The sequence below is a fragment of the Cyanistes caeruleus genome, unplaced genomic scaffold, assembly GCF_971803275.1.
Source record: "Cyanistes caeruleus unplaced genomic scaffold, bCyaCae1.hap1.1 HAP1_SCAFFOLD_91, whole genome shotgun sequence".
NCBI lineage: Eukaryota > Metazoa > Chordata > Aves > Passeriformes > Paridae > Cyanistes > Cyanistes caeruleus.
Window position 1 is genome coordinate 21390 of NW_028255895.1, and position 142238 is coordinate 163627.

The 142238-nt window shown below is 46.8% G+C and overlaps 3 protein-coding genes across 4 annotated transcripts; 1 reads left to right on the forward strand and 2 right to left on the reverse strand.

Moving 5' to 3' along the window:
• Positions 1 to 7717: 7717 nt before the first annotated feature.
• On the reverse strand, positions 7718 to 13828 carry LOC147646553 (maestro heat-like repeat-containing protein family member 7). Its single transcript, XM_086873252.1, has 16 exons — positions 13203 to 13828; positions 12948 to 13103; positions 12614 to 12678; positions 12355 to 12504; positions 12017 to 12165; positions 11565 to 11712; positions 11128 to 11315; positions 10901 to 11038; positions 10508 to 10622; positions 10198 to 10335; positions 9808 to 9984; positions 9516 to 9671; positions 9258 to 9359; positions 8785 to 8887; positions 8448 to 8504; positions 7718 to 8157 (listed from the first exon to the last, which is right to left on the reverse strand). The coding sequence occupies exons 1-16, from the start codon at positions 13324 to 13326 to the stop codon at positions 7958 to 7960; spliced, it is 2166 nt and encodes a 721-aa protein (XP_086729378.1). The 5' UTR covers positions 13327 to 13828; the 3' UTR covers positions 7718 to 7957.
• LOC147646552 (maestro heat-like repeat-containing protein family member 7) lies at positions 7718 to 101186 on the reverse strand. 2 transcript variants are annotated; one of them, XR_015281837.1, is made up of 17 exons: positions 100541 to 101186; positions 100281 to 100436; positions 99947 to 100011; positions 99688 to 99837; positions 99350 to 99498; positions 98898 to 99045; positions 98461 to 98648; positions 98234 to 98371; positions 97841 to 97955; positions 97531 to 97668; positions 97141 to 97317; positions 96849 to 97004; positions 96589 to 96690; positions 96263 to 96365; positions 95926 to 95982; positions 95341 to 95635; positions 7718 to 7868 (listed from the first exon to the last, which is right to left on the reverse strand). XR_015281837.1 is itself a non-coding variant. In XM_086873251.1 (16 exons), exons 1-16 carry the CDS (start codon positions 100662 to 100664, stop codon positions 95436 to 95438), a joined length of 2166 nt encoding a protein of 721 aa, XP_086729377.1. In that variant the 5' UTR covers positions 100665 to 101171; the 3' UTR covers positions 95198 to 95435. The 2 variants fall into 2 exon arrangements, 1 of the variants encoding a protein (XP_086729377.1); XM_086873251.1 differs by lacking the exon at positions 7718 to 7868 and having other exon boundaries at positions 95198 to 95635; positions 100541 to 101171.
• LOC147646554 (maestro heat-like repeat-containing protein family member 7) lies at positions 69974 to 75999 on the forward strand. Its single transcript, XM_086873232.1, has 16 exons — positions 69974 to 70657; positions 70757 to 70915; positions 71185 to 71249; positions 71359 to 71508; positions 71698 to 71846; positions 72151 to 72298; positions 72548 to 72735; positions 72825 to 72962; positions 73241 to 73355; positions 73527 to 73664; positions 73878 to 74054; positions 74191 to 74346; positions 74505 to 74606; positions 74830 to 74932; positions 75213 to 75269; positions 75560 to 75999. Exons 1-16 carry the CDS (start codon positions 70534 to 70536, stop codon positions 75757 to 75759), a joined length of 2169 nt encoding a protein of 722 aa, XP_086729358.1. The 5' UTR covers positions 69974 to 70533; the 3' UTR covers positions 75760 to 75999.
• Positions 101187 to 142238: the final 41052 nt, after the last annotated feature.

Consider the following 142238-nt stretch of genomic DNA (forward strand, 5'->3'; position numbering starts at 1 on the left):
ACATTTCGCCAGTATGGTCCATGGCCCACATCAGGCTAAGATTTCTGCTGTGATTAAGGAACTCAAAGAAGAGATGAGGGAAATGAGGGAAGAGATGAGAAAGAACAGTTCCCATATAGCACCAGTGCGAGTCACAAGCCCAAAACTCCAAGCCCCACGTCCCCCAGCTAGAGAGAGAGGGTACACCTCACGAACTGAGCTGTGGCTCTTTCTACGTGACCATGGGGAAGACATGGGAAAGTGGGATGGGAAACCCACTTCTGCCCTGGCAGCACAAGTGCGTCAACTCAGGCAGAGAACCAGTAACCAGAAAGGTTCCACTAAAGTGAAAGTAGCCTCAACCTCCCGTGACCAAACTGGCAGATATTACAGAAAAGAAGATGATCCCCTTGAAAGAACCTCTAGCATGTATGCCCAAAAAAGAGAAGATGACCAGTGCTAGAGAGGCCCTGCCTCTAGCCAGGAAGAAGCACGGGAAAACCGGGTCTTTTGGACGGTGTAGATCCGATGGCCTGGCACATCAGAGCCACAAAAATATGAAGCTTTAGTTGATACTGGTGCACAGTGTACCCTAATGCCATCAGGACATGTGGAGGCAGAACCTGTTTCCATTGCTAGAGTGACGGGGAGATCGCAGCAATTGACTCTGTTGGAAGCTGAGGTGAGCCTGACTGGGAAGGAGTGGCAGAAACATCCCATTGTGACTGGCCCAGAGGCCCTGTGTATTCTGGGCATAGACTTCCTTAGAAATGGCTATTACAAAGACCCAAAGAGACTCAGGTGGGCTTTTGGAATAGCTGCTGTGGAGGCAGAAGACATTAAGCAATTGAACACCTTGCCTGGACTATCAGAGAACCCATCTGCAGTAAGACTCCTGAAGGTGGAAGAACAGCGGGTACCAATTACCACCTCGACAGTGCACCGCCGGCAGTATAAGACAAATCGAAATGCTGTGATCCCCATCCACAAGATGATCAGAGAGCTGGAGAGCCAAAGAGTGGTCAACAAAACCCACTCACCCTTCAACAGCCCCATCTGGCCTGTGCACAAGTCTGACAGAGAATAGAGATTAACTGTGGACTATCGTGCATTGAATGAAGTGACTCCACCGCTGAGCGCTGCCGTGCCGGACATGCTGGAGCTCCAGTACGAGCTGGAGTCCAAAGCAGCGAAGTGGTACGCCACAATTGATATTGCTAATGCATTTTTCTCCATTCCCCTGGCAGCAGAATGCAGGCCTCAGTTTGCCTTCACCTGGAGAGGAGTGCAGTACACCTGGAACCGACTGCCCCAGGGGTGGAAGCACAGCCCCACCATCTGCCATAGACTGATCCAGGCTGCCCTGGAAAAAGGTGAGGCTCCAGAACATCTGCAGTACATTGATGACATCATTGTGTGAGGGAACACAGCAGTGGAAGTATTTGAGAAAGGAGAAAAGATTATCCAGATTCTGCTACAAGCCGGCTTTGCCATCAAGAAGAACAAAGTCAAAGGACCTGCTCGAGAGATCCAGTTCCTGGGAGTAAAGTGGTAAGACGGACAGCGTCAGATTCCCACTGAGGTCATCAATAAGATCACTGCAATGTCTCCACCCACCAGCAAGAAGGAAACGCAAGCTTTCCTAGGTGCCATAGGTTTTTAGAAGATGCACATTCCTGAGTACAGCCAGATCGTGAGCCCTCTCTACCTGGTTACCCGAAAAAAGAATGATTTCCACTGGGGCCCTGAACAACAACAAGCCTTTGCTCAGATCAAACAAGAAATCGTTCATGCAGTAGCCCTTGGCCTAGTCAGAACTGGACTGGACGTGAAGAACGTGCTCTGCTCTGCAGCCGGGAACAATGGCTTGTCCTGGAGCCTTTGGCAGAAAGTGCCTGGGGAGACTCGAGGCCGACCACTGAGATTCTGGAGCCGAAGCTACAGAAGGTCTGAAGCCAACTACCCTCCCACAGAGAAGGAAATCTTAGCTGCCTGTGAAAGAGTTCAAGCCGCCTCAGAAGTGATTGGCACAGAAGCACAACTCCTCCTGGCACCCCGACTGCCAATGCTGGGGTGGATGTTTAAAGGAAAGGTTCCTGCTACCCACCACGCCACCGACGCTACATGGAGCAAGTGGATCACCCTCATCACACAGCGCGCCCGTATTGGAAACCCGAATCGCCCTGAGATTTTAGAGATAATTACAAACTGGCCGGAAAGTGAAAACTTTGGTCTCACTGATGAAGAGGAGCAGGAACAAGTGACACGGGCTGAAGAAGCTCCACCGTACAACCAAGTGCCAGCAGAAGAAGCACGCTATGCTCTGTTCACTGATGGTTCCTGTCGCATCGTAGGGATGAACCGGAAGTGAAAAGCAGCCGTATGGAGCCCCACACAACAGGTCGCAGAAGCCACTGAAAGAGAAGGTGGATCAAGCCAACTTGCTGAACTCAAAGCTGTTCAACTAGCCCTGAACATTGCTGAAAGAGAGAAGTGGCCAAAGCTCTACCTCTACACGGATTCATGGATGGTAGCCAATGCTCTGTGGGGATGGCTGGAAAGATGGAAAAAGGCCAACTGGCAACGCAGAGGAAAGCCAATCTGAGCTGCTGATGAGTAGAAAGACATCGCCACCAGGGTAGAGAAACTGTCTGTGAGGGTCCGTCATGTAGATGCCCATGTCCCCAAGAGTAGGGCTAATGAAGAGCACCAAAACAATGAGCAGGTAGATCAGGCTGCAAAGATAGAGGTGTCAAAGATGGACTTAGATTGGCAACACAAGGAAGAGTTGTTCCTAGCTCGATGGGCCCATGATGCCTCAGGTCATCAGGGGAGAGATGCCACCTATAAGTGGGCACGAGACCGAGAGGTGGATCTAACCACGGACAGTATTTCCCAGGTTATCCATGACTGTGAGACGTGTGCCACGATCAAGCAGGCCAAGCGGTTGAAGCCGCTATGGTATGGTGGGCGTTGGTCCAAATATAGGTATGGAGAAGCCTGGCAGATTGACTACATCACACTGCCCCAAACCCGCCAAAGCAAGCACTACGTGCTCACGATGGTAGAAGCCACCACTGGATGGTTAGAAACCTACCCTGTGCCTCATGCCACTGCCTGGAACACCATCCTGAGACTTGAAAAGCAGGTCCTTTGGAGGCATGGTACCCCTGAGATTGAGTCAGACAATGGGACTCATTTCAAGAACAGCCTTATAAATAGCTGGGCTAGGGAACTTGGCATTGAGTGGGTGTACCATATCCCCTACCATGCACCTGCTGCTAGAAACGTTGAACGGTGCAATGGCTTGCTTAAAACCAGCTTGAAGGCACTGGGTGGGGGAACTTTCAAGAACTGGGAAATTAATTTAGCAAAAGCCACATAGTTGGTGAACACCCGAAGTTCCACTAACAGAGCAAACCCTGCCCAATCTGAGCCCTTTAGAGCGAAAGATGGAGATAAGGTTCCAGTGGTACATATGAGAGGTATGCTGGGAAAAACTGTTTGGGTTAATTCTGCCTCCAGCAAAGACAGTCCAATCCGTGGAGTTGTCTTTGCTCAAGGACCGGGTTGCACTTGGTGGGTGATGCAAAAAGATGGAGAGACCCGGTGCATACCCCAAGGGGACCTGGTTTTAGGGTGAACTACCCATGACACTGTGCTTGTATCTGTATCTGCATGTACATATGTATATAGTTAAAGTAGTATGTGTTCGTGTATAATTTAAAGGTTTAATATTTGATGTAACATTTTGGTATGGGAAAAAATTCGGGGTGGATAGTGTTGAGGGTTAGGTGTCCTTTTTTTTTTTGTTTTGTCCTTCTGGCCTGCCCGGGGAATTTTTACCCATTATGTGCTGGGACAACCTAACTACCGGTAGTTAGGGGTGCTCACAACGGACAATGAGTGGCCGGGCCCAGGGCGGGGAAGGGGGCAGAAAAGGAGGGTGGGGACAGTTTTTGGGCTGGTTCTTCTTTGGTTTTTCGGGGAAGGACGTTTGTGTGCTGGGTCGCAGAGCTGCTGCGGTGGAGAGAAGGGAACTTTACCATCACCCAGACAGAGCGGCTGCTTCTTCTCCTTCTCCCCTCTTTGTTGGTGGCCTTGCACCCCCTGTCCTGCCGGGACGTGTAGCAGTGCCAGCCACCGCCGCAGAGCTGCTGATACACCTCATCCACCAGCCCAGGATCTCAGCTCATCCCTGCTGTTCCAGCCGACTGTTCCTCGGAGCCCTGCAAGAGCACCGGGACTGACTGCCCGAGGGGTTTGTGAAAACAAAGCCTCTCCTCCATCCCATCTCAGCCGAGAAGGCTGTCCCGGGGTCCCTGTTTCTGTCTTCTTGTTATTGCTGTAGTTATTGTTTGTTTGTTTGCCTGGTTATACTAGTAAAGAACTGTTATTCCTATCCCCAGATCTCTGCCTGAAAGCCCCCTTGATTTCAAATTTATAATAATTTGGAGAGAGAGAGACTACATTCTTTCATCCCAAGGGAGGCTCCTGCTCTCCCTAGCGGACACCTGTCTTCTAGAACCAAGACACTGACCCATCTTGCTTTTGAGCTGAACATGTTTTATACACTATCATTATACAACTTACATATTAATTATTAAACTTACATTGTTCTATTGTATGCATTGTTTTTACCCAAGCATGGATTTCTCATGATATGCCCCAGGCCCCTAACATTGTTCCTCATGTTCTTTAAACAAAAATTATATCTAATCACATCTAACAATTCTATCATTTATCATATATTGATTACACAGGTGCAGTTTCACATGATCTTTAGCAAGCACAAGGCCTAACATTTCCCAGGGCCTACTTTTCCTGGGCTTGCCAAGCCTAACTTTCTTTCTGAGTTCCCGAATTTCTTAAGATTTTAAAATGTTTTACTATCACCTCCAGAGTGACACAAAGAGGCCTGCCTGAACAGTCAGAGAGCTACATCTATTTTTAATTTTAACTTTTAGAATTTTTCCAGAGCCTGCTGGCTGTGTTCAAGGTTTTCTCCCTATTTCCTCCCTAGTGCACATTCTCCAGAAACTCTGCTTTTACATCCTTTTGCTTTGATTAAAGTTACCTGCAATGACCAGTCAAGCCAAACCATGGGAAAACTTGAACTTCGATCTCTACCCATGCAAAATATCTGCCTCCCACATCTGAAGCCATGATCTGCCAAGTACTGTCCCCACTGTCATACCCTGTCCCCTGGAGCTCTGCTGATGCCATTTCAAAGGGGTTGCCAATGAAAACAAGTTTGAATATTTTGGTAGTTTCCACATTGGCATTCAAATCCTTGACAAGAAAAATCACAAGTCAAGATTTCTAGGATTCTTCCATACCAAAGCTGTCATTCTCCCCCGTGATTTTAGAGTGCCTGAACAGTCGGACAAGGTTTTAGTTTTAGACACTACAAAGTCCCTGCTGTTTGGCGATCCCATTCCATCAGCATATAGTCCTGATGATTCCTTTAGGCAGGAGCAGCAAAGGCAAGAATGAGCCAAACAAGCTGTTCCTGTTGAGAGGAATGATGAGTTTGTCTTTACAAACAAGCTGTGGGTCAGTTGATAAGATGTAGCTATCAGTGAGAGACGACAGAAACAATGGGATGGATTCCAGTAGAAGATCAAAGAGGCACTGAAAGAACACTATGAATTCCAAAAAGTTAAGAAAGGATTATGCATTGGGAGTGGGGGGGGGAAGGTACCCCAGGTATCAGGCGTTCCGGGAAGCCTGTACCTCTCAAGTACCTCAGCCTATGGGGAAAGGGAGAAGGGACAAGCGGCCGGGAATTAGGATAAAAAGGAGGCTGCGCCCTCCAAAAATTTGAGAGACCCCAGGGGAATGCCCCATGGCCTCTCCCTTTATTCGAATAAAGAAAAAGGACTCCTCTGTCTCCTTTTTGGACATAAACCTCTGGTGTTCGTGAATTAATTTTCCTGACACTGTGTTCTCATGTCCTGCACAGCAGTAACTGGGAGTTCAAGAATGGATTCAGGAGACAGTGGGTGCACAGGGAGCCACCAAGACTTTGGGATGCTGAAATGGACCAGCCTGGTGCCTGTGCCCGGGCTGCACCGCGCTGAGCTCCAACTGGACAATCTAACAATGGTTGAATGGACACACCATGGGCCACTGGAGACTCCTACTCCTAGTTCTGTGAGCTACACTATTCACCTGTCATTCACCAGATGATTTTTTCATCTTTGCTTGAAATCCAGGAGAGGAAAAGGTCAACATGGAAAAGTGTTCTCCCAGTTCTAGTGACACCTGTGCCTGCACACCACCTGTGCCCATGGCAGGGTGGCTGGAGACTGGATGATGTTGATGATACTTTGCAACACCAAGTGCTCAGGGATTCTGGGATTGCCCAAGTGGAGAGCAAAACTGAGCCGTGTAAGTCCCTGCTTTTTTTCAGCGCATGCTGCTTCTTCCTTTGTTCCAAGCAAGTCCAGGATTTGGTTTCATGTGTCTTTAAGGTGTCTGGACAGAAGAGAGGGAGGGCAGCTGCAGCACAGGGCTCCTGCCCCATCAGACTCTCTCTCTCTCTCTCTCTCTTTCTCAATATGGTGCTAATGCCGCTGCCTTGGGACACCTGAGTGTGGAAGGCGAGCTCGGCCTCAAGCACGGCCATCCAAGTCAGTCACGGGCACAGGCTGCAGCTGAAGCTGGCAAGCGTTGTTGTAAGGCTGCAAGTGAAGAGAAAGCCATTGTGGCCAACTCTGCTGAAGCCTTTTGCCAAAGCAAAGGCAATTGTGCCCACAGCCTCCCCCTGTTTGGCACCCAGCTGCTGCGGACGCCTCAGTGCGCAGGTGCCGACGTTGGGGCTGCTGCTGTTCCTGGGCACACTCTGCTGCTGTTTCTGTGGGATCCAGAGCCGCTTGGGCAGCAGCCACTGGGCAGCCCTGCTGGAGGAGACATCGCCACCCTCCCCATGGTGGCAGCAGCTCTGCGGACCCCGAGCTCTGTGTCAGGGGGGCCTCGGTCACAGCAGCGTGGCCTGGGCAGCCGCGAGGGCCCGGGCTGGCCGCCAGCCCTGCCTCTGCCCACTGCCCCTTCCTGGAGGCACCCAGTGGCCGTGGCCTGGCAGCACCCCCTGCCCTCCATGTCCCCAGCCAGCCCAGCCTGGGCACCTCGGGCTGTCCCCACCCTCCCGCTGGGGTGATGTCCCAGCCTCCAGGCATTCTGCTGCAGGCCTGGGGGACATTTTGGGGAAGCACCGGAGCAGCCGGGTGTCAGGGACCAGGCGGCTGCCCAGGGGCTGCTTATGGCCTCTGACACCCAATTCCTCAGTGCTTCCCACCACCCCGGCTCCTCCAGGGCCTTCTGTCCCCTTGGAACCTCCTGCCACCCACTCCCTCACACATCCCCCTCGTGCCTTCCCACTGCCTTGTCCCGTCTGGGCCTCCGCAGCCCCTCATCCCTTCACGGCCTCCCAGCACCCCGTGCCCTCAGGGGCTCCCCCAGCCTGGCCCGGCAGCAGCGCCGCAGCCCCACAGGAGCTCCAGCAGCTCCTCAGCCATCACGGCAGCAACACACGGGCAGCAGGACACAGATGGCGCTTCCTGCCTGCCACAGGGCTTGTCGCTTCAGCACAACCACCAATGGCCAAGGGGCTTCTGGCCATTTCCCCTGCACCACCGCATGCCCCGGCAGGTTGCTGAGCACAAGAACCCTTTTCCCTCTCTTCCCCTATGCCCCACACAACCTGGGCAGCAAAAGAAAGGTCTTGGGACTCTTGTGGTTTATAACATATCCTATATTATTTACATACTAGATGGAAACGAAACGAAGAAAAGAATAATCTCTATGAAAAAAAAAATAACAGATGGCCCATGTGGCCCCAGAAGATAGAGCCTCTCAGCCCTAACATATCCTATATTATTTACATACTAAAAAGAAAAAAATAGAAGAAAACAATCCTTATGAAATAAAAACTCCCGGCTGGCCCAGGTGGCCCCAGCAAACAGAACGTCCCAGATCAGTGCTGAGCACATCTCCAGCAGCGCAGCCAGCCCAGGCCCGACAGACGAGGCCGTGTCCTCCATGCCCTGAGGAATTGATCGTGCACCCTCTGCAGGATGGAATATCGGGCACTCTGGATGGCCCGGAGGACATACAGTGTTTCAAGTGCCAGGTCTGACACGGCACCGCTTCTGTCCTCCGTCAGGCGTTCGAGGGCTGCAAGAGAGACGAACAGAGCCACGCTCAGACCCCAGAGCTGCGGGGGCCCAGCGAGAGCCCCCTGCCAGGGCCATGCCAGCCGGCTCTTGCCTTGGCCAGGAGGGAGCAGGGACCAAGGGGGTCAGCCCGAAGCTGCTGGCCACAAATGCCCCACGTGGCCCTGAAATCTCACTGTGCTATGCCCACGCCGCCCCTCATCGGCACAGGGAGCAGAGCCCTCCACAGCCTGGCCAGGGCTTGCAGCTGCCCCCGACAGCCAACACTGTCAGCCCGCTGCCCTGGCTCACCTCTGCACAACACCTGGAGCTCTGCGTGCTGCCCCCTCAGCTGCTCCCCGGCCATCCCTGAGAACACAGAGCCTGTCAGGGTCCCAGCAGCACAGCTCCCTGCCAGCGGCGCTGCCAGCCCTGTGGCCACAGGGCCTCTTGCCCCGGCAGGGCTCAGCCCGGGCCCTTGCCGCACCCTGACTCAGCCCAAGGGCACGGCTGCCAGAGGCCGGCAGCAGCAGCCCCGAGGGCAGCCGGGGCTCCAGGGCGCCGGGCCCGGGTGCCGCTGCCGGGGCAGCAGCCGGGGCTGGGGCCGAGCTGCGGCGGGGCGGGGAGGGAGCCCGGGCTCGGGACTCACCGATGACCCTGATGGCCGCCGCTCGCAGGGTCTCCTGTGGGTCCTGCAGGTACTGCAGGGCCCGGCGCAGGTGCTCGGCCAAGGGGATCCTGTGGTCTGCCAACTGGAGAGAGCGGCAGGAGGGAAGGGTTGGCGCGGGCTCTGCCCCTCGGCCGGGCGCTGCTGCCTGCGGCCAGTCCCGGCCTCCCGTGCCCGGCCAGCCCTGAGGCCCGGCCAGCAGCTGCTGGCGCCGGGCTCTGGAGGGGGCAGAGGGCCGGCTGCTGCCCGGGGAGCCGCTGTGCCGGCCCGGCCCGCAGCCCCGCTGGGCTGGGGCTCCATCGGCACCCGGTTCGGGGCCACAGGCGGCTGGAGAAGAAGCCGTGCGGCCCCCGGCTGCAGCAGTGGGCAGGGGCACAGCTGCCAGCCCCACACACCGACCACCGGGGCCAGGGGGCTTCTGTAGCTTGAGGCTGGGACTTCCAGGCTGTCCTTACCACGAGCTTGGCAAACTTCCACAGCTTCTCCTTCCTGACAGCTTTCTCCAGGTCTGGCCTCTTCAGGAAGTCAGCCGCGCGAAGGAGCGTTGTCCGAGAGGCCTGGGGAGCAGCAGAGCCGCAAATGGCCCCACAAGCCAGGGCACAGGAGTGTCCCAGTGCCAAGGGCTGGAGGAGGCTGCAGCCTGCAAGCCTGCGTCAGGGCAGGAGGCAGCTGAGCCCCCTGCCAAGGCGCAGCAGCAGCCCAGGAGTCCTCACCTCTGCCACATGCCGATTCTCGTCTTGGCAGTGGAAAAAGAGTGGGAGCAGGCTCTGGTACACTCGTTCCTTCAGGGGCTTTCTTCCTTCTTCTTCTGCCGAAGACATCACTCTTTGAAGGAGAGACATGGAGAGCAGCTGCACGTGGCTATCAGGCTGTATGAAAGGAAGGAAGGAAAAATGACCTTATCATTGGCTTCTTATGGCCCACATCGGCACAGGTCTGCAAATGCACAGGGCACAAAGTGTCCGGGCAGCAGGCAGTGGCTGTGGCTGGGGCACAGAGCCTTACATTGTCCAGGAGTTTCAGGAGCGGCTCAGCCAGCTGCAGGGCCCTGCGCCAGGATATTGGGGTGTCTTCTTTCAGGAAAATATGGCTCAGAAGAGCAGTGCTCATCCTGGCCACGTCACTGTCCAAGTCCCACAGGAGGTGCACTAATCTTCCTGTCAGGCTCTGAATTCTTTCGGCCTGTGCAGAACACAAGTGTGTGAAAACCCGGGCAGCTGCCGCAGGGCCCAGAGGCCAAAGGGCTGTCCCAAAGCACTCGGGCAGCTGAAGCAGGAGGCAGGAGAGCTGCGAGGAGCTGCCTCAGCGCCCAAGGCAAAGGCCAGCCAAGGCCAAGTGACAGCATTGCCCAGCCTCATGCTGCCCACACGGCTTCAGCTGCTGCCCCCTTCTCACCATGGAGGGATGGTCCTTTAGCAGGAGGAGAGCCCTGAGAACCTGGTGATGCATCTCTCTGGAGTTGTACCACAGGTACTTATACAAGATCTCCATTAGGCTGTCACCACAGTCACTCAAGTCCAGGCAATCTAGGAGCTGAAAGGCACAGGGCAGTGAGAGGGGAGCCGGCCGGCAGGAGCCTGGAAGTGCGCAGGGCTGGGCCCAGGCAGCAGCACAGGGCGCAGGTGCCGTCCCAGGCAGCTGTGGCTATGCCAGGGGACAGGGCTGGCAGGGAGCTGAGCGAGGTAGTGCTGGCCATCAGGCTCACCTCCACAAGGAATGCCATGGCAGAGACATCCCAGAGTGGCAACGGTTTGCTGAGCACCTCAAGCAGGTAGCTTAAGATGCTTTTGCACAAGTGGATGGATGCACGGCGCATTACCCTGGAAGGCGGAAAATGGCAGAAAGAGTCTCAGCAAGGGTGCGAGAAACCTCTCCCAGGACTGATGGACACAGTTGTCCTATTGCCCCAGCACCCTGTGAGGCGATTTGGGCCCTTGAGATGTGGCTGCTCCAGGACAGGTTCCTCTCGCAGCCTTTTGCAGTCTCCTTGGCCATCCCTCTCTGACGAGGCCCTCAGGCCCATGGCCACGGGGACTGTGGGGGGCATCCCGGGCAGGGGGCACAAATGCCAGAGGCAGTGGGGAGAAGGGGGGCTCACCTGGCCAGCAGACCCACGGCATAGTGGTGGGTGTCAGCACAGAGCAGCGTGTCCCAGCCACGCTTGCGTTCCATTGCCACCACCACATGCTCCAAGTGGAGACTGCAGAGCAGGGCCTTCAGGGTCTGCACTGCAAACCTGTGTGCACAGGAAAGCCCAGGTGATCCTGGGAGCGCTGGCTCTGAGGCTGGGGAAGTGGCAGGGACAGGAGGAGTGGCATGGAGCACCTGTTGGGGCTGGTGGAGAGGCCGTGTTGCTCCTGGCATTCCTTCCAGAAGGTATGGACGTCCTCTGTCATATACAAAGTACTGAAGTATGTTTGGAAGAGGAGATGCACAAAGAGGCGGGGGAAATAGACTGTGAGGATCTGTGGGCAACAGGGCCCCTGGAGGATCTTCCACATCACCAGAGTTGCCTGCAGAGGACAAAGCAGCCCGAGACAGCGCTCAGTGCCGGGGCGTCCGTGTGGCAGGGCCTGAGCGTGGCAGGGAGAGGCCGGGGCAGACACAGGGGGAGCAGCGGGCCTGGTGGCCCTGAAGCTGCCCCTAGGCCAGGTTTGTGGCCAGTGCCTGAAGCAGGGAGATGCAGTGGGGGAAGGAGGCAACAGAGCTGCTGGAGAGGCGGCTGGCCTTGCGGTGAGCAAAGGCCAGCTCCAGAAACTCACAGTCAGGGAAAAGACAGCCGTCTTGTCCCCATCAGAGGTGCCCAGGTTTTTCTGCGGCCAGCTCCCCACCACATTGATGAGGAGCGGTGTCACTTCCTCTGAAATCCAGGGCGAGAGCAAGATGGTCGTCCACATGGCCATAGCAGCTCTGCGGGGTCAGACACAGCACCGTGGGCTGGGCAGCAGCGGGGAGCTGAGCTGGCCGCCAGTTCTGCCTGTGCCCACTGCCCCTGAGCGGCAGCAGCAGCCAGGCAGCCCAGCCCTGTGGGGACAGGCCCCTGAGGGGCAGGCTGGCAGCACGGCAGCAGGCTCGGGGGCCGACTTTGTAGCAGGGCTGGCAAAGGGAGCAGCCAGAGGGCCCTGGAAGTCTGTGTTGCTCACAGCCCTGGGCCGGGCTGTACAGGGTGATGGGCTGGGGAGCCCTGAGGCCTCGGGGCAGCTGGGCCCCATACCTGTCACACGTTGGGGCCACCCGCAGGAGAGTGATGGCCACATCATCGGGCTCTGCCTCGGCCACTTGCATCAGGGCCCAGTCCATCCTGTGCTCAGCAGCCTCATTGGCCATGAGCCACTGGTGGATGTACCTCACCACGCCGGGCACCTGGAGAAGGCACAGGGAGACTTGGAATGCTAGCAGAGGGAGTCAGCAATGTGCCCAGCTTCTTCCCCAGACAAGTGCTTCTCTTTTAGCTTACTGCCATGGCCTCAAAAGCTTCAAGTGAGCAACAGGCGTGGCTTGGGAAAGCCAAGCAATTGCTGGAGGATCAAAGGCTGGCCACAGGCTGCTTACTTGCTCTGGATTGAAAAGAGCCGTCTCTACAAGCAGATCCAGCTGGGCAGCGCTGCTCTGTTCTGCCAAGACCTCTGAGGATGTCTTGACCTCAGTCTCCATAGGTCTGGTGTCTTCCTTGCCAATTCTCTTGATGTATTGGTAAAGAAACTGTAGGAGAAGGGCAGGAAGGCAGGGAAGTTGCATGGAGTGCTCCAAGTGCGGTGCTGGGCTGAGCAGTGCCAGCAGGCCCAGCCCAGGTGGGGATGGCTGCAGGTACCTGCGCTGCTCTGCGGAAGCGGCCACGGGCGGTGTCCTGCTCTTGTGTGCCGTCCATGGCTGCATCTGGCAAAGAGCAGCCAGAGCTGAGGGGCTGCAGGAGAGGCCGGAGAGCACAGCCCAGCCCTGCGTTCCCCAGGCAGGGACAGTCCCGGGATGCCCCAGGGGATGCAGCACGGCCACTGCTGCGGGGGCAGCCCCAGCCCCTTTTTTGTGCTGTCCATGGGTGTGTGTCCACAGGACAGTGTGGGATGGGATGAGATGGGATGCAATGGGATGGGATGGGGCCAAGATGGCCGCAGGCACCAGCCCTGTGGCCCAGCTCTGCCACTCACCCTCCTCCAGTGGCTGCAACTGCTGCACCTCTTCGGTCTCTGGTGCTGGGGCAGCTCCAGGGCCTTCTTCCTCTTCTTCCTCTTCCTCCTCCACCCAGGCCAGCTTGGGCACTCTTGGGGGTCGCTGCTCCGTATCTTCTTCCAGACTCTCCAATCCTTTCCATAGGAACAGCACCAGGGGATGGCATGGCATGGAATGGGATGGGGCCAAGCTGGCAACAGGCACTAGCCCTAAGGCCGAGCTCTGCAACTCACCCTCCTGTGGTGCCTGGAAGTCCTGCACCTCTTCAGACTCCTGTGCCAGGACAGCTCCAGAGCCTTCTTCTTCCTCCTCCTCAAGCCAGGCCAACTTGGGCACTCTTGGGGGTCGCTGCTCCATGGCAGTGACTGGATTTCTGGCTACTTGCAGGAGAGATGGCTCAGAAAAGCTCAGAGTCAGCAAGTCCTGCAGTCGTGCCTGGAAGGCACCTGCAAGACTCAAGTCCTGGCAAGATTGCAAGACAGCGAGTCCTGCACTTGGGTCTTGAGGGCTCCTGCCAGAAGGACAGGAGGCTCCTCGACAGGGATTGTGGTCTGGTCTCAAGGGCAGAGACTGCAGGGATGGGCGACACGTCGGAAAAGCTCCGGGTCACCAAGTCCCACGGTCTGCCCTCAAGAGAACCTTAAGAAGGAAGGCTCAGCAAGGCCACAGGTCAGCAAGACCTGTGGTCTGGCCTCGAGGTCACCTGTAGGAATAGTGCTTCAGAAAAGCTCCAGGTCCGACACAAAGGAGTGCGCTGTGCGGGGGCTCCTCACAGCACCGCTCTGGCGCGTCCTGACCTGTCGCGTGCACCGAGCACTGTGGCGTGGCCCTGTCACCGCCAGCTCCTATGTCAGCACGTGTCACAAAGGGGCCTTTGACATCTGCTCCCGTTGCCACCATCCCACGGTGACCGTGCTGCAGCGTGTCACAAAGGGCCCTTGCACACCCTGCCCTCCGCCCTGGGGCCGCCCCCATCCCCCCCCAAGTGGCCCAGCTTGGAAGGAATCCCTTGCCCAAAGTGTCTAAGACAGCCTGACGGGATCTTTAGGAACAGCTTGTTAGCAATGAAATGGAGGCAAATTTATCAATAGGAATTTTATTGAAAACTTTGTAAAATTTTCTCATGGAAATGTCTCGGTGTTGAGAGACAGGTGTCTGCTAGGGAGGGCAGGAGCCTCCCTTGGAATGAAAAATGTAGACCCCCCCCTCCGAATTATGATAATCCTGAAATCAAGGGGCTCTCAGGCAGCGATCTGGGGATAGGAATAACAGTTCTTTACTAATATTTATAACCAGGCAAACAAACAACAATAACTACAGCGTTAGCAAGAAAACAGAACCAGGGACCCCGTGACAGCTTTCTGGGCTGAGACGGGAAAGGATGGAGGAGAGGCTTTGTTTCACAAACCCCCTCGGCTTGGCAGTCAGTGCTGGTGCTCCTGCAGGGCTCTGAGGAACACTCAGCTGGAACAGCAGGGATGAGCTGAGATCCCGGGCCAGTGGCTGAGGTGGATCAGCAGCTCCGTGGCGGTGGCTGGCACTGCCACACGTCCCGGCAGGACAGGGGGTGCGAGGCCACCAATGAAGAGGGAAGAAGGAGAAGAAGCAGCAGCTCCATCTGGGTGATGGCGAAATTCCCTTCTCCCCACCACAACAGCTCTGCACCCAAAGTGTTCTTCTCCGAAGCTTAAGAAGCCACCAAACTGTCCCCACCCTCCCCTTTTCCTGCCCCCTTCCCGCCCTGGGCCCAGCCAAACTCTTTATCTTTCCTCAAGCACCCACCAAGTACCCGCAGTTAAGTTTTCCCTGCAAGTCATGAGTAAAAATTCCACAGGCAAGCCAGAACTAAATAGAAAATAAAGGACACCTAACCCCCAACACCTGTAAGTTGTATCTTGAGAGTCAGACAGGATCTTTGTTTGCCAGAAACACCTCTGAAGTTCAATCAAGGCATTAGTCATCAAAATTATTTTGAAAATTTAAAGATCAAAGTAGCCAAAATACTCAATGTAACTAATTGCTGGGTATGTTCTCAGCTCAGGTTGGGAGGAATGGGGTTCCCTCGGAGGGCTCACCCTGTGGGGTGGCCAAAACTCTGTCAATGGGCTCTGACTTGTAACGGATCCAGTGCAGGGACACTCAGAGAAAACTGTGCTGTGGAACACAGGAATGCAATTATCAGTTTTACAGGATTGACTGAGATTTCCCTTCAGGAGAAACCAAGCCCTGTTCTAGCTGGAGGCCACAATGTGAAAGGATTTCTGTGCTTTACCATCACAAGCTTACTCATTCTTTTTCCTCACTCTCATTCACGTTAGGAACAATAATTCTGTTGTCCATGGAGCTGGCACCTTTTGAATTCCAGAATAATGTCCCCAAGGTCCTTTGCTGTTCAGCTTTACCGCGCTGTCTGTGGCTAACAAGGCTTGCTGGGGTCCTTTTCCCTTTGGCTGGAGAGGTGCCGGGTCCCAGTCCCTGAGGGACAGCCAGGCTCCTGGCTGGAATTGGTGTGGAAGTCCCTCAGGGTCACATCAGCCTTCACATGGAGCCCTGTAGATCTGAGCATTTTCCAAAGGGGCCGTTGGGGCAAACAGGGAGATTTGGTCTGGCAGGGTCTGTAAAACAATATCCCATCCCATCGACTTGTTCTGGCAGAGAACACTTGGCTGCAGGGACATATTCCCATTGTTCCTGCCCAGGTCTCAGGATTCCAACAGTGTTGTCTTTGCCCAGAGGTGTTCCTTCAGCTGGCTCGGGAGGGCCATTTGGCCCCTGGACCCACACTCTGGCTCCTTTATTAGGACTGCTGGGTCCAAACTCTTTTTATCCACAAATGGAGGCAATTTGAAGTGGATATTCTTTCTTCACAATTATTTTTTCAATTGCGATATCAATATTTCTTCTACCTTGTCATGGGGTTGAACAATCAAATCTTGTTCACTATTGTTTAACAGACTTACTTCAATTTCTCCTTGATAATCTGCATCAATTCCTCCTCCCGTGACATGAGCCCTTTGCAAGGCCAAGCTCCAGTGAGCAGTTATCAAACCAAAGTGTCCTGGAGGAATCTGAATTCTTATTCCTATATTGTAAACTGTCATTTGCTTCTGATTTCTCCTAATGAATTCCAGTGCATGAAGGTCCAGCCCTGCAGCCTCTGGGCTGGCCCTGGCAGGGGCCATCACAGCCAGAACAATTTCCCAGGCAGTCCAAGTCTCACTGTCCATGGCTGTGTTTGCAAATTGGGTGCAGCCGTGCACACCCAGGGGTTTCCATTTCCCAGTGGGCCCATTGTTAAGGGCATGGAGCCCATCTGGGATATGGGTTCTCCACCGGGACAGGTTCCCATCTCCCCATTTTATCAACTGCTCTTTTAACAATTGTTCAACCAATCCTGTAGCTTGTAGATCGTGTGGTACATGAAAAACGCAGCAGTCTTAATCACTGTGTTTTTCACAGGAACAGACAAAGCATTCCACATCACAGCATCACCAAACCCTATAAAAATTGCCAGTTTTATCCCTTCCTCCTTTATTCCTTGTATACAATTCACAAAGTTTGCCATTGACATTTGGGTCTTTGCTAGTCCTTTTTTGTAGGGTATTTTAGTGTTACAGTGAGCAGCCAAAGGTAACAAATTGGAATTGTCAGCATTATTTCACATTATCGATTTTTAGTTATATATATAAATATGTATTGTTATGTTGTTATTACTATTATTATTGTTATTGTTATTATTATTTTACTTGGACAAACAAACCTGAGCTAAAGACTAAAACCTTCTTCTGTCACTCCACGTGGGAGCATTCCGAAAACAATTGTTCCTTCTGTTGGTGCTGTTAACAAAATCCATCCTCATCTTCCCAAACCCATGAGTTCTTTTCCTTTTTCCTTGTGCAATGTTTGGATGCATTTTAAGACATCCAGCGGTTCAGCCTCTTTTAACCGACTGCCCCACTGCTCGCACGGTGCTCCGACCTCAGCCCCACTCCAGAGCCAGCGAACTCTGGGGAGAGCTTCCCTTCTGAGAATTACAGATGGGACTGATTCCTTACATTTACATTTTAAAAGTGACATTTTGTTGTGATCTGGCTAGACTTTGCCAGTTTTGTTTCAGCAGCGGGCAGAGTCAGCACCAAAGGCACAAACACCACCTGAAGGAATCAGTGTCACTAACTGCAGCTCCAAGCAGTAAAGGATGACAAAAGGAGCAGCTCAGCAATGAATCCAATCATCACTGCCAAAGATTGCCTGCAGGGATTAACAAAGATCCAGCACCAGTTCCCCTCAGACTTTGCCATCCCCAGATCCACCCATCAGCTGGGGAAGCTGTCACAGCCAAGGGCTGGAGAGCCACTCCAGACACTGGGAATTCCTGCAGGTGCCTCCAGCCACAGGTGAGGCTCCAACCCCGCTGTGAGAGAGGGCCCAGCTTTGATAGTGCTGAATAAACAAACTGACAGCACTTCTGGTGTGGGAACATCTGGTTTCATCCTCCTCTTTGTTCCCTACCAAAGCTTGGCCAGGCCTCAAGGAGGAACCAAGGGAGTCAACCCTGACCATACACCCCAAACAAAGCCAGATGTCGGATTTCATGGCCTTGTCTGGCTTCTAAACACAGAAAGGTCAATCCATGTTTCATTGATGAGTGGATACATCTATCACAGTGTTCATGACCATGGATATTTCAGTAATGAGCAGATGGACAGATAACCTTTGGCTGGAAGGTTCATTCAGAGATCACCTTTGGCTCAGGGCCTGTTGTTCAGGCCTCACTCAGGGCCTGTTGTGCAGACCTTGGCACTTCAGAAACGAGGTTTAGTGGGGGGCTTGACACTGCTGGGTGACTGGCTGGACTGGATGAGCTCAGAGGTCATTTCCAGCAGAATGGATTCTATAATACCAGGATTCTATCTGCTGCATTCAGCTAGGTCCATTACTTAGCAGCATTACTTTAGTCCGAAAGCCCCCTCTTGCTCAGCTCTTGTGGCCTGAGGCTTCAGCTCCTTCAGCTCCTGGTGCTGAGCTGCTCAAGCTGAAGGAGACAACTGGGAGAGAAGAATAAGTTCATTCAATTCCTTCTGGGACACGGGGAGGGGAAATGTGAAAACAGGAGCATTGTTTGGTGTGGCCTCCTCTCTGCCCTTCACACCTTTCAGTGCTTTGAGCCAGCCAAGAGCTTTCTCCAGGATTCAATGAAGCAGCTGTTCCTGCTCCCAGCTCTGGTTCTTCCCAGTCTCTGACCTTGACTGGTTTTGTCCCTCTTGCTGTGCCCTGTGTTCCCCCAGGGGGCTGCCCCAGACTGAGGGATCAGATGCAGGCACTGCTGCTGCTCCCTCGGGACCAGCCCCAGTTTGGTTGTTGCTGTCAGTGCCAGCAGAAGCCGTGGCTGGAGCACCGGGTGCTGACAGTGCCCCAAGGCCCGGGGCTGGAGGGGTCCCTGGGCTGGGGCTGGGAGGGAGCTTCCCCTTGTTCTCTCTCTGCCTCCCGCAGAGCTGGGCCGGGCACAAGTGGGGCAGCAGAGCCAACAGGGAGCCTGCGAGTCTCTTGCAGCCGTGCCTGCTCAGAGTTTGGCCTTGGAGCTTCAGGTGGGCAAAGGCCGCTGTTCTGCTCCCTCTGCGTGTCCCTGTGTTCAGCAGCGCTGCTCCCTCAGTCTGTGCCCAGCAACGGGGAAAAGCCTCAGCCCTGCAGGGCCAGGAGCTGCCGGGCTCTGCCTGAGCAGCTCAGCCAGCGGGAAGGGAGCTGCTCCACACGGGAACCAGGAGCAAAGGACATGCCTTTTCTAGGACATGTTTTCTGTAAAAAAAAACAACAAAAACAACAAAAGCAAACAAAAAAACCTCGAAAAAAATATGAAAGATAAAAATTACCCCCAAAAGTGTAGTGAAGAATCTTCTATAACACTGGAGTAAGACAGAGGTAACTGATCTTTTGAAAAAGAGAACTCAGCTTTGATTTTAGTTCTTAGTTTGTACCCGTGCTAGTGAAAAGGATCCATTAGCTGCCTTCCTTTAGAGATTTTATGGATGTTTTCCAATATTAAGATGTTTTACACTGCAGTTAAAGGAATAGGAAATTGAAATACATGTTCTTCATGACTGTGTCTTGAGTGTAAAAATTTTGCAGTTTGAAACTTGGACCTAAATGATGAGTTCGGCGGGAGAAATGCAGCACTCAATATGAATGATCAGCAAGTCTCATTTATTGGTAGCTCTGCAACCACTTATATAGCATCAATAATTAGGCTCATACATAGTGCAAAAGCAAGCTCATTATTGGATATTTTTATTTAAGGTCAACTCCACCTAATTCCACATTCCTGTGATCGCTCATCTGTGCTGAATTCACATTCTTCTGATCACAGCATCCTGTTCTCAGTTAACAGTTATCACTAAGGCCTTCCTGACCTTGCAACATCTCACACCAACTGTACTCTATTGTCTCATTCTTTCCCAGCTAACTGCTGCATGGGAACATGACCTTTGCTCTCTAGCCATTCCTCTACAATTCCCCTGTTTTCTTTTTGTACTAACAAAACTGTAGAAGTAGCCTTCTTTACCATGTTTTGCAAGCATTGCAGTATGCAAGGAATAAACAGTTGCACAATCACAATGATCAATATAACAACAATTGCCATTTGTGCCAAATATTTTAACCATCCTGTGAGACCTAGGGATTGAAACCATTCCTCTAATGGATTTGTTTCCATGGTTAATATTTTCATATTGTTCTGTAGTTGTCGGAGACGAGCATGAATAGACACTGAATGGTCAGAAAGATTCATGCAACACATCCCATCAAAGTCTTCACAGCCATGGCCCTGTGCCAATAGCAAAAAATCAATAGCAGCTCTATTCTGCAATACAGCATGCCTAACACTCTTCATATCCAAAAGCAAATCAGAGAAAACCTTTGATGTAATATTAAACTGTTTTCCTGTCCAACATGCTAGTCGTCGTAACTGTGTTAAGGCTTGAGCACTAGATACTCCAGGTGTAAAAATAGATGACACAATCACTGTAGGACGTTCCCAAAGTTCAACCTGATCCTTGCATTCTGGCCCCAATTGGAACACACTTCTCTTTGTTCGTAACCTGGTTCTATTGGCTCCTAATAGTTGCTGTATAGTGGGTGCAAACAATGTCAATTTCCCAAAATAACAAGGCCCTCCATAAATGTTTGCTGGCAGTCCTTGCCATGCACGATCTCCACAGATTAGAAAAATACCAGGTGGTAATTGTAGAGGTGAACTGCTAGAATTTACCTTGTGAGACCAATTGCCACAGTATGCATCATTATTTTGCAAATATAGCAAATTTTGTGGAGAAACATTTGTACCATTTGGCCCATGAGACCTTTTTGCATGATTGTTCCTAGCCCAATTGACAAAAGTTAAACAATAATTGCTAGGGGTTGAGCCTAACAGTCTTAACTCTCGTGGCTCTGACCCGGTAACATTTAAACCTGTAGCAATGTACCAAATTTGAGCACCAATGGGATTTGCTGGGATTAAACCTGTGTCACAAATATTGATCCTGAATTTACCTGATGGAATTTCGCATAATGTTTTGTTTGCTTCTTCGGGCGTTTTCCAATTCTTTGTCCAGTTTTCAAACATTGTGGCATTGAGTGAATCCTCTAAAGGTGCACCCACTAAACAAGTTCGAAAAGGATCTGAAGGGGTGGCCATTGAAAGGCAAAAATTATCCTGTCCAGTTTGATTGGCCCACATTATCCACATATTTTGTCTCTCATCCATGTCAAAAACCCTTCATTTCCCTTTATCATGGTAAACCACCATAACAACCTGATCAGAGGTAGTCCTTTAAGAACCTTAAAAGGATTGTGGCAGTTCAGCCAGCATCTTGGCTGGATCCCATGTGAGATCTTGCTTCCCTTTTCTTTTACCCCTCTGCCTCGCCCGTCGATTCAGTTGCTTCGAACCACGGGGTGTTCCATCTTCTCGGCAGCAGGGATAACTTTCAGGGAAAGACCCTTTCTCTTGAGACTGCCGTTCTAAGAATTGCTCCCAATTTTTATTTTTTACCCCTGGAATATCACACCTGACCTGTGTCAGTGTTTTATGACAGCGTATTGTGGTTATTTCAATAATATACGGCAAAGGGGTATTCGGATGATAACAATAATTTTCTGGGTTTATCCCAAAAGCATAAATCTCCCACCATCTATCAGATCCTTTTTCAAATTGTCCTGTTTGTATACCTTCCTGTAATGCAACCTCAGTGAAATTTCTTTCAAAGTTGTAACACTCTGTACAAATCCCTCTTGGGGATCGACCCCACTTAGAATGTGTACACCACTTTTCTTTACACACCTTACAAATGTAACATACAAAAGGATAACATTCACACTCTGGTACTGTACACAAGATTTGCATGTGAGAGTTCATCAGATCCCGTCTCTATGTTGATGGTAGAGAGCGAGAAGTATCTGCAGAATTTTCTGGATCAGCTGAAGGTAAATCCCTGGGATCAGCAGGTTTAGTCCATCGGCTCGGCACCCAGACAGGCCCTGTGGGGGTAGACACACAAAGATAACCACGTCCCCAATAGAGTACCTTGCTGGGACCTCCCCACAGTCCTGGTTTTGGATCTTTATAGACCAATCGGTTTGCCCTAGCATTTCTTTCTCCTAAACCCACATCCCATTTGTGACTACGAATATGGATAATAGCAAAGGCAGCAGTCCTCAACTTTACTGCTCTTTGAAGCTGCAAAAACAGTTCATATAAATGAGGATTTTTTACTTCCTTTATGTCTGCTTTTTCAATACGTTCACTCACTCCTGCAATATATAAAGAATCAGTTACCACATTAACAGGACCCTTAAACTGCACCAAAACCCAAACAACAGCGACTAATTCCAGAGTTTGTAATGTGTCCTCCTTTTGAGCTGGAATAATATGATGATTCCATTGTCCTTCTGAATCTTGCCATGTAGCAGCAGCTGTGCGAGATTTCTTTCCAGCATCAGTGAACACCGTTGATGCCCCTGGTAACGGCACAAATGATCGTTTGGGCTTTTCAATCCAATTCTGCTGGCCTATCCATCGTAGTGGTATTCGAGGCACCTCCTCAGTACTGACCACACTGCTGTTGTCAAGCAATGCTTCTTGCAGTGTGGAGCTGTGAATTAAATACCAGTCTAAAGTGCCCTTTTTTATTGGTATCTGAATTACAGCTGGATCTGCACCCATAATTTGTCACAATCGCTTCTACCTTTGTTTTATTAAATCTGCTAAAATTTCAATTTTTTGAATTAAGGTATGTCTCTGTTGTAGTGGTGGTAACAACCACTCTAATACCCATATCTCCCCTGTTTTCTTTTTTTGTTGCATTCAGGCACCGTTGAGATGTTGAGGTCCAAACCATACAGTAAGGTTGATGTCCAAGTCTGGATCTCGCCTACGAACAACACCTGACTGGATACCGTCCATTATTTTATTGAGAGCTTCTTGTTGTTCACTGGTGACCTGTATAGGTGCTGTAGGATCAGTACCTTTTAACAAAGGTCATAAGGGTTGTAAAAGTTCATTAGGAATACCCACAACAGGTTTAAGCCATTGCAAATCCCCCAGCAATCGCTGAGCATCATGAACAGTATGAAGTGACATGTTCAATGACAGTTTCTGAGGGGCAACATACTGCTCAGTTAAAGTCCCCCCGAGATATTTCCATGGGGATGACTGCTCTATTTTCTCAGGTGCAACAACCAGTCCATTCTGAAGTAGTTGTGTTTGAATATCCTTAACTTGTTAATCTGCAAAAGGTTGTGACTGAGCAAAAAGAATATCATCCATATAGTGATAAATAATGGTTGTAGGCCATCGAACACGTAGTGGCTGCAAAGCATTATCAACATAAAGCTGGCACAAGGTAGGAGAATTACGGATACCCTGTGGTAAAACTGTCCATTCAAATCTCTTGTCTGGTTCTGCTCAATTTAATGAAGGCAAGGTAAAAGCAAATCTGCAAGTATCCTGTTCATGCAGTGAGATAGTGAAAAAACAGTCCTTTAAATCAATTATTAACAAGGGCCAATCTTTTGGTAACATTGCAGGATTGGGCAAAGCAGATTGCAGTGCCCCCATTGGCTCCATTTGTTCATTTAGTGAACGTAAGTCGTGCAGCAATTGATATTTTCCAGATTTCTTTTTAATTACAAAAATAGGGGCATTCCAAGGACTTGTTGACAACTTTTAATGTCCTTGTTGATATTGTTCCAGCACTAATTGATGAGCTTGCTGCAGACTTTCCCTTTTTAAATGCCACTGTTCAGCCCATACTGGTTCCTGAATTATCCATTTAAATGGGAGTGGGAAAGTCCAAACAATGGCCTCTATTCTAAAGGGTGCTCATTGGTCAAAATAACACCAAGTTGGGACAAAATATCTCGCCCTATTAGACACTGAACCTTGTCTGGTAATGGAACAATTGACAAAACAGAATTGATGACCTTCCCATCTAATTGAATCTGGATTTGTGGAGACCTTTTTGCCAAAGTTAAGCCTCCCCCCCCGTAACAGTAACCATACTGGACAACAAAGGCCATTCCTGGGGCCAATACTGTGGAGCAACAATACTTGAGTCTGTCCCAGTATCCAATAGTCCTTCTAATTGGTGGGATTCTCCGTTATAATTGGGAACAACTTTTCGCTTGGGTCGAGTGTTTAAGCCCAGGGTAAGCAATGTAAGTCCACCTGTACCCTGTAATTGATTTTTCAATGGTGTCAATTGATGGGTATATTGTGGTACTGGCACCAGTTGTGCAATTCGCTGTCCCTTATCAATTCTGGCTGGTGGTGCCAGTGTATATGCCATGATATATATTTCACCAGAATAGTCCACATCAATTACTCCAGGTAAAATAAACAGTCCCATTAGACTCGCAGATGAATGTCCCAACACTATTGCACCCACAGCTTTTCCATTTATTATCACTGGTCCCATAATTCCCGTGGGAATCTTGTAGGGCTGAGATGTCAATAAATCCACAGTCACTGAGGCTGCCAGGTCCAGGCCGAGGCTCCCTGCTGTGGCAGGCTGGAGGGAAGTTGCACTGATGTTCTGGCAGCTGCTATTTGTGTCCTGGCGCGGCGGCTTCTCGCGCTGACCTTCCCGTTTCCCGATCTCCGGCAGCAAACACTATCAGTGTGGGTATTGGAGCGACACTGATTGCACCAAACAGATGGTACAGTACATTCCTTTCGAATATGTCCAAGGTTTCCACAGCGAAAACATTTGAGTTGGGAGGCTGGAATCCTGCCATTGTTGGTTGTAGCTGCTTGTAGGGGTGCAAGAGCTGCTAAAACCTGACTCTGATTTGATGCTAGTTCTTTAATTGCCTGGGCTAACATTGCCTGTGAGCCCACCGGTATATTAGACATCCTCTCTAATGCCTCTTCAATAGTCCAGTTAGCATTTAGGGAATTTAAAACTGACCTGGTTGCTGGATTACAATTCTGTAATGCACATTGTTTTAATAATGCTTCCCTCATATATTCAGGAACACCTGCCTGTTCTATAGCTGCAGCTGCTTTATCAATAAATGCTCCAAATGGCTCATCTCGCCCCTGTGTAATACCCATATAAGATGGAATACCTCCTGGCTCCTTAATCCGATCAAATGCAGCTCGTGCCAACCGCATTCCTTCTCTCAACTTACCTGGCCCCAAAATAGCTTGTGCTTCCACTTGACTCTATGCTCCTAATCCCATAAATTCTTCCAAAGTTAGCCCATGCAGTGGATCACCTGCCTGTCTGCACATTTACACTTTCTTGGCAATAAGCTTGCCAGTGTGCATTAAACAACAACTGCTGATGCTGACTAAGAATCAATTTCATAATACTCCTACAATCTGCAGGCAACAAAATCTGTGTGCCCCACAAATAATCAATCATCTGTCTAACCGGTTCACTGGTCACTCCAAACTGACTGACTGTAGATCACAACTGTGATAACCATTTCCAATCTAAAGCTGTAATTTGAGCTTGTATTCCTCCCCCTTGCATCGGTGCAAAGGTTACAGGACATGCTACTTCCAATACAACATCTGCTATTTCCTGATCTCCTTCTTGCAAAATATTCCGTGCCAACGTAGCCCATGTCTCCCTTCTTTCCCGTGCAATAGCCTCACCTAACTCACGCCCTACCCCAGGGACAGATTTATTTCCATAGGGGAGGATGGTAACGGTGCTGAAGGCTCCGTTTCAGAATCAAGGTTAGTGGGTGAAGGAATTGGAGATGGCACAAAAGGATTAGCAGTGGCAGCAGAGGACAGTGACTGGGTGGGGGGGGGTCAAGATTACTGTGTTCGTGGAGGGTGGCAATGGACACTCATTAATTCCCTCTAATAATCTATTTTTTGACATAGGTGCAGATGCTTTTGTGGCAGCTGCCTGTTCAGCCTGATACTGCAAAAGAACATTATGAACTGTCCGCCACAGTTTTCTCAATTTTTTAGCAGTTTTATCATCATCTAAAGTATCTTCCCACAATTTATCTCCAAATTTTCGCCACTCATTTAATTCATGGAGTGTATGGGGATTCTGAAAACAACCCTGAGCATACCCATAAGGAAGAAGTCCAGGGAGCTCCTTGCACAAATCAAAGTCTTTAACCTGTCGCTTTTCTAAAAAGCAGGTAAATAAATCATATGCTGCTTGCCTTTCCATCTTACCGTCAGCGCTGTTGCAGCCCCTACAAGGTTTCGGCAGCACGTTACGGCAGGACTCTCCTCTGAGGTCGCCTGGGCACGGCACCGTTGCTGTGTGATCAGGACTCTCCTGTGAGGTTGCCTGGAACGCGGCACAGCTGTTGCGTTTCACCGTCCTTGCTGCAGAGGACCCGTCCCCTGACACCAACTCCCTTGGCCGACTCCAACTCCTTTTTAAGGTCCCAAAGGTTCCAAAGGTCCCAAGGGTCCCAAAGGTCCCAAAGGTCCCAAAGGTTCCCAAGGTTCCAAAGGTCCCAAAGGTCCCAAAGGACCCAAAGGTCCCAAAGGTCCCAAAGGTCCCAAAGGTCCCAGAGGTCCCAAAGGTCCCAAAGGTTCCAAAGGTCCCAAAGGTCCCAAAGGTCCCAAAGGTCCCAAAGGTCCCTGCTGTTCGGGCGCCATTTGATGAGTTCGGCGGGAGAAATGCAGCACTCAATATGAATGATCAGCAAGTCTCATTTATTGATAACTCTAAAACCACTTATATAGCATCAATAATTAGGCTCATACATAGTGCAAAAGCAAGCTCATTCTTGGATATTTAAGCTTGACTCCACCTAGTCCCACATTCTTGTGGTCTCTCATTTGTGCTGAATTCTCATTCTTCTGATCACAGTGTCCTGTTCTCAGTTAACAGTTATCACCAAGGTCTTTCTGATCTTCCAACATCTCAAACCAACGGTACTCTATTGTTATTTAATTCTTTCTCAGCTAATTGCTGCATGGGAACATGACCTTTGCTAGCTAGCCATTGCTCTATACATGGCCAATCACAGAACACAGAGATCATCTGATTGAGGTGAAATTTCATTCACTGGAGACAAAGTCAAATTGCCTCTTATTTACTCAGCACTACAAATCCATTTGAAGCTGGTTGCCAAGACTTGCTGCAAGTGCTGAGTGATGGGATAAAGCCCTGCAATGGCACCATGAAATGGGAGAGCTGCAGAGAAATCTCAAAGAATGGCATTTCCAAGCATTTTCAGGCGCTGATGTTCTGCTGCTGGCTTGGTGCTGTCCAAGGGGCTGATTGGAATGGTTTTAGAGGAGCTACGCTGGGCAGTGAAATGCACCTCAGGCAGAAAATGCATCTCTGGTGTCTGCAAGTGCCTTTATCTCCCATCATGTTCCTCAGCACTGAAATCCTGCAAGGACTGAGGGAATCTGAGGCTTTGGGAATGCCCAAGAGTGAGAGATTTTGGTGAGATTTGACTCAGGAGATGGAAGCAGCAGCAGCAGAAGGTGCTGTACTCTTAATCCTTGTGTTCTCCTGCATGCTGATGCATCATGAAGGAGGCAGGGATTCCATCAAGTACCTTCTGTATCTCCTGTGGCAAATTCTTTCATTTCTCAGAGTTTCAGGCATGTGTTGTGTGGCTGTGCTGCACCCCAGGGCCAGGCTCTGCCTCTCTTGGCTCTGGCTGCTGCTTCCAAGCTGTCCTCTGTGATTTGGATTTGCAAGCCACCTCTCTGACCAGCTTCCACTTTGCTTGAAAAATTCAGCACCATGTTGGGGGCTGAACAAGTCCCAGAGCTGGGGAGAAGGATTTGAGATGCAATTTGCATCCCAGAGTTGTTACAGTGGGGAAAATGTCGCATCCCTCCTGTGCCTGGAGCTGCTAATCTTGTTGCAAACATTGAAAACCTCTTTAGCTTCTCTCATTCTACCTAAATTTGATGACTGCTTTGATTTCACACCTCTTCCATGCAGGTTTTTCCTCTGTCCTTGGCTAGAATTGTCAGGCCTGAGAAATTTTGTTGAGCCTTGGGACAGCTCCCATCATCTATCCCTGCTCCCAATGCTGCTTTGAATTCTCTTGGGAATGTGAGCATGAGGGAAACTGGGGGGACTTTAGTGAGAGGAAAAGTGAGGCACAGAGGCTGAAGTGCAAATGCAGAGTGTGCAGGGTCAGCACAGTCTGCAGTGTTGTGGGGATTTGGGCCATGCAAACAGATGTTTCTTCTCTGGGAATGGCTGATTCCTTTGGTGTGTCTCCTCCTGAAATTGCTGTGCACCAGGGCTGGTGCTGGAGCTGCAGCAGCACAAAGTTGCCAGGGAGCCGTGTGGGAGCCAGTGGGAATCATTTCTTTGCTGCTTTGGATGAAAAGTTGTGACATGAATCTCAGTGTCAGGGAGGTGCCACGTTCATGCTGCTGCAGTGCCCACACACTGTGTCTGGAGACAGCTCAGGAGAAAAGGAAGAAAAGCCAGGATGAAATCCCATGTGCTACTGAACTCTATCAGAAAGTGCTTGGAGTGAAGTGTGTGAAGTGACTGGGGAGAGCTGGATAGAAGGGAGAGCTGTGAGCAATGTGTGGCACATCACTGACATCCTTGCAGTGATCTTTGCACAGAGATGAAAAAGTATCAGTTTGCATGGCCTGAATCTGTGGGTCTGGAAATTCTGTGTGTTGCACAAGCTGTGCTGAGCTCACCTGGCTCTGAAATATCTGAAATATCATCTCTGTACCTTAGGCAGGAAGAGCATCAGAGTTGTGAAGAGATGAATAAAAATCAGTCGTAACCCAGAAGCAAACCTTGGCAATAGACGTGTGGCAGGTGAGGAGACTGAAAGCTTTCATTCTTGTCCTGGGAGAATGAATTCAGTAATAAAAAATCCTGTCTCTTGGCATTAAAATACTTTAGTTTCATCTCTGCCCCAGCCCATCAATGTCCCTGTGTGGTTGGGGGTTGTTCTCCCCCTGTAGCTCTCTGCAGGTTGGTGCTAATTCAAGATGTTCTGGCAGGTTCCAATGTTTTGGTGCCCGAGCAGGGAGTGCAGAACAGGGATTACAAGTGCTGACATTTGCTGGGCTAGAAAGTCCAAGGGACAAGTTTGTGCCAATTAAGGTCTCCCCTTTAACTAGGAGGAACAATTGATGTGGTGCTTGTAGCAGAGTGTGGTGAGAGAGGGGGTTTCCAAAGGAAATCTTGGTGCATGTGGGCCAGAGGCCCCTGTGCTGAGGCTCCCTCCAGGCTGGCTCCAGCCCCTCAGGGTGCCCAGGAAGCAGGCTGCCCGCAGCCCAGTGCAGCCTCCTTAGCCCTGGGGCTAGCCAGGGAAGAGCCATGGATGAGGCTGAGCCCTGCTCCCATGTGGGATGCCATGGGACAGGGCCCACTGGGATTTGCCCCTCCAGCTACCAAGTGTGTGCAGAGAAACTGCAAGGAGAGGGTGAGCTCTGTCAGTGGGACCCCCTGTGCACAGGGAGCCCACTCCTGGGGTGGCTGTGCCAGCTCCCGCAGGGACATCCAAGCCTTGGTAACAACAACAACAATAAACTATAGAACCTATTTACCTAAGAACATATCTAACAAAACTACATGAAACGTATTTACAGAACACTACAGCAAACTCTAAAATGTCTATCATGAACACAACAACTGTAAAACGTATATACAGCAGGGTGGCATCTGTGTCCGGGATGTGCCTCAGTCCTGGAAGAAAAACAAGTAGCACGGTCAGTGCAGTCAGGCATGGAGGGGTGTTCCATGTGCTGCCAGGCTGGGACACTGGCACAGTGGCACTCTGCTGCCAGAAGTGAGGCTGGCTGGGGCTGGGGGCTGTGGCCCAGGCACTGGAACAGGGCTTGTGTGGCCCAAAGCAAGCCCAGGCCAGGCCAGGGATGGCCAGCAGAATCCAGTGCATGGGCTAGCGTGTCCCTGAGCAGGGAGTGCCCAGCCCAGCCCCAGGCTGGCAGCAGGGGACCCACTCTGCCTGTGGGGAGCACCTGCCTGTTCTGCTGCTGGCATCGGTCTTCACCCAACACCATGTCCTCCTCCTTGTCTTTTGCATCAATCTCCATCTCCTCAATATTGTCTTCCACGTCCACCTCCATTTCTTCCTCTGTCTCATCCACATCCACATCCATCTCTTCCTCTCCCGTCTCCTCTCCATCCACTTCCATTTTCTCTTCGGTATCCATCTGTGTATCCACCTCCATCTCCTCCTCTGTGTCTGTGCCAGCCTGCAGAGGTAGCAAAATCTCCCAGTGGGGTCCCTTTCCCACACTATCCCACAGAGCTCCAGCCCAGCCAGGCAGCTGCGGGGTGTCCACCTCCGTGGAATAGTACCATACCTTCTTTGGAGCAAATGCAGACATCCTGCAGGGATGGAGAGCAAAATGCACACACTGGGGAGCTTTTGGGACTGCTGGGGGTATGAGGGAGCAGGTGACAACAAGGTGACAGGGGTAGGCCTGGAGCAGGGTGAAGAGCGTGCTGACACAAGGAGCCAAGGGTTGTGTTGTGGCCGTTGCTGGATGCTGGAAGTTCTAGCTGGAGCGTGCACTGTGACATCAGTGCCAGGAGCCCAGGCCCAGGCTGAAGTGGACAAGGGAGATGCTAGAATGATGGAATCCCTGGGTGCTTGGGCTTGGAAGGGACCCTAAAGACCATCTTGTTCCAAGCTGAGCAATCTTCCCCCAGAACAGGTTGCTCAGAGCCCTGCTCCCAGCTGGCCTTGGATGTTGCCAAGGATGGAGCATCCCCAGCCTCTGTGCCCAGCCTGGGCCAGTGGCCCAGCAGCCTGAGTGGAAAAGAGCAGCTGCATTAGATCCAACTTCAGTCTCACTCCTGCAGTTGAAAGCCTTCTCCTCTCTGTGCCCATCTTTCCTAGAGCTGCAGGGAGGCCTCCCCAACCCCTTCTCTTTCCAGGCTGAGCATCCCCAGCCCCACATGGACAGCACTCAGATCCGTGGGGGTCGAGGCTAAAGGGTGGCAAACGGCATCAGGAAGTGAGAGATGGAAGCTTTTGGAGATGGAAGGTTTGCCTCTAAATGTAGAAAAGAAATGAAAGTGGAGGGGAAAATGGTGGGACTCTGGCTCTGTTCTAATTGGGGAAGATTTTCTTTTCCTCTTTTCTGTCGTGCTGCCCCAAGTTTTGTTGTTTGAAAGGAGGTTTGGCAAAATATTCATTGTCTTCTCCATTAATAAAAAAACCCCACAAAATTCCAGTAAAATCTGACAAAATTCCTACAAAAATCCCACACATTGCAGAAAAACACCACAAAATTCCCTAAATTTTGTTAAAATCCCACAAATTGCAGAAAAAATTCCACAAAATTGCAGAAAAAATCCACAAAATTCCAGAAGAATTCCACAAAAATTAATGAAAAATCTCATAATTCTTTAATTTTTCTTTAAATCCCACAGCATTCTTGAAAAAATGCACAAAATTCCAGAAAAAACCCAACAAAATTCCCCTAAATCTCCTCAAATTCCCACAACATCCAACAAAAATCCTTCAAAATTCTTGAAATTTTCTGAAAATCCCACAAAATTTCAGAATATTCCACAAAATTCCTGAAAACGTTCAAAAAATTCTGCAAATAATCCACAAAATTCTACAGAAAACCTTAAGTAAATTCTCTAAATTACATCAAATTCCCACAAAATTGCAGAAAACTCAACAAAATTCCCTAAATCTACTCAAAATCCCAGCAAATTCCAGAACTATACCACAAAATCTCCTCCAGTTTCCACAGACGGCCAGAAATAACCCTCAATATTCCAGAAAAAAACCACAAAATTTCAGAAAAATCCTTCAAAGTTCCACAAAAATCCCACAAAAATCCCACTAAATTCCCCAAATCTTTACAAAATCCCACAAAATTCCAGAAAAAATTCCATGAAATTCTCTAAATCTCCTCAAAGTCCTTACAAAATTTCAGAAAAATCTCACGGTTTCCCAAATCACCTCAAAATTCCTCGATATCCCCTAAATGTTCTCAAAATTGCATAAAATTCAAAAAACCCCTACAAAATTCCAAAAGAATTCCACAAAAATATTTAAATTTTCTCAAAATTCCACAAAATTCCAGAAAAATTCCACAAAAATCCCACAAAAGTCCACAAAAATCCAGGAAAATCTCACAGAATTCCTTAAGTCTCTTCAAAATCCCACAAAATTCCACAAAAAATGTTCAAAATTCCACAAAAAATCCACAAAACTCCAGTAAAATCTGATAAAATTCTACAAAAATCTCACAGAATTCAAGAAAAATTCCACAAAATTACAGTAAAATCTGATAAAATGACACAAAAATCCCAAGAATTCCACAAAATCCCACGTAATTCTACAAAAATGCCACAGAATTCTTCAAATTTTCATAAAATCTACAAAAATCCAGAAAAAATCCCACAAAATTCCCTAAATCTACTCAAAATTCCACCAAATTCCACAACTATACCACAAAATCTCCTCCAGTTTCCACAGATGGCCAGAAATAACCCTCAATATTCCAGAAAAAATCCACAAAATTCCAGAAAAATCCTTCAAAGTTCCACAAAAATCCCACAAAAATCCCACTAAATTCCCCAAATCTTTACAAAATCCCACAAAATTCCAGAAAAAATTCCATGAAATTCCCTTAATCTCCTCAAAATCCTACAAAATTTCAGAAAAATCTCACGGTTTCCCAAATCACTTCAAAATTCCTTGATATTCCCTAAATTTTCTCAAAATTGCATAAAATTCAAAAAAACCCTACAAAATTCCAAAAGAATTCCACAAAAATATTTAAATTTTCTCAAAATTCCACAAAATTCCAGAAAAATGCCACAAAAATCCCACAAAAGTCCACAAAAATCCAGGAAAATCTCACAGAATTCTTTAAGTCTCTTCAAAATCCCACAAAATTCCACAAAAAATGTTCAAAATTCCACAAAAAAATCCACAAAATTGCAGTAAAATCTGACAGAATTACTCAAAAATCCCACAGAATTCAAGAAAAATTTTACAAAATTGCAGCAAAATCTGATAAAATGACACCAAAATCCCAAGCATTCCACAAAAATCCCACATAATTCTACAAAAATGCCACAGAATTCTTCAAATTTTCATAAAATCTACAAAAATCCAGAAAAAATCCCACAAAATACTTTACATTTTCTCAAAATCTCACAAAATTCCAGAAAAAATCCACAAAATTCCATCAAAATCCAAAATAATTCCAGAGAAATTCCACAAAATTCCACAAAATTCCCACAAAATCATTTAAATATCCCCAAAATTTCCACAAAAATCTAGAAAATTTCCACAAAAATCTAGAAAAATTCCCAAAATTCCATACATTTCCTCAAAATCCCATAAGATTCCACAAAAATCTTACAAAATTCCCTAAACCTCTTCAAAATCCCACAGAAATTTTTTAATCACCCCAAAATCCTGCAAAAATCCAGATGAATCGCACAAAATTCCACAAAAATTCTAAAAAATGCAATACATCTCCTCAAAATTCCAGAAAATTCCAGAATAATCCCACAAAATTATTGAAATCTCCTCAAAATCCTCTAGAATTCCAGAAAAATTCTACAAAATTACCTAAATCTCATCAAAATCCCACAAAATTCCAGAAAAAATCCACAAAATTCCACCAAAATCAGACAAAATTTCCTACATTTTCCCAAAATGTCACGTCTGATGGACTGGCATTTCAGAAAACCAAGAGAAGCACCTAAGGAAGTTGAAGCTGCTGGAGGCTGAGAGGAGTTTTTCTCCTGGCCCATAAGAGGCCATTGCTGAGAAGTGCCAGCAGTTTTGCCCATTGCAAAGTGCCATCAAGCTGGGAACACCACTTGAAGCCCTAAGGCCGGCAATTTCTCTTGGCTCTCTTTGCTTTGCGCCTTTTGAAGAGGTAGCAGGGCTCGGCTTCAGCCTCCTTCCCCCCAGGCCAGCCAAGGCCACGGGAGGGGAGCGGGGCTGGCCGCAGCTCTGCGCTTCCCGGGGAGGATGGAGACTGGCAAGTGCCAGGAGCCCCTTCTCAGAGGCTTGGCTGGGCCTTGCACAGCGGGGCTGCCGGGCCAGGCCGCTCCCTGCCTGGCCTGCACTTTGTGCCGCTGCTCAGTTTCACCACAGGCTGCCACTAAAGGCAGGGAAAGATAGCAGCTTGCAGCTTTGTGCTCAGATAATGGCCACACTCCCCACAGCAGCCATGGGGAAAAATCATCTGTGTTCCTGAATGCCAACAATTTCATCCGATTTCACTGGAATTTTGTGGGATTTTCTGGGATTCTGTGGGATTCTCTGGAATTTTGTGGGAATTTTGAGGAAACTTGAAGAATTTTATGAGATTTTTCTTAGATTTTGTGGAAATTTGTTGAGCTTTTGTGGGATGCTTCTAGAATTTGGTAGGGTTTTGAGAAGATTTCAGGAATTTTGTGGGATTATTCTGGAGATTTGTGGGACTTTGAGAAAATTTAAAGAATTTTCTGGGATGCTTCTGGAATTTTGTGGGATTTTTTGGAATTTTGTGAAATTTTCTGAAATTTTGTAGGATTTTGAGGAAATTTGAAGATTTTTGAGAGATTTTTCTTAGATTTTGAAAGAATTGGAGATTTTGTGAGATTTTTCTGGAATTTTGTTTGATGTTTCTGGAATTTTGTGGGATATTGAGTAGATTTTGTGGGATATTTACGGAATTTTGTGAGATTTTTCTAAGATTTGTGGGATTTTGAGGAGACTTGAAGAATTTTGAGGGATTTTTCTGGAATTTTGTAGGAATTGATGGAGATTTTGTGAGATGTTTCTAAAATTTGATAGGTATTCGAGAAGATTTAGGGAATTCTATGGGTTTTTTCAAGAAATTTGTGAGATTTTGAGGGATTTTCAGAATTTTGTGGGTGTTTCTGGAATTTTGTGGGATTTTGAGATTTAGTGAATTTTGTGGGATTTGTCTGGAATTTTTTGATATTTTGAGAAAATTTTAAGAATTCAGTGGGATGTCTCTGAAATTTTGGGGGATTTTGTGTGGGATTTTGAGAAGACTTGAAGAATATTGAGGGATTTTTCTTAGATTTTGTGGAAATTTGTAGAGATTTTGTGGGATGTTTCTGGAATTTGGTCAGGTTTTGAGAAGATTTAGGGAATTTTGTGGGATTTTTCTGGAGATTTTGTGAGGCTTTTCAAGAATTCTGAGGGATTTTGAAAAGAGTGGAAGCATTTTGAAGGATTTTTCTTAGATTTTATGGAAATTTTTGTAGATTTTGAGGGATGTTTCTGGAATTTGGAAAGTTTTTGTGAAGATTTAGGGACTTTTGTGGGATTTTCCTGGAATTTTGTGGGGCTTTTCAGGAATTTTGTGGGATTTAGAGGAGACTTGAAGAATTTTGTGAGATATTTCTTAGATTTTGTAGAAATTTGTTGAGATTTTATGAGATGGTTCTGGAATTTTGTGGGATTTTGAGAAAATTTAAAGAATTTTGTGGGATATTTCTTAGATTTTGGGGGAATTGGTGGTGATTTTGTGTAATGTTTCTGTAATTCTGTGGGATTTTAAGAAAATTTTAAGAATTCCGTGGCATGTTTTTGGAATTTTGGGGGATTTTGAAGAGACTTGAAGAATTTTGTGAGACTTTTCTTAGATTGTGTGGGAATTGAAGGTGATTTTGCGGGATTTTTCTGGAATTCTGTGGACATTTGAGGACATTTTGTGGGATGTTTCTGGATTTTTGTGGGGTTTTAATAACATTTAGGGAATTTTGTGGGATTATTTTTCTGGAATATTCTAAGGCTTTTCAAGAATTTTGTGGGATTTTTAGGAGCTGTGGGAATTTTGTGGGATTTTTCTGGAATTTTGTGGACATTTGTGTAGATTTTGTGAGATGTTTCTGGAATCTGTTAGGGTTTTGAAAATGTATAGGGAATTTTGTGTGATTTTTCTGGAATTTTGTGGGGCTTTTAAAGAATTTTGTGGAATTTTGAGGAGACTTGAAAAATTTTGAAGGACTTTTCTTAGATTTTGTAGGAGTTGGTTTAGATTTTTGGGGATGTCTCTGGAATTTGGTAGGGTTTTGAGAAGATTTATGGGATTTTGTGGGAATTTGAGGAGATTTTGTTGTATATTTCAGGAATTTTCTGAAATAATGAGAAGATTTAGTGAATTTTGTGGGATTTTTCTTGAATTTGGTGGTCATTTGAGGACATTTTGTGGGATATTTCTGGAGTTTCGTAAGGTTTTGAGAAGATTTATTAAATTTTGTGGGATTTTCCTGGAATTTTGTGGGGCTTTTTAAGAATTTTGTGGGGTTTTGAGGAGACTTGAAGCATTCTGAGGGATTTTTATAGAATTTTGTGGAAATGTGTGGAGATTTTCTGGGATGTTTCTGGAATTTGGTAGAATTTTGAGAAGATTTAGGGAATATTGTGGGATGTTTCTGGAATTTTGTGGGATACTGAGAAAATTTTAAAAATTTTGTGGGATGGTTTTTGAATTTTTGTGGAGATTTGTGTAGATTTTGTGGGATGTTTCTGGAATTTGGTAGTGTTGTGAGAAAATTTAGGGAATTTTGTGGGATTTTTCTGGAATTTTGTGGGGCTTTTCAAGAATTTTGTGGGATTTAGAGGAAATGAAGAATTTTGAGAGATTTTTCTGGAATTTTGTGGAAATTTGTGGAGATTTTGTGAGATGTTTCAGGAATCTGGTAGGGTTTTGAGAAAATTTAGGGAATTTTATGGGATGTTTCTGTAATTTTCTGTGGCTTTTCAAGTATTTAGTTTGATTTTTCCATAATCAAACTAATCAAATAAAATGTCCATTTTGTGGACATTTGTGGACATTTTGTGGGGTGTTGCTGGAATTTGGTAGGATTTTGACAAGACTTAGTAAATTTTTTGGGATGTTTCAGGAATTTTTTGGGACATTGAGATTTAGGGAAATTTGTGGGATTTTTCTGTTTGATTTTGTGGGAATTGGTGGACATTTTATGAGATGTTGCTGGAATTTTGTGGGATATTGAGGAGATGTGAGGAAATTTGTGGGATTTTTTCCATAATTGTGTGGACATTTTTGGACATTTTGTGGGACGTTGCTGGAATTTGGAAGGGTTTTGAGAAGATTTAGGGAATTTTGAGGGATTTTTCTGGATTTTTGTGTGGCTTTTCAATAACTTTGAGGGATTTTTCTTAGATTGTGTGAAAATTGGTGGAATTTTTGTGAGATGTTTCTAGAATTTTGAGGGATATTGAAAAGATGTAGGGAAATTTGTGGGATTTTTCCGAAATTGTGTGGACATTTGTGGACGTTTGTGGACATTTTGTGGGATGTTGTTGGAATTCAGCAGGGTTTTGAGAAGATTTAGGGAATTTTGTGGGATATTTTTTGTACTTTTGTGGGTCTTTTTAAGAATTTTGAGGGTTATTGTGGAAATTTGTGGACATTTTGTGAGAAATTGCAGGAATTTGGTAGGGTTTTGAGAAGATTTCCAGAATTTTGTGCTATTTTTTTAGAATGTTGTGGAATTTTCAGGAATCCTGTGGGATTTTGAGGAGATTTGAAGAATTTGAGGGATTCTTCTTAGTTTTTGTGGAAAGTGGTGGAGATTTTCTGGGATGTTTGTAGAATTTTGTGGATTTTTGTGGAATTTTGTGGGATTTTGATGAGACATTGACATGGTTTTAAAGCTGAAATTATAACTACTAGAAAACGTAGTTACTTTTTGCTGTGAGATAGGGATTAGAAAAAGAGCAAAACAGGCTTAAAACTTCAAAGGAATAAAGGAAGTTTATTAACAAAACTACAAGAATAAGAACACCAGAATAAACCTCCAGAAAACCCCTTTATCCCCCACTACCCAACCATTCTCTTGTTCACATGATAACATAGGGACAAAAAACCTTGGAACTTTGGTGTTTAAAACAGTCCAAATTCTTGCTAGAGTCTTTTCATCACCCTTTGTAGAAAAACAGAAGTCTTCTGCTAATCTATGGAGTTTTTCACACGAAAACCATTTCTGTTATAGTTTTCTATTTTCCTGATGCCAGCTGCCCAGAAATCTGTCAGCAGTTCACTCCTCCCATTTCACATCACTCTGAGGTGTGTATGGGTCAATGAGTCTAGGGGTGTCATTTTAAGGATGAGTTATTCAAAGGCAAAAGTTCTCTGCATCTGTCTCTGTGAGCTTCCCTGGAAACAGAAGTTTTCTCTTTGCCTCTCAAGGCCGCAAATCTTCAACTATTACTTCTCCCCGCTCTGTTCCAGCACCTCAATGTATCAAAATTACTCCACCTCTTGCTGAAAATCCACCCTTTGAACACTCCATTCCTCCCAATATACTCTGTCATGAATTAAAGGAGTTTTTTTTCAGATCACTATTGTCCATCCCCGTAGCTTTAACAGAAAAATATTTCAGCTTAATTAAAGCATCTCCTTATTCTCTACCTCTTCTGAAGCTTAATTCTTTTCTTTACTGTCTCTGATAGTTTATAAAGTCTCTTTACATGTTGATTCCTCTCTTTTTCTCTCTCTGGGTAAAAGGATTAATCTGCAAGTCTCATCTGGGTAATGAAAAGGTTAAAATCTTGCCCAGGCTTTGTAGATGGTTCTGTGATCTCTGCCGGAGCAGCGGCTGGAGCTGTGTGCGCTGGAAGATTCTTCATGGCTGCTCTGGAGAGTGTGGTCACTGTCTCAGCCCGCCGCAGCTCAAGAGCTTTTTCTTTCTTTCCTGGGCAGTCTGTGGTGAATTCAGTCGCAGCAAAAAGTGCAGCCGAGCCAGGGAGCGGCCTGGCCCGGCCAGAGCCCGGGGCAAGCCCCGCAGGCCCCATCTCCCGGCCGGGAGCCGCGGCAGGCCCAGCCCAGCCCCTGCCCGGGCCGCATGGGCTGGGCCGGGGACGGGAAGCCAGCTGGAGCTCAGTTACCTTTCACAGCCAGCAAACCAAGAGACAAAGAAATTCCCAGCCTTAGGGCTTAAGTGCTGTTCACAGCTTGATCTCACTTTGCAGTGCTTAAAACTGCTGTCAATTCTTAGAAATGGCCAGCTGTTGGCGAGGAGACAAACTCCCATCAGCCGCCAGCAGTTTGAACTTCCTTAGGTGTTTCTCTTTGTTTTCTTCAATGCCAATCGATCACAAAACCCGACCAAATTCCAGAAACATCCCGCAAAATCCCCACAAATGCCAAAAAATTCCAGAAAAATCCCTCAGAATGCTTCAGCTCTCCTCAAAATCCCACAAAATCCCATAAAAATACCACAAAATTCCCTAAATCTTCTCAAAAGTCTACCAAATTCCAGAAACATCCACCAAAATGTCCTCAAATGTCAAAAAAATTCAAGAAAAATGCTGTAAAATTCCCTAAATATCCCCCTTATCCCACAAAATTCTTGAAACTTCCCACAAGATTCCCAAAGAATCCCAAAAAATTAACTAAATCTTTTCAAAACCCTTCCACATTCCAGAGACATCCCACAAAACGTACACAAAAATCCACAAAATTTCAGAAAAATCCTACAAATTTCCCTAAATTTTCCCAATACCCTAACAAATTCCAAAAACATCCCACAAAATCTACAGAAATGCCAATATTTTTGAAAAATCCTACAAAATTCCCACAGCTCCTCAAAATCCCAAGAAATTCTTGAAAAGCTTTAGAATATTCCAGAAAAAATCCTACAAAATTCCCTAAATCATCTCAATATCCCAGAAAATTCTAGAAACAACTCAGAAAATCTCCACAAATGTCAGAAAAATTCAAGAAAAATCCTACAAAATTCCCTAAATCTTCCCAGAACCATACCAAACTCCAGAAGCATCCCACAAAATCTAAACCAACTCCCACCAAATCTAAGAAAAATGCCTCAAAATTCTTCAAGTCTCGTCAAAATCTCACAAAATTCTTGAAAAGCCCCACAAAATTCCCGGAAAATCTCACAGAATTCCCTACATTTTCCCAAACCCCTACCAAATTCCAGCAGCATCCCATAAAATCTCCACAGATGCCCATAAAATCTAAGAACAATCACACAAAATTCTTGAAAATCCTTAGAATATTCCAGAAAAAATTCACAAAATTCTCTAAATTTTCTCAAAACCCTACAAAAATCGGGAACCATCCCACCAAATCTTCACAACTGTCCACAAAATCTAAGAAAAATCCCTCAAAATTCTTCATCTCTTTTCAAAATCCCTCAAAATCTCTTAAAGATCCCAAATAAATTCCAGAAACATCCCACAAAATACCCTAAATCTTCTCAAAATTCTACCAAATTCCAGCAACATCCCACAAAATGTCCTCAAAAGTCCACAAAATTCAAGAAAAATCCCACAAACTTCCATAAATCTCCTCAATATGCCAAAAATTCTTGAAACATCCCACAAAATCTCCACAAATGCCTCCAAAATCCAAGAAAAATCCCTCAAAATTCTTCAAGTCTCCTCAAAATCCCACAAAATTTTGGAAAAGTCCCACAGAATTCTAGAAACATCCCTCAAAACGCCCTAAATCATCGCAAAACCCAACCAAATTCCAGAAACATCCCACCCAATCTCCACAAATTTCCACAAAATCTAAGAAAATACCTCAAAATTCTTCATGTCTCCTCAAAATCCCTCAAGATTCCAGAAAAAGTCCCACAAAATTCCCTAAATCTTCTCAAAACACTACCAAATTCCAGAAACATCCCACAAAATCCCAACAAATTTCCACAAAATTCAAGAAAAATCCCTCAAAATTTTTCAAGTCTCCTCAAAATCCCACAAAATAGCAGAAAATTCCACAACATTACAAAAAAAAATCCTACAAAATTCCTGCAACATCTCACAAAATCTCCACCAATTTCCACAAAATTCAAGAAAAATCCCTCAAATTCTTCAAGTCTCCTCAAAATCCTACAAAATTTTGGAAAAGCCCCACAAAATTCCATAAACATCCCACAAAACTCTCTAAATCTTCTCAAAACCCAACCAAATTCCAGAAACATCCCACCCAATCTCCACAAATTTCCACAAAATCTAAGAAAATACCTCAAAATTCTTCATGTCTCCCCAAAAACCCTGAAAATTCCAGAAACATCCCACAAAATCTCCTCCATTTTCCAAAAAATCTAAGAAAATCCTACAAAATTGAGGAAAAACGCCACACTATTCTCTAGATGTTCTGAAGTCCCTACCAAATTTCAGAAACATCCCACAAAATCCCCACAAATTTCCACAAAATCTAAGAAAAAATCCCACAAAATGCTTCAAGTCTCCTCAAAATGCCTCAAGATTCCAGAAAAAGTCCCCCAAAATTCCCTAAATCTTCTCAAAACCCTGCCAAATTCCAGAAACATCCCACAAAATCTCCACAAATCTCCAGAAAATTCAAGGTAATCCATCAAAAATCTTCACGTCTCCTCAAAATCCAACAAACATCCCACCAAAATCCCACAAAATCTCCTCAGTATCCCACAAAATTCTAGAAAAATTCCACAAAATTCCAGAAAAATCCCACAAAATTCCCTAAATCTTCTCAAAACCCAACCAAATCCCTGCAACATCTCACAAAATCTCCACCGATTTCCACAAAATTCAAGAAAAATCCCTCAAAATTCTTCACGTCTCCTCCAAATCCCACAAAATTAAAAAGAAATATCGCAAAATCTAAGAAAAATCCCACAAAATTCTTCAAGTCTCCTCAAAATCTCACAAAAGAGCAGAAAATTTCACATTAGAAAAAAATATCCCACAAAATTCGAGAAACATCCCACCAGCACTCCACAAAATTCCACAAAATCTAACAAAAATCCCACAAAATTCTTCATCTCCACAAAATCCCTCAAGATTCCAGAAAAAGTCCCACAAAATTCCCTAAATCTTCTCAAAACCCTACCAAATTTTAGAAACATCCCACAAAATCCCCACAAATCTCCACAATATTCAAGGAAAATTCATCAAAATTCTTAAAGTCTCCTCAAAATCCCACAAACAACCCAAAAACATCCCACCAAAATCCCACAAAATATATCCAATAACCCACAAAATTTTAGAAAAATCCCACAAAATTCCCTAAATCTTCTCAAAACCCTACCAAATTCCAGAAACATCCCACAAAATTCCCACAAATCTCCACAAAATCGAAGGAAAATCCATCAAAATTCTTCAAGTCTCCTCAAAATCCCACAAACATCCCACCAAAATCCCACCAAATCTCTTCAATATCCCACAAAATTCTAGAAAAATTCCACAAAATTGCCAAAAAATGCCACAAAATTCCCTAAATCTTCTAAAAACCTTACCAAATTTTGGAAACATCCCACAAAATCCCTACAAATTTCTACAAAATCTAACAAAAATCCAACAAATTTCTTCAAGTGTCTTCAAAATCCCTCAAGATTTAGAAAAAGTTCCACAAAATCCCCTAGATCTTTTTAAAACCCTACCAAATTCCAGAAACATCCCACAAAATCCCCACAAAATTCAAGGATAATCCATCAAAAATCTTCATGTCTCCTCAAAATCCCACAAACATCCCAAAAACATCTCACCAAAATCCCACAAAATATCATCAATATCCCACAAAATTTTAGAAAAATTCCACAAAATTACAGAAAAATCCCACAAAATTCCCTAAATCTTCTCAAAACCCAACCAAATTCCTGCAACATCTCAAAAAATCTCCACCAATTTCCACAAAATCTAACGAAAAACCCCAAAAATTCTTCAAGTCTCTCCAAAATCCCTCCAGATTCCAGAAAAAGTCCCACAAAATTCCTTCAATCTTCTCAAAACCCTACCAAATTCCAGAAACATCCCACAAAATCTCCTCCAATTTCCAAAAAATTGAAGAAAATTCCAGAAAATTAAAGAAAAACCCCACACTATTCCCTAAATGTTCTAAAGTCCCACAAAATTCCAGAAACATCCCACAAAATCTCCACAAATCTCCACAAAATTCAAGGAAAATCTATCAAAATTCTTCACGTCTCCTCAAAATCCCACAAACATTCCACCAAAATCCCACCAAATCTCTTCAATATCCCAAAAAATTTCAGAAAAAGTCCCACAAAATTCTGGAAAAATCCCACAAAATTCCCTAAATCTTCTCAAAACCCTACCAAATTCCAGAAACATCTCACAAAAACCAAACAAATTTCCACAAAATCTAACAAAAATCCCTCAAAATTCTTCAAATCTCCTCAAAATCTCTCAAGATTGCAGAAATAGTCCAACAAAATTCCCTAAATCTTCTCAAAACCCAACCAAATTCCAGAAACATCCCACAAAATCCCCTCAAATCTCCACAAAATTCAAGGAAAATCCATCAAAATTCTTCACGTCTCCTCAAAATCCCACAAAATAGCAGAAAATTGCAAAACATTACAAAAAAAATCCCACAAAATTCCAGAGGCATCCCACAAAATCCAAGAAAAGATTTTTTGTAAGATTTTTGTGGAATCTTATGGGATTTTGAGGAAATGTATGGAATTTTTGAAATTTTTCTAGAATTTTGTGGAAATTTTCTAGATTTTTGTGCAAATTTTGAGGCGATTTAAATGATTTTGTGGGATTTTTGTGGAATTTTGTGGGATTTTTGGAGATTTTTGACAGAGTCAAAACTGCTGGCACTTCTCAGCAATGGCCTCTTATTGCCAGGAGAAAAACTCCTCTCAGCCTCCAGCAGCTTCAACTTCCTTAGGTGTTTGTTTTTTGAAATGTCAGTCCATTAGACGTGGGATTTTGAGAAAATGTAGGAAATTTTGTGGGATTTTTGTGGAAGTTTTTGGAATGTCTCTGGAATTTCTTGGGACTTTTTTGGAATTTTGTGGATTTTTTCTGGAATTTTGTGGGATATTGAGAAAATGTAAAGTATTTTGTGGGATTTTTTCTGGATTTTTGTAAATTTTATGAAAATTTGAAGAATTCTGTGGCATTTTTGTAGAATTACGTGGGATTTTGTGGAATTCTTGGGATTTTTGTGTCATTTTATCAGATTTTACTGCAATTTTGTGGAATTTTTCTTTAATTCTGTGAGATTTTTGTAGAATTTTATCAGATTTTACTGAAGTTTTGTGAATTTTGGTGGAATTTTGAACATTTTTTGTGGAATTTTGTGGGATTTTGAAGAGACTTAAAGAATTCTGTGAGATTTTCCTGGATTTTTGTGGACTTTTGTGGGATTTTTGTGGAATTTTTCTGGAATTTTGAGAAAATTAAAATATTTTTGTGGAGTTCTTGTGGAATTTTGTAGAGTTTTTTTGAATTTTATGCAATTTTGAGAAAATTTGGGGAATATCGAGGAATTTTGAAGTGATTTGGGAAACCGTGGGATTTTTCTGAAATTTTGTGGATTTTTTCTGGAATTTTGAGGGTTATTTCTGGCTGTCTTTGAAAACTGGAGGAGATTTTGTGGTATAGTTCTGGAATTTGGTGGGATTTTGAGTAGATTTAGGGAATTTTGTGGAGCTTTTCTGCAATTTTGTGGGAATTTGAGGTAATTTAGAGAATTTAGTTAAAGTTTCTTGTAGAACTTGGTGGATTATTTGTGGAATTTTTTGAAAGTTTTCAGGAATTTTGTGGAATTTTCTGAAATTTTGTGGGATTTTCAGGAGATGTCAAGAATTTTGAGGGATTTTTCTTGGATGTGGGAATTTGAAAAGATTTAGGGAATTTTGTTGGTTTTTTTTTGGAATTTTGTGCATTTTTTCTAGAATGTTGTGGGATTTAAAGAAAAATTAAAGAATTATGAGATTTTTCATTAATTTTTGTGGAATTCTTCAGGAATTTTGTGGATTTTTTCTGGAATTTTGTGGATTTTTTCTGCAATTTCTGGGATTTAAACAAAATTTAGGGAATTTTGTGGGATTTTTCTGCCATTTTGTGGGATTTTTGTGGGAATTTTGTCAGATTTTACTGGAATTTGGTGGGGTTTTTTTATTAGTGGAGAAGACAATGGATATTTTGCCAAATCTCCTTTCAAACAACAATACATCGATCAGCACAACAGAAAAGAGGAAAAGAAAATCTTCCCCAGTTAGAACAGAGCCAGAGTCCCACCATTTTCCCCTCCACTTTCATTTCTTTTCTCCATTTAGAGGCAAACCTTCCATCTCCAAAAGCTTCCATCTCTCACTTCCTGATGCCGTTTGCCACCCTTTAGCCTCGACCCCCACGGATCTGAGTGCTGTCCATGTGGGGCTGGGGATGCTCAGCCTGGAAAGAGAAGGGGCTGGGGAGGCCTCCCTGCAGCTCTAGGAAAGATGGGCACAGAGAGGAGAAGGCTTTCAACTGCAGGAGTGAGATTGAAGTTGGATCTAATGCAGCTGCTCTTTTCCACTCAGGCTGCTGGGCCACTGGCCCAGGCTGGGCACAGAGGCTGGGGATGCTCCATCCTTGGCAACATCCAAGGCCAGCTGGGAGCAGGGCTCGGAGCAACCTGTTCTGGGGGAAGATTGCTCAGCTTGGAACAAGATGGTCTTTAGGGTCCCTTCCAAGCCCAAGCACCCAGGGATTCCATCATTCTAGCATCTCCCTTGTCCACTTCAGCCTGGGCCTGGGCTCCTGGCACTGATGTCACAGTGCACGCTCCAGCTAGAACTTCCAGCATCCAGCAACGGCCACAACACAACCCTTGGCTCCTTGTGTCAGCACGCTCTTCACCCTGCTCCAGGCCTACCCCTGTCACCTTGTTGTCACCTGCTCCCTCATACCCCCAGCAGTCCCAAAAGCTCCCCGTTGTGTGCATTTTGCTCTCCATCCCTGCAGGATGTCTGCATTTGCTCCAAAGAAGGTATGGTACTATTCCACGGAGGTGGACACCCCGCAGCTGCCTGGCTGGGCTGGAGCTCTGTGGGATAGTGTGGGAAAGGGACCCACTGGGAGATTTTGCTACCTCTGCAGGCTGGCACAGACACAGAGGAGGAGATGGAGGTGGATACACAGATGGATACGGACGAGAAAATGGAAGTGGATGGAGAGAACACCGGAGAGGAAGAGATGGATGTGGATGTGGATGTGACAGAGGAAGAAATGGAGGTGGACGTGAAAGACAATATTGAGGAGATGGATATTGATATGGAAGACGAGGAGGAGGACATGGTGTTGGGATGAAGACCGATGCCAGCTGCAGAACAGGCAGGTGCTCCCCACAGGCAGAGTGGGTCCCCTGCTGCCAGTCTGGGGCTGGGCTGGGCACTCCCTGCTCAGGGACACGCTAGCCCATGCACTGGATTCTGCTGGCCATCCCTGGCCTGGCCTGGGCTTGCTTTGGGCCACACAAGCCCTGTTCCAGTGCCTGGGCCACAGCCCCCAGCCCCAGCCAGCCTCACTTCTGGCAGCAGAGTCCCACTGTGCCAGCGTCCCAGCCTGGCAGCACATGGAACACCCCTCCATGCCTGACTGCACTGACCGTGCTACTTGTTTTCCTTCCAGGACTGAGGCACATCCTGGACACAGATGCCACCCTGCTGTATATACGTTTTACAGTTGTTGTGTTCATGATAGATGTTTTAGGGTTTGCTTAAGTGTTCTGTAAATACGTTTCATGTAGTTTTGTTAGATATGTTCTTAGGTAAATAGGTTCTATAGTTTGTTGTTGTTGTTACCAATATTCTTACAATGTAAATATGTTGTGTAGTTCATTCTTGTTCCTTTTCTTCTACAAATAAACATTCTTTGTTTTTCACACCCCAGTTCTCTTTGCATTTGCCTCGGGCACATTTGCAAAGTTGTGCTTTCCACTCGCTCCAGGTTCCCAGGGCTGGATGTCCCTGCGGGAGCTGGCACAGCCACCCCAGGAGTGGGCTCCCTGTGCACAGGGGGTCCCACTGACAGAGCTCACCCTCTCCTTGCAGTTTCTCTGCACACACTTGGTAGCTGGAGGGGCAAATCCCAGTGGGCCCTGTCCCATGGCATCCCACATGGGAGCAGGGCTCAGCCTCATCCATGGCTCTTCCCTGGCTAGCCCCAGGGCTAAGGAGGCTGCACTGGGCTACGGGCAGCCTGCTTCCTGGGCACCCTGAGGGGCTGGAGCCAGCCTGGAGGGAGCCTCAGCACAGGGGCCTCTGGCCTACATGCACCAAGATTTCCTTTGGAAACCCCCTCTGTCACCACACTCTGCTACAAGCACAACATCAATTGTTCCTCCTAGTTAAAGGGGAGACTTTAATTGGCACAAACTTGTCCCTTGGACTTTCTAGCCCAGCAAATGTCAGCGCTTGTAATCCCTGTTCTGCACTCCCTGCTCGGGCACCAAAACATTGGAACCTGCCAGAACATCTTGAATTAGCACCAACCTGCAGAGAGCTACAGGGGGAGAACCTACCCCCAACCACACAGGGACATTGATGGGCTGGGGCAGAGATGAAACTAAAGTATTTTAATGCCAAGAGACAGGATTTCTTATTGCTGAATTCATTCTCCCAGGACAAGAATGAAAGCTTTGTCTCCTCACCTGCCACACATGTCTATTGCCAAGGTTTGCTTCTGAGTTATGACTGATTTTCACTAATCTGTTCAGAACTCTGATGCTCTTCCTGCCTAAGGTACAGAGATGATATTTCAGATATTTCAGAGCCAGGTGAGCTCAGCACAGCTTGTGCAACGCGCAGAATTTCCAGACTCACAGATTCAGGCCATGCAAACTGATACTTTTTCATCTCTGTGCAAAGATCACTGCAAGGATGTCAGTGATGTACCACACACTGCTCAGAGCTGTCCCTTCTATCCAGCTCTCCCCAGTCACTTCACACACTTCACTCCAAGCACTTTCTGATAGAGTTCAGTGGCACATGGGATTTCATCCTGGCTTTTCTTCCTTTTCTCCTGAGCTGTCTCCAGACACCGTGTGTGGGCACTGCAGCAGCATGAACGTGGCACCTCCCTGACACTGAGATTCATGTCACAACTTTTCATCCAAAGCAGCAAAGAAATGATTCCCACTGGCTCCCACACGGCTCCCTGGCAACTTTGTGCTGCTGCAGCTCCAGCACCAGCCCTGGTGCACAGCAATTTCAGGAGGAGACACACAGAAGGAATCAGCCACTCCCAGAAAAGAAACATCTGTTTGCATGGCCCAAATCCCCACAACACTGCAGACTGTGGTGACACTGCACACTCTGCATTTGCACTTCAGCCTCTGTGCCTCACTTTTCCTCTCACTGAAGTCCCCCCAGTTTCCCTCATGCTCACATTCCCAAGAGAATTCAAAGCAGCATTAGGAGCAGGGATAGATGATGGGAGCTGTCCCAAGGCTCAAGAAAATTTCTCAGGCCTGACAATTCTAGCCAAGGACAGAGGAAAAACCTGCATGAAAGAGGTGTGAAATCAAAGCAGTCATCAAATTTAGGTAGAATGAGAGAAGCTGAAGAGCTTTTCAATGTTTGCAACAAGATTAGCCGCTCCAGGCACAGGAGGGATGCGACATTTTCCCCACTGTAACAACTCTGGGATGCAAATTGCATCTCAAATCCTTCTCCCCAGCTCTGGGACTTGTTCAGCCACCAACATGGTGCTGAATTTTTAAAGCAAAGTGGAAGCTGGTCAGAGAGGTGGCTTGCAAATCCAAATCACAGAGGACAGCTTGGAAGCAGCAGCCAGAGCCAAGAGAGGCAGAGCCTGGCCCTGGGGTGCAGCACAGCCACACAACACATGCCTGAAACTCTGAGAAATGAAAGAATTTGCCACAGCAGATACAGAAGGTACTTGATGGAATCCCTGCCTCCTTCATGATGCATCAGCATGCAGGAGAACACAAGGATGAAGATGACAGCACCTTCTGCTGCTGCTGCTTCCATCTCCTGAGTCAAATCTCACCAAAATCTCTCACTCTTGGGCATTCCCAAAGCCTCAGATTCACTCAGTCCTTGCAGGATTTCAGTGCTGAGGAACATGATGGGAGATAAAGGCACTTGCAGACACCAGAGATGCATTTTCTGCCTGAGGTGCATTTCACTGCCCAGCGTAGCTCCTCTAAAACCATTCCAATCAGCCCCTTGGACAGCACCAAGCCAGCAGCAGAACATCAGCGCCTGAAAATGATTGGAGATGCCATTCTTTGAGATTTCTCTCCAGCTCTCCCATTTCATGGTGCCATTGCAGGGCTTTATCCCATCACTCAGCACTTGCAGCAAGTCTTGGCAACCAGCTTCAAATGGATTTGTAGTGCTGAGCAAATAAGAGGCAATTTGACTTTGTCTCCAGTGAATGAAATTTCACCTCAATCAGATGAACTCTGTGTTCTGTGATTGGCCATGTATAGAGCAATGGCTAGCTAGCAAAGGTCATGTTCCCATGCAGCAATTAGCTGAGAAAGAATTAAATAACAATAGAGTACCGTTGGTTTGAGATGTTGGAAGGTCAGAAAGACCTTGGTGATAACTGTTAACTGAGAACAGGACACTGTGATCAGAAGAATGAGAATTCAGCACAAATGAGAGACCACAAGAATGTGGGACTAGGTGGAGTCAACCTTAAATGAAATATCCAAGAATGAGCTTGCTTTTGCACTATGTATGAGCCTAATTATTGATGCTATATAAGTGGTTTTAGAGTTATCAATAACTGAGACTTGCTGATCATTCATATTGAGTGCTGCATTTCTCCCGCCGAACTCATCAAATGGCGCCCGAACAGCAGGGACCTTTGGGACCTTTGGAACCTTTGGGACCTTTGGGACATTTGGGACATTTGGGACCTTTGGGACCTTTGGGACCTTTGGGACCTTTGGAACCTTTGGGACCTTAAAAAGGAGTTGGGAGTTGGCCAAGGGAGTTGGTGACAGGGGACGGGTCCTCTGCAGCAAGGACGGTGAAACGCAACAGCTGTGCCGCGTTCCAGGCAACCTCACAGGAGAGTCCTGATCACACAGCAACGGTGCCGCGCCCCAGGCGACCTCAGAGGAGAGTCCTGCCGTAACGTGCTGCCGAAACCTTGTAGGGGCTGCAACAGCGCTGACGGTAAGATGGAAAGGCAAGCAGCATATGATTAATTTACCTGCTTTTTAGAAAAGCGACAGGTTAAAGACTTTGATTTGCGCAAGGAGCTCCCTCGACTTCTTGCTTATGGGTATGCTCAGGGTTGTTTTCAGAATCCCCATACAGTCCATGAATTAAATGAGTGGCAAAAATGTGGAGATAAATTGTGGGAAGCTACTTTAGATGATGATAAAACTGCTAAAAAATTGGGAAAACTGTGGCGGACAGTTCATAATGTTCTTTTGCAGTATCAGGCTGAACAGGCAGCTGCCACAAAAGCATCTGCAGCTATGTCAAAAAATAGATTATTAGAGGGAATTAATGAGTGTCCATTGCCACCCGCCACGAACACAGTAATCTTGACCCCCCCCACGCAGTCACTGTCCTCTGCTGCAGCTGCTAATCCTTTTGTGCCATCTCAAATTCCTTCACCTACTAACCTTGATTCTGGAACGGAGCCTTCGGCACCGTTACCATCCTCCCCTATGGGAAACAAATCTGTCCCTGGGGTAGGGCGTGAGTTAGGTGAGGCTATTGCACGGGAAAGAAGGGAGACATGGGCTACGTTGGCATGGAATATTTTGCAAGAGGGAGATCAGGAAATAGCAGATGTTGAATTGGAAGTAGCATGTCCCGTAACCTTTGCACCGATGCAAGGGGGAGGAATACAAGCTCAAATTACAGCTTTAGATTGGAAATGGTTATCACAGTTGCGATCTACAGTCAGTCAGTTTGGAGTGACCAGTGAACCGGTTAGACAGATGATTGATTATTTGTGGGGTACACAGATTTTGTTGCCTGCAGATTGTAGGAGTATTATGAAATTGATTCTTAGTCAGCATCAGCAGATGTTGTTTAATGCACACTGGCAAGCTTATTGCCAAGAAAGTGTAAATGTGCAAAGACAGGCAGGTGATCCACTGCATGGGCTAACTTTGGAAGAACTTATGGGATTAGGAGCATAGAGTCAAGTGGAAGCACAAGCTATTTTGGGACCAGATAAGTTGAGGGAAGGAATGCGGTTAGTGCGAGCTGCATTTGATCGGATTAAGGAGCCAGGAGGTATTCCATCTTATATGGGTATTAAACAAGGGCGAGATGAGCCATTTGGAGCATTTATTGATAAAGTGGCTTCAGCTATAGAGAGGGCAGGTGTTCCTGAGTATATGAGGGAAGCATTATTAAAACAATGTGCATTACAGAATTGTAATCCAGCAACCAGGTCAGTTTTAAATTCCCTAAATGCTAACTGGACTATTGAGGAGGCATTAGAGAGGATGTCTAATATACCGGTGGGGTCACAGGCAATGTTAGTCCAGGCAATTAAAGAACTGCGGCAAGGGTTAGAGAAGCAGGCTGCAGCTACTCAAAGTCAGGTTTTAGCAGCTCTTGCACCCCTACAAGCGGCTACAACCAACAATGGCAGGATTCCAGCCTCCCAACTCAAATGTTTTCGCTGTGGAAACCTTGGATGTATTCGGAAGGAATGTACTGTACCATCTGTTTGGTGCAATCAGTGTCGCTCCAATACCCACACTGATAGTGTTTGCCGCCGGAGATCGGGAAACGGGAAAGCCAGCGCAAGAAGCCGCCGCGCCAGGACACAAATAGCAGCTGCCAGAACATCAGTGCAACTTCCCTCCAGCCTGCCACAGCAGGGAGCCTCGGCCTGGACCTGGCAGCCTCAGTGACTGTGGATTTATTGACATCTCAGCCCTACAAGATTCCCACAGGAATTATGGGACCAGTGATAATAAATGGAAAAGCTGTGGGTGCAATAGTGTTGGGACGTTCATCTGCTAGTCTAATGGGATTGTTTATTTTACCTGGAGTAATTGATGTGGACTATTCTGGTGAAATATATATCATGGCATATACACTGGCACCACCAGCCAGAATTGATAAGGGACAGCGAATTGCACAACTGGTGCCACTACCACAATATACCCATCAATTGACACCATTGCAAAATCAATTACAGGGTACAGGTGGATTTGGTTCTACAGGAGGACTTACATTGCTTACCCTGGGCTTAAACACTCGACCCAAGCGAAAAGTTGTTCCCAATTATAACGGAGAATCCCATCAATTAGAAGGACTATTGGATACTGGGGCAGACTCAAGTATTGTTGCTCCACAGTATTGGCCCCAGGAATGGCCTTTGTTGTCCAGTATGGTTACTGTTACAGGGGTGGGAGGCTTAACTTTGGCAAAAAGGTCTCCTCAAATCCAGATTCAATTAGATGGTAAGGTCATCAATTCTGTTTTGTCAATTGTTCCATTACCAGACAAGGTCCAATGTCTAATAGGGCGAGATATTTTGTCACAACTTGGTGTTATTTTGACCAATGAGCACCCTTTAGAGTAGAGGCCATTGTTTGGACTTTCCCACTCCCATTTAAATGGATAATTCAGGAACCAGTATGGGTTGAACAGTGGCCTTTAAAAAGGGAAAGTCTGCAGCAAGCTCATCAATTAGTGCTGGAACAATATCAACAAGGACATTTAAAGTTGTCAACAAGTCCTTGGAATGCCCCTATTTTTGTTACTAAAAAGAAATCTGGAAAATATCGATTATTGCACGACTTACGTGCAGTAAATGAACAAATGGAGCCAATGGGGGCACTGCAATCTGCTTTGCCCAATCCTGCAATGTTGCCAAGAGATTGGCCCTTGTTAATAATTGATTTAAAGGATTGTTTTTACACTATCTCACTGCATGAACAGGATACTTGCAGATCTGCTTTTACCTTGCCCTTCATTAAATTGAGCAGAACCAGACAAGAGATTTGAATGGACAGTTTTACCACAGGGTATGTGTAATTCTCCTACCTTGTGCCAGCTTTATGTTGATAATGCTTTGCAGCCACTATGTGTTCAATGGCCTACAACCATTATTTATCACTATATGGATGATATTCTTTTTGCTCAGTCACAACCTTTTGCCGATAAACAAGTTAAAGACATTCAAACACAACTACTTCAGAATGGACTGGTTGTTGCACCTGAGAAAATACAGCAGTCATCCCCATGGAAATATCTCGGGGGGACTTTAACTGAGCAGTATGTTGCCCCTCAGAAACTGTCATTGAACATGTCACTTCATACTGTTCATGATGCTCAGCGATTGCTGGGGGATTTGCAATGCCTTAAACCTGTTGTGGGTATTCCTAATGAACTTTTACAACCCTTATGACCTTTGTTAAAAGGTACCGATCCTACAGCACCTATACAGGTCACCAGTGAACAACAAGAAGCTCTCAGTAAAATAATGGACGGTATCCAGACAGGTGTTGTTCGTAGGCGAGATCCAGACTTGGACATCAACCTTACTGTATGGTTTGGACCTCAACATCTCATCGGTGCCCTGACACAGCAACAAAAGGAAACAGGGGAGATACGGGTATTAGAGTGGTTGTTGCCACCACTACAACAGAGACATACCTTAATTCAAAAAATTGAAATTTTAGCAGATTTAATAAAACAAAGGTAGAAGCGATTCTGACAAATTATGGGTGCAGATCCAGCTGTAATTCAGATACCAATAAAAAAGGACACTTTAGATTGGTATTTAATTCACAGCTCCACACTGCAAGAAGCATTGCTTGACAACAGCAGTGTGGTCAGTACTGAGGAGGTGCCTGGAATACCACTACGATGGATAGGCCAGCAGAATTGGATTGAGAAGCCCAAACGATCATTTGTGCCGTTACCAGGGGCATCAACGGTGTTCACTGATGCTGGAAAGAAATCTCGCACAGCTGCTGCTACATGGCAAAATTCACAAGGACAACGGAATCATCACATTATGCCAGCTCAAAAGGAGGACACATTACAAACTCTGGAATTAGTCGCTGTTGTTTGGGTTTTGGTGCAGTTTAAGGGTCCTGTTAATGTGGTAACTGATTCTTTATATGTTGCAGGAGTGAGTGAACGTATTGAAAAAGCAGACATAAAGGAAGTAAAAAACCCTCGTTTATATGAACTGTTTTTGCAGCTTCAAAGAGCAGTAAAGTTGAGGACTGCTGCCTTTGCTATTATCCATATTCATAGCCAGAAATGGGATGTGGGTTTAGGAGAAGGAAATGCTAGGGCAGATCAATTGGTTTCTTTGACACAAAATAGCCCTGTCCCACCACAGACATTAGCTAGAGAAGCTCATGCCATCTTTCATCAAAATGCAAATGGTCTCCATCGAGAGTTTCAGATACCTTTGGAGGAGGCTCAGGCTATCGTCAAAGCATGTCCTATTTGTAGTTTTCATAATCAAGGCAGTGGATTGGGTCTTGGGGTAAACCCTAGAGGATTACAGGCTAATGAGTTGTGGCAAATGGATATTACTCATGTTGCAGAATTTGGGAGAGTTAAGTATGTACATGTCACCATTGATACTTACAGTCATTACATCTGGGCCACAGCTCAATCTGGTAAGAAAGCACGGAATGTTGAGCGACATTTAGTAAGTTGTTTTGCAGTCATGGGAGTTCCATGTTCTATCAAAACAGACAACGGGCCTGCTTATTGTAGTAGTAGAATTAAGCAGGTGATGCAATCATGGGGATTTAGACACATAACAGGGATTCCACATTCTCCCACGAGTCAGGCAATAGTAGAACGAGCTAATGGTACTTTAAAGCAATATCTGAACAAATTTAGAGAGATCAAAGATCCACAAGAATGATTATTGCATTGTTTGTTTTAAAATTTCTGTGTATTTTCGGAAACAGTGATTTGCCTGCAGCAATACGTCATAGTGCACCTGAAGCAGAGAAAACTCAAAGTCCAATATGGGTTCGCTATAAGGATCCAAAAACAGGTCTGTGGGGAGGTCCCAGCAAGGTACTGTATTGGGGACGTGGTTATCTTTGTGTGTCTACCCCCACAGGGCCTGTCTGGGTGCCGAGCCGATGGACTAAACCTGCTGATCCCAGGGATTTACCTTCAGCTGATCCAGAAAATTCTGCAGATACTTCTCGCTCTCTACCATCAACATAGAGACGGGATCTGATGGACTCTCACATGCAAATCTTGTGTACAGTACCAGAGTGTGAATGTTATCCTTTTGTATGCTACATTTGTAAAGTGTGTAAAGAAAAGTGGTGGACACATTCTAAGTGGGGTCCATCCCCAAGAGGGATTTGTACAGAGTGTTACAACTTTGAAAGAAATTTCACTGAGGTTGCATTACAGGAAGGTATACAAACAGGACAATTTGAAAAAGGATCTGATAGATGGTGGGAGATTTTTGCTTTTGGGATAAACCCAGAAAATTATTGTTATCATCCTAATACCCCTTTGCCGTATATTATTGAAATAACCACAATGCGCTGTCATAAAACACTGACACAGGTCAGGTGTGATATTCCAGGGGTAAAAAATAAAAATTGGGAGCAATTCTTAAAACGGCAGTCTCGAGAGAAAGGGTCTTTCCCTGAAAGTTATCCCTGCTGCTGAGAAGATGGAACAGCCCGTGGTTCAAAGCAACCGAATCGACGGGCCAGGCAGAGGGGTAAAAGAAAAGGGAAGCAAGATCTCCCATGGGATCCAGCCAAGATGCTGGCTGAACTGCCACAATCTTTTTAAAGTCCTTAAGAGACTATCTCTGATTCGGTTGTTGTTCTGGTTTACCATGATAAAGGGAAATGAGGGGCTCTTGATTGACATTGATGAAAGACAAAATATGTGGATAATGTGGGCCAATCAAACTGGACAGGATAATTTTTGTCTTTCAATGGCCACCCCTTCAGATCCTTTTCAAACTTGTTTAGTGGGAGCACATTTAGAGGATTCACTCAATGCCACAATGTTTAAAAACTGTACAAAGAATTGGAAAACACCCAAGGAAGCAAACAAAACATTATGTGAAATCCCATCAGGTAAATTCACGATCAATATCTGTGACACAGGTTTAATCCCAGCAAATCCCATTGGTGCTCAAAACTGGTACATTGCTACAGGTTTAAATGTTACCGGGTCAGAGCCACGAGAGTTAAGACTATTAGGCTCAGCCCCTAGCAATTATTGTTTAACTTTTGTCAATTGGGCTAGGAACAATCATGCAAAAAGGTCTCATGGGCCAAATGGTACAAATATTTCTCCACAAAATTTGCTATATTTGCAAAATAATGATGCATACTGTGGCAATTGGTCTCACAAGGTAAATTCTAGCAGTTCACCTCTACAATTACCACCTGGTATTTTTCTAATCTGTGGAGATCGTGCATGGCAAGGACTGCCAGCAAACATTTATGGAGGGCCTTGTTATTTTGGGAAATTGACATTGTTTGCACCCACTATACAGCAACTATGAGGAGCCAATAGAACCAGGTTACGAACAAAGAGAAGTGTGTTCCAATTGGGGCCAGAATGCAAGGATCAGGTTGAACTTTGGGAACGTCCTACAGTGATCGTGTCATCTATTTTTACACCTGGAGTATCTAGTGCTCAAGCCTTAACACAGTTACGACGACTGGCATGTTGGACAGGAAAACAGTTTAATATTACATCAAAGGTTTTGTCTGATTTGCTTTTGGAAATGAAGAGTGTTAGGCATGCTGTATTGCAGAATAGAGCTGCTATTGATTTTTTGCTATTAGCACAGGGCCATGGCTGTGAAGACTTTGAGGGGATGTGTTGCATGAATCTTTCTGACCATTCAGTGTCTATTCATGCTCATCTCCGACAACTACAGAACAATATGAAAATATTAACCATGGAAACAAATCCATTAGAGGAATGGTTTCAATCCCTAGGTCTCACAGGATGGTTAAAATATTTGGCACACATGGCAATTGTTGTTATATTGATCATTGTGATTGTGTTAGTGTTTATTCCTTGCATACTGCAATGCTTGCAAAACATGATGAAAAGGGCTACTTCTACAGTTTTGTTAGTACAAAAAGAAAACAGAGGAATTACAGAGGAATGGCTAGAGAGCAAAGGTCATGTTCCCATGCAGCAGTTAGCTGGGAAAGAATGAGACAATAGAGTACAGTTGGTGTGAGATGTTGCAAGGTCAGGAAGGCCTTAGTGATAACTGTTAACTGAGAACAGGACGCTGTGATCAGAAGAATGTGAATTCAGCATAGATGAGCGATCACAGGAATGTGGAATTAGGTGGAGTTGACCTTAAATAAAAATATCCAAGAATGAGCTTGCTTTTGCACTATGTATGAGCCTAATTATTGATGCTATATAAGTGGTTTTAGAGTTACCAATAAATGAGACTTGCTGATCATTCATGTTGAGCGCTGCATTTCTCCCGCCAAACTCATCATTTAGGTCCAAGTTCCAAACTGCAAATTTTTACACTCAAGACACAGTCATGAAGAACATGTATTTCAATTTTCTATTCCTTTAACTGCAGTGAAAAATATCTTAATATTGGAAAACTTCCATAAAATCTCTCAAGGAAGGCAGCTAATGGATCCTTTTCACTAGCACGGGTACAAACTAAGAACTAAAATCAAAGCTGAGTTCTCTTTTTCAAAAGATCAGTTACCTCTTTCTTACTCCAGTGTTATCAAGATTCTTCACTACACTTTTGGGGGTAATTTTTATCTTTCATATTTTTTTCGGGGTTTTTTTGTTTGCTTTTGTTGTTTTTGTTGTTTTTTTTACAGAAAACATGTCCTAGAAAAGGCATGTCCTTTGCTCCTGGTTCCCGTGTGGAGCAGCTCCCTTCCCGCTGGCTGAGCTGCTCAGGCAGAGCCCGGCAGCTCCTGGCCCTGCAGGGCTGAGGCTTTTCCCCGTTGCTGGGCACAGACTGATGGAGCAGCAGTGCTGAACACGGGCACACGCAGAGGGAGCAGAGCAGCTGCCTTTGCCCACCTGAAGCTCCAAGGCCAAACTCTAAGCAGGCACGGCTGGAAGAGACTCGCAGGCTCCCTGTTGGCTCTGCTGCCCCACTTGTGCCCGGCCCAGCTCTGCGGGAGGCAGAGGGAGAACAAGGGGCAGCTCCCTCCCAGCCCCAGCCCAGGGACCCCTCCAGCCCCGGGCCTTGGGCCACTGTCAGCACCCGCTGCTCCAGCCACGGCTTCTGCTGGCACTGACAGCAACAACCAAACTGGGGCTGGTCCCGAGGGAGCAGCAGCAGTGCCTGCATCTGATCCCTCCGTCTGGGGCAGCCCCGTGGGGGAACAGAGGGCACAGCAAGAGGGACAAAACCAGTCAAGGTCAGAGACTGGGAAGAGCCAGAGCTGGGAGCAGGAACAGCTGCTTCATTGAATCCTGGAGAAAGCTCTTGGCTGGGTCAAAGCACTGAAAGGTGTGAAGAGCAGAGAGGAGGCCACACCAAACAATGCTCCTGTTTTCACATTTCCCCTCTCCGTGTCCCAGAAGGAATTGAATGAACTTATTCTTCTCTCCCAGTTGTCTCCTTCAGCTTGAGCAGCTCAGCACCGGGAGCTGAAGGAGCTGAAGCCTCAGGCCACAAGAGCTGAGCAAGAGGGGGCTTTTGGACTAAAGTAATGCTGCTAAGTAATGGACCTAGCTGAATGCAGCAGATAGAATCCTGGTATTATAGAATCCATTCTGCTGGAAAAGACCTCTGAGCTCATCCAGTCCAGCCAGTCACCCAGCAGTGTCAAGCCCCCCACTAAACCTCGTTTCTGAAGTGCCAAGGTCTGCACAACAGGCCCTGAGTGAGGCCTGAACAACAGGCCCTGAGCCAAAGGTGATCTCTGGATGAACCTTCCAGCCAAAGGTTATCTGTCCATCTGCTCATTACTGAAATATTCATGGTCATGAACACTGTGATAGTTGTATCCACTCATCAATGAAACATAGATTGACCTTTCTGTGTTTAGAAGCCAGACAAGGCCATGAAATCCGACATCTGGCCTTGTTTGGGGTGTATGGTCAGGGTTGACTCCCTTGGTTCCTCCTTGAGGCCTGGCCAGGCTTTGGTAGGGACCCAAGAGGAGGATGAAACCAGATATTCCCACACCAGAAGTGCTGTCAGTTTGTTTATTCAGCACTATCAAAGCTGGGCCCTCTCTCACAGCGGGGTTGGAGCCTCACCTGTGGCTGGAGGCACCTGCAGCAATTCCCAGTGTCTGGAGTGGCTCTCCAGCCCTTGGCTGTGACAGCTTCCCCAGCTGATGGGTGGATCTGGGGATGGCAAAGTCTGAGGGGAACTGGTGCTGGATCTTTGTTAATCCCTGCAGGCAATCTTTGGCACTGATGATTGGATTCATTGCTGAGCTGCTCCTTTTGTCATCCTTTGCTGCTTGGAGCTGCAGTAAGTGACACTGATTCCTTCAGGTGGTGTTTGTGCCTTTGGTGCTGACTCTGCCTGCTGCTGAAACAAAACTGGCAAAGTCTAGCCAGATCACAACAAAATGTCACTTTTAACATGTAAATGTAAGGAATCAGTCCCATCTGTAATTCCCAGAAGGGAAGCCCTCCCCAGAGTTCGCTGGCTCTGGAGTGGGGCTGAGGTCGGAGCACCGTGCGAGCAGTGGGGCAGTCGGTTAAAAGAGGCTGAACCGCTGGATGTCTTAAAATGCATCCAAACATTGCATATGGAAAAAGGAAAAGAACTCATGGGTTTGGGAAGACAAGGAGGGATTTTGTTAACAGCACCAACAGAAGGAACAATTGTTTTCGGAATGCTCCCACGTGGAGTGACAGAAGAAGTCACTTAGTCTTTAGCTCAGGTTTGTTTGTCCAAGTAAAATAATAATAACAATAATAATAACAACATAATAATATATATTTATATATATAACTAAAAATCGATAATGTGAAATAATGCTGACAATTCCAATTTGTCGTGGTTTTAAACCAGTAACTAAAAACTACTTATTTCTTGTTGTGAGATATGGATTAGAACAAGAGCAAAACAGGCTTAAGACTTAAAGGGAATAAAGACAGTTTATTAACAAACTACAAGAATAAGAATACCAGAATAAACTTTCAGAAAACCTCCTTATCTTCCACATCTTCACTATTTCTCTGTACACATGACAACATAGAGACAAATAACTTTAGGACTCTAGTGGTGAAAAACAGTCTTAATTCTTGCTACAGTCTTTCATCAGTCTTTGTAGAGAACCAGAAGTCTCTTTCTGTTAGCTTACAGAGTTTCTCACGAGAAAACTATTTTACATCATAGTTTTCTATTTCTCTAATGCCAGCTGCCCGGAAATCTGTCATTAAATCTTCTCCTCCCATTTCACATCTCCGAGGTGTGTATGGGTCACAGAGTTTAGGAATCTTATTTTTAAGGATAAGTTATTCAAAGGCAGAAGTCTTCTTTATTTGTCTCTGTGAGCCTTCCTGGAAAACAGTTTTCTCTTTGCCTCTCAAAGCTTCAAAATCTTCACTCAACTCAATTCCAGCAACTCACAGTATCACAAGTACTCTCTCTTTCTTCTGCTCAAAAGTTACACTTTGAATATCTCATTCCTCCTAATACTCTTATCATGAATTAAAGGAGTCTTTTTATACTATTATTGTCTATCTCCATAGCTTTAACAGAAAGATATTTCAGCTGTAAAGCATCATCTTATTCTCTCTTTCTTATTTAAACTTAACTCTTTTCTTCACTGTTTTTGGTGGTTCTATGATGTCTCCTCTATGTTGATTGTCTCTCTCTCTGTCTTTCTGACAAAAGGAGTAATCTGTATGTTTATCCAGGTAGCAAAAAAATTAAAAGCTTTAAGAAAACTGCAAGAGTTCATGGTGTTAAGTTTCAGTCTACCAACAAAAACTGAAAACCAAGCTCGGCTGACGAGCGCTGCTTCTCTTCCCCCTCCCCTCCTCCACCCCGCGGCCTTGTCGGCCTGGAGAGGGGGGAGGAGGCCGAGACAGAGCCCGCTACCTCCTCAGAAGCCGGAAAACAAAGAGAGCAAGAGAATTCTGTCTGTACTTCTGTCACGATCCGCAAGGTGGGATTCGTGATGTGGTTCTTTTAGCCGGTCTTAGAGTACAAAAGATTATCAGCAAACCAAGGACTTAAACAAGAAAACACAGTTTATTGAGTGCTCATCAGCACTAATATGCGATAGAGGGAAAGAAAAGAGAAAGCAAAGCATAAGGAAAAGAGAGTAAGGGGATTATAGCTACCAACGTTGAAGTCCACTCAGCCGTCCAACGACGCAGAGTCTTCTGTCCGTTGGGGAGATCTCAAAGGAAGGTGAGTTTGGGGTATAATTTTATAGTCTTTTGCAAAGCGAGGGGCGCAGGGCCAAAACCAGATGAGACTGATGATCATTGTAATGAAATTCCATTGCGCAGGGAGCAGGTGTAGGGTACAGAGCGATCCATGTCTTGCAAGTCTTTGCTCACCAGCAGGAACAAGGACAAGGTGTTGTGGAAAACCCATTGCACAGGGTACCAGGCACAAGCCTCTGCTCACCAGCAGGAATGAGAGCCATGAGTCGTGGAAAACCCGTTGCGCAGGTTACCAAGCCTCTGCTCACCAGCAGGAACGAGAGCAGTGTACCGTGCAACCTCCTGCAAACAATCACTGAGCAAACATCCATCTCAGCTAGGCCCAAACCCCCAAACCAAGTCCCTTGTGATATTCAGGGTCTCAGTCTCTGTCCTTGAGACGGTTGTGAGACAGATGAGGGAATCTTTGGACCGTCTCTTACACCACCCCGTGGCTCACAATCGTCGAGGTCTTTCTGCACGATGTTGTAGTGCTGCTGCAGAATTCTTCTCTGAAGTCTTCAGGACTCATTACAGTTGGTAGTATATCCCAGAAAAAACAGAGACAGGTAGTAGGGAAAAGATAAGGGACAGAAAAAGGAAAAAGAGAAAACAAAAACAATAAGTAAATCAATATGCTGATTTCAAAGAAAAACTATTCCATATATATAATTTCGACTAAGACTTACATATTGGTTTCTTATCTTAAAACAAACAATAAATTATATTCTAAAATACACCATGATAAAATGATTAACCTCATAGTCACAATGTCAAATTATTTATTGTAGTGCCTGCATAATTCATCGAGTATCGATAACCTTAGGGGTATCAGCAACATGTAAAGTACCAATCATGTTGTGTGCATCCATTATGGAAGTCAATTGTGTCAACCTCTTCATCATTCTCCAATTCAGGATGTACAAGATTGTTGATAGAACAAAACCAAGTAAAACTAAAACCAAGAGGACGATGATGGGATGACACAATTTGTTCAAAACACCTGTAGCAGTTGGTGACCACCCAAAAAGAGTGTCCCACCACTTGTGTTCAGCACCTTTCCTTACTCTTTCCAGAACACGATGTATTCCTTTCACATTGTGGTGAACCGTAACTAAGGTCTTTTGTCCATCCTTTTTGATCTTTTCCAAAATTTCGATTAAATCCTGGTGAAGCAACAATTGCCTTACCAGAGTAAAGTTCATTCCAATTGGAGCAGGCACTAAACGATGAATCAAAGTGTAATTATACTGCAAAAGATAATATGAAGTAACTGGAGCTAAATAAGAAAAGTCACAACCTATAATCTCAGTAAAATTGCATACACAAAAATTTGAATGATTCTTAGTATCCACTACTATGTTTTCTACAAGCATACTATCACAAGCAGTTCTCAAGCATACACATCCATTGCCTACATACACAAGCACTGTTTCAGAAGTGTCATTAGGATGGATTTCAAAATGACAGATATTCTGTTCTGTGTCTAAACAAATGTCTTGAGCTTTGATTGCATTACTTTCACAGATAAACCCTTGTTGTTCCTGGACAATATAATTTTCTAAACCAACAGTTTGCCATTTCCCACCAATCTGACGGGCCCATTGCCTATGTTCTAAAGGATAGAGAACAGCTCCGTCATGATTCAGCCCCAGTGCAATGATAGGAAAGATTGAATGTACTGAAGCATTACGTATTGTCAACACAAAAGCTGTGGCTGTGTTTGTGGTGGGATCGTAGGTAAAATTTACCAAATTCCACCAAGATTGAAATTCCTTTTCAAAATCATTGGCATTGTCCCAGACTATTTTCCGAATCTCAGTGGGAAAGGTGCCTTCTTCACCCTCTCTGATAATTGATGCAGCAACTGACTGCATCCACAACTGGGCTTGAATACAGCTAAGAGCCAGAGAAACATTGTTTTGGGTAGCACTGAGTGCATCAATTATTAATTTGTGATCATCTACATCTACCCTTTCCCAATTTGGTAATATGTTTAATAGCAACCACTGTTGGGTTCCCAAAGCAGTTAAAGATGACCTCAGTGGTTGTTGTATTTTGGTCAAATCTTTAGTTGCAACAGCCAATTTATTCATCAATACTTCTGAATCAATACTATTCAAAATTCCTAGTCCTGATCCCACGACACCGGTTATATCTCTTGTCATCCGTTTGTGAAAAGAATTTCACTTTCGCAACCAGGTTGTCCACCCCTCAAAGGAATTTTGCAAAAAAGGTGAACAAGCTGGCTGAATCTCTGAGACATTGTTTTGCATTAGTAATTTAACTTGTTTGATAGACCATGCTGGATTAAATAGCATTTGTTGTTGGCCAGTTTTCCTGATTACATAGGGTCCAATTTCAGAAATTTTTGGAGTCAGTCTAATTGGTGGTTGTGTGATAGGTAATTGTACAGCCGTTAAATTCAGCCAACAATCTTGATTCCGAGTGTCACAAGATATAACCTGGCCATGAGATCCGGCAACTTGACTGTGTACAGGCTCAGTGTGGGATCCGGTACTCAGTCTGCAGCGTATTGAAACATCATCACCTTGAGTTAACAGAAAAGAAGGGAAAACGTTAGTTTTACCATTCAGCACAAAAGGGGTATTTACACCATGGTATGTGATTATCACACTTAATATAGGCTTTGTTACAGCATTTATTTTAAATCTATAAGTTCATGGTTTATCTGATCTTCATGTCCCTCGGTGTTCTTCTGTAGAAAATAAACAAAACAGAGTCTGCCACATAGGGGCAGGAGATTAAAATGATGGAATTATCCAGTGGGTGTTTATCCAATGCTCTATCCCCAGGGCATCGGAGGTTACCCATGAATATTCTCCTGTAGTTCTTTTAAAAGTTTCAGTTTGGACTAACCAAGATATAATCCCCACTCTTACCAGCAGAAAGCGTAGAATTTCTTGCCACTTTTCCTTCTGCCATACTGAAATTCTGTTTACTTCCCAGTCCTTTTGTTGCCAAAAAGGAAGCCACTCAGTATATCCCTTGAACATAGCAGAGGAGTTAGTGTAAATACAGACAAGGGAGGTATTCTGTACCTCATGTTGGAAAACACTCCAAACAGCTATCAGCTCTGCAGCCTGAGTGCTGCTTTCTTCCTCAGTAGCGATTTGTTCAGCAGAGGAAAGGTGGAGGGCTACTGCCCCACACCTCCACACCTCTCCCTCTCGTTTGGCAGAGGTATCAGTGAACCAAGAGTTTGCTGATTGTTTTTGCTCACTGTCCAGAACCTGTGAGTGGTGTTGCTTTGGCCCACTGCCCAGAATCAGTTGAGGGTGAGGTGGAGCGCTTGGTACAATGGGGATGGAATCCTGCCACTGAGAGACCAATTTACTTAATTTTTTAAGCGGCAGGTTAACCATTAAACCCTTCGGTACCCCTTTCTTCACCCCCAAGTTCCACCAATACTGTAGGCTAGAAATCAGCCTACCTTTTTCTGTTTTTATGTTGGGAGGGGTTTCTTTAATTATCAAGTCAGGTTTGTCATGGCTGCTACTTAAGCTCTCAGTTTTTTGTATCACTTGATTTTTTACAGCTCCTTCTGTTATTGAGAAGATGTTAGAGTCATGTTCAATCTGGGCATACCACTTCCTCACTGTGGCCCTCTGGGCCACCCCGTCAGGGTGGAGAGTCCCAGCAGTGGCTGTCTTAGTAATTTCAAAAGGGCCTTTTAATGCAATTGGTTGTTGTTGTGTAATTTTTTCTACTTCTATGAGAGCTGGATTAACTACCAACAATCCCTTTTCCCAGGTAGTGCACCTCTTTTCAGCATCTTTATTTTTTATTACTTCTTTTTCATCTCCTCCCACAAGGATATCATCTATGGTTGTTTGGAGGAGAATTGCTGTAGGTTTCAGTGATTCTGAAAGACCACAAATTAAAGGGGTCATAATTTCAGCTTTCACAGGTAACAAAATTGGTGATTCATAACCAACAATTAATTTTCTTTCATAAATCAGTTGTAGACAAGCTGCCTTATGCATGTTTTTGAGAATTTGGTCTGGGGAGCCGGTTAGAGCTACAGGATCTCCCCTTTCCAGGGGGTTAAATCCCCCTGCCCAATATGCAGCTCGCTGTGTTAGGGACCATGGGTTGTGGTTATCTCCTGTTGTTATGAAAACACCATGTCCCCAGTAACCACTTGCTTCTTGTTCAGATAATCGAATTTGATCTCCCCCTGTGAGAGACACTCGAAATACATATTCTGTCTCTGACTCGTGAGGGAGACGCCCATACTCCTTTTTTAACTTAGCCAATTCAGTAGCAGTGTACGGGATTTCTTTAGTGGTTATATGTGGATCAAGATCTTCATCATTGATATAGTTATATTCTGTTTTAATCAAAGGTCTTATTTGGGAGCAACAGTTTTCACCACAGTTTTTTACCAAATGTAATTCTGCTTGAGAATATTTGTGATTTATCTGAGGAGTTTCTTTTTCCAGCGACTCCTTAAAGGAATCAGCACACTGTGAATTTTTGGCACACTCCTCACTCAGAGCAGTTCGTAACAAATTATTTTCATTTTGCAAACTTTCAACTAAATTTTGTAGGGATTCAATAATTGCATTTTCTTCCTGCCTTCGTCTCGTGCGAGCCTCTACAGCTGACGTAAGGCAAGCTCCCAATACAGAACAAATTATGGTTTTATTACGGCCAAATTTGAATTTTGCCTCATGTTGCAGGGAGCAAATTCTATCAGTTACATTTTCCAGGTTAAACCAATTATTTTGAGCCCATTCTTCCCCAGCTGGGGAGGGCTTAGCATTGTGTTTTGCTAACAAAGCAATGAATGCAGCTTTATCTTTTATACTAGAGTTTTCAGAGTGTTCACTCATGTTTGTGTGTGTGAAGGGTTCAGTACCACTACAGGGAGGTAAGACTTAAGTTACGCACAGACGCAGCCTTTGCCACGTCACCCTTCGCGTCCCTGTATGGATGAAGAGACAAAATCTGCTTGGGAGGCACCCCTTTATGTTAAAATTCAAGTTGTCTCTTTACTACACCAAGCAGTCAAAATTCATCAAAAACACATAACAGTACACAGAACCACTACAGGGAGGTAAAACTCACACTACATCAGACGCAGCCAACGCTGCGTTCCCCCCTGCCGTGGGTGGAGAGACCAAATCTGCTTGGGAGGCACACCTTTATGTTAAAATTCAGACTCTCCGCTACACCAAGCAGTCAAAATTCATCAAAAACACGTAACAGTACACAGAACCACTACAGGGAGGTAAAACTCCGTTACACTACATCAGACGCAGCCAACGCTGCGTTCCCCCCTGTCGTGGGTGGAGAGACCAAATCTGCTTGGGAGGCACACCTTTATGTTAAAATTCAGACTCTCCGCTACACCAAGCAGTCAAAATTCATCAAAAACACGTAACAGTACACAGAACCACTACAGGGAGGTAAAACTCAGTTACACTACATCAGACGCAGCCAACGCTGCGTTCCCCCCTGTCGTGGGTGGAGAGACCAAATCTGCTTGGGAGGCACACCTTTATGTTAAAATTCAGACTCTCCGCTACACCAAGCAGTCAAAATATAAAAAACCAGTAAGTCCCACCTTTTGTACTCAAAGATCCCGTGTAAAATTCTGAAGACAGAGCCTTCAAATGAGTGTAGGGGTGCTTTTCACCTGGGCGTGTGCAGTTTGTGAGAAATTCGAGTCGCCTCCCTTGCTTTCTAGACACTGCTCACCAGCGTGGCAGGCTAGGTGCGGCTGAAGCGAAACGTCCTTCCCCTGATACAGACTGCACAACAACCTGCAACCCCTTCTGTCTCTCAGAATCCTGTCCGTGACGCCAATTTATGTCACGATCCGCAAGGTGGGATTCGTGATGTGGTTCTTTTAGCCGGTCTTAGAGTACAAAAGATTATCAGCAAACCAAGGACTTAAACAAGAAAACACAGTTTATTGAGTGCTCATCAGCACTAATATGCGATAGAGGGAAAGAAAAGAGAAAGCAAAGCATAAGGAAAAGAGAGTAAGGGGATTATAGCTACCAACGTTGAAGTCCACTCAGCCGTCCAACGACGCAGAGTCTTCTGTCCGTTGGGGAGATCTCAAAGGAAGGTGAGTTTGGGGTATAATTTTATAGTCTTTTGCAAAGCGAGGGGCGCAGGGCCAAAACCAGATGAGACTGATGATCATTGTAATGAAATTCCATTGCGCAGGGAGCAGGTGTAGGGTACAGAGCGATCCATGTCTTGCAAGTCTTTGCTCACCAGCAGGAACAAGGACAAGGTGTTGTGGAAAACCCATTGCACAGGGTACCAGGCACAAGCCTCTGCTCACCAGCAGGAATGAGAGCCATGAGTCGTGGAAAACCCGTTGCGCAGGTTACCAAGCCTCTGCTCACCAGCAGGAACGAGAGCAGTGTACCGTGCAACCTCCTGCAAACAATCACTGAGCAAACATCCATCTCAGCTAGGCCCAAACCCCCAAACCAAGTCCCTTGTGATATTCAGGGTCTCAGTCTCTGTCCTTGAGACGGTTGTGAGACAGATGAGGGAATCTTCGGACCGTCTCTTACAACTTCTTAAGGGGGTGTTTACAAGTGGAATTCACTTTTTAATAGTCAGATCTGCTGTCAATTCTTGGAAATGACTGATAATTGATCGGGAGGAAAAACTCCCATCAGCCACCAGCAGCTTCAACTTTCTCTCCCTCTAAGCTGTCTTAAAGGTAAAGCTACCCCATGACATTACCTTTGGCTGCTCACTGTAACACTAAAATACCCTACAAAAAAGGACTAGCAAAGACCCAAATGTCAATGGTAAACTTTGTGAACTGTATACACAGAATAAAGGAGGAAGGGATAAAACTGGCAATTTTTATAGGGTTTGGCAATGCTGTGATGTGGAATGCTTTGTCTGTTCCTGGGAAAAACACAGTCATTAAGACTGCTGGGTTTTTCACGTACCACACGATCTACAAGCTACAGGATTGGTTGAACAATTGTTAAAAGAGCAGCTGATAAAATGAGGAGATGGGAACCTGTCCCAGTGGAGAACCCATCTCCCAGATGGGCTCCATGCCCTTAACAATGGGCCCACTGGGAAATGGAAACCCCTGGGTGTGCACGGCTGCACCCAATTTGCAAACACAGCCATGGACAGTGAGACTTGGACTGCCTGGGAAATTGTTCTGGCTGTGATGGCCCCTGCCAGGGCCACCCCAGAGGCTGCAGGGCTGGACCTTCATGCACTGGAATTCATTAGGAGAAATCAGAAGCAAATGACAGTTTACAATACAGGAATAAGAATTAAGATTCCTCCAGGACACTTTGGTTTGATAACTGCTCACTGGAGCTTGGCCTTGCAAAGGGTTCATGTCACGGGAGGAGGAATTGATGCAGATTATCAAGGAGAAATTGAAGTAAGTCTGTTAAACAATAGTGAACAAGATTTGATTGTTCAACCCCATGACAAGGTAGAAGAAATATTGATATCGCAATTGAAAAAATAATTGTGAAGAAAGAATATCCACTTCAAATTGCCTCCATTTGTGGATAAAAAGAGTTTGGACCCAGCAGTCCTAATAAAGGAGCCAGAGTGTGGGTCCAGAGGCCAAATGGCCCTCCCAAGCCAGCTGAAGGAACAGCTCTGGGCAAAGACAACACTGTTTGAATCCTGAGACCTGGGCAGGAACAATGGGAATATGTCCCTGCAGCCAAGTGTTCTCTGCCAGAACAAGTCGATGGGATGGGATATTGTTTTACAGACCCTGCCAGACCAAATCTCCCTGTTTGCCCCAACGGCCCCTTTGGAAAATGCTCAGATCCACGGGGCTCCATGTGAAGGCTGATGTGACCCTGAGGGACTTCCACACCAATTCCAGCCAGGAGCCTGGCTGTCCCGCAGGGACTGGGACCCGGCACCTCTCCAGCCGAAGGGAAAAGGACCCCAGCAAGCCTTGTTAGCCACAGACAGCGCGGTAAAGCTGAACAGCAAAGGACCTTGGGGACATTATTCTGGAATTCAAAAGGTGCCAGCTCCATGGACAACAGAATTATTGTTCCTAACATGAATGAGAGTGAGGAAAAAGAAGGAGTAAGCTTGTGATGGTAAAGCACAGAAATCCTTTCACATTGTGGCCTCCAGCTAGAACAGGGCTTGGTTTCTCCGGAAGGGAAATCTCAGTCAATCCTGTAAAACTGATAATTGCATTCCTGTGTTCCACAGCACAGTTTTCTGTCAGTGTCCCTGCACTGGATCCGTTACAAGTCAGAGCCCATTGACAGAGTTTTGGCCACCCCACAGGGTGAGCCCTCCGAGGGAACCCCATTCCTCCCAACCTGAGCTGAGAACATACCCAGCAATTAGTTACATTGAGTATTTTGGCTACTTTGATCTTTAAATTTTCAAAATAATTTTGATGACTAATGCCTTGATTAAACTTCAGAGGTGTTTCTGGCAAACAAAGATCCTGGCTGACTCTCAAGATACAACTTACAGGTGTTGGGGGTTAGGTGTCCTTTATTTTCTATTTAGTTCTGGCTTGCCTGTGGAATTTTTACTCATGACTTGCAGGGAAAACTTAACTGCGGGTACCTGGTGTGTGCTTGAGGAAAGATAAAGAGTTTGGCTGGGCCCAGGGGGGGAAGGGGGCAGGAAAAGGGGAGGGTGGGGACAGTTTGGTGTCTTCTTCAGCTTCGGAGAAGAACACTTTGGGTGCAGAGCTGTTGTGGTGGGGAGAAGGGAATTTCGCCATCACCCAGATGGAGCTGCTGCTTCTTCTCCTTCTTCCCTCTTCGTTGGTGGCCTCGCACCCCCTGTCCTGCCGGGACGTGTGGCAGTGCCAGCCATCGCCACGGAGCTGCTGATCCACCTCAGCCACTGGCCCGGGATCTCAGCTCATCCCTGCTGTTCCAGCTGAGTGTTCCTCAGAGCCCTGCAGGAGCACCAGCACTGACTGCCAACCTGAGGGGGTTTGTGAAACAAAGCCTCTCCTCCATCCTTTCCCGTCTCAGCCCAGAAAGCTGTCACGGGGTCCCTGGCTCTGTTTTCTTGCTAATGCTGTAGTTATTGTTGTTTGTTTGCCTGGTTATAAATACTAGTGAAGAACTGTTATTCCTATCCCCAGATCTCTGCCTGAGAGCCCCTTGATTTCAGGATTATCATAATTCGGAGGGAGGGGGTCCACATTTTTCATTCCAAGGGAGGCTCCTGCCCTCCCTAGCAGACACCTGTCTCCAAAAACCGAGACATTTGCATGAGAAAATTTTACAAAGTTTTCAATAAAATTCTTATTGATAAATTTGACTCCATTTCATTTCTAACAAGCTGTTCCTAAAGATCCCGTCAGGCTGTCTTAGACACTTTGGGCAAGGGATTCCTTCCAAGCTGGGCCACTTGGGGGGGGATGGGGGCGGCCCCAGGGCGGAGGGCAGGGTGTGCAAGGGCCCTTTGTGACACGCTGCAGCACGGTCACCGTGGGATGGTGGCAACGGGAGCAGATGTCAAAGGGCCCTTTGTGACACGTGCTGACATAGGAGCTGGCGGTGACAGGGCCACGCCACAGTGCTCGGTGCACGCGACGGGTCAGGACGCGCCAGAGCGGTGCTGTGAGGAGCCCCCGCACAGCGCACTCCTTTGTGTCGGACCTGGAGCTTTTCTGAAGCACTATTCCTACAGGTGACCTCGAGGCCAGACCACAGGTCTTGCTGACTTGTGGCCTTCCCGAGGCTTCCTTCTTAAGGTTCTCTTGAGGGCAGACCGTGGGACTTGGTGACCCGGAGCTTTTCCGACGTGTTGCCCATCCCTGCAGTCTCTGCCCTTGAGACCAGACCACAGTCCCTGTCGAGGAGCCTCCTGTCCTTGTGGCAGGAGCCCTCAAGACCCAAGTGCAGGACTCGCTGTCTTGCAGTCTTGCCAGGACTTGAGTCTTGCAGGTGCCTTCCAGGCACGACTGCAGGACTTGCTGACTCCGACCTTTTCCGAGCCATCTCTCCTGCAAGTAGCCAGAAATCCAGTCACTGCCATGGAGCAGCGACCCCCAAGAGTGCCCAAGTTGGCCTGGCTTGAGGAGGAGGAAGAAGAAGGCTCTGGAGCTGTCCTGGCACAGGAGTCTGAAGAGGTGCAGGAGTTCCAGGCACCACAGGAGGGTGAGTTGCAGAGCTCGGCCTTAGGGCTAGTGCCTGTTGCCAGCTTGGCCCCATCCCATTCCTTGCCATGCCATCCCCTGGTGCTGTTCCTATGGAAAGGATTGGAGAGTCTGGAGGAAGATATGGAGCAGCGACCCCCAAGAGTGCCCAAGCTGGCCTGGGTGGAGGAGGAAGAGGAGGAGGTCGAGGAAGAAGGCCCTGGAGCTGCCCCAGCACCAGAGACCGAAGAGGTGCAGCAGTTGCAGCCGCTGGAGGAGGGTGAGTGGCAGAGCTGGGCCCCAGGGCTGGTGCCTGCGGCCATCTTGGCCCCATCCCATCCCATTGCATCCCATCTCATCCCATCCCACACTGTCCTGTGGACACACACCCATGGACAGCACAAAAAAGGGGCTGGGGATGCCCCCACAGCAGTGGCCGTTCTGCATCCCCTGGGGCATCCCGGGACTGTCCCTGCCTGGGGAACGCAGGGCTGGGCTGTGCTCTCCCGCCTCTCCTGCAGCCCCTCAGCTCTGGCTGCTCTTTGCCAGATGCAGCCATGGACGGCGCACAAGAGCAGGACACCGCCCGTGGCCGCTTCCGCAGAGCAGCGCAGGTACCTGCAGCCATCCCCACCTGCGCTGGACCTGCTGGCACTGCTCAGCCCAGCACCGCACTTGGAGCACTCCATGCAACTTCCCTGCCTTCCTGCCCTTCTCCTACAGTTTCTTTACCAATACATCAAGAGGATTGGCAAGGAAGAGACCAGTCCCATGGACACTGAGATCAAAGCATCCTCAGAGGTCTTGGTAGAACAAAGCAGCGCTGCCCAGCTGGATCTGCTTGTAGAGACGGCTCTTTTCAATCCAGAGCAAGTAAGCAGCCTGTTGCCAACCTTTGATCCTCCAGCAATTGCTTGGCTTTCCCAAGCCACGCCTGCTGCTCACTTGAAGCTTTTGAGGCCATGGCAGCGTGCTGGAAGAGAAGCACTTGTCTGGGGAAGAAGCTGGGCACATTGCTGACTCCCTCTGCTAGCATTCCAAGTCTCCCTGTGCCTTCTCCAGGTGCCCGGCGTGGTGAGGTACATCCACCAGTGGCTCATGGCCAATGAGGCTGCTGAGCACAGGATGGACTGGGCCCTGATGCAAGTGGCCGAGGCAGAGCCTGATGATGTGGCCATCACTCTCCTGCGGGTGGCCCCAACGTGTGACAGGTATGGGGCCCAGCTGCCCCGAGGCCTCAGGGCTCCCCAGCCCATCACCCTGTACAGCCCGGCCCAGGGCTGTGAGCAACACAGAGTTCCAGGGCCCTCTGGCTGCTCCCTTTGCCAGCCCTGCTACAAAGTCGGCCCCCGAGCCCGCTGCCGTGCTGCCAGCCTGCCCCTCAGGGGCCTGTCCCCACAGGGCTGGGCTGCCTGGCTGCTGCTGCCGCTCAGGGCCAGTGGGCACAGGCAGAGCTGGCGGCCAGCTCAGCTCCCCGCTGCTGCCCAGCCCACGGTGCTGTGTCTGACCCCGCAGAGCTGCTATGGCCATGTGGACGACCATCTTGCTCTCGCCCTGGATTTCAGAGGAAGTGACACCGCTCCTCGTCAATGTGGTGGGGAGCTGGCCGCAGAAAAACCTGGGCACCTCTGATGGGGACAAGGCGGCTGTCTTTTCCCTGACTGTGAGTTTCTGGAGCTGGCCTTTGCTCACCGCAAGGCCGGCCGCCTCTCCAGCAGCTCTGTTGCCTCCTTCCCCCACTGCATCTCCCTGCTTCAGGCACTGGCCACAAACCTGGCCTAGGGGCAGCTTTAGGGCCACCAGGCCCGCTGCTCCCCCTGCGTCTCCCCCGGCCTCTCCCTGCCACGCTCAGGCCCTGCCACACGGACGCCCCGGCACTGAGCGCTGTCTCGGGCTGCTTTGTCCTCTGCAGGCAACTCTGGTGATGTGGAAGATCCTCCAGGGGCCCTGTTGCCCACAGATCCTCACAGTCTATTTCCCCCGCCTCTTCGTGCATCTGCTCTTCCAAACGTACTTCAGTACTTTGTATATGACAGAGGACGTCCATACCTTCTGGAAGGAATGCCAGGAGCAACACGGCCTCTCCACCAGCCCCAACAGGTGCTCCATGCCACTCCTCCTGTCCCTGCCACTTCCCCAGCCTCGGAGCCAGCGCTCCCAGCGTCACCTGGGCTTTGCTGTGCACACAGGTTTGCAGTGCAGACCCTGAAGGCCCTGCTCTGCAGTCTCCACTTGGAGCATGTGGTGGTGGCAATGGAACGCAAGCGTGGCTGGGACACGCTGCTCTGTGCTGACACCCACCACTATGCCGTGGGTCTGCTGGCCAGGTGAGCCCCCCTTCTCCCCACAGCCTCCGACATTTGTGCCCCCTGCCCGGGATGCCCCCCACAGTCCCCGTGGCCATGGGCCTGAGGGCCTCGTCACCGAGGGATGGCCAAGGAGACTGCAAAAGGCTGTGAGAGGAGGGTGCCCAGGAGCAGCCACATCTCACGGGCCCACATCCCCTCACAGGGTGCTGGGGCAATAGGACAACTGTGTCCATCAGTCCTGGGAGAGGTTTTTCGCACCCTTGCTGAGACTCTTTGTGCCATTTTCTGCCTTCCAGGGTAATGCGCCGTGCATCCGCCCACTTGTGTAAAGGCATTTTAAGCTACCTGCTTGAGGTGCTCAGCAAACCGTTGCCACTCTGGGATGTCTCTGCCATGGCATTCCTTGTGGAGGTGAGCCTGATGGCCAGCACTACCTCGCTCAGCTCCCTGCCAGCCCTGTCCCCTTGCATAGCCACAGCTGCCTGCGACGGCACCCGCGCCCTGTGCTGCTGCCTGGGCCCAGCCCTGCGCACTTCCAGGCTCCTGCGGCCGGCTCCCCTCTCACTGCCCTGTGCCTTTCAGCTCCTAGATTGCCTGGACTTGAGTGACTGTGGTGACAGCCTAATGGACATCTTGTATAAGTACCTGTGGTACAATTCCACAGACATGCATCACCAGGTGCTCAGGGCTCTCCTCCTGCTAAGGGACCGTCCCTCCATGGTGAGAAGGGGGCAGCAGCTGAAGCCGTGTGGGCAGCATGAGGCTGGGCAATGCTGTCACTTGGCCTTGGCTGGCCTTTGCCTTGGGCACTGAGGCAGCTCCTCCCAGCTCTCCTGCCTCCTGCTTCAGCTGCCCGAGTGCTTTGGGAAAGGGCTTTGGCCTCTGGGCCCTGCAGCAGCTGCCCGGGCTTTCACACCCTTGTGTTCTGCACAGGCCGAAAGAATTCAGAGCCTGACAGGAAGACTAGTGCACCTCCTGTGGGACTTGGACAGTGACGTGGCCAGGATGAGCATTGCTCTCCTGAGCTATATTTTCACGGATGAAGACACCCCAATATCCTGGCGCAGGGCCCTGCAGCTGGCTGAGCCGCTCCTGAAACTCCTGGACAATGTAAGGCTCTGTGCCCCAGCCACGGCCACTGCCTGCTGCCCGGACACTTTGTGCCCTGTGCATTTGCAGGCCTGCGCCAATGTGGGCCACAAGAAGCCAATGATGAGGTCATTTTTCCTTCCTTCCTTTCATACAGCCTGATAGCCAGGTGCAGCTGCTCTCCATGTCTCTCCTTCGAAGAGTGATGTCTTCGGCAGAAGAAGAAGGAAGAAAGCCCCTGAAGGAACGAGTGTACCAGAGCCTGCTCCCACTCTTTTTCCACTGCCAAGATGAGAATCGGCATGTGGCAGAGGTGAGGACTCCTGGGCTGCTGCTGCGCCTTGGCAGGGGGCTCAGCTGCCTCCTGCCCTGACGCGGGCTTGCAGGCTGCAGCCTCCTCCAGCCCTTGGCACTGGGACACTCCTGTGCCCTGCCTTGTGGGGCCATTTGCGGCTCTCTGCTGCTCCCCAGGCCTCTCGGACAACGCTCCTTCGCGCGGCTGGCTTTCTGAAGAGGCCAGACCTGGAAAAACCTGTGAGGAAGGAGAAACTGTGGAAGTTTGCCAAGCTCGTGGTAAGGGCAGTCTGCAAGTGCCAGCCAAAGGCTAGAGAAGCCCCCTGGCCCCGGTGCTCAGTGTGTGGGGCTGGCAGCTGTGCCCTTGCCCACTGCTGCACCCGGGGGCCGCACGGCTTCTCAGGGCTGGCCGGGCACGGGAGGCCGGGACTGGCCGCAGGCTGCAGCGCCCGGCCGAGGGGCAGAGCCCGCGCCAACCCTTCCCTCCTGCCGCTTTCTCCAGCTGGCCGACCACAGGATCCCCTTGGCCGAGCACCTGCGCCGGGCCCTGCAGTACCTGCAGGACCCACAGGAGACCCTGCGAGCGGCGGCCATCAGGGTCATCGGTGAGTCCCGAGCCCGGGCTCCCTCCCCGCCCCGCCGCAGCTCGGCCCCAGCCCCGGCTGCTGCGCCGGCAGCGGCACCCGGGCCCGGCGCCCTGGAGCCCCGGCTGCCCTCGGGGCTGCTGCTGCCGGCCTCTGGCAGCCGTGCCCTTGGGCTGGGTCAGGGTGCGGCAAGGGCCCGGGCTGAGCCCTGCCGAGGCAGGAGGCCGTGTGGCCACAGGGCTGGCAGCGTCGCTGGCAGGGATCTGTGCTGCTGGGACCCTGACAGGCTCTGTGTTCTCAGGGATGGCCGGGGAGCAGCTGAGGGGGCAGCAGGCAGAGCTCCAGGTGTTGTGCAGAGGTGAGCCAGGACAGCGGGCTGACAGCGGTGGCTGTCGGGGGCAGCTGCAAGCCCTGGCCAGGCTGTGGAGGGCTCTGCTCCCTGTCCCGATGAGGGGCGGCGTGGGCAGAGCACAGTGAGATTTCAGGGCCACGGGGGGCATTTGTGGCCAGCAGCTTTGGGCTGACCCCCTTGGTCCCTGCTCCCTCCTGGCCAAGGCAAGAGCCGGCTGGCATGGCCCTGGCAGGGGGCTCTCGCTGGGCCCCCTCAGCTCTGGGGTGTGACCGTGGCTCTGTTCGTCTCTCTTGCAGCCCTCGAACGCCTGACGGAGGACAGAAGCGGTGCCGTGTCAGACCTGGCACTTGAGACGCTGTATGTCCTCCGGGCCATCCAGAGTGCCCGATATTCCATCCTGCAGAGGATGCAAGACCAAATCCTCAGGGCATGGAGGACACGGCCTCGTCTGTCGGGCTTGGGCTGGCTGCACTGCTGGAGATGTGCTCAGAGATGATTTGGGACGTTCTGTTTGCTGGGGCCACCTGGGCAAGCCAGGATTTTTAATTTCATAAGAATTGTTTTCTTCTGTTTTTTTCTTTTTAGTATGTAAATAATATAGGATATGTTAGGGCTGAGAGGCTCTATCTTCTGGGGCCACATGGGCCATCTGTTATTTTTTTTTTCATAGAGATTGTTCTTTGCTTCGTTTCGTTTCCATCTAGTATGTAAATAATATAGGATATGTTATAAACCACAAGAGTCCCAAGACCTTTCTTTTGCTGCCCAGGGTGTGAGGGGCATAGGGGAAGAGAGGGAAAAGGGTTCTTGTGTTCAGCAACCTGCCGGGGCGTGCAGTGGCGCAGGGGAAATGGCCAGAAGCCCCTTGGCCTTTGGTGGTTGTGCTGAAGCCACAAGCCCTGTGGCAGGCAGGAAGCGCCATCTGTGTCCTGCTGCCCGTGTGTTGCTGCCGTGATGGCTGAGGAGCTGCTGGAGCTCCTGTGGGGCTGCGGCGCTGCTGCCGGGCCAGGCTGGGGGAGCCCCTGAGGGCACGGGGTGCTGGGCGGCCGTGAAGGGATGAGGGGCTGCGGAGGCCCAGACGGGACAAGGCAGTGGGAAGGCACGAGGGGGATGTGTGAGGGAGTGGGTGGCAGGAGGTTCCAAGGGGACAGAAGGCCCTGGAGGAGCCGGGGTGGTGGGAAGCCCTGAGGAATTGGGTGTCAGAGGCCATAAGCAGCCCCTGGGCAGCCGCCTGGTCCCTGACACCCGGCTGCTCCGGTGCTTCCCCAAAATGTCCCCCAGGCCTGCAGCAGAATGCCTGGAGGCTGGGACATCACCCCAGCGGGAGGGTGGGGACAGTGGCTGCTGCCCAAGCGGCTCTGGAGCCCACAGAAACAGCAGCAGAGTGTGCCCAGGAACAGCAGCAGCCCCAACGTCGGCACCTGCGCACTGAGGCGTCCGCAGCAGCCGGGTGCCAAACAGGGGGAGGCTGTGGGCACAATTGCCTTTGCTTTGGCAAAAGGCTTCAGCAGAGTTGGCCACAATGGCTTTCTCTTCACTTGCAGCCTCACAGCAACACTTGCCAGCTTCAGCTGCAGCCTGTGCCCATGACTGACTTGGATGGCCGTGCTTGAGGGCGAGCTCGCCTTCCACACTCAGGTGTCCCAAGGCAGTGGCATTGGCACCATCCTGAGTGAGAGAGAGAGAGAGAGAGAGAGAGAGAGAGAGAGAGAGAGTCTGATGGGGCAGCTGCCCTCCCTCTCATCTGTCCAGGCACCTTAAAGACACATGAAACCAAATCCTGGACTTGCTTGGAACAAAGGAAGAAGCAGCATGCGCTGAAAAAAAGCAGGGACTTACACGGCTCAGTTTTGCTCTCCACTTGGGCAATCCCAGAATCCCTGAGCACTTGGTGTTGCAAAGTAGCATCAACATCATCCAGTCTCCAGCCACCCTGCCATGGGCACAGGTGGTATGCAGGCACAAGGTGTCACTAGAACTGGGAGAACACTTTTCCATGTTGACCTTTTCCTCTCCTGGATTTCAAGCAAAGATGAAAGAATCATCTGGTGAATGACAGGTGAATAGTGTAGCTCACAGAACTAGGAGTAGGAGTCTCCAGTGGCCCATGGTGTGTCCATTCAACCCTTGTTAGATTGTCCAGCTGGAGCTCAGCGCGGTGCAGCCCGGGCACAGGCACCAGGCTGGTCCATTTCAGCATCCCAAAGCCTTGGTGGCTCCCTGTGCACCCATTGTCTCCTGAATCCATTCTTGAACTCCCAGTTACTGCTGTGCCGGACATGAGAACACAGGAACAGCTTGTTTGGCTCATTCTTGCCTTTGCTGCTCCTGCCTAAGGGAATCATCAGGACTATATGCTGATGGAATGGGATCGCTGAACAGCAGGGACTTTGTCTGTAGTGTCTAAAACTAAAACCTTGTCTGACTGTTCAGACACTCTAAAATCCAGGGTGAGAATGACAGCTTTGGTATGGAAGAATCCTAGAAATCTTGACTTGTGATTTTTCTAGTCAAGGCTTTTAATTCCAATGTGGAAACTACAAAAATATTCAAACTTGTTTTCATTGGCAACCCCTTTGAAATGGAATCAGCAGACCTCCAGGGGACAGGGTATGACAGTGGGGACAGTACTTGGCAGCTCATGGCTTCAGATGTGGGAGGTAAATATTTTGCCTAGGTACACATTTAAGTTCAAGTTTTCCCAGGGTTTGGATTGACTCGTCATTGCAGGTAACTTTAATCAATGCAAAAGGATGTAAAAGCAGAGTTTCTGGAGAATGTGCACTAGGGAGGAAATAGGGAGAAAACCTTGAACACAGCCAGCAGGCTCTGGAAAAATTTATAAAAGTTACAGTTAAAAACAGGTGTAGCTCTGTGACTGTTCAGGCAGGACTCTTTGTATCTGGAGGTGATCGTAAAACATTTTAAAATCTTAGGAAATTCGGGAACTCAGAAAGAAAGTTAGGCTTGACAAGCCCTGGGAAAAGTAGGCAGGCCCTGGGAAATGTTAGGCCTTGTGCTTGCTAAAGATCATGTGAAACTGCACCTGTGTAATCAATATATGATAAATGATAGAATTGTTAGATGTGATTAGATATAATTATTGTTTAAAGAACATGAGGAACAATGTTAGGGGGTTGAGAGGGGAACACGAGAAATCCATGCTTGGGTAAAAACAATGCATACAATAGAACAATGTAAGCTTAATAATTAATATCTAAGTTGTATAACGATAGAGTATAAAACATGTTCAACTCAAAACCAAGATGGGTCCGATTTTGATCTCTGACACCCAGAGCTCTTCAATAAAGCACCTTCATATAATCATTCTGTGATGATGTGTGTTCCTGAATGCTAACAATTTCATCAGATTTTCCTGGAATTTTGTGGGATTTTGTGAAATTTTGTGGACATTTTTGGATATGTTGTGGATGTTGCTGGAATTTGGTAGAATTTTGAGAAGTTATAGGGAATGTTGTGGGATTTTTCTGGAATTTTTTGAGGCTTTTCCAGAATTTTGTGGGATATTGAGGAGATTTTGTGGGATGTTTCTGGAATTTTGTGGGATTTTTGTGGGATTTGGAGGAGACTTGAAGAATTTTGAGGGATTTTTCTTGGATTTAGTGGGAAATGGTGGAGATTTAGTAAGCTTTTGCAGGAAGTTATTTTTCTTAGTGACCCAACGACCCAACACCTGTGTGCTGCACTACGGTATTTTCTATCTAATCACCTCCTACTACCCAAAAACCCCTAGGAGAAGAACATGAAGAAGAAAGAAGAAGGACAAGAGAAAAAAACCCTAAATCCTCCATCTTGTCTCTTGTTCTCTAAACTACTTTTTCACCCCGTGATTTAGAAAACTTTCTAATCTACACACTCACACTTTTCCTATCTAACTTTAACATTTGTTTTCATGTATCACCATGAAAACATGCTCATGAATTTCGTATTATATGAAATTCAGTGTTTCTTTGAATCCTAGAACTAAGTATTAAAAACAAGGGGACACACTCAGACTCCAACATGTTATCTACCTTTGACTGATCCAAGGAGCTATTAATCATAATGCTTCCTTAATTAATAGGATTAGTCACCCAAGTCTCAGGCTAGATAGTGAAGACACAGGCAAGCAGCTTGGCAGAAGGTTTTCTAGGAACATAAAGAAGGAATCCAGGACATTGTCCTGTATTTTCCTTTAAAACAGCTCTGAGAAATCCCCAGGATACTCATGTTAGGAGAAAAGTCCTACATGATTTACATGACCCTGCTGAGCTTCCGAGATCAGGCGGGATCGGGCGCTCTCAGGGCGCTCTGGCCGTAGGCGCTGCTTCCCCTCTCAGGAGCGCTCACCTTCCTGCCGTGCCCCGCAGCCTCACCAACACAGCCCAGACACGCAGAGCACACAGCCCGGCCACCAGGGCTGCCTATGGCCACAGCGGACTCGGAGCCACAGCCAGCAGCACACAGGCCACACAAAGCACAAAACCCACACCAGGCCAGGCACACAAGGCACACAGAGCACACCAGCCACCTGTGCCCACAAGCTCCTGCCCCTCGCCAAGGCTGCCCAAGGAAAACAAGGCACCTGCCGGGACCTGTGCTACTGTTCAAAGTTATTAGTCTCTGCCATATAACAGGAATAGATGGTCCAAAATTAAATGGCCTCAATGTCACCAGGAGTTCTTCACACAGTGCAGGTGTGACATTTGAAAGCAGACAGACTACAGTCCTTTTTTTCTGTGTAACTTCTGGCTGCAAGTCTGTGGCCATAGGGAGATGCCACAATGTGTCATTTAAAAATCATCATTTTTAAAAGCCCAAACAACCAACCACAGCTTCATCTTTCTTGGAGGACTTCATCAGTTTATTCCATAACAGGAGCACAATCTAACCAAGAGAACACAGAACTGTCATTCCAAATACATGGGCTATGCCCCTTCCACTTGGCTAAGGGGCTGGATTTCCATCAGTGACCACAAGCCAGGACTTTCAACAGTGTTTGCTGCCTTTTTCTCTAAGGCATCATTTGGGATATTTTATGGCCTTTAATTAAATGTAAAAAAATGCTACCTTTTCAAATACTTTGTAAGGAACTGAAAAGACAAACTTTCCACAGCCAAACAAAAATAGTGTGTATGTCTCTAGATGCATATATGGAGGTGGAAAAAGACAAGAGGATAGAAGGTAAGAAAAAATAGGATTTTTTCTTAATAGGATTTTTCTTAAAATAGGATTTTTCGTCTGGGATTGGGGGGAGGAGAGGATGGAGGGGCAGGAATGGGACAGTGCTCCAGGGTCTGTGGCAAACAGTAAAGAAAAATATGGAGAGGTGTCAGAGAAGTAGAGGTGTCAGAAAATTAAAGGTGTCTCCAATAACATAACTATTTGAATTTTAAGATGGAGTGTCTGTAGGCAGCTAAGTAGGGAGATGACAAGGATGGGAGTGTGAAAGAGTTAAGGATCAAAGGAATTGCTCGGGATGGATCTATCTGTGAATAGCACTAACACAAGTTTGCTGCCATTTTAAGCACCAAGTGCTCCACTCAGCCATACTTTGAGATCAAGTTCCTGTAAAAGTATATATTTAAGTTACGTATGAGGGCATTTCTTCACACAGGAACAATTTGAGCTATTCCTGCAAAGGCAGGCAGCTCAATATTTGAGATATAGAGTGGTTCTGCAAGGAGATCTGTTTTCTTAGACTGATGGACTTGGAATACAAATATGAGTCCGATGTTTCTTGTGACACCCATGTCTGGAAGTTTACAGTAACCCTGAGGTGATGGCCCTGCTTCAAATTCATGCATTATGTCAATGAAGAACTGTGCACGGACTGGAAAAGCTGCTTAGCCGTATTTTCCCAGGAGACTGAGCTGTGTGAAATCATCTAAGATGAGTGTTTCATGGGGCTTTCCATTTCTGTTCCTGTTGGGAAGGCAGATTGCCTCAGTGAGCTGAGCAGTGAGTCATGAAGGTCACACAACAAAAAAAAGTGGAAAAAACTATTTCAGTTGGAAGAGTCCTACACCAGTCATAGAACGACAGAATCATAGAATGGCTTGGGTTGGAAGGGACTTTGAAGATCATCTAGTTCCAATCACGCTGCCACGGGCAGGGACACCTTCCTCTAGAGCAGGTTACTCCAAGCCTGTCCAGCCTGCTCTTGAACACTTTCAGGCACGGAGCACCCACGGCTTCTCTGGGCAGCCTGTTCCAGTGCCTCACCAGCCTCACCCTAAAGAATTTCTAACATTTCATCTAAATGTACTTTCTATGGTTTCAAGCCATTTCCCCTTATCCTATCACTACATGTCCTTTAAAAGTCTCTCCAGCTTTCTTGGAGCCCCCCTTTAAGGTGCTTTAAGGTTGCCCCAGAACCTTCTGTTCTCCAGGCTGAACAAACCAAACTCTCTCAGCTTGTCATCGTAGGAGAGGTATTCCAGCCCTCTGATCCTATCCATGATCTCCAGCAGTCCCATGGCCTCCTTCAGCTGCTTGAATCAATTCAGGGCTGAGCAAAATGTTAAGAATGTTATTCAGCTCATTGTCCAAGTACCTCTCAAACAGACAGGCTTGGAACCATCAATCATCTCTTTCGGAAGCCTGTTAGGAAGTGTTTGACCCATGTCTATTGATAAAAATGCTTGCTAAACCTCATCTAGCTCAGTTTGGAACCATTCCCATCTGTCTTATCACTGGATACCGGGGAGAAGAGATCAGCACCTTGCCTTCCTCAGGTGTTTGGAGAGAGCAAAGAGTTTGCTGCTCAGCCTCATTTCCCCCAGCTGCCAGCACTGCTGGGTAATTCCCCCTTTTGACCAATTAATGATGCTGTGTTTCATTTGCCCCAGCATGACGTTCCCTGGGGGCACACTGCTGACTCCTCTTTAGCCAACTCCCCCAGATCCTTTTCTGTAGGGCTGCTCTCCCCCCACTTCTGTCCAAACCTATACTTGTGTCCAGCTTGACTTTTTTTCTTAGTGTTGACCTCTACAATTCTGCATCACCAGCAGACTCTGCTGATTATGTCCTCACATGCTTCTGCTAAATTTATTTGGCCCATCTCAGCTTTTATCCGTGTATCTACTTGTCCAAATTAGAGGATACATATGAAAATATTTCCCAGCCTTGTTTGTGCATTTCTCACGGTCAAGTACATACATTGCTTTGAATTGAAGAAGTATTTCAATAGGTGAATGAAAACTATCAGCATTATACAAGGCAAGGTAGAAATGCAAATTAGAGGGAGAAGTTGGTTTTAAAGACACAAGCGATTAGGGCCAGTCACATCGGTTAGTTTTGATTGCAAGGCCACAACTTAGACCTAGTGCTTGGGATTTTCCACAGAAGCATTCAGTCTGGCTTTGATGACATTGAGTTATGAGGCATCTACTCTTTTCTTCATGTTTTGAGTTACTGGCCATTCACTCCATATTAAAAAAAAAAAAAAAAAAAAAAAAAAAAGTTTGATAAGTATTTTCTCCTGAATTTTTGTATCTTTTGTACCCATAGTATTGTTTGCTGCTAGATGAAAGAGTTATTTCATATCCTGTACTTTTACCCTGAGAAGGCAGTTAGAAACTATGATCAAATAACCCCTCAGTCCTCTTTTGGATAAGTACATTGATCTCTAAAAGATCTATTTAAAGAGTAAAACTGGTGGGGGAGAAGGCAATGATCATTTTACTTTCATGCTCCTGTAATTACTGATGCCATGAGAAAGATATTTATTACAACAATATGTATGGAACTGTACAACATACAGAGAAATGTGTGCTCTCCAAATTTACTTGGATTATCTCTAGGTTTTTCCTAAGACTGCATTTATATTGCATTGCCTTGACTGTCAATGCATCATTGCTTTTACGTTCTTAGAGGAGCAAGAACGAAGACACTCTGAAATGGTATTAGAATTCCAACCTGGATTTCTTCCAGTGCTGTTCAGCATAAGTAATTGAAACCCAATATTGTATTTTTATATACTCTGGAGCATTTCTTCCAAGGGGCAAATTTCTACTCACTTACTGTTGTGTAGGTCATAAATGACATTGTGCATTTCTCCGGATCCATTCTTTTAGCCTGGGATTGAGATTTTCTGAGGTGGAACAAGCCCTTTGGAGTTGGGATTGAGCCCTTTTGGGGTCAAATGGAGCTGTTTTGCGTGGGATTGAGTTGTTTTGAGGTGACAGATGGATCCCTCCTGGCTTTTGGAGTGCAAAGAGATGGAGATGAGAAGCAAACTGTGGCCAAAGGAGAAGGATTAGCAGCCAGGTGTATTGCCAAGGTGGATCCCAGGAATGTGCCCAAGGTGGCTCCTCCAGTGGGGGATGGAGCTGCAGCAGCGCACGAAGCTCTTCCCGCACTCAGGGCACTCGCAGGGCTTCCCTTCCGTTGGTGTCGGGTCAAGTGAGAGCTCTGTGAGAAGCTCTTCCCACACTGGGAACACTCGTGGGGCCTCTCCCCGCTGTGGATGCGCCGCTGTTTGACCAGGTTGCTGTTGTGCTTGAAGCCCTTCCCGCAGTCGGGGCAGCGGAAAGGCCTCTCATCCCTGTGAATCCGATAGTGCCGGAAGAGAATGGATCTGTTGGGAAACCTCTTCCCACACTGAGAACACTCGGAGATCCCTGTTCTGCTCTGGGAGCGCTCCTGGTGTTGATCCCAGTCCCTGTGCTGGCCTCGCTCTCAGTCTCGGAGCAGTCCCGGGGCACTCCCGGAGCCGATTCCGGTCCCGGTGTCGATCTCAATGGCGCAGCGGTGCCGGTCCCGGTCTCAGTCCCGGTCCCGGAGCGGTGCCGCTCTCGGTGCCGGTGCCGGATTCAGTCCCAGTCTCAGGCCCGCTCTAGGCCTCAGTCTCGGTCTCGGTCTCCATCTGGGTCTCGCTCCCAGTCCGGGTGCCGCTCGAACCGAGCCCTTTTCGGGTGATTTCAGGTCCCTTTTGGGCGTTTCAGGCCACTTTGGCTGATGTTGGGGCCTTTTGGGTGATTTGAGGCAAAACCAGCGACTTTCAGGGTGGACCTTGCACCCATTTGGGAGATCCCAGGGTGATTTTAGGCCATTTGGAGTGGGTTTGACACCGCTTTGGGCATTTTTATGCCCTGGTGGTTGCACTTTGGACTCCTTGGGATGATTTTAACCCCATTTGGCTGATGTTAGGCCAAACTATGCGGATTTAGCGCGCAGTTTAGGTCCCTTGGGATGGCTTTGCTTTTCTCCTTTGTTTATTGAAATTTCAGCAGTTTTAACACTTTTTTCCCAGCTTTTTTATCAAAATCTTCATAAAAATTGCCCCAAATGTTCTCAAAATCCTACAAAATTCCAGAAAAACTCCACAAAATTCCACAAAAATCCCACAAAACCTCCTGAAATTCCCACAAAATTCCAGAAAAATACCACCAAATTCACCAGACTCAAAATCCTGAAAATTCCAGAAATATCTCACAAAATTATAGAAATATCCCACAAAAATCTCTAAAGCTTTTAAATATCCCACAAAATTCTTTAAAAAATTCACAAAATTCCACAAAACCCCCAGAAATTACAGAAAAATCTGATGCAATTACACAAAATTCCACTAAATTCCAAAAATATACCAAAAATCTAATTTGAAAAAACTCCAGAAATATTCCAGAAAAAAATCCAGTGAAACACCACAAAATTCTTCACGTTTTCTCAACATACACAAAATTCAAGAAAAATCCCAGGAAATTGCACAATAATACAAAAAATTCCTTGAAACTTCTCAAACCCCAACCAAATTCCAGAAACATTTGATAAAATCTCCACAAATTCCAAAAAAATTTAAGAAAAAACCCACAAAATCCCCTAAATTTTTTTCAAAACCCCACCAAATTCCTGCAACATCTCACAAAATCTCCACCAATTTCCACAAAATCCAGGAAAAATCCCTCACAATCCTCCAACTCTCCTCCAAATCCCAGAAAAATCCCACAAAATTCCAGAAACATCCCACAAAATCTCCTCAATATCACAGAAAATTCTAGAGAAAGTCCACAAAATTGCAGAAAAATGCCACAAAATTCCCTAAACCTTCTCCAAACATTACAAAATTCCAGAGACGCCTCACAAAATCTCCACCAATTTCCTCAAAATCTAGGAAAAATCCCTCAAAATTCGTCACGTCTCCTCCAAATCCCACAAAATTCAAGAGAAATCGTCAAAATTCCAGGAATTGCCACAAAATTCCCTCAATCTTCTCAAAACACAACCAAATTCCTGCATCATCCTACAAAATCTCCACAAATGTCCACAAAATTCAAGAAAAATCCCACAAAAATCACTAAATTTCCTCAATATCCCACAAAATTCCACAGGCATCTCACAAAATCTCCACAAATGTCCCACAAAATCTAAGAAAATTCCCTCAAAATTCTTCAAGTCTCCTCCAAATCTCACAGAATTCGAGAGAAATCCTCAAAATTCCAGGAAAATGCTACAAAATTCCTTGAATCTTCTCAAAACCTGACCAAACTCCAGCCACATCCCACAAAATGTCCACAAATTGCCACAAAATTCCAGAAAAATCCCACAAAATACTTCATGTCTCCTCAAAATTCCACAAACATCCCACAACATCCCACAAAATTGCAGAAAAATCTCACAAAATTCCACAAATTTACTCAAAACCCAACCATATTCCTGCAATATCCCACAAAATCTCCACCAATTTCCACAAAATCTAGGAAAAATCCCACAAAATTCTTCAAGTCTCCTCCAAATCCTAGAAAAATCCCACAAAATTCCAGAAACATCCCACAAAATCTCCTCAATATCACAGAAAATTCTAGAGAAATTCCACAAAATTGCAGAAAAATGCCACAAAATTCCCTAAATCTTCTCCAAACATTACAAAATTCCAGAGACGTCTCACAAAACCTCCACCAATTTTCACATTATCAAAGAAAAATCCCACAAAATTCTGGAAAAGCCCCACACAATTCCCTAAATCTTCTCAAATTTCTACTAAATTCCTGCAACATCCCACAAAATCTCTACAAATGTCCACAAAATTCAAGAAAAATCCCACAAAATTAACTAAATTTCCTCAATATCCCACAAAATTCTATAACCATCTCACAAAATATCAACAAATTTCCACAAAATTCAAGAAAACTCCCACAAAATTCTTGAAAGCCCCTCAAAATTCTGGAAAATCCTCACAAAATTCCCACAATCTTCTCAAAACATTACAAAATTCCAAAGACATCTCACAAAACCCCCACAAATTTCCACCAAATCTAAGAAAATTCCCTCAAAATTCTTCAAGTCTCCTCCAGATTCCAAGAAATTCAAGAGAAATCCTCAAAATTCCAGGAAAATGTTACAAAATTCCTTCAATCTTCTCAAAATCCTACCAAACTCCAGCAACATCCCACAAAATGTCCAACAATTTCCACAAAATCTACTAAAAATCCCTCAAAATTCTTCAAGTCTCCTCCAAATTCCACAAACATCCCACAAACATCCCACAAAATCTCCTCAATATCACAAAATATTCTAGAGAATTTTCACAAAATTCCAGAAAAATCCCACAAAATTCCATAAATCTTCTCAAAAGACAACCAAATTCCTGCACCATCCCACAAAATCTTCACAAATGTCCACAAAATTCAAGAAAAATCCCTCAAAAATCACTAAATTTCCTCAATATCCCACAAAATTCCAGAACCATCTCACAAAATCTCCAAAAATGTCCCACAAAATCTAAGAAAATTCCCTCAAAATTCTTCAAGTCTCCTCCAAATCTTACAGAATTCGAGAGAAATCATCAAAATTCCAGGAAAATGCTACAAAATTCCTTGAATCTTCTCAAAACTCGATCAAACTCCAGCCACATCCCAGAAAATGTCTACAAATTGCCACAAAATTCAAGAAAAATCCCACAAAATTCTTCAAGTCTTCTCAAAATCCCACAAACATCTCACAAAATCTCCTCAATATCCCACAAAATTCTAGAGAAATTCCACAAAATTCCAGGAAAATCCCACAAAATTCCCTCAATGTTCTCAAAACACAACCAAATTCATGCAACATCTCACAAAATCTCCAACAATTTCCAAAAAAATCTAAGAAAAATCCCCAAAAATTCTTCATGTCTCGTACAAATCCCACAAAAATCCCACAAAATTCCAGAAACATCCCACAAAATCTCCTCAATATCGCAAAAAATTCTGGGAAAGCCCCACAAAATTGCATAAAATGCAACACGCTTCCCTAAATCTTCTCAAAACATTACAAAATTCCAGAGACGTCGCAAAAATATCTCCACGAACTTCCACATTATCTAGGAAAAAACCCCCAAATTTCTTCAAGTCTTCTCCAAATCCCACAAAATTCTGGAAAAGCCCCACACAATTCCCTAAATCTTCTCAAATTTCTACCAAATTCCTGCAACATCCCACAAAATCTACACGAATGTCCACAAAATTCAAGAAAAATCCCTCAAAAATCACTAAATTTCCTCAATATCCCACAAAATTCCAGGACCATCTCACAAAAATCTACACAAATGTCCACACAATTTAAGAAAAATCCCACAAAATTTATAAGCCCCACAAATTTCCAGAGAAATCTCACAAATCCCCTAAATCTTCTCAAAACCCAACCAAATTCCTGAAACATCCCACAAAATCTCCATCAATTCACAGAAAATCTAAGAAAAATCCCTCAAAATTCTTCAAGTTACCTCAAAATCCCAGAAAATCTCACAAAAATCCCTAACTTTTTTCAAAACCCTACCAAATTCCACCAACATCCTACAAAATATCCTCAAATATAAAAAAAATTCATGAAAAATCCCACAAAATTCCCTAAATCTCCTCAAAACCTTAACAAATTCCAGAAACATCCAACAAAATCTACACAAAGGTCCACAAAATTCCAGAAAAATCACACGAAATTTCCTAAATTGTCTCAAAACTCAAAACATTTAGCAAATGCCCCAATTTCTCATCTCCTATTGAATATATTTGTTTTGGAAGCAAATTAAATTGAGATACATTAACTTTTAAAGATATCAATGCCATTGTTCTTTGCACTTCTCGAGCAATCTGTCGAGCTGTCCAGTCTGCCTTTCGATTCCCTTCACAAATTTTGGAGTTTCCTGATTGGTGTCCTTTGCAGTGCATAATTGCTACTTGTTCAGGTTTTGTATTGCTTTTATCAATTGCAGGACTGCATCTTGATGTTTAATGTGTGTGCCTTGAGCAGACAGCAGTCTTCTTTCTTTCCACAGCACTCTGTGGACATGCACTACTCCAAAGCATACTCTGAGCCAGTCCAGATGTTTCCCCTTTTCCCTTTACTCAATTCTAGTGCTCTGCTTAAGGCAACCAGTTCTGCCCTCTGGGCAGATGCATTTGCTGATAATGCTTTTGCCTCCACTATTGCACTGACCATTGTTACCGCATATCCAGCGTATCTGGTCCCGTTCTCCACCAAGCTGCTTCCATCTGTGAATAGCTCTCACTCTGCTTGCTCCAGTGGGATGTCTTTCAGGTCTTCTCTTGCCAAATAGGTGTCCCCTATTACTTCTACACAGTCATGCTCTAATGGGCCTTCTTCAGTTGTGGTACCCAGGAACAGAGCTGCATTCAAGAGGTCAGTTGTCTTTAGTGTGACATCATCCTGCTCAGTCAGGATTACCTGGAATTTCATCATCCTGCTTGGAGATAGCCAATGGCCCCTCTTTTGTTCTAAAACAGTGCTCACCATGTGTGGCACAGAGACATCTATGTGTCTACCCATGGTGAGTTTCCTGGCTTCTTGTGGCAGCATCACGCTGGCTGCAACTGCCCGCAGGCATGAAGGCCATCCAGCACTCCCCTTGTCAAGCTGTTTGGAAAAGCAGCCGACCGGCCTTTCCCAGCTTCCCAAACCTTGGCTCAGCACTCCCAGTGCTAGGTGTAGTCTTTCATGCACAAACAGCTGGAAGTCTCTGGACAAATCTGGCAATCCGAACGCCAGAGCAGTTGTCAATGCCTCCTTCAGTTTGAGGAAGGCCTCCTTCTGTGCTCTGCCCCAGGTAAACGGCTGCGTCTTCTGGGCCTCATCCAGGGCTTTTGCAATTAGTCCATAGTCCATGATCCACAGGCAGCACCACCCTGTCATCCCAAGGAAGACTCGCAGCTCATGCACGTTCTGGGGTTCTGGAATAGCACAAATAGCTTGAATACAATTAGTACCCAGCTTACATTGCCCTGGTGAGATTTCACATCCCAGGGAAATCACAGTCTGCCAGACAATTTGTGCCTTTTCTTTAGACTCCTTATATCCTCCCATTCCCAGCTGATTTCAAATTTCAATTGGTACCTTTATGCAGGTTGTTTTCTCTTCTGTAGCTATCAGTATATCATCAACATACTGTAACAGCAGGTATTGTTTTCTCAGTACTTGCCCGTTCTCAGTCCAAATCTCCAGCTCCTTCCCCAGCTGGCTTCCAAATAGGGTTGGACTGTTCTTGTATCCTTGTGGGAGTCGTGTTCAGGTGAGCTGAGTTTTCCTTCTATTTTCTGGACTTTTCCACTCAAAGACAAACAGTTTCCTACTTTTTTTGTCAAGGGGTGTGCAGACAAAGGCATCTTTTAAATCAAGTACAGTAAACCATTTCTATTTCTCTTTTAGAGATGTTAACAATGTGCAAGGATTAGCTACCACTGGGTAAATATCTTTAGTTATTCCATATATTGCTCTCAAATCCTTCACTAGTCTTTATTGGTCAACACAGAAATTTGGGCTCCAGTGTTAACTACAAAAGTAAAAAGTGGATGTATAGGACCCACTATTATTGAGAAACCGCTCAGACTATTCAGCCTAGCCTTCACAGAAGTATGGAGAACATAGTTTATTTCTATCTTTAGCACACTTTTATAGGGTTTTACAGGGTCCCCGGGCTAAGCAAGTTATTCTTGGTTAATCCACACAGGTTTACATTTTTTCTCTTATACGCAAGGATGTTGTTTTGCTTCATTCTCTCTGCTTCAGGAAAGTTTCAAGGACATGAGCCTTTAATATCACAACTTATACCAAAAGCTGGTTTGTGCAGACAGGCCTTTACTAAAATATCATGCCCACCTTCTGTTCAAATATTCTCTACACACTATTGCTGTAATCAATATGTCTCCAGTTTTGTTATTTCTCGTGAGCATTTGAAATAAAAGCAACCTCTGCCTCTCTGCTCACCCAGGAGAGGCAGAGTTCCCAGTTTCCCTGATTCTGAGGCTCTTTGGGCTCCACTCCCAGAAGCTGAGAAGGAGACGGCTTTGGCTCACAGCCCAGAGCCTGTGGAGCTGTGCTGGGTTATCCAATGGGGCATTCCATACAATGAACTTGGGACAGTGCCAATTAGAAACAACTTCACTCAACTTTGAAGTGAGAAGCCATCTATTACCTTGCTGGGGACCCCCTTCTTTATCTCCAGTGACCACCAATACTGGCAGTGAGAGATTTCTTTTCTCTTGTCTGGGTTTTCCTTAAGAGAACCAATGCATCTAACACCTTTGCTTTCTCTGATTTTTCTTCTGCCATTTTTACAGGTCCATCATTTCTACTGGAATGAATTAGCTCTTTTGGAGGGTAAATTTGATTCAGGAGAGAGGTTTCCCCCTCTTCTTTCCTCAATTCTTTGCTTAAAGCCAGTTTTTGGAGCTGCTGTAAAACAAGCTCCCAAAACTGAGCAGAGTAGAGTTTGATTTTTGACCAATTTAAATTTTCTTTCATCTTGTAAAGAACACACTCTATCAATCACATTTTCCAAATTAAACCACTAACTAAGCGCCTGCTTTTCCCCTCCCACAGAAGGTCTGGCATTGTGTTTTGCTAACAGAGCATAAAATGCAGCTTTAACTTCAGCACTACCCTTTTCAGTCATTTTTACAAAGGGAAAACCACTATAGGGAGGTATAAACTTCAATTATAAACACACCCACACCCACACCCACACCCACACCCACACCCACACTGCTTTTTGCTTCCCTGTGTGGGTAAAAAGACCAAATCTGCTTGGGAGGCACTCTTTCAGTTTAAAATTCTGATTGTCTCTTTGCTACACCAAGCACTCAAAATTCATACACACAACAACAACAAAAACATTCCCACCCTTTTGCACTAAGAGATCATTTGTGAAATTCTGCAGACAGAGCCCTCAAGTGAGTGTGGGGTGCTTTTCACCTTGGCGTGTGCAGTTTGTGGGAAATTTGAGTCGCCCCCCTTGCTTTCTAGACACCGCTCACTCTCTTGGGAGTGTCGGGCTGGGTGCGGCTGGAGCAAAACATCTTTCCCCTAATACAGACTGCACACCAAACCTGCAGCCCCTTCTGTCTGTCAGAAATCCTGTTCGTGACTCCAGTTTAAATGTCACGATTCGCTAACGCCAGTGGGAGTCGCGAGAAGTTTCTTTGATCTCAGAGGGCACAAAGGACACAAGGGATTTCAGTTTAAATCACAACAGCAATAATGTACATTTATTTTAGTGATAACAAAGACTATGTGATAGAGGAGAGGGAGTGAGAGAGAGAGAGAGGAGAAAGAAAACAAAGTAAAGAAAGAGAGAGGTTATAGCTACCAACAGATGAGACAGTGTCACAGGGGTCTTTTTCCGTGGGGAGATCTCAACAAAATCAATTCAGCCTTATGTAATTCTTCCCCAAAGTGACCTTGTTTCCAATGTGCTAATAAGCACCCCAAAGGAGAAGTACCTGCTATGAGAGCATTGCTGCCCAAAACCCCTTTAAGCTTCTCCATGTCACAACTACAATACACCACAAATGCCGAACCTGCAACGCTTTCGCAGTCGTCTGACGGACGGCGCCCGGGCAATCCCAACAGGAATTCCTTTAGCCCAACCAAGCGCAGCTTTTGCTGCGTCTTATTTGGCAGGCACCCAAACCAAAGTGAAAGCACCTTACCTCTTCTCCTGGGGACGCTGTGAGCAGCGCAGACGGTCGCGGCCAATGGGCTCCCCAAGAATCCCTCGGTGCCGGCTGGAGCAGGATCGGGTCGCGAGCTCGCTCAGCAGCACTCACAAGGTCCCATCTGGGTCACCAAAATGTTAGAGTTCAGGAACACACATCATCACACAATGATTATATGCAGGTGCTTTAGTGAAGAGCTCTGGGTGTCAGGGGTACACAGACCCAAATCTGACCCATCTTGCTTTTGAGCTGAACATGTTTGGTACTCTATCATTATATAACTTACATATTAATTATTAAACTTACACTGTTCTATTGTATGCATTGTTTTTACCCAAGCATGGATTTCTCGTGATCCCACCTCAGCCCCCTAACATTGTTCCTCATGTTCTTTAAACAATAATTATATCTAATCACATCTAACAATTCTATCATTTATCATATATTGATTACACAGGTGCAGTTTCACATGATCTTTAGCAAGCACAAGGCCTAACATTTCCAGGGCCTACTTTTCCCAGGGCTTGCCAAGCCTAGCTTTCTTTCTGAGTTCCCGAATTTCCTAAGATTTTAAAATGTTTTACGATCACCTCCAGACACAAAGAGTCCTGTCTGAACAGTCACAGTGCTACATCTATTTTTAATTTTAATTTTTATCAATTTTTCCAGAGCCTGCTGGCTGTGTTCAAGATTTTCTCCCTATTCCCTCCCTAGTGCACATTCTCCAGAAACTGTGCTTTTACATCCTTTTGCATTGATTAAAGTTACCTGCAATGACCAGTCAATCCAAACCCTGGGAAAACTTCAACTTCAATGTGTACCTAGGGAAAATATTTACCTCCCACATCTGAAGCCATGAGCTGTCAAGTACTGTCCCCACTGTCATACCCTGTCCCCTGGAGGTCTGCTGATGCCATTTCAAAAGGGTTGCCAATGAAAACAAGTTTGAATATTTTGGTAGTTTCCACACTGGCATTCAAATCCTTGACTAGAAAAATCACAAGTCATGATTTCTAGGATTCTTCCATACCAAAGCTGTCATTCTCACCCTGGATTTTAGAGTGTCTGAACAGTCAGACAAGGTTTTAGTTTTAGACACTACAGACAAAGTCCCTGCTGTTCGGCGATCCCATTCCATCAGCATATAGTCCTGATGATTCCTTTAGGCAGGAGCAGCAAAAGGCAAGAATGAGGCAAACAAGCTGCTCCTGTGTTCTCATGTCCAGCACAGCAGTAACTGGGAATTCAAGAATGGATTCAGGAGACAATGGGTGCACAGGGAGCCACCAAGACTTTGGGATGCTGAAATGGACCAGCGTGGTGCCTGTGCCCGGGCTGCACCGCGCTGAGCTCCAACTGGACAATCTAATAATGGTTAAATGGACACACCATGGGCCACTGGAGACTCCTACTCCTAGTTCTGTGAGCTACACTATTCACCTGTCATTCACCAGATGATGTTTTCATCTCTGCTTGAAATCCAGGAGAGGAAAAGGTCAACATGGAAAAGTGTTCTCCCAATTCTAGTGACACCTGTGCCTGCACACCACCTGTGCCCATGGCAGGGTGGTTGGAGACTGGATGATGTTGATGATACTTTGCAACACCAAGTGCTCAGGGATTCTGGGATTGCCCAAGTGGAGAGCAAAACTGAGCCGTGTAAGTCCCTGGTTTTTTTCAGCACATGCTGCTTCTTCCTTTGTTCCAAGCAAGTCCAGGATTTGGTTTCATGTGTCTTTAAGGTGCCTGGACAGATGACAGGGAGGGCAGCTGCCCCATCAGACTCTCTCTCTCTCTCTCTCTCTCTCTCTCTCTCTCTCTCTCACTCAGGATGGTGCCAATGCCGCTGCCTTGGGACACCTGAGTGTGGAAGGCGAGCTCGCCCTCAAGCACGGCCATCCAAGTCAGTCACAGGCACAGGCTGCAGCTGAAGCTGCCAAGCGTTGCTGTGAGGCTGCAAGTGAAGAGAAAGCCATTGTGGCCAACTCTGCTGAAGCCTTTTGCCAAAGCAAAGGCAATTGTGCCCAAAGCCTCCCCCTGTTTGGCACCCGGCTGCTGCGGACGCCTCAGTGCGCAGGTGCTGACGTTGGGGCTGCTGCTGTTCCTGGGCACACTCTGCTGCTGTTTCTGTGGGCTCCAGAGCCGCTTGGGCAGGAGCCACTGGGCAGCCCTGCTGGAGGAGGCATCGCCACCCTCCCCATGGTGGCAGCAGCTCTGTGGGCCCCGAGCTCTGTGTCAGGGGGGCCTCAGTCACAGCAGCGTGGCCTGGGCAGCCGCGAGGGCCCGGGCTGGCTGTTAGCCCTGCCTCTGCCCACTGCCCCTTCCTGAAGGCACCCAGTGGCCGTGGCCTGGCAGCACCCCCTGCCCTCCATGTCCCCAGCCAGCCCAGCCTGGGCACCTCGGGCTGTCCCCACCCTCCCGCTGGGGTGGTGTCCCAGCCTCCAGGCCTTCTGCTGCAGGTCTGGGGGACATTTTGGGACAGCACCGGAGCAGCCGGGTGTCAGGGACCAGGCGGCTGCCCGGGGGCTGCTTATGGCCTCTGACACCCAATTCCTCAGGGCTTCCCACCACCCCGGCTCCTCCAGGGCCTTCTGTCCCCTTGGAACCTCCTGCCACCCACTCCCTCACACATCCCCCTCGTGCCTTCCCACTGCCTTGTCCCGTCTGGGCCTCCGCAGCCCCTCATCCCTTCACGGCCTCCCAGCACCCCGTGCCCTCAGGGGCTCCCCCAGCCTGGCCCGGCAGCAGCGCCGCAGCCCCACAGGAGCTCCAGCAGCTCCTCAGCCATCACGGCACCAACACACGGGCAGCAGGACACAGATGGCGCTTCCTGCCTGCCACAGGGCTTGTGGCTTCAGCACAACCACCAAAGGCCAAGGGGCTTCTGGCCATTTCCCCTGCACCACTGCATGCCCTGGCAGGTTGCTGAACACAAGAACCCTTTTCCCTCTCTTCCCCTATGCCCCGCACACCCTGGGCAGCAAAAGAAAGGTCTTGGGACTCTTGTGGTTTATAACATATCCTATATTATTTACATACTAGATGGAAACGAAACAAAGAACAATCTCTATCAAACAAAAACTAACAGATGGCCCATGTGGCCCCAGAAGACAGAGCCTCTCAGCCCTAACATATCCTACATTATTTACATAGTAAAAAGAAGAGAAAAAAGGAAAAGAACAACCCTTATGAAAAAAAACATCCTGGCTGGCCCATGTGGCCCCAGAAGACAGAGCCTCTCAGGTCAGCTCTGAGTACACCTCCAGCAGCGCAGCCAGCCCAGGCCCGACAGACGAGGCCGTGTCCTCCATGCCCTGAGGATTTGGTCTTGCATCCTCTGGAGAATGGAGTAACGGGCACTCTGGATGGCCCGGAGGACATACAGCGTTTCAAGTGCCAGATCTGACACGGCACCGCTTCTGTCCTCCGTCAGGCGTTCGAGGGCTGCAAGAGAGACGAACAGAGCCACGGTCACACCCCAGAGCTGTGGGGGCCCATCGAGAGCCCCCTGCCAGGGCCATGCCAGCCGGCTCTTGCCTTGGCCAGGAGGGAGCAGGGACCAAGGGGGTCAGCCCGAAGCTGCTGGCCACAAATGCCCCACGTGGCCCTGAAATCTCACTGTGCTCTGCCCACGCCGTCCCTCATCGGCACAGGGAGCAGAGCCCTCCACAGCCTGGCCAGGGCTTGCAGCTGCCCCCGACAGCCACCACTGTCAGCCCGCTGCCGTGGCTCACCTCTGCACAACACCTGGAGCTCTGCGTGCTGCCCCCTTAGCTGCTCCCCGGCCATCCCTGAGAACACAGAGCCTGTCAGGGTCCCAGCAGCACAGCTCCCTGCCAGCGGCGCTGCCAGCCCTGTGGCCACACGGCCTCCTGCCCCGGCAGGGCTCAGCCCGGGCCCTTACCGCATCCTAACCCAGCCCAAGGGCACGGCTGCCAGAGGCCGGCAGCAGCAGCCCCGAGGGCAGCCGGGGCTCCAGGGCGCCGGGCCCGGGTGCCGCTGCCGGGGCAGCAGCCGGGGCTGGGGCCGAGCTGCGGCGGGGCGGGGAGGGAGCCCGGGCTCGGGACTCACCGATGACCCTGATGGCCGCCGCTCGCAGGGTCTCCTGTGGGTCCTGCAGGTACTGCAGGGCCCGGCGCAGGTGCTGGGCCAAGGGGATCCTGTGGTCGGCCAGCTGGAGAGAGCGGCAGGAGGGAAGGGTTGGCGCGGGCTCTGTCCCTCGGCCGGGCGCTGCTGCCTGCGGCCAGTCCCGGCCTCCCGTGCCCGGCCAGCCCTGAGAAGCCGTGCGGCCCCCGGGTGCAGCAGTGGGCAGGGGCACAGCTGCCAGCCCCACACACTGAGCACCGGGGCCAGGGGGCTTCTCTAGCCTTTGGCTGGCACTTGCAGCCCGCCCTTACCACGAGCTTGGCAAACTTCCACAGCTTCTCCTTCCTCACAGCTTTTTCCAGGTCTGGCCTCTTCAGAAAGCCAGCCGCGCGAAGGAGCGTTGTCCGAGAGGCCTGGGGAGCAGCAGAGAGCCGCAAATGGCCCCACAAGGCAGGGCACAGGAGTGTCCCAGTGCCAAGGGCTGGAGGAGGCTGCAGCCTGCAAGCCTGCGTCAGGGCAGGAGGCAGCTGAGCCCCCTGCCAAGGCGCAGCAGCAGCCCAGGAGTCCTCACCTCTGCCACATGCCGATTCTCATCTTGGCAGTGGAAAAAGAGTGGGAGCAGGCTCTGGTACACTCGTTCCTTCAGGGGCTTTCTTCCTTCTTCTTCTGCCGACGACATCATTCTTCGAAGGAGAGACATGGAGAGCAGCTGCACCTGGCTATCAGGCTGTATGAAAGGAAGGAAGGAAAAATGACCTCATCATTGGCTTCTTGTGGCCCACATTGGCGCAGGCCTGCAAATGCACAGGGCACAAAGTGTCCGGGCAGCAGGCAGTGGCCGTGGCTGGGGCACAGAGCCTTACATTGTCCAGGAGTTTCAGGAGCGGCTCAGCCAGCTGCAGGGCCCTGCGCCAGGATATTGGGGTTTCTTCATCCAGGAAAATATAGCTCAGGAGAGCAATGCTCATCCTGGCCACGTCACTGTCCAAGTCCCACAGGAGGTGCACTAGTCTTCCTGTCAGGCTCTGAATTCTTTCGGCCTGTGCAGAACACAAGGGTGTGAAAGCCCGGGCAGCTGCCGCAGGGCCCAGAGGCCAAAGGGCTGTCCCAAAGCACTCGGGCAGCTGAAGCAGGAGGCAGGAGAGCTGCGAGGAGCTGCCTCAGCGCCCAAGGCAAAGGCCAGCCAAGGCCAAGTGACAGCATTGCCCAGCCTCATGCTGCCCACACGGCTTCAGCTGCTGCCCCCTTCTCACCATGGAGGGACGGTCCTTTAGCAGGAGGAGAGCCCTGAGCACCTGGTGATGCATCTCTGTGGAGTTGTACCACAGGTACTTATACAAGATCTCCATTAGGCTGTCACCACAGTCACTCAAGTCCAGGCAATCTAGGAGCTGAAAGGCACAGGGCAGTGAGAGGGGAGCCGGCCGGCAGGAGCCTGGAAGTGCGCAGGGCTGGGCCCAGGCAGCAGCACAGGGCGCGGGTGCCATCCCAGGCAGCTGTGGCTATGCCAGGGGACAGGGCTGGCAGGGAGCTGAGCGAGGTAGTGCTGGCCATCAGGCTCACCTCCACAAGGAATGCCATGGCAGAGACATCCCAGTGTGGCAACGGTTTGCTGAGCACCTCAAGCAGGTAGCTTAAGATGCTTTTGCACAAGTGGGCGGATGCACGGCGCATTACCCTGGAAGGCAGAAAATGGCAGAAAGAGTCTCAGCAAGGGTGCAAAAAACCTCTCCCAGGACTGACTGACACAGTTGTCCTATTGCCCCAGCACCCTGTGAGGGTATTTGGGCCCTTCAGATGTGGCTGCTCCTGGGCACCCTCCTCTCACAGCCTTTTGCAGTCTCCTTGGCCATCCCTCGGTGACGAGGTCCTCAGGCCCATGGCCACGGGGACTGTGGGGGGCATCCCGGGCAGGGGGCACAAACGTCAGAGGCAGTGGGGAGAAGGGGGGCTCACCTGGCCAGCAGACCCACGGCATAGTGGTGGGTGTCAGCACAGAGCAGCGTGTCCCAGCCACGCTTGCGTTCCATTGCCACCACCACATGCTCCAAGTGGAGACTGGAGAGCAGGGCCTTCAGGGTCTGCACTGCAAACCTGTGTGCACAGCAAAGCCCAGGTGACGCTGGGAGCGCTGGCTGTGAGGCTGGGGAAGTGGCAGGGACAGGAGGAGTGGCATGGAGCACCTGTTGGGGCTGGTGCAGAGGCCGTGTTGCTCCTGGCATTCCTTCCAGAAGGTATGGATGTCCTCTGTCATATACAAAGTACTGAAGTACGTTTGGAAGAGGAGATGCACAAAGAGGCGGGGGAAATAGACTGTGAGGATCTGTGGGCAACAGGGCCCCTGGAGGATCTTCCACATCACCAGAGTTGCCTGCAGAGGACAAAGCAGCCTGAGACAGCGCTCAGTGCCGGGGCGTCCGTGTGGCAGGGCCTGAGCGTGGCAGGGAGAGGCCGGGGCAGGCGCAGGGGGAGCAGCGGGCCTGGTGGCCCTGAAGCTGCCCCTAGGCCAGGTTTGTGGCCAGTGCCTGAAGCAGGGAGATGCAGTGGGGGAAGGAGGCAACAGAGCTGCTGGAGAGGCGGCCGGCCTTGCGGTGAGCAAAGGCCAGCTCCAGAAACTCACAGTCAGGGAAAAGACAGCCGTCTTGTCCCCATCAGAGGTGCCCAGGTTTTTCTGCGGCCAGCTCCCCACCACATTGATGAGGAGCGGTGTCACTTCCTCTGAAATCCAGGGCGAGAGCAAGATGGTCGTCCACATGGCCATAGCAGCTCTGCGGGGTCAGACACATCACCGTGGGCTGGGCAGCAGCGGGGAGCTGAGCTGGCCGCCAGCTCTGCCTGTGCCCACTGGCCCTGAGCGGCAGCAGCAGCCAGGCAGCCCAGCCCTGTGGGGACAGGCCCCTGAGGGGCAGGCTGGCAGCACGGCAGTGGGCTCGGGGGCCGACTTTGTAGCAGGGCTGGCAAAGGGAGCAGCCAGAGGGCCCTGCAAATCTGTGTTGCTCACAGCCCTGGGCCGGGCTGTACAGGGTGATGGGCTGGGGAGCCCTGAGGCCTCGGGGCAGCTGGGCCCCATACCTGTCACACGTTGGGGCCACCCGCAGGAGAGTGATGGCCACATCATCGGGCTCTGCCTCGGCCACTTGCATCAGGGCCCAGTCCATCCTGTGCTCAGCAGCCTCATTGGCCATGAGCCACTGGTGGATGTACCTCACCACGCCGGGCACCTGGAGAAGGCACAGGGAGACTTGGAATGCCAGCAGAGGGAGTCAGCAATGTGCCCAGCTTCTTCCTCAGACAAGTGCTTCTCTTCCAGCACGCTGCCATGGCCTCAAAAGCTCCAAGTGAGCAGCAGGCGTGGCTTGGGAAAGCCAAGCAATTGCTGGAGGATCAAAGGCTGGCCACAGGCTGCTTACTTGCTCTGGATTGAAAAGAGCCGTCTCTACAAGCAGATCCAGCTGGGCAGCGCTGCTCTGTTCTACCAAGACCTCTGAGGATGCTTTGACCTCAGTGTCCATAGGTCTGGTGTCTTCCTTGCCAATTCTCTTGATGTATTGGTAAAGAAACTGTAGGAGAAGGGCAGGAAGGCAGGGAAGTTGCATGGAGTGCTCCAAGTGCGGTGCTGGGCTGAGCAGTGCCAGCAGGCCCAGCGCAGGTGGGGATGGCTGCAGGTACCTGCGCTGCTCTGCGGAAGCGGCCACGGGCGGTGTCCTGCTCTTGTGTGCCGTCCATGGCTGCATCTGGCAAAGAGCAGCCAGAGCTGAGGGGCTGCGGGAGAGGCCGGAGAGCACAGCCCAGCCCTGCGTTCCCCAGGCAGGGACAGTCCCGGGATGCCCCAGGGGATGCAGCACGGCCACTGCTGCGGGGGCAGCCCCAGCCCCTTTTTTGTGCTGTCCATGGGTGTGTGTCCACAGGACAGTGTGGGATGGGATGAGATGGGATGCAATGGGATGGGATGGGGCCAAGATGGCCGCAGGCACCAGCCCTGTGGCCCAGCTCTGCCACTCACCCTCCTCCAGCGGCTGCAACTGCTGCACCTCTTCGGTCTCTGGTGCTGGGGCAGCTCCAGGACCTTCTTCCTCGACCTCCTCTTCCTCCTCCTCCACCCAGGCCAGTTTGGGCACTCTTGGGGGTCGCTGCTCCAAATCTTCCAGACTCTCCAATCCTCTCCATAGGAACAGCACCAGGGGATGGGATGGCATGGCATGTAATGGGATGGGGCCAAGCTGGCAACAGGCACTAGCCCTAAGGCTGAGCTCTGCAACTCACCCTCCTGTGGTGCCTGGAACTCCTGCACCTCTTCAGACTCCTGTGCCAGGACAGCTCCAGAGCCTTCTTCTTCCTCCTCCTCAAGCCAGGCCAACTTGGGCACTCTTGGGGGTCGCTGCTCCATGGCAGTGACTGGATTTATGGCTGCTTGCAGGAGAGATGGCTCGGAAAAACTCAGAGTCAGCAAGTCCTGCAGTCGTGCCTGGAAGGCACTTGCAAGACTCAAGTCCTGGCAAGATTGCAAGACAGCGAGTCCTGCACTTGGGTCTTGAGGGCTCCTGCCAGAAGGACAGGAGGCTCCTCGACAGGGATTGTGGTCTGGTCTCAAGGGCAGAGACTGCAGGGATGGGCGACACGTCGGAAAAGCTCCGGGTCACCAAGTCCCACGGTCTGCCCTCAAGAGAACCTTAAGAAGGAAGGCTCAGCAAGGCCACAGGTCAGCAAGACCTGTGGTCTGGCCTCGAGGTCACCTGTAGTAATAGTGCTTCAGAAAAGCTCCAGGTCCGACACAAAGGAGTGCGCTGTGCGGGGGCTCCTCACAGCACCGCTCTGGCGCGTCCTGACCCGTCGCGTGCACCGAGCACTGTGGCGTGGCCCTGTCACCGCCAGCTCCTATGTCAGCACGTGTCACAAAGGGCCCTTTGACATCTGCTCCCGTTGCCACCATCCCACGGTGACCGTGCTGCAGCGTGTCACAAAGGGCCCTTGCACACCCTGCCCTCCGCCCTGGGGCCGCCCCCATCCCCCCCCCAAGTGGCCCAGCTTGGAAGGAATCCCTTGCCCAAAGTGTCTAAGACAGCCTGACGGGATCTTTAGGAACAGCTTGTTAGAAATGAAATGGAGTCAAATTTATCAATAAGAATTTTATTGAAAACTTTGTAAAATTTACTCATGGAAATGTCTCAGTGTTGAGAGACAGGTGTCTGCTAGGGAGGGCAGGAGCCTCCCTTGGAATGAAAAATGTAGACCCCCTCCCTCCGAATTATGATAATCTTGAAATCAAGGGGCTCTCAGGCAGAGATCTGGGGATAGGAATAACAGTTTTTTACTAATATTTATAACCAGGCAAACAAACAACAATAACTACAGCGTTAGCAAGAAAACAGAGCCAGGGACCCCGTGACAGCTTTCTGGGCTGAGACGGGAAAGGATGGAGGAGAGGCTTTGTTTTACAAACCCCCTCGGGTTGGCAGTCAGTGCTGGTGCTCCTGCAGGGCTCTGAGGAACACTCAGCTGGAACAGCAGGGATGAGCTGAGATCCCGGGCCAGTGGCTGAGGTGGATCAGCAGCTCCGTGGCGGTGGCTGGCACTGCCACACGTCCCGGCAGGACAGGGGGTGCGAGGCCACCAATGAAGAGGGAAGAAGGAGAAGAAGCAGCAGCTCCATCTGGGTGATGGCGAAATTCCCTTCTCCCCACCACAACAGCTCTGCACCCAAAGTGTTCTTCTCCGAAGCTGAAGAAGACACCAAACTGTCCCCACCCTCCCCTTTTCCTGCCCCCTTCCCCCCCTGGGCCCAGCCAAACTCTTTATCTTTCCTCAAGCACCCACCAGGTACCCGCAGTTAAGTTTTCCCTGCAAGTCATGAGTAAAAATTCCACAGGCAAGCCAGAACTAAATAGAAAATAAAGGACACCTAACCCCCAACACCTGTAAGTTGTATCTTGAGAGTCAGCCAGGATCTTTGTTTGCCAGAAACACCTCTGAAGTTTAATCAAGGCATTAGTAATCAAAATTATTTTGAAAATTTAAAGATCAAAGTAGCCAAAATACTCAATGTAACTAATTGCTGGGTATGTTCTCAGCTCAGGTTGGGAGGAATGGGGTTCCCTCGGAGGGCTCACCCTGTGGGGTGGCCAAAACTCTGTCAATGGGCTCTGACTCGTAACGGATCCAGTGCAGGGACACTCAGAGAAAACTGTGCTGTGGAACACAGGAATGCAATTATCAGTTTTACAGGATTGACTGAGATTTCCCTTCCGGAGAAACCAAGCCCTGTTCTAGTTGGAGACCACAATGTGAAAGGATTTCTGTGCTTTACCATCACAAGCCTACTCATCCTTTTTCCTCACCCTCATTCACGTTAGGAACAATAATTCTGTTGTCCATGGAGCTGGCACCTTTTGAATTCCAGAATAATGTCCCCAAGGTTCTTTGCTGTTCAGCTTTACCGCACTGTCTGTGGCTAACAAGGCTTGCTGGGGTCCTTTCCCCTTCGGCTGGAGAGGTGCCGGGTCCCAGTCCCTGAGGGACAGCCAGGCTCCTGGCTGGAATTGGTGTGGAAGTCCCTCAGGGTCACATCAGCCTTCACATGGAGCCCCGTGGATCTGAGCATTTTCCAAAGGGGCCGTTGGGGCAAACAGGGAGATTTGGTCTGGCAGGGTCTGTAAAACAATATCCCATCCCATCGACTTGTTCTGGCAGAGAACACTTGGCTGCAGGGACATATTCCCATTGTTCCTGCCCAGGTCTCAGGATTCCAACAGTGTTGTCTTTGCCCAGAGCTGTTCCTTCAGCTGGCTTGGGAGGGCCATTTGGCCTCTGGACCCACACTCTGGCTCCTTTATTAGGACTGCTGGGTCCAAACTCTTTTTATCCACAAATGGAGGCAATTTGAAGTTGTTATAAATGCAAAGGCAATTTCGGGTTATATAAAAGAGAAAATTTATTATCAAACAATAATAAATTCGAACAAAGAGAAAAAAAAAAACACAATAAAATAAGCAGCGCAGCGCTGGGTGGACAGGGTCTATACGCAAGGTATAGATGCTCCCAAATCCACGCCTGAGAGTCCTTTGGCCTGGGTTTTTATAGGAAGTTTGTGTCCCGAGGCCAAATTCCAAGCAGGCACCCTTTGCTAAGAGGTTCTTGATTGTTCGAAGAATAGATTTCCTGGCACTGGGGAATAGAGTCAATAGACGTTGGGCAGAGGCTCCTCATATGTAAAGAGGTCCAGGATGTCTTTTTGATATCATTTTGGTCCGGGCCATTAGGGTGGAGTGGTGGCACCCATCCTGGAGCCGATGGCTATCTCGGCTGGCTCCTCTTCCTTTGTCTAGTTTCTCCATTTCTCCAGCACAGGTGGTCAGGGCGGAGATGCTCGGGCTCGGCGATATCTCGTCCGGGCCCGTTCCTTTGTTTGTTCGATGGCCCGTGTCCTGCCCATTCTTTCGGCGCTGATGTGCCTGCTTGCAATTGTTATCTGGGTGCTTGGCTGCAATCTGTTGCTTTGGAAGAGAAATCCTGCCTCGACCTGGAGGAGGATTTCTCATTCCATATTTTCATCATTTACAATTACATATACTTTATTTAAACCTTTTCTTTCGAATTTTTATTCATCCAATTCTTTATTACAGTCCCCCACCTAATAATTTGACCACATTAAAAATTCGTATTATTTTATTCAATCTTACAGAGGGATGAGTGTGAGATTAACCACATTCACTTTTCTCCCAGTCTGATATTTTGCTTTTAGGATTTAACTCGTCTTCATCTCTGGAGAAACAGAATACTTGGTCAAATTGTAAACATACCCGGTCAACTTCACTTTTTAACAAATCTAAAATTATTGGTTCATTATTGAAGGAAGCTTTTGTTTCATGTTTTAAATTTCTATCTTCTTAATACATTTTTCCACTTACAGTACACGTTTTCAGGTTCGCTTTATTGTAACATAGGATTGATTTTGTAATATGCTACAAAGGTGGATTGTCTTTTTCTTCTGATCTAGATGGTTTTATTACATTGACTATAAATTGAAATCGGAGGAATCCCTCCCACTTCTCTCTTGTACCTGAAGTGGGTAGTTTTGATCTTTTGTCTTTCAGGAGTTTGAAACTGCCCGTCTTTAAAACTTGCCTTTGAGCAGTAACACCAGACCTCCCCCTTTAATTTACAGATCTTATACTGAGTGCCGTTGGAAAAACACATCCCCTTCTGCAGTTCTGGAGGACAGTCAATCTTTCGTCCGGTTTCTGTGGCAGTCTGACACTGCTCACACTTCCCCAGGGGACTCTCCCCCTGGAGGTACCTCGGGACTCGTTCCCTCGGCCAAGCACACGGCTAGGTTCAGGACTATCAGGATTCCCCACCATTGCATCTCTCTGCCTTGCCCTTCGCCCGTATAGGAACATACGGCGGGGATTACCATCTTCTCGGCAGCAGGGACTGTCTTCAGGGGCCCTTGTAGTCCTTAAGGCGTACCTTCTTTTGAAAGTAGCCCACCGAGACAATTTAGTTGGGTCTGTCCTACACAGTACTTTAAACTTTAATTGTTTTTCGGCACTCGATTTCTAAAGCCTTGGCTTTGGAATCTAACTGGCCTCTTAACCCCTTTTGGAACAATAGGAACCACTCAGGAGAGTTTAGTTCCAAGGACCCCGCCCGGGTGGCAAGTGTTAAGAAACGGCTAGTCTCCTCCTGTTCTTTCTCTAGACGCTTTGTGCACAATCCTTTAGGTTTGTACCCTCTTAAACAGTGGGCTACCCAAATCTGTTTACAATAAGCACACTGGAAGTGGATAAATGGAAAACAATTACAATCAGGATTAATACAACTTATCTGGTCATCACTTGTCATTTGTGATGACGCCGGCGTTTGATTTTCAGCTCTCTCGGAGGTGTGGTGACTTTCCCCTCGGAGGAGTTGTAATCCGTTACTTTTTTCACTCGAGGTGAGTGTGTCCAGTTCTTTTCTGCAGTCCGGACAGCTGTGTCTGTGGTCAGGAGGACGAGAAACGGTCCTTCCCAGTGAGGGTTGAGGGGGAGCTCTTTCTAAGCTTTGATCAGGACTTTATCCCCAGGCTGCATTTGGTGTATGGCAAATCCCAGTGTTGTGCTTTGGGGAATCAGTCCTCTTTTCTGCAGACTGGTTAACAAAGCCGCTCGTTTTTCCTCTTTGTCTGCCAGGTTGTTACTTCGGGTGTGGAACTGCCATCCTGTTTGGTGTCCTTTTACATGGACAACTGATATTTCCTTTGGTTCTCTGACAGCCTGTAGAATTTGTCGAATGATTTCCCTATGGATTAACTCTTTTTTTTTTCGTATTTATCAGACTTCTTTTTCTCAAATTTTCTTAAAAGTATGTGCTACCTTAAAAGCATACCGCGAATTTGTATAGATGATCCCCCTCTTTCTTTTCAACCCCTGGAAGGCTCTCAGGAGAGCATAAAGCTCGCAAGCTTGTGCAGACCAGCTTGCTTTCAGGGGGCCTGATTTCACAATGCTTCCTGATATGCCATTTACTCTAGCATATCCTGACTTTCTTTTTCTCTCAACAACTTTCGAGGATCTATCTATAAACTACTTTTCTCCTTTTTCTAACTCCTGATTTTCTAAATCTGGTTTAACTTTAGTTTGCAATTCCACAGTTTCAATGCAATTGTGTAATAGTTTCTCTGTTGGTTCCCCAAACAGGAACTGCGCAGGATTCTGCGCAGTAGTGGTTCTTAATTCTAAACTAGGCGAGCTGATTAAGATGGCTTCATATTTCAGAAGCCTCAAATCAGTCAACCACTTTTCCGCTTTTTGTTGTAAGATATTTCTTACATCATGTAGACTATCAAGGGAGCTCTGAAAGTTACCCCTTTTTTTTTTTTTTTTTTTTTTTCTTCTCTTACTAATAAAGCCACTGCCACAATTGCTTGCAAACAAGTAGGCCAACCCCGACTAACCGGGTCTAAAAATTTTGAGAGAAACCTTATGGGCTTCTTTTTTCTGCCCACTCTTGGGTCAGAACTCCTTGTGCTGCTTGTCTATTCACATCTACGAATAATTGAAATTCTTATTGGTATCCAGTAAAGTTAGTACGGGGGCAGTTATGAGTGCATCTGTAAGAGACGCTTTCTGGGGACGGTCAGAGACACGGCAAAGACCTCTATAATCAAGTTAAGTGTTAGAAGTTTATTTCAGGGCGTGGGGTAGAGAGGTAGAGAGAGAGAGCAAGAGAGGGCAAGAGAGAGAGCGCAAGAGAGACGGAAAAAAAGAGCAAGCAAGAGAAAAAAAGAGACCGAGCTCTTCTATACCACTACTTATATAACCTATACCTTTGAATATTCTATTCCTTTTCTAACCAATCTTTCTAAGTATACTAATATAGTAACATTTGTGTACAACCTATAGAAATCGCTATTTTTGCATATTTTTAGTTATCTCAGGGTCCTTCAGACCTTTCCTTATAAGGCTGGGATGAGGGGCCTCAGCTTGGTTTTATTGCAGGAAAGAATGTGTTCTGGCATACCAGCCCGGTTGGTTTCTTTGAATTATTCAAACCGTGCTATCATTTGTATTTCTTCCTTAGCCTTTCTGGCTACAAAGTCATATTTATAATTTCTTTCTAATTCTACCTTCCCAACATCTCCCCCGTTTTGTCTATGAATAACTAAGATATTAGATACGGTTCTACTCATTAGTTTCTGCATGCACTGGAGTATACAAGGTATAGCTATTAAAACTACAATTATCACTATACAGATTAAAACAAAAAGATAAAAACAACATGCACTTGGGTAAACGACAGAACTCCATTTTTTTTTTTCTTGAGCTGCTTCTGGTAGATCACTTTCTTCTTGAAGATTCTGCGTAGATCAGGCTTGGGCGTCTGCTTCTTGGCTCTTTTTTGCAGGGTCACTGGCTGGTGTGGAGGTTTCAGCAGACTTCGATGTGCAGTAGGGTTTTAGTGAGCTTTTGATCTCGTGCCTCTGCTTGAGCCGCGATTACTGCAGCTTGTGATGTTTGTGCTAAAAGAGCTTTTTCCAGCTTCTCCCCTAAGGTTCTCCCCAATTCAGTTGCTTGAATTGCTGCTACATGTTGTGGACTTCCTATTTTGTTACAAGCGTCTATCATTTCTGGCACTGTTGGCTTTTCTTTTCCCAGGGCTTTGATCACCTTCTTACATTCGGCATTAGCATTATTTTCGATAATGTCCCGTATCATAATTGGACGGGCTATATCATCACCACACTGGCATTCAGCAGCTTGAATTACACGATCCACAAATGTTGTGAATGGCCCAGAGGCTTCTTGGCTAATAAGGTTATAAGCTTTTTCAAAAGTTCCGGCAGGCTGAATTTGCAAGAAGGCTCGCCGTGCCATTTTTTTGATGTCATCTAATGCTACCCTAGGCAGGTTTATCTGATTTTCATTTCGGTCATCTGGAGGTTCACCTGTGAGCTTTGACAGGGTGAGAGCACGCAAATCTGGATCATTACTACGTCTATAATTGTCCAATACATTTCTGAGTAGTCTCTTCCATTTCAATTCCCATAGCATAAATTGCGAATCTGTAAGGGTGATGCTAGCAAGATGTTTGCAGTCATTGGGCGTGAGAGTATGCTCTTCTAGTGTACTTTTCAGCAGTTGTTTAAAATATGGAGAGCAAATGCCACTGTCCTTTATCGCTTTTCGCAGTTCTTTTATCTCCTGGGGTGAAATAGCTGTCCATGTTCTTGGACCGCCCGCCTGCTGACTAAATAACACCGGCATTGCTAGGGGGTTTATGTTTTCTTCTTTGCAAATTTGTCTTTTGACTTCCAGCCAGTTTGTAAGTTGGCTATCATCATAACATTCTTGGGAATTTATGTGTAGTGGAGCTTCGAATTTTACAATCTCACTTTGAAGTGGTAAAGTCAGGGGATTAGCTGTTGCATGCATAGAATAGTTCACTGTCTCTCCTGTATTTATTAATGCAGATACTGTGTTAGAAATTCCCCCTTCCTTTTGTACCTTTTGTGTAGCCAGGTGTAGCGGCGGCCTTGTAGTTGTAGTGTCGGCTGACAGTAGCTGCGATAGGGGACGGTCAGGGGGCAGAACGGGATGCTGCACTTGTGGATAAGCCTCTGGGAGCTGCGGCACGGCCGAGGGCAGGGAAGCAGGTTTCGGTTGTTCGCGGTTATAATGCGCGGGGGCATCTGACAGCGAAGCGGCAGTTCTTGGTGATATTACAGCCGGGTCTGGTAGAGGATCGGGGGAATACACAGGACCAGACGCTGGCGGGAGTAGCGCGGTGTTTTGTGACCGTGTGGAAACCTGTGGTTGACACTGCGTTTGTGTAAGTTCCGGTCCAGGGTCGGTGGTGGCGGCCCTTGTGGCAGGCAGAACCGGGACCTGCTGCGGCTCGGGACCGCGTGGCCAGAGAGAAACAGCAGAAGGAGCTGAGGGGGCCGGGGTGGACCGGGCAGCGGAGGCTGGAACGTCTGCGGGCCGCGGCAAAACGGGAGGTGGAGAAAAATGAAACAACGAGATGTTCGAGGCAGCAGTGGTCTGTGTCGGCTCAGGGGCCGAGGTGTGACCCGCTGCTGACGGCGGGGCTGACTCAGCGGTGACAGGAGGTAGTGGAGGAGTTAGGGAAGAGGCTGCAGTGTGGTTTTGTAGCGCAGATAGAATATAAGCGGTAGCCGCGATGACGGCCGCAGGGTGCAGCGGGGGAGGAGCGGGAGATTCTCCGGTGGGGAGGAGGGGTGGTGGAGTTGAGGCGACAGCACCGACGGGGGGAGGAGCCACGATGACATCGCTGGGCGGAGGCGCAGGGGCGGAGTCAAGGGGCGGGGTCGCACCGGTGACGGGAGCGGGAGGGGCGGGGTGCACCGCGAGGGCAGAGCCGGGGGTGGGCAGCGCGGGGGTTGTGACAGCGGAGACGGGGTTTCTTGAGGGAACGGGGAGCTCGCCGCTTGCCACACTGGGGGCGGGAACAGTATCGGGAGGGGGAGGGGGAGCAGGGGCGGGGGCCGCAGGGTCTGCCGAGGGGGATGGGGTCACCGGAACAGATTGCGAAATCACGGGGGCTGGGGGGGGTGGGGAAGGGACGCGCGAAACTGCGGATGCTGGAGTCACTGAGTTTCGGGGGGCCGGAACGGGCCTGGCCACGTTTCGGGTCTCCGTGGCCAGGGACAAACGCGTAGTAGGGACTGGATCCGACGCAACAGCCACTGATGGTTGTTGCTTATTATGAAAGAGTTCTACGAGAGTTCTACACGCTGGGACCAGCTGCGCGGCAGTCATATCGCGGTGTGAGATATTATTAAAGAGTTTAATACCGACCGTGTCCCAAAAATCTCTAGTAAATACAGCTGAACGGTCAGCGTTGGGGAAGTTAAGTAGAGTCCATTCTAAAAGATCTTTTAGCTCTTGTTTCGGTAAATTATTGGACTCAGAGCGTAATAAATGTTTTAGTCGCTTATAGAGGTCTCTGTTGTGAATAGAGTAAGATTGTCCCATGATTAAAACTTGTGCGCACTAACCTCAGTACCGGAGAAAACAGCGTATCCAATCCCAGCTTCTCGTGGGGGCTGGCCAGGCTCCCCTGCTGCGGCTCCAGACGCTGCTTTTCGGGTTCCTTCACCAAGCTCCGCTTCTAGCTGTTGCTTTGCAACACTGCAGCGAGCTCAGAACCCCTTTCCAGCACAGCACCAAGCGGTGCCAGGCACCTCGCTGTGCTCCACTCCCGGGCTGAGTCTCCCAGAGCTCCAAAAGACACCGATCCTCAGCGTCTCTGGACTCAGGAACTCCCCTTGCAACTTTAAAGAGCTTCGGCCCAACTCGCTGCTAAGCAGCGTGGTCCTTGCTCACGGTACTGGCTCGCCAATCTGTAGGAGACGCTTTCTGGGGACGGTCAGAGACACGGCAAAGACCTCTATAATCAAGTTAAGTGTTAGAAGTTTATTTCAGGGCGTGGGGTAGAGAGGTAGAGAGAGAGAGCAAGAGAGGGCAAGAGAGAGAGCGCAAGAGAGACGGAAAAAAAGAGCAAGCAAGAGAAAAAAGGGACCGAGCTCTTCTATACCACTACTTATATAACCTATACCTTTGAATATTCTATTCCTTTTCTAACCAATCTTTCTAAGTATACTAATATAGTAACATTTGTGTACAACCTATAGAAATCGCTATTTTTGCATATTTTTAGTTATCTCAGGGTCCTTCAGACCTTTCCTTATAAGGCTGGGATGAGGGGCCTCAGCTTGGTTTTATTGCAGGAAAGAATGTGTTCTGGCATACCAGCCCGGTTGGTTTCTTTGAATTATTCAAACCGTGCTATCATTTGTATTTCTTCCTTAGCCTTTCTGGCTACAAAGTCATATTTATAATTTCTTTCTAATTCTACCTTCCCAACAGCATCCTTTAATTTCTGAAAATTAAATTCATTTTGCTCAGTCTATTTCAACTTATCAGTGTTTAACCTTTCATACAGAAATTTTACTTTTTCACTAAATCCTTTAATTCATTGTCTGCAATATCTCAGGAGCCCCAAAAATTGTCTTATCTGTCTTTTTTGTTTTTGGGGCAGGGAGTGCAAGAATCCCTGCTACTCTCTCAGGGTCTAATTTCTTTTTCCCTTGAGATATCCAATGACCAAGGTATTTTACTTCGGGCTCTGTGAATTGCAATTTGGATTTAGATACTTTTAACCCCTTCCGTCTCAAGAAATTCAGTAAAGAAATCGTGCTTTTCTTCACCTTTTCTTCCGTCGTTCCGGCAATTAACAAGTCATCTACATATTGTAACAATTTTGTCCCCTCCTCTGGAATGAATTGGGTGAGTAGTTGTTCCAGAGCTTGTCTGAACAGATTTGGGGATTCTACAAACCCCTGCGGGAGGACCGTCCACCTCAGCTGTTGCTTTCGGTTTGTGTCCGGGTCCTCCCACTGAAAGGCGAAGAAATTTCTACTCTTTTCATCTAGAGGGCAAGTCCAAAAGCATCTTTTAAATCGATTACACTATACCATACATCTTTAGGTGAGAGCCTGTTCAGTAAAGTGTAAGGACTGGCCACCACCAGGAATCTGGTTCGGGTTCTAACATTTACAGCTCTGAGGTCCTGAACCAATCGTAAACTGCTATCTGTTTTTCTTACAGCCAGGATGGGGGTGTTATGCTGAGACATACAGGGTTTCAGGGTACCCCTTTAAGGAGGTCGGCAATTACTTGTTTTAATCCCCTTCTCCCTTCCATCGGGATGGAGTATTGCTTGATCCTTATAGGGTCTTCAGGGTCCTCGATTTCTATTTTAATAGGCTTGATATCTAATTTCTCTATTTCTCCTTTTGAGTGCCACACTCTAGGGTTAATTTCTTCTTCGTCTTTGGGAGTCAGTTTGAATATTTTTACTACTAATTCAGAGTTTTTAACAACGATATTAATTCTTAATGCAACAATCATATCTCTTCTTAATGAATTATAATCTGCTTTTTCTACAAGCAATAAATTTCTTAAACAAATTTTATTTTCCGATTCTATTTCTACATTCTCTATTACAGATACTTTGAAAGGATCCCCCTTGATTCTAATTACAAAAACTTTTTCCTTGCTTGTCACACACCCCTCTGGCAATTTCTGCAGAGTACCTCTCTCTGTTCTAGTGTCCACTAAAAAGCTTACTTCCTGCCATTGGGGACTCACTTTTAATTTTATCAAGGGCTCCTTGGATGTTCTTGTCTCCAAATTAAAGAGCCTCTGACAGCCCTAATCTTCTTGAAAAATCTTTTCATTTTTTTTTTTTTTATTCTTTGCCTGCAATCCTGCTGAATGTGTCTTACTTTCTTACAGTAGTAACATTCGGGGACCTCTCTCCGTGGGGTAGGGGCTGCCTTGTGAGTGCTTTTCTGTTTTCTAGGTAGTATTTTAAACTTACCTTGTGTTTGTTCTTGGTTTTGGACTTCTTTGACCGCAGCTACCAAAACCTTAGCTTACAGTCTCTGTTTTTCATCCTCCCTTCTCATATATACTTTTTGAGCTTCCCTCAGAAGCTCTTGGAGGCTTTTATCTTGTTACCTGTCAATATTTTCTAATTTCCTCCTAATGTTTTCCCAGGATTTGGCAACAAATTGTGTTTTTAGTAAGACTTCCCCCACGGGAGAGTTCGGGTCAGTTCCAGAGTAGATCTGAAAACTTCGCCACAACCTCTCTACCCATTCCGTGGGCGATTCCTCCTTCCCTTGGCATTCCCCGAACACTTTACTAATGTTTTGACCTCGGGGAACTGCCTCTCTTATTCCCTGAACAATCATGTTTCTTAAATCCACCATGCTCTGCCTGCCCTCCTCCCTGGGCATTCCAGCTCGGGCTCACGCTAGGCCATTTCTGGTCACCTGGTGTCCCCTGTGGACTGCGTCGGTCCCAGTCTCTGATACCAGCTTGTTTAATCATTTCTCTTTCCTCTTGATTAAACAGGCGATCTCAGGATGGTCATAAGATCATCGTATGTGTAAATACTACTTCCTAAAAAGTTATCCAGCTTTTCAGCCACACCAAAGGATCGTCTAACAATCGCCCCATCTCCTTTTTAAACGCTAGCACATCCCCGGAGTTAAGAGGAACATTCACAAATCCAATCACTCCCGGGGCTGTCGGTACTTCCCTGAGAGGGAACGACCGGTGCTCATTCTCACTACTCTCTCCCCCCTCCTCGCCCATCATTTTTGCTTTCAAACGAGTTCTACTTGCAGGAGGGGAACTGAGGTTTGTGGGGGTTTTCTCTTTTGTTGATTGTGGGAACTCCCCTGCCACCCGGTTACCGGTAGGGACCCCTTCAGTTAAGTGTGAGGGTCCCGGCTGTGGCGGCCGGACCGGCAAGGACGGATAGAGCTGTCCCCAGCCTTGTGCCGGAGAAACCTCTGAGGAGACTCCTGTGGCTGCAGTGTTTGCAGGCTGGGAAAGGGGAAGGGCTGCCAGCATCACTGCCAGCACCGAGTCTCCCGCTTGAGACACATGCATCCCAGTGGGTTGGTCTCGGGGGCCCGAAGGTGCTGAAGGCACCACTTGATCTGGGGACGACGGCCCAGCCAGTCCATGGTACGGGGGAGGTAAGTGGTCAAGGGGTTCCTAGGATTCAGTTTTCGACTCACGTTTTTGTTTTTGTTTCATTGGGAACAGCCCTACCCTGGCGTTTAACCAGAGCTTAGCATATTCCCTCTCCTCGGGGTCCGAGGGGTCCTTGTTCTCCACATAGGAGAACAACTTATTACAGGTTTATTTTTTCAGATGTGCCTAACACTGGCTAAGTAAGGTGACTTCTCAACTCCTGTCTTCCCCAAACTTCTATACAATAATGTATTAATTTTTCTTTCGATTTCCCTTTCCTCAGGGGACAATCTTCCCAGTGTTTTAACATTTACTTCAAGGGACTTTCCAGCGGGATGTCTGGTGATCTCTCTCCTCCGGATTGGAGGGATTTTTCCCTGTGCTCTTTCTTTGTAGCTTACTTTTTCTCTGCTCTATACTTCGCAAATATACTCGTTACACGTCCACCTTTCAAATGTGCCCACCACAGGCTAAGTGAGGTGGTTTCTCAGTTCTTGCCCTCCCCAGACTTCGGCACAATACCAGATCATTTTTGCCTTAGATTTCTTTTTTCTCTCAGAGCAATTTTCCCAATATTTTAACATCCATCCCAAGGGACTTTCCGGTGGGATGTCTAGTGATCCCTTCTCTCTCTCAGAGGGACCCTTTTCATTACTCTTTTTCTGCATCTTACTTTTTCTTTGTCCCATATTGAAAAATATCTTACCTTTCTTGCGTTGTGTTCGTTCCGCCTTTACCAGATGAATCAAAGTCTTTGCTAATACTCACCTCGCAGTTAGCTGTACTGGAGTCTCTTGTATTCAGCACTTCGATTCTCTCTTGGACCTTTGCCTAGGTCCGTTGACTGAAAGGGTTTACTAATTCCCGAGCTCGACAGGACGTCCTCTTCCCCTTTCAGCCTCCTGTGATCGGTTCCCCAGGACCTCCTTCGTCCCAGGTTTTTACAATCGTGTAAAGAGAGAACTTTTTCACCCCGAATCGCTTCCTTCTCGGCCGGCCAATTCCCTCGCGGGAGGATGGAACCGCGACCTTGAAGTCCGCACTCGCTTCGTGATCAGATCACGTCTCACACAATCACCCAATCACCAGCTCAACCTCACAATACTTACAGCTATTTTCCTGCGAGGGTGTCTTCGTGCACAGATGACTTTTTACGAGCTACCAAGCCGCGGCTTTCTCGAAGGCTCCTCGCCTTCCCGAGCTCTCTGGATCCTTTTTCCTTTTTATTGTGGTTTTTACCTTAGCCTAAATTTGGTTTGGATGTCGGAATGAGCTGCGGAGATTCTCGACTCACCAGGCCGCTAAAATCAGCGGGGGTACCCGTCCTGGGTAGCGAGATTCTCCTGCAATTTCTCCGATCCGAGTCACGGCACCAATCTGTTATAAATGCAAAGGCAATTTCGGGTTATATAAAAGAGAAAATTTATTATCAAACAATAATAAATTCGAACAAAGAGAAAAAAAAACCACAATAAAATAAGCAGCGCAGCGCTGGGTGGACAGGGTCTATACGCAAGGTATAGATGCTCCCAAATCCACGCCTGAGAGTCCTTTGGCCTGGGTTTTTATAGGAAGTTTGTGTCCCGAGGCCAAATTCCAAGCAGGCACCCTTTGCTAAGAGGTTCTTGATTGTTCGAAGAATAGATTTCCTGGCACTGGAGAATAGAGTCAATAGACGTTGGGCAGAGGCTCCTCATATGTAAAGAGGTCCAGGATGTCTTTTTGATATCATTTTGGTCCGGGCCATTAGGGTGGAGTGGTGGCACCCATCCTGGAGCCGATGGCTATCTCGGCTGGCTCCTCTTCCTTTGTCTAGTTTCTCCATTTCTCCAGCACAGGTGGTCAGGGCGGAGATGCTCGGGCTCGGCGATATCTCGTCCGGGCCCGTTCCTTTGTTTGTTCGATGGCCCGTGTCCTGCCCATTCTTTCGGCGCTGATGTGCCTGCTTGCGATTGTTATCTGGGTGCTTGGCTGCAATCTGTTGCTTTGGAAGAGAAATCCTGCCTCGACCTGGAGGAGGATTTCTCATTCCATATTTTCATCATTTACAATTACATATACTTTATTTAAACCTTTTCTTTCGAATTTTTATTCATCCAATTCTTTATTACAAAGTGGATATTCTTTCTTCACAATTATTTTTTCAATTGCAATATCAATATTTCTTCTACCTTGTCATGGGGTTGAACAATCAAATCTTTTTCACTATTGTTTAACAGACTTACTTCAATTTCTCCTTGATAATCTGCATCAATTCCTCCTCCCGTGACATGAACCCTTTGCAAGGCCAAGCTCCAGTGAGCAGTTATCAAACCAAAGTGTCCTGGAGGAATCTGAATTCTTATTCCTGTATTGTAAACTCTCATTTGCTTCTGATTTCTCCTAATGAATTCCAGTGCATGAAGGTCCAGCCCTGCAGCCTCTGGGGTGGCCCTGGCAGGGGCCATCACAGCCAGAACAATTTCCCAGGCAGTCCAAGTCTCACTGTCCATGGCTGTGTTTGCAAATTGGGTGCAGCCGTGCACACCCAGGGGTTTCCATTTCCCAGTGGGCCCATTGTTAAGGGCATGGAGCCCATCTGGGAGATGGGTTCTCCACCGGGACAGGTTCCCATCTCCTCATTTTATCAACTGCTCTTTTAACAATTGTTCAACCAATCCTGCAGCTTGTAGATAGTGTGTTACATGAAAAACGCAGCAGTCTTAATCACTGTGTTTTTCACAGGAACAGACAAAGCATTCCACATCACAGCATCACCAAACCCTATAAAAATTGCCAGTTTTATCCCTTCCTCCTTTATTCCTTGTATACAATTCACAAAGTTTACCATTGACATTTGGGTCTTTGCTAGTCCTTTTTTGTAGGGTATTTTAGTGTTACAGTGAGCAGCCAAAGGTAACAAATTGGAATTGTCAGCATTATTTCACATTTTTGATTTTTAGTTATATATATAAATATATATTATTGTGTTGTTATTACTATTATTATTGTTATTGTTATTATTATTTTACTTGGACAAACAAACCTGAGCTAAAGACTAAAACCACTCCACGTGGGAGCATTCCAAAAACAATTGTTCCTTCTGTTGGTGCTGTTAACAAAATCCCTCCTTGTCTTCCCAAACCCTTGAGTTCTTTTCCTTTTTCCATATGCAATGTTTGGATGCATTTTAAGACATCCAGCGGTTCAGCCTCTTTTAACCGACTGCCCCACTGCTCGCACGGTGCTCCGACCTCAGCCCCACTCCAGAGCCAGCGAACTCTGGGGAGAGCTTCCCTTCTGGGAATTACAGATGGGACTGATTCCTTACATTTACATTTTAAAAGTGACATTTTGTTGTGATCTGGCTAGACTTTGCCAGTTTTGTTTCAGCAGCAGGCAGAGTCAGCACCAAAGGCACAAACACCACCTGAAGGAATCAGTGTCACTGCAGCTCCAAGCAGCAAAAGATGACAAAAGGAGCAGCTCAGCAATGAATCCAATCATCAGTGCCAAAGATTGCCTGCAGGGATTAACAAAGATCCAGCACCAGTTCCCCTCAGACTTTGCCATCCCCAGATCCACCCATCAGCTGGGGAAGCTGTCACAGCCAAGGGCTGGAGAGCCACTCCAGACACTGGGAATTCCTGCAGGTGCCTCCAGCCACAGGTGAGGCTCCAACCCCGCTGTGAGAGAGGGCCCAGCTTTGATAGTGCTGAATAAACAAACTGACAGCACTTCTGGTGTGGGAACCTCTGGTTTCATCCTCCTCTTGGTTCCCTACAGAAGCCTGGCCAGGGCTCAAGGAGGAACCAAGGGAGTCGACCCTGACCATACACCCCAAACAAGGCCAGATGTTGGATTTCATGGCCTTGTCTGGCTTCTAAACACAGAAAGGTCAATCCATGTTTCATTGATGAGTGGATACATCTATCACAGTGTTCATGACCATGAATATTTCAGTAATGAGCAGATGGACAGGTAACCTTTGGCTGGAAGGTTCATTCAGAGATCACCTTTGGCTCAGGGCCTGTTGTTCAGGCCTCACTCAGGGCCTGTTGTGCCGACCTTGGCACTTCAGAAACGAGGGTTAGTGGGGGGCTTGACACTGCTGGGTGACTGGCTGGACTGGATGAACTCAGAGGTCTTTTCCAGCAGAATGGATTCTATAATACCAGGATTCTATCTGCTGCATTCAGCTAGGTCCATTACTTAGCAGCATTACTTTAGTCCAAAAGCCCCCTCTTGCTCAGCTCTTGTGGCCTGAGGCTTCAGCTCCTTCAGCTCCTGGTGCTGAGCTGCTCAAGCTGAAGGAGACAACTGGGAGAGAAGAATAAGTTCATTCAATTCCTTCTGGGACACGGGGAGGGGAAATGTGAAAACAGGAGCATTGTTTGGTGTGGCCTCCTCTCTGCTCTTCACACCTTTCAGTGCTTTGACCCAGCCAAGAGCTTTCTCCAGGATTCAATGAAGCAGCTGTTCCTGCTCCCAGCTCTGGCTCTTCCCAGTCTCTGACCTTGACTGGTTTTGTCCCTCTTGCTGTGCCCTCTGTTCCCCCAGGGGGCTGCCCCAGACTGAGGGATCAGATGCAGGCACTGCTGCTGCTCCCTCGGGACCAGCCCCAGTTTGGTTGTTGCTGTCAGTGCCAGCAGAAGCCGTGGCTGGAGCAGCGGGTGCTGACAGTGCCCCAAGGCCCGGGGCTGGAGGGGTCCCTGGGCTGGGGCTGGGAGGGAGCTGCCCCTTGTTCTCCCTCTGCCTCCCGCAGAGCTGGGCCGGGCACAAGTGGGGCAGCAGAGCCAACAGGGAGCCTGCGAGTCTCTTGCAGCCGTGCCTGCTCAGAGTTTGGCCTTGGAGCTTCAGGTGGGCAAAGGCAGCTGCTCTGCTCCCTCTGCGTGTGCCCGTGTTCAGCACTGCTGCTCCATCAGTCTGTGCCCAGCAACGGGGAAAAGCCTCAGCCCTGCAGGGCCAGGAGCTGCCGGGCTCTGCCTGAGCAGCTCAGCCAGCGGGAAGGGAGCTGCTCCACACGGGAACCAGGAGCAAAGGACATGCCTTTTCTAGGACATGTTTTCTGTAAAAAAAACCAACAAAAACAACAAAAGCAAGCAAAAAAACCCCCCCCAAAAATATGAAAGATAAAAATTACCCCCAAATGTGTAGTGAAATATCTTCTATAACACTGGAGTAAGAAAGAGGTAACTGATATTTTGAAAAAGAGAACTCAGCTTTGATTTTAGTTCCTTAGTTTGTTCACGTGCTAGTGAAAAGGATCCATTAGCTGCCTTCCTTGAGAGATTTTATGGATGTTTTCCAATATTAAGATATTTTACACTGCAGTTAAAGGAATAGAAAATTGAAATACATGTTCTTCATAACTGTGTCTTGAGTGTAAAAATTTGCAGTTTGGAACTTGGACCTAAATGATGAGTTCGGCGGGAGAAATGCAGCACTCAATATGAATGATCAGCAAGTCTCATTTATTGGTAACTCTAAAACCACTTATATAGCATCAATAATTAGGCTCATACAAAGTGTAAAAACAAGCTCATTATTGGATATTTTTATTTAAGGTCAACTCCACCTAATTCCACATTCCTGTGATTGTTCTTCTATGCTGAATTCACATTCTTCTGATCACAGCGTCCTGTTCTCTGTTAACAGTTATCACTAAGACCTTCCTGACCTTGCAACATCTCACACCAACTGTACTCTATTGTCTCATTCTTTCCCAGCTAACTGCTGCATGGGAACATGACCTTTGCTCTCTAGCCATTCCTCTACAATTCCCCTGTTTTCTTTTTGTACTAACAAAACTGTAGAAGTAGCCCTTTTCATCATGTTTTGCAAGCATTGCAGTATGCAAGGAATAAACAGTAACACAATCACAATGATCAATATAACAACAATTGCCATTTGTGCCAAATATTTTAACCATCCTGTGAGACCTAGGGATTGAAACCATTCCTCTAATGGATTTGTTTCCATGGTTAATATTTTCATATTGTTCTGTAGTTGTCGGAGATGAGCATGAATAGACACTGAATGGTCAGAAATATTCATGCAACACATTCCATCAAAGTCTTCACAGCCATGGCCCTGTGCTAATAGTAAAAAATCAATAGCAGCTCTATTCTGCAATACAGCATGCCTAACACTCTTCATTTCCAAAAGCAAATCAGACAAAACCTTTGATGTAATATTAAACTGTTTTCCTGTCCAACATGCCAGTCGTCGTAACTGTGTTAAGGCTTGAGCACTAGATACTCCAGGTGTAAAAAGAGATGACACAATCACTGTAGGACGTTCCCAAAGTTCAACCTGATCCTTGCATTCTGGCCCCAATTGGAACACACTTCTCTTTGTTCGTTACCTGATTCTATTGGCTCCTCATAGTTGCTGTATAGTGGGTGCAAACAATGTCAATTTCCCAAAATAACAAGGCCCTCCATAAATGTTTGCTGGCAGTCCTTGCCATGCACGATGTCCACAGATTAGAAAAATACCAGGTGGTAATTGCAGAGGTGAACTGCTAGAATTTACCTTGTGAGACCAATTGCCACAGTATGCATCATTATTCTGCAAATACAGCAAATTTTGTGGAGAAATATTTGTACCATTTGGCCCATGAGACTTTTTTGCATGATTGTTCCTAGCCCAATTGACAAAAGTTAAACAATAATTGCTAGGGGCTGAGCCTAACAGTCTTAACTCTCGTGGCTCTGACCCGGTAACATTTAAACCTGTAGCAATGTACCAAATTTGAGCACCAATGGGATTTGCTGGGATTAAACCTGTGTCACAAATATTGATCGTGAATCTACCTGATGGAATTTCACATGTTTTGTTTGCTTCCTTGGGCATTTTCCAATTCTTTGTCCATTTTTTAAACATTGTGGCATTGAGTGAATCATCTAAAGGTGCGCCCACTAAACAAGTTCGAAAAGGATCTGAAGGGGTGGCCATTGAAAGGCAAAAATTATCCTGTCTAGTTTGATTAGCCCACGTTACCCACGTATTTTGTCTCTCTTCCATGTCAATCAAAAACCCTTCATTTCCCTTTATCATGGTAAACCACCATAACAACCTGATCAGAGGTAGTCCTTTAAGAACCTTAAAAAGATTGTGGCAGTTCAGCCAGCATCTTGGCTGGATCCCATGTGAGATCTTGCTTCCCTTTTCTGTTACCCCTCTGCCTTGCCCGTCGATTCGGTTGCTTCGAACCACGGGCTGTTCCATCTTCTCAGCAGCAGGGATAACTTTCAGGGAAAGACCCTTTCTCTCGAGACTGCCGTTTTAAGAATTGCTCCCAATTTTTATTTTTTACCCCTGGAATATCACACCTGACCTGTGTAAGTGTTTTATAACAGTGTATTGTGGTTATTTCAATAATATACAGCAAAGGGGTATTAGGATGATAACAATAATTTTCTGGATTTATCACAAAAGCAAAAATCTCTCACCATCTATCAGATCCTTTTCAAATTGTCCTGTTTGCACATCTTCCTGTAATGCAACCTCAGTGAAATTTCTTTCAAAGTTGTAACACTCTGTACAAATCCCTCTTGGGGATCGACCCCACTTAGAATGTGTCCACCACTTTTCTTTACACACCTTACAAATGTAACATACAAAAGGATAACATTCACACTCTGGTACTGTACACAAGATTTGCATGTGAGAGTCCATCAGATCCCGTCTCTATGTTGCTGGCAGAGAGCGAGAAGTATCTGCAGAATTTTCTGGATCAGCTGAAGGTAAATCCCTGGGATCAGCAGGTTTAGTCCATCGGCTCGGCACCCAGACAGGCCCTGTGGGGGTAGACACACAAAGATAACCACGTCCCCAATACAGTACCTTGCTGGGACCTCCCCACAGTCCTGGTTTTGGATCTTTATAGACCAATCGGTTTGCCCTAGCATTTCTTTCTCCTAAACCCACATCCCATTTGTGACTACAAATATGGATAATAGCAAAGGCAGCAGTCCTCAACTTTACTGCTCTTTGAAGCTGCAAAAACAGTTCATATAAACGAGGATTTTTTACTTCCTTTATGTCTGCTTTTTCAATACGTTCACTCACTCCTGCAACATATAAAGAATCAGTTACCACATTAACAGGACCCTTAAACTGCACCAAAACCCAAACAACAGCGACTAATTCCAGAGTTTGTAATGTGTCCTCCTTTTGAGCTGGAATAATATGATGATTCCATTGTCCTTCTGAATCTTGCCATGTAGCAGCAGCTGTGGGAGATTTCTTTCCAGCATCAGTGAACACCGTTGATGCCCCTGGTAACAGCAAAATGATTGTTTGGGCTTTTCAATCCAATTCTGCTGGCCTATCCATCGTAGTGGTATTTGAGGCACCTCCTCAGTACTGACCACACTGCTGTTGTCAAGCAATGCTTCTTGCAGTGTGGAGCTGTGAATTAAATACCAGTCTAAAGTGTCCTTTTTTATTGGTATCTGAATTACAGCTGGATCTGCACCCATAATTTGTCACAATCACTTCTACCTTTGTTTTATTAAATCTGCTAAAATTTCAATTTTTTGAATTAAGGTATGTCTCTGTTGTAGTGGTGGCAACAACCACTCTAGTACCCATATCTCCCCTGTTTTCTTTTGTTGCTGTGTGTACTAGTTTGAAATCAAACCAGTGAGAGATCGCAAGTCAGAATTATAATTTAATAGGAAAATGATAAAAAGAATAAATGCAATAATATCAAAAACACTGACAGAGTCAGAATACAGCCTGGAACCCTGTTAGGGTGATGGTAGTCGTCCAGATGAGGTGGTCTTGTTGAAGCGTGATCCTCTGGAAGAAAGGGGGTCTGGTCTTCAGCTGAAAGTCCAGCAGTAGCTCCTGTCCTCTGGAAGTCCCGTAGGTAAGGGCTGCTGTGGTGTTCGAATTCTCAGCTTATATCCAGTATGGAATGCTTGGCTCCTCCCTCGGGGAGGAGCATCTCACAATGGGATGGTGAGTCATGAGATAAGGCCTTGATGAGCCATTAACAGAAAACAGTCCAGGAGGAAGTTATCTCTGAGTCATGCAGCAAGGCAGTGGTGGGCCCATTAACAGGGGACAATACAGGGGGAAGTTATCTATGAGTCATGGGGCAGGGCATTGATGGGCCCATTAACAGAAGGTAGCCCGGGGGGGGGGGGGGGAGGCAGGGAGCACTGCCTCACCTGGTTTCAACAGTACATGAGGATGGTGATAGAATATACTGCAACCCAGGACACAAGGTTTTGTTTAGCAATGACCCTTTGAAGAAGTCAAAGATTGACAGTCAGGGCACTCCAGTAGTACAGATGGGAGTACTTCCCTCTGGGAAGGGGCTCCTGTCACTTCACAGTCTCCATCCCCCGCCGGGAACCGCAGAACTCCGGCCAGCCCTGCTCCTCCCGTGCCCTTGTCAGACCTGGGGGGAGGAGGCTGAACCGGAGCCCTGTGACCTCTTCAAAAGCCAGAAACCAAAGAGAAAGAGAAATTCCTGGTATTAAGGTTTAAAGGGTGGTGTTCACAGGTTGATGTCACTCTTCAATGGTTAAAACTACTGTCAGTTCTCAGAAATGGCCAGGTACTGGCCAGGAGGAAAAACTCCCATCAGCCTCCAGCAACCTTAACTTCCATTAGAACAAGAGCAAAACAGGCTTAAAACTTCAAAGGAATAAATAAAGTTTATTAATAAAACTACAAGAATAAGAACACCAGAAAAAACTGCCAGAAAACACTTTTAACCCCCACTACCCACCATTCTCTTGTTCACATGACAACATAGAGACAAAAAACTTTGGAACTTTGGTGTTTAAAACAGTCCCAATTCCTGTTAGAGTTTTTTCATCAGACTTTGTATAGTAAAAGAAGTCTTCTGCTAATCTATGGAGATTTTCACACGAAAACCATTTCTGTTATAGTTTTCTATTTTCCTGATGCCAGCTGCCCAGAAATCTGTCACCAGTTCACTCCTCCCATTTCACATCACTCTGAGGTGTGTATGGGTCAATGAGTCGAGGGATGTCATTTTTAAGGATGAGTTATTCAAAGGCAAAAGTTCTCTTCATCTGTCTCTGTGAGCTTCTCTGGAAACAGAAGTTTTCTCTTTGCCTCTCAAAATGCATCAAATCTTCAACTATTACTTCTCCCCACTCTGTTCCAGCACCTCACTGTATCACAATTACTCCACCTCTTGCTGAAAATCCACACTTTGAACACTCCATTCCTCCCAATATACTCTGTCATGAATTAAAGGAGTTTTTTCAGGACACTATTGTCCATCCCCATAGCTTTAACAGAAAAATATTTCAGCTCATAAAGCATCTCCTTATTCTCTCTTCCCCATCTAAAACTTAACTCTTTTCCTCACTGTCTTTGGTAGTTTTATGATGTCTTTTTTATGTTGATTGTCTCTCTCTCTCTGTCTCTCTGGGAAAAAGGAGTAATCTGTATGTTTTATCCAGGTAGTAAAAGAGTTAAAGTCTTGGAAAGCTGCAGATGTTGATGGTGTCAGGTTTCAGTCCAGCAGCAGAAACTGCAAACCAAGCCAGGCCGGCCGGCTCCGTTTCTCCCCTGCCGCCCTCTGCGGCCTTGTCCGGCCTGGAGGGGGGAGGAGGCCGAGACAGAGCCTGTTACCTCGTCAGAAGCCAGAAACCAAAGAGAACAAGAGAGCCCTGGCTTTACATCTCAAGATGGTGTTCACAAGTTGATCTCACTTTTCAATGGTCAAAACTGCTGTCAGTTCTTAGAAATGACCAATAACTCGTCACAAGAAAAGACTCCCATCAGCCTCTCGCAGCTTCAACTTCCTCCCAGCTCCCAAAGCTATCTTAAAGGTCAAGTCACTCCATGAAAAAGCCCTACCAAATTCATGAACCATCTCAAAAATCTCCACATATTTCCACAAAATTCAAGAAAAATCCCACAAAATTCCCTAAATCTTTTCAATATCCCACAAAATTCCAGAAGCATCCCAAAAAATCTCCACAAATCTCCACAAAATTCAAGGAAAATGCATCAAAATTCTTCACGTCTCCTCCTAATTTCACAAAATTCAAGAGAAATTCCACAAAAATACAGAAAAATCCCACACAATTCCCTAAATCTTCTCAAAACCCCTCCAATTCCAGAGACATCCCACCAAATCTCCACAAAATTCCACAAAATCTAAGAAAAATCCCACAAAATTCTTCAAGTCTCTTCAAAATCCCTCAAGATTCCAGAAAAATCCCATAAAATTATTTAAACTTTTGCAAAATCCCATAAAACTCAAGAAAATCTCAACGAAATTGCAAAAACTAAAAAAACTCCTAAAATTTCCCCAAACTGTACTAAATTCCAGAAACATCCCACCAAACCTCCATAAATTTCCACAAAATCTAAGAAAATACCTTAAATACTTCATGTGTTCTCAAAATCCCTGAAAATTACAGAAACATCTCACAAAATCTCCTGAATATCCAAAAAAATTCAAGAAAAATCCCACAAAATTCAAGAATAATTCCACAAAATTGCAGAAATCTTCTCAAAACCCTACTAAATTCCAGAAACATCCCACAAAATTCAAGAATAATTCCACAGAATTGCAGAAATCTTCTCAGAACCCCACTAAATTCCAGAAACATCCCACAAAATCTCCACATATTTCCACAAAAGTCCAGAAAAATTCCTCAAAATTCTTCCTGTCTCCTCAAAATCTCAAAAAATTCTAAAAAAATCCCTCAAAATTCAAGTCTCCTTAATATCCCTCAAAATTATGAAAAAATCCCACATAATTCCCTAAATCTTCTCAAAACCCCACCAAATTCCAGAAACATCCCACAAAATCTCCTCAAATTTCCACTAAATTCCACAAAAATCTAACAAAATTCAAGAAAAATACCTCAGAATTCCCACAAAATATATTTAGAAAGAAAGATCCCACAAAATTATTTAAATCTGCTCAAAATCCCACAAAATTTCAGAAAAATCCCACAAAATTTGAGAGAAGTCCCACAAAATTATTTAACCTACATTTGCCATGGCAGTTTTAGATTCCGGCTGCTCTTGCCCCTCTTCTGCTTTCCACCTGAATTTTAGCAGTACCGCTGCAATTGCCTCTTCCAATCAATGCTACCCACTGTGCTTTTGTGATGGGGAACTCAGGATTTTTGTTTCAGGCATCATGAGTAGCAGACATTAAAATGCTCCCAAGTCCCTGAGCACTAAGTCGAGGGGAATTAAAGCCACACAGGTCACATTTGCAGTGCTCAAACACAGCCCTGTTGCTGCTGCTGCTGCTGAAATAGAATCAACTGACAGAGGCCATCACAGAAATTGCCTCTGCAGTGGCAAATAAAATGAAAAAATCCACCAGGAGAAAGAAAAACCAGAACTTCCCAATTCACTTCATTGTTTCTTCTGAGCAGCAGAAGAAAAAGGAACAGGGCACCTTTCAGGCAGTTCCACAAGCTCGGGGTTCTCATTTCCTGGGGAATCGGAGATGCAATTGGTCTTGTTAAAAGGATAAAAGCAAAGGGAATGAATTGGGAATTATTAGGAAAAATTACCCTTCTTACACACAAAGTTCACCAAGTCATTCCCTGCATTTCTCCTTTTCACAGTCTTTCTTTCATCCACTGGGAGGTCCAGCTTATCATGTTCTGGTGCTTATCATCCACTGATTGTGCTCTTGATTTCTACCACTGCAAAAGACATAGAATCATCTCAACTGAACACAGAAACAAACTCTCTCTGTCAGCCCATTTTCATGTTCCAGATCACTTTCAACATGTCCATGGGGCTGTTGGAATGATGAGCTCTCCACTGCTGGCTGCAGGCTCTGGAGATTCTTTCTCCACATTCAGCCAGGCTTGTATTCCCTCACAATTCCTGGTACCTCATCATGTTTTCTTTGGCTAGAAGAGTAACGATGAAAACCTTAGCAATGGCACAACTCCCCAGTGCACAAGGAAAAGAAAGAACAAGTTGTCAGGTTCTTCAACCATTTGTCCTGCTTTGCTGCAAGAGTTGTGCTGCACTCACAGTGTGGGGAGCCAAGAGAAGCTGCAGCTGAGGGCACATCTTGTGACAGGAGCTGCGCCTCGTTCTCCAGGACAGGTTTTTGGAAAGAACAGACAGGACTGTGGAGAAAATTCTGGGAAAATTGAAACAGCTTTTTAAAGAAATGAAAATAAAATCAAAAGAAACAACCAATATGTTTTTCTCTATTTTTCTCTATTTATTTTTATGTTCCCCTTTTCCATCTTGCACTGTTTCTCCATCCCATTCATTCCAAATGGATCTCACCTCTAAGATTTGAGACTTGGCAAGTTTTAGACACTGTAAAATACCATGAGCTATACCCAGTTTGCCTTGCCCTGTTTTCCTTGGAAAGCAATGCTGGAGACACAAGTGCAGTGCTTGGCTCAGGTACAAATTCTGCATTCAGGGAATGTGCTCAGACAGTGTTTGACGCTCAGCAGGGACAAGGCACAGCAGCAGCCAAGGGCATTGCTGTGTCCCTGTGCAGGAGTCCAGACTCTGGCTCTTGGCTCACCTGGGCAAAGTTCCCGTGTTTGGCCAGGCTCAGGGGCTGCCCGGGGAGCGCGGGGCTCGGCGCGGGGCCGAGCGGGCAACGGACAAACGGACACGGGGACAAACGGCCCCGGTGCTTCAGTCGCCGCGGCAGCAGCGGCAGCAGCGGCAGCAGCGGCGGCAGCGGCGGCAGCGGCGGCAGCGGCGGCAGCGGCAGCAGCGGCGGCAGCGGCGGCAGCGGCAGCCGCGGCAAGAAGAGAATTTAGCAATTTTCTGTCTCTCCTCTCCCTCTCCCGCATCCTCTCCTGGTCTCCCTTTCCTGGTGCCCCCTCCTCTCCAAGCCTCCCTCTCCCCGTGCCCGGCTGGGCCATGCCCCCAGCCCGCCCCTGACCCCAGGTGGGGCTGCCCCGTCCCCGTCCCCATCCTTGCCCGTCCCGTGGAGGTCTCCTCTTTGCCTGGCTCTGGCTGTGCTGGGCGGGCATCAGTGCCTGGGGCTGGGGCAGCATTGCCACCCTTTGGCTCCACCTGCCCTGCCCTGGGCCCCAGCCCCGATGCAGGCTCCGGTTCCGGTTCTGGTTCGGGCCCCGGCCCCGGCTCCTCCCGGGGCCCGCGGAGGACACAGACGGCGCGGCCGCTGTCGCCGCCTCCGCTGCGGCTTCCCGGGCCTGAGCTCCGCCACTGTCGCGTTCCAATGAGGGAACGCCTGCGAATGCCCAGCCCGGGGAGGTCGGGGAGCGCTCGGGGGCCGTTCCTGGCCCCGGGCCGAGCGCTGATGGCAGCGTCTCTTCCCCAGGGAAGGCGCAGCAGGCCCTGCAGCAGCACTACAGGATCGACTCGCTGCTGGGCCGCGGTGTCACTTTGACAGTGACGTGGCCAGGATGAGCATTGCTCTCCTGAGCTATATTTTCATGGATGAAGACACCCCAATATCCTGGCGCAGGGCCCTGCAGCTGGCTGAGCCGCTCCTGAAACTCCTGGACAATGTAAGGCTCTGTGCCCCAGCCACGGCCACTGCCTGCTGCCCGGACACTTTGTGTCCTGTGCATTTGCAGGCCTGCGCCAATGTGGGCCACAAGAAGCCAATGATGAAGTCATTTTTCCTTCCATTCTTTCATACAGCCTGATAGCCAGGTGCAGCTGCTCTCCATGTTTCTCCTTCGAAGAGTGATGTCTTTGGCAGAAGAAGAAGGAAGAAAGCCCCTGAAGGAACGAGTGTACCAAGCCCTGGCCAGGCTGTGGAGGGCTCTGCTCCCTGTCCCGATGAGGGACGGCGTGAGCAGAGCACAGTGAGATTTCAGGGCTACGTGGGGCATTTGTGGCCAGCAGCTTCGGGCTGACCCCCTTGGTCCCTGCTCCCTCCTGGCCAAGGCAAGAGCCGGCTGGCATGGCCCTGGCAGGGGGCTCTCGCTGGGCCCCCACAGCTCTAGGGTGTGACCGTGGCTCTGTTCGTCTCTCTTGCAGCCCTCGAACGCCTGACGGAGGACAGAAGCGGTGCCGTGTCAGACCTGGCACTTGAGACGCTGTATGTCCTCCGGGCCATCCAGAGTGCCCGATACTCCATTCTCCAGAGGATGGAAGACCAAATCCTCAGGGCATGGAGGACACGGCCTTGTCTGTCGGGCCTGGGCTGGCTGCGCTGCTGGAGATGTGCTCAGCGCTGATTTGGGACGTTCTGTTTGCTGTGGCCACCTGGGCAAGCCAGGATTTTTATTTTCATAAGAATTGTTTTCTTCTGTTTTTTTCTTTTTAATACGTAAATAATATAGGATATGTTAGGGCTGAGAGGCTGTATTTTCTGGGGCCACATGGGCCATCTGTTAGTTTTTGTTTCATAGAGATTGTTCTTTTCTTCGTTTCGTTTCCATCTAGTATGTAAATAATATAGGATATGTTCTAAACCACAGGAGTCCCAAGACCTTTCTTTTGCTGCCCAGGGTGTGCGGGGCATAGGGGAAGAGAGGGAAAAGGGTTCTTGTGTTCAGCAACCTGCCGGGGCATGCAGTGGTGCAGGGGAAATGGCCAGAAGCCCCTTGGCCTTTGGTGGTTGTGCTGAAGCCACAAGCCCTGTGGCAGGCAGGAAGCGCCATCTGTGTCCTGCTGCCCGTGTGTTGGTGCCGTGATGGCTGAGGAGCTGCTGGAGCTCCTGTGGGGCTGCGGCGCTGCTGCCGGGCCAGGCTGGGGGAGCCCCTGAGGGCACGGGGTGCTGGGAGGCCCTGAAGGGATGAGGGGCTGCGGAGGCCCAGACGGGACAAGGCAGTGGGAAGGCACGAGGGGGATGTGTGAGGGAGTGGGTGGCAGGAGGTTCCAAGGGGACAGAAGGCCCTGGAGGAGCCGGGGTGGTGGGAAGCCCTGAGGAATTGGGTGTCAGAGGCCATAAGCAGCCCCCGGGCAGCCGCCTGGTCCCTGACACGAGGCTGCTCCGGTGCTGCCCCAAAATGTCCCCCAGGCCTGCAGCAGAAGGCCTGGAGGCTGGGACACCACCCCAGCGGGAGGGTGGGGACAGCCCGAGGTGCCCAGGCTGGACTGGCTGGGGACATGGAGGGCAGGGGGTGCTGCCAGGCCACGGCCACTGGGTGCCTCCAGGAAGGGGCAGTGGGCAGAGGCAGGGCTGGCGGCCAGCCCGGGCCCTCGCGGCTGCCCAGGCCACGCTGCTGTGACCGAGGCCTCCCTGACACAGAGCTCGGGGCCCACAGAGCTGCTGCCACCATGGGGAGGGTGGCGATGTCTCCTCCGGCAGGGCTGCCCAGTGGCTGCTGCCCAAGCGGCTCTGGAGCCCACAGAAACAGCAGCAGAGTGTGCCCAGGAACAGCAGCAGCCCCAACGTCGGCACCTGCGCACTGAGGCGTCCGCAGCAGCCGGGTGCCAAACAGGGAAAGGCTGTGGGCACAATTGCCTTTGCTTTGGCAAAAGGCTTCAGCAGAGTTGGCCACAATGGCTTTCTCTTCACTTGCAGCCTCACAGCAACGCTTGCCAGCTTCAACTGCAGCCTGTGCCTGTGACTGACTTGGATGGCCGTGCTTGAGGGCGAGCTCGCCTTCCACACTCAGGTGTCCCAAGGCAGCGGCATTGGCACCATCCTGAGTGAGAGAGAGAGAGAGAGAGAGAGAGAGAGAGAGTGAGTCTGATGGGGCAGCTGCCCTCCCTCTCTTCTGTCCAGGCACCTTAAAGACACATGAAACCAAATCCTGGACTTGCTTGGAACAAAGGAAGAAGCAGCATGTGCTGAAAAAAAGCAGGGACTTACACGGCTCAGTTTTGCTCTCCACTTGGGCAATCCCAGAATCCCTGAGCACTTGGTGTTGCAAAGTATCATCAACATCATCCAGTCTCCAAGCACCCTGCCATGGGCACAGGTGGTGTGCAGGCACAGCTGTCACTAGAACTGGGAGAACACTTTTCCATGTTGACCTTTTCCTCTCCTGGATTTCAAGCAAAGATGAAAACATCATCTGGTGAATGACAGGTGAATAGTGTAGCTCACAGAACTAGGAGTAGGAGTCTCCAGTGGCCCATGGTGTGTCCATTCAACCATTGTTAGATTGTCCAGTTGGAGCTCAGCGCGGTGCAGCCCGGGCACAGGCACCAGGCTGGTCCATTTCAGCATCCCAAAGTCTTGGTGGCTCCCTGTGCACCCACTGTCTCCTGAATCCATTCTTGAATTCCCAGTTACTGCTGTGCAGGACATGAGAACACAGGAACAGCTTGTTTGGCTCATTCTTGCCTTTGCTGCTCCTGCCTAAAGGAATCATCAGGACTATATGCTGATGGAATGGGATCGCCGAACAGCAGGGACTTTGTCTGTAGTGTCTAAAAGTAAAACCTTGTCTGACTGTTCAGACACTCTAAAATCCAGGGTGAGAATGACAGCTTTGGTATGGAAGAATCCTAGAAATCTTGACTTGTGATTTTTCTAGTCAAGGATTTGAATGCCAGTGTGGAAATTACCAAAATATTCAAACTTGTTTTCATTGGCAACCCCTTTGAAATGGCATCAGCACACCTCCAGGGGACAGGGTATGACAGTGGGAACAGTACTTGGCAGCTCATGGCTTCAGATGTGGGAGGTAAATATTTTGCCTAGGTACACATTGAAGTTCAAGTTTTCCCAGGGTTTGGATTGACTGGTCATTGCAGGTAACTTTAATCAATGCAAAAGGGTGTAAAAGCAGAGTTTCTGGAGAATGTGCACTAGGGAGGAAATAGGGAGAAAACCTTGAACACAGCCAGCAGGCTCTGGAAAAATTTACAAAATTACAGTTAAAAATAGATGTAGCTCTCTGACTGTTCAGGCAAGACTCTTTGTGTCTGGAGGTGATCGTAAGATGCTTTAAAATCTTAGGAAATTCAGGAACTCAGAAAGAATTTAGGCTTGGCAAGCCCTGGGAAAAGTAGGCCCTGGAAATGTTAGGCCTTGTGCTTGCTAAAGATCATGTGAAACTGCACCTGTGTAATCAATATATGAGAAATGATAGAATTGTTAGATGTGATTAGATATAATTATTGTTTAAAGAACATGAGGAACAATGTTAGGGGGCTGAGGTGGGATCACGAGAAATCCATGCTAGGGTAAAAACAATGCATACAATAGAACAATGTAAGTTTAATAATTAATATCTAAGTTGTATAACGATAGAGTATAAAACATGTTCAACTCAAAAACAAATCGGGTCAGATTTGGGTCTGTGTACCCCTGACAACCAGAGCTCTTCAATAAAGCATCTTCATATAATCATTGTGTGATGATGTGTGTTCCTGAACTCTAACATTTTGGTGACCCAGATGGGACCTTGTGAGTGCTGCTGAGCGAGCTCGTGACCCGATCCTGCTCCAGCCGGCACCGAGGGATTCTCGGGGAGCCCATCGGCCGCGACCATCTGCGCTGCTCACAGCGTCCCCAGGAGAAGAGGTAAGGTGCTTTCACTTTGGTTTGGGTGCCTGCCAATAAGACGCAGCAAAAGCTGCGCTTGGTTGGGCTAAAGGAATTCCTGTTGGGATTGCCTGGGCGCCGTCCGTCAGACGACTGCGAAAGCGTTGCAGGTTCGGCATTTGTGGTGTATTGTAGTTGTGACATGGAGAAGCTTAAAGGGGTTTTGGGCAGCAATGCTCTCATAGCAGGTACTTCTCCTTTGGGGTGCTTCTTAGCACATTGGAAACAAGGTCACTTTGGGGAAGAATTACATAAGGCTAAGTTGATTGATTATTGTAATACATGGTGGCCAGGATATGCCCTGGATAGTGGAGAAAAGCGGCCGAAGAATGGATCTTTGCAATATAATACTGTTTTATAGTTGATGTTGTTTTGTAAGCGAGAGGGAAAATGGGATGAAAGTTCCGTATGTTGACTTGTTTTTCTATCTGTGAGATAAGCCAGAATGGCGGGCTGAGTGTGGATTGATGGTGGTTAAAGCATTTGCGAATGATAAGTGTGAGGTTTGTGTAAAATAGAAATGTTTAAAACACCTGGCACTAAAGAAAGTTTGTGTTGGGGCAACGAACGATATGGATGTTGATTTACAGATGGCTTTAAGAGAACCAAAAGAACCTGACTCTGTTTTGTCTGCCCCCACTTCACCCAATCTTATTCCACCTAACCCTATTACACCTAATTCTAGTCCACTTAATCCTCCTTCACCCTTCCCTCTTTACCCTCCTCTCCCGCCTACACCAGATCCTTCTTCCCCAGGAGATGATCAAAATTTAACTTTAATACAAGGAAATGTGAAAAATGCTGGGGGGAGAAAATAGCAGTAGTGGGTGTAATGATAATAAATCATTATTATATAGTAACACCGGTATCTCACCGGACACGGTCCAAGCTTGCCCCAGTCCTGTATAAAATGGAAAAAGGCTTGGACAGGCAAAAGCAGACTGTGATTGCCCCCTTGAGACAAGGAGTAGGAGTAGAGGGGCCGGTGTTTGTAAAGGTACCTTTCTCTCCTGCGGATTTGGTAATTTGGAAACAATCAGCTGGAACTTATAGAGAGAATCCTGACCAAGTGGCAAGGGTGGTAAAAATGGTTATGAAAACTCAGAATCTGGGTTGGGATGATATACAAGTAATATTAGATACTTTAATGGATTCTACTGAAAAAGAGATGGTGCTTAGAGGAGCCAAGGAGAGAGCGAGAGAAGATCTCAGGACTGGGGTGGTGACGGGGACTTTAGATGAGAACTTTCCAACCCAGGATCCAGGGTGGGACCCTAATGTATTTAGGGATATTCGGAGGCTGAAGAGATATCAAGAATGGGTTCAGATAAGGGTTCAGAATGCTGTGCCTAAGACTGTGAATTGGTCTAAATTGTGTGAGATAAGGCAGGAAAAGAAAGAATCCCCCACTGTGTTTTTGGAAAGGCTCAGAGAAGCCATGAGAAAATGTACAGATCTGCAAACAGAAACAGAACCAGCAAAAGTTCAGCTTGCTCTTATTTTCCTTGGGCAGTGGCAAGATGGTATCAGGAGAAAATGACGGAAGTTAGAAGGAGAGGAATTAAGGAATTTGGATAAATTACTTGAGGTGGCGTGGAAGGTATACAATAGCAGGGAAAGGGAAGCTAGTAAGAAGCAGCAGCAAAATCTCTTGGCAGTGATACAAGGAAGAGAGAATCCAGGACGCGGCAGGGGTGGTCGTGGATTGGGGAGGGGCGGACTCGGCAGAGGACGAGGGGGATCGGTTTTGCCAAGATCAGGGTTAAACCAATGTGCATATTGCAAGCAGGAGGGGCATTGGAAAAAAGAATGCCCAAACAACGCGAAGAACCGGTTTAACCAGGGCAATCAGTTCCCGCAGGGAGATGTTGCCAAGGCTCTGGTACTGGGAGAGTGCAGGAGCTGACTAGAATCGGAACAAAAGTCAGTACAGGAACCTTTAGTAACTCTACAATGGGGAGATAAAGAAGTAAAATTCCTGGTGGATACGGGAGCTCCATATTCTGTATTAAATTACCTGAAAGGGCAAATTTGGGACAAAACAACAACAAGAGTTGGGGCCACAGGGAAGGAAGAGAATTGGCCATTCCTGCAACCCCTGGATTTGTGTTTTGGAAACAAAGTTTTGACACATGAATTTTGATATATGCCTGAGTGTCCAATTCCACTTTTAAGACAAGATTTATTAGTAAAACTTGATGCAGTGATAACTTTTGAGACCGGAGAACTTTTAATGAAAATACGCAAATCAAAGACAGGACAATTTTTAATGATAAAAGAAAAACCAGTCCCTGCTATCCCTTGGAAAGTAGAGGATGCAGTGATTCCCTCAGTATGGGAAACAGACATACCAGGAAAATCTAAATTGGCACAACCAGTACATGTGGAATTAAAAGAAGGAGCAAAAAAAATCCTTCCAGGTTAAACAGTATCCTATAAAGGCAGAAGCACGGCAAGGAATAGTAAAGATTATTGAAAAGTTTTTGAAGTAGCAAATTTTAGAAGAATGTGAATCCGAATTTAATGCACCAATATCTCCAGTGAAGAAACCAAATGGTGAGTACAGACTAGTACAGGATTTGAGAGCGATAAATGGAAGAACTAAAGATATTTACCCAGTGGTAGCTAATCCTTACACATTTTTAACATCCGTGAAAGAGAAATATAAATAGTTTACTGTACTTGATTTAAAAGATGCCTTTTTCTGCACACCCCTTGACAAAAAAAGTAGGAAACTGTTTGCCTTTGAATGGGAAAATCCAGAAAATGGAAGGAAAGCCCAGCTCACCTGAACATGACTCCCACAAGGATACAAGAACAGTCCAACCCTATTTGGAAGGCAGCTGGGGAAGGAGCTGGAGATTTGGACCGAGAATGGGCAAGTACTGAGAAAACAATACCTGCTGTTACAGTATATTGATGGTGTACTGATAGCTACAGAAGAGAAAACAACCTGTATAAAGGTAACAATTGAAATTTGAAATCAGCTGGGAATGGGAGGATATAAGGAGTCTAAAGAAAAGGCACAAATTGCCTGGCAGAGTGTGATTTCCCTGGGATGTGAAATCTCACCAGGGCAATGTAAGCTGGGTACTAATTGTATTCAAGCTATTTGTGCTATTCCAGAACCCCAGAACGTGCATGAGCTGCGAGTCTTCCTTGGGATGACAGGGTGGTGCTGCCTGTGGATCATGGACTATGGACTAATTGCAAAAGCCCTGGATGAGGCCCAGAAGACGCAGCCGTTTACCTGGGGCAGAGCACAGAAGGAGGCCTTCCTCAAACTGAAGGAGGCATTGACAACTGCTCCGGTGTTCGGATTGCCAGATTTGTCCAAAGATTTCCAGCTGTTTGTGCATGAAAGACTACACCTAGCACTGGGAGTGCTGAGCCAAGGTTTGGGAAGCTGGGAAAGGCCGGTAGGCTGCTTTTCCAAACAGCTTGACAAGGGGAGTGCTGGATGGCCTTCATGCCTGCGGGCAGTTGCAGCCAGCGTGATGCTGCCACAAGAAGCCAGGAAACTCACCATGGGTAGACACATAGATGTCTCTGTGCCACACATGGTGAGCACTGTTTTAGAACAAAAGAGGGGCCATTGGCTATCTCCAAGCAGGATGATGAAATTCCAGGTAATCCTGACTGAGCAGGATGATGTCACACTAAAGACAACTGACCTCTTGAATGCAGCTCTGTTCCTGGGTACCACAACTGAAGAAGGCCCATTAGAGCATGACTGTGTAGAAGTAATAGAGGACACCTATTTGGCAAGAGAAGACCTGAAAGACATCCCACTGGAGCACCCAGAGTGAGAGCTATTCACAGATGGAAGCAGCTTGGTGGAGAACGGGACCAGATACGCTGGATATGCGGTAACAACAGTCAGTGCAATAGTGGAGGCAAAAGCATTACCAGCAAATCCATCTGCCCAGAGGGCAGAACTGGTTGCCTTAAGCAGAGCACTAGAATTGAGTAAAGGGAAAAGGGGAAACATCTGGACTGGCTCAGAGTATGCTTTGGAGTAGTGCATGTCCACAGAGTGCTGTGGAAAGAAAGAAGACTGCTGTCTGCTCAAGGTACACACATTAAACATCAAGATGCAGTCCTGCAATTGATAAAAGCAATACAAAACCCGAACAAGTAGCAATTATGCACTGCAAAGGACACCAATCAGGAAACTCCAAAATTTGTGAAGGGAATCGAAAAGCAGACTGGACAGCTCGACAGATTGCTCGAGAAGTGCAAAGAACAATGGCATTGATATCTTTAAAAGTTAATGTATCTCAATTTAATTTGCCTCCAAAACAAATATATTCAATAGAAGATGAGAAATTGGGAAATTTTCTAAATGCACAAAAGAATTCAGAAGAGAGGTATGTAACTGCACAAAGACAAATAGTGTTAACCCTCTTGATAATGAGAGAAGTTCTATAAATGAATCATAACAAATGTCATTGGGGTGCAGAGGCATTGGTAAAAAGGATGAAACAAAAATTAATCTCGGTACAGATGCTAACAATGGTAAAATCAGTAATGTCAAAATGTGAAATGTGCTTAAAAACAACTCAGTGGCTAGACACAGGCATAGCTAGGGAAGATTAGGATAGGAACAGAATCAGGATGACACTTGGCAAGAACCCTCTTGTAGAGTGAAATTTGGCTGGGCCCTAGAGTCTTTGCTCGGTCCTAGAGCAAACTATCAGAATAAAGAAATGTACAAACCTAAAGGTCAGGTAGAGAAATTGGCAAGAGTGAGCTGGGAAAGATTTAAAGAACTAAATGTAGAATTACAATTTATTACTCCTGAAAGAGCATGGAGTGTGTGGGTTTTTAAATGGATGGATTGATCATTGCTGTGTCCACATCCCAAATGTGACTGCAGATGTAGAATATGACATCAATCAGTTGCAACAAATAGAGCACAAAGCACAGGAAGAGCAAAAGGATTTGACTACAAGTTGGTTAGGCAAAATCGTCAAAGGGTTAGGGTGGAATGTGAGTTCACGGATTAAATCTATCATTGAGAGTGTGATAATCTTACTAATTGTATTCTTAGCAATTTGGTTAATTTACAGCATCTTCAAGGGAGAAATACAGAAGAAAACATCCCGGAACCAGAAAATAATAAAGGCACTGACACGAGATCCACCCCCACCATCTTCTGGTTCTCCAGTTCCTGACAGCATCCAGGACAACGTTTACATCAATCAAGGATTCGAAGAACATCGAGTGTAAACTCAGAAACAAAGGACTGTATCAAGTGCAAACATTTGCACTTATAGTGAAGTGAAAATGCTTTCAAAGGGGGGAATGATAGTAAACGGTTTTAAAATCATAGAAAATGTGGGGACTTAGAAAGAAGTTGTGTTTGGAAAGCCCTGGGAAATGTTAGGCCTTGTGCTTGCTAAAGATCATGTGAAACTGCACCGGTGTAATCAATATATGATAAATGATAGAATTGTTAGATGTGATTAGATATAATTATTGTTTAAAGAACATGAGGAACAATGTTAGGGGGCTGAGGTGGGATCACGAGAAATCCATGCTTTGGTAAAAACAATGCATACAATAGAACAATGTAAGTTTAATAATTAATATGTAAGTTATATAACGATGGAGTATAAAACATGTTCAACTCAAAAGCAAGATGGGTCAGATTTGGGTCTGTGTACCCCTGACACCCAGAGCTCTTCAATAAAACACCTTCATATAATCATTGTGTGATGATGTGTGTTCCTGAACTCTAACAATTTCATCAGATTTTACTGGAATTTTGTGGGATTTTTCTGAAATTTTATGGACATTTGTGGACATTTTGTGGATGTTGCTGGAATTTCGTAGGGGTTTGAGAAAATGTAGGGAATTTGGTGGAATTTTTCTGGAATTTTGTGGGGCTTTTCAAGAACTTTGTGGGATTTTTCTGCAATTTTGAAAAATTTCTCCAGAATTTTGTGGGATTTGGAGGAGATTTTGTGGGATGTTTCTGGAATTTTATGGGATTTTTGTGGGATTTTGTGGGATTTTGAGGAGACTTGAAGAATTTCGTGGGATTTTTCTTAGATTTTTTGGGAAATGGTGGAGATTTTGTGAGAAATCTCCAGAAGGTTGCAGGAATTAGATTGGGTGGTGAGAAGATTTAGGACATTTTGTAAGATTTTTCTGGAATTTTGTGGAGCTTTTAAAAAATTTTGTGGGATTTGGAGGGGACGTAAAGAATTTTGAGGGAATTTTCTTAGATTTTGTGGAAATTTGTAGAGATTTTGTGGAATGTTTCTGGTATTTTTTGGGATGTTGAGGAGATTTAGGGAATTCTGTGGGGTTTTCCTGGAATTTTTTAAAAGTTTGTGAGATTTATTGGGATATTGAGGGGATTTTGTGGGATCTTTCTGGACATTTGTGGGATTTTTGTGTGTTTTTCTGGGATATTGAGGAGACTTGAAGAATTCTGAGGGATTTTTCTTAGATTTTGTGGTCATTGGTAGAGATTTTGAGAGATGTTTCTCGAATTTGTTTGGGTTTTGGGAAGATTTAGGGAATTTTGTGGGATTTTTCTGAAATTTTGTAATGCTTTTCAAGAATTTTGTGGGATTTTTCTGGAATTTTGTGGGATTTTGAGGAGATTAGGGAAATTTGTGTGATTGTTCTTGAATTTTGTGGACATTTTTAGAGATTTTGTGGGATGTTGCTGGAATTTGGTTGGGTTTTGAGAAAATATACTGAATTTTGTGGGATGTTTCTTGAATTTTGTGGAGATTTGTAGGATGTTTCTAAAATTTTGTTGAATTTTGAGGTATTTAAGGAATTTTCTGGGATTTTTCTTTAATTTTTTTGACATTTGTGTAGATTTTGTGGGATCTTTATGGAATTTGTTAGGTTCTAGAGAAAATTTAGTGAATTTTGCAAGATTATCTGGGAATTTTGTGGGATTTGTCTAGAATTTTGTGGGATATTGAGGAGATGTTATGGGATGTTGCTGAAATTTTGTGGGGTATTGAGAAAATTGAAAGAATTTTGTGTGATTTCTCTAGAATGTTGTGGGACATTGAGGAGACTTTGTGGGAAGTTTGTGCGATGTTTTGGGATTTTGTGGGATTTTGAGGAGACTTGAAGAATTCTGAGAGATTTTCTTGAATTTTGTGGGCATTTGTGGACATTTTGTGGGATGTTGCTGGAATTTGGATTAGTTTTGAGAAGATTGAAGGAATTCTGTGGCATTTTTCTGAAATTTTGTGGGGCTTTTTTAGGATTTTGTGGGATTTTTAGGAGACTTGAAGAATTTTGAGGATGATTTTTCTTATATTTTATGAAAATTGGTGGAGATTTTTTAGAGGTTGCAGAATTTTGGTTGGGAATTTTGTGGGATTTTTCTGGAATTTTTGTGGAATTTGTCTAGAATTTTGTGGGATATTGCGGAAATTTTGTGGGATTTTGTGGGATGTTTGTGGGATTCTGTGGGGTTTTGAGGAGACTTGAAGAATTTTGAGGGATTTTTCTTGAATTTTGTGGATATTTGTGGACATTTTGTGGGATGTTGCTGCAATTCGGTAATGTTTTGAGAAGATTTAAGGAATTTTGTGGGGCTTTTCCAGTATTCTGTGGAAGTTGGAGGAAACTTGAAGAATTTTGAGGGATTTTTCCTAGATTTTGTGCAAATTGGTGGAGATTTTTTGCGACATCTCTGGAATTTTGTAATGTTTTGAGAAGACTGAGGGAATTTTGTGCCATTTTTCTGCAACTTTGTGGGGGTTTTCCAGAATTTTTTGTGATATTGAGGAGATTTTGTGGGATGTTTCTGGAATTCTGTGGGATTTTTGTGGGATTTTGAGGAGACTTGAAGAATTTTGAGGGATTTTTCCTAGATTTTTTGGAAATTGGTGGAGATTTTGTGAGATGTTGCAGGAATTTGGTTGGGTTTTGAGAAGATTGAGGGAATTTTGTGGAATTTTTCTGTAATTTTGTGGGGTTTTCCAGAATTTTGTGGGATATTGAGGAGATTTTTTGAGATGATTTTGTGAGATGTTTGTGGGATTTTGAGGAGAGTTGAAGAATTTTTGATGGATTTTTCTTGAATTTTGTGGACATTTTGTGAGATGTTGCTGGAGTTTGGTAGGGTTTTGAGAAGATTGAAGGAATTTGGTAACATTTTCCTTGAATTTTGAGGATTTCTCTTGAATTTCTTAGAATTTGGAGGAGACTTGAAGAATTTTGAGGCAATTTTCTTAGATTTTGTGGAAATTGGTGGAGATTTTGGGAGATGTCTTTGGAATTTTGTAATGTTTTGAGAAGATTTAGGGAATTTTGTGGCATTTTTCTGCAATTTTGAGGAGCTTTTCAAGAATTTTGTGGGAGTTTTCTTGAATTTTGTGGAAATGTGTGGAGATTTTGTGGGATGTTGCAGGAATTTGGCAGAAATTTGAGAAGATTTAGGGAATTGTGTGGGGCTTTTCCAGAATTTGTGGGATTTGGAGGAGACTTGAAGAATTTTGAGGGATTTTTCCTAGATTTTGTGGAAATGGGTGGAGATTTTGTGAGATGTTGCAGGAATTTGGTGGGGTTTTGAGAAGACTGAGGGAATTTTGTGGCATTTTTCTGCAATTTTGTGGGGTTTTCCAGAATTTTTTGGGTTATTGTGGAGATTTTGTGAGATGTTTCTGGGATTTTGAGGAGACTTGAAGAATTTTGAGGGAATTTTCTTAGATTTGGTGGAAACTGGTGGAGATTTTGCGAGATGCCTGTGGAATTTTGTAATGTTTTGAGAAGATTGTGGGAATTTTGTGGCACTTTTCTGGAATTTTGAGGGGCTTTTCAAGAATTTTGTGGGAGTTTTCTTGAATTTTGTGGAAATTTGATGAGATTTTGTGAGCTGGTTCTGGAATTTTGTGGGATATTGAGGAAATTTCATGAATTTTTGAGGGATTTTTCTTGAATTTTGTGGAAATTGGAGGAGATTTAGTGAGATGTTTCAGTAATTTGGTAGGGTTTTGAGAAGATTGAGGTAATTTTGTGTGGTTTTTCCAGAATGTTGTGGGATTTGGAGGAGACTTGAATAATTTTGAGGGATTTTTCCTAGATTTTGTGGAAATTGGTGAAGATTTTTTGCGACGTCTCTGGAATTTTGAAATGTTTTGAGAAGATTGAGGGAATTTTGTGCCATTTTTCTACAACTTTGTGGGGCTTTTCCAGAATTTTTTTGTGATATAGAGGAGATTTTGTGGGATGTTTCTGGAATTTTGTGGGATTTTTGTGAGATTTTGAGGAGACTTGAAGGATTGTGAGGGATTTTACCTAGATTTTGTGGAAATTGGTGGAGATTTTGCGAGATATCTGTGGAATTTTGTAATGTTTTGAGAAGATTTAGGGAATTTTGTGGCATTTTTCTGGAATTTTGATGGGCTTTTCAAGAATTTTGTGGGATTTTTCTTGAATTTTGTGGAAATTTGATGAGATTTTGTGAGATGGTTCTTAAATTTTGTGGGATATTGAGGAAATTTAATGAATTTTGTGGGATTTTGCTTGAATTTTGTGGAAATTTGTGGAGATTTTGTGAGATGGTTCTGGAATTTTGTGGGATATTGAGGAAATTTAATGAATTTTTGAGGTATTTTTCTTGAATTTTCTGGAAATTGGAGGAGATTTTGTGAGATGTTTCAGGAATTTGGTTGGGTTTTGAGAAGATTGAGGGAATTTTGTGGAATTTTTCTGTAATTTTGTGGGGTTTCCCAGAATTTTGTGGGATACTGAGGAGATTTTGTGGGATGTTTGTGGGATTTTGAGGAGACTTGAAGAATTTTTGAGGGATTTTTCTTGAATTTTGTGGACATTTTGTGGGATGTTGCTGGAGTTTGGTAGGGTTTTGAGAAGATTAAAGGAATTTTGTAACATTTTCCTGGAGTTTTGAGGATTACTCTTGAATTTCTTGGAATTTGGAGGAGACTTGAAGAATTTTTAGGGATTTTTCTTAGATAATGTGGAAACTGGTGGAGATTTTGCAAGATGTCTGTGGAATTTTGTAATGTTTTGAGAAGATTTAGGGAATTATGTTGGATTTTTCTAACATTTTGAGGGGCTTTTCAAGAATTCTGTAGGATTTTTTTGAGTTTTGTGGAAATTTGTACAGTTTTTGTGGGATGTTTCTGAAATTTTGTGGAATATTGAGGAGATGTAGGTATTTTTGTGGGAGTTTTCTGGAATTGTTGTAGAAATTTGTGAGATTTTTTGAAATATTGAGGAGATTTTGTGGGGATCTTTCTGGACATTTGTGGGATTTTTGTGTGTTTTTCTGGGATATTGAGGAAATTTAATGAATTTTTGAGGGATTTCTCTTGAATTATCTGGAAATTGGAGGAGATTTTTGTGAGATGTTTCAGGAATTTGGTCGGGTTTTGAGAAGATTTAGGGAATTTTGTGGGATTTTCCTGGAATTTTGTGTGGCTTTTCAAGAATTTTGTTGGATTTTTCTTGATTTTTGTGGACATCTGTGGATTTTTTGTGGGAT

Excerpts from the sequence above, each read along its gene's own strand:
- LOC147646552 (XM_086873251.1), bottom strand. The coding sequence starts at position 100,664 with ATGGAGCAGCGACCCCCAAGAGTGCCCAAGTTGGCCTGGCTTGAGGAG. Across the intron at positions 100,012-100,280 it reads GTTGCAGCCGCTGGAGGAGG|ATGCAGCCATGGACGGCACA; the intron begins GTGAGTGGCAGA and ends GCTCTTTGCCAG. Across the intron at positions 99,499-99,687 it reads CTCTTTTCAATCCAGAGCAA|GTGCCCGGCGTGGTGAGGTA; the intron begins GTAAGCAGCCTG and ends TGCCTTCTCCAG.
- LOC147646553 (XM_086873252.1), bottom strand. The coding sequence starts at position 13,326 with ATGGAGCAGCGACCCCCAAGAGTGCCCAAGTTGGCCTGGCTTGAGGAG. Across the intron at positions 12,679-12,947 it reads GTTGCAGCCACTGGAGGAGG|ATGCAGCCATGGACGGCACA; the intron begins GTGAGTGGCAGA and ends GCTCTTTGCCAG. Across the intron at positions 9,672-9,807 it reads TCCTGAAACTCCTGGACAAT|CCTGATAGCCACGTGCAGCT; the intron begins GTAAGGCTCTGT and ends CCTTTCATACAG.
- LOC147646554 (XM_086873232.1), top strand. The coding sequence starts at position 70,534 with ATGGAGCAGCGACCCCCAAGAGTGCCCAAGTTGGCCTGGCTTGAGGAG. Across the intron at positions 72,963-73,240 it reads GCCGTGGGTCTGCTGGCCAG|GGTAATGCGCCGTGCATCCG; the intron begins GTGAGCCCCCCT and ends TCTGCCTTCCAG. Across the intron at positions 74,055-74,190 it reads TCCTGAAACTCCTGGACAAT|CCTGATAGCCAGGTGCAGCT; the intron begins GTAAGGCTCTGT and ends CCTTTCATACAG.